Below are 144,179 nucleotides of genomic sequence, written 5' to 3'. Positions count from 1 at the left end.
TCGACATTTCTCTCTTTTCCTTCCTCTCTAAAATCAATAATAATGTTTTTTAAAAGTAAGCAATTAAATATGGTATCCGGAATCCTCTACTAAAATAGAAAATTTTATTAGTGAAAAAATGGGCCAATAGCTTGTAGTGTACTTAATACTAATGTACCAAAGTTACTTTCTTAGTTTTGACATATATACCATGACTACTAAGATTAGGGAAACTAGATAAAGAGTATACAGAGTGGTTCTCAACCTTCCTAATGCCGCAACCCTTTAATACAGTTCCTCATGTTGTGGTGACCTCCAACCATAAAATTATTTTCGTTGCTACTTCATAACTGTAATTTTGCTACTGTTAATAAATTATAATGTAAATATCTGTGTTTTCCGATGTTCTTAGGCAACCCTGTTAGCCCACAGGTTGAGAACCACTGCTGTAGAGCCTAAGACCATCGGAAAACACAGATATTTACATTATAATTCATTAACAGTAGCAAAGTTACAGTTATGAAGTAGCAACGAAAATAATTTTATGTTGGGGTCACCACAACATGAGGAGCTGTATTAAAGGGTCGCGGCATTAGAAAGGTTGAGAACCACTGGTATACAGGAACTGGTTGTACTATCTTTGCAAGATTTCTTTAAATCTAATATTATTCCAAAATAAAAGTTTATTTTAAAATGAGTTTTTTAAAAAGCAAGCAACAACTTTAAAGTTAGAATTCCTACATAGAAGACAAAGACAACAAAAACATATTAGAATTGACTAAGCAAGCAGCAAAATATGAATACCTATACAGATAGCCACAGTAGGTGTGGAATTTTATTGTACTGTCCACTGTACCAGCTAGGAACTGTGAGATTTGCTAGTGTAAATTTTTTTAAAAATATATTTTATTGATTTTACACAGAGAGGAAATGAGAGGGACAGAGAGCTAGAAACGTCGATGAGAGAGAAACATCGACCAGCTGCCTCCTGCACACCCCCCACTGGGGATGTGCCTGCAACCAAGGTACATGCCCTTCACCGGAATTGAACCCGGGACCTCTCAGTCCGAAGACCGACGCTCTGTCCACTGAGCCAAACCGGTCCCGGCATGCTAGTGTAAATTTTCACCACAAAACATTATCTCAGAACCCACTAATTGCAAAAGGCAGGCTGTTGAAGTTCACATTGCAGCACTAGTTCCGTAACGACCTGGGTGCCTTTTCCCACTTGGGTCACACGCGTTTCTTATTGTGGATACAAGGTAAACCTCCTTCCGCCAACTCGTGATTTTATATCTTTGGTAAGCTGATTGTCAGTTTGTGAGCAGTCTCTTTGGAGTCAATAATGAACCTCGGCGTACCGCTCAGACCAGATGGCCTTGACTCGCGGTCCGTCTTCCGGCTTTAACATGGTGCAGAGAATGTAAGCTTATTTGGAAGCATACAGGCACCTGCACACACGTGCGGTGTCACTTTAGTCACTGGAAGCCCGTGTTCCATGTGCCGTCGTTGTTAGAGGAAAAAGACCATGAAGCTTCATCAGTCACCAAGTGGTGGGAAGCAACTGGTAGAAACGTCTTGCTTTGCGCTGAGTCTATTTAGACTCAGAACGAAGTGGAACAAAGCTCTTCTCAGAAAGACGACATGAGCACGAGGTTCTCTTTCCCAGCGGGCTTCTTTCCTGGGACAGACCAACTGTGTAAAAGCTGATCCGACTCAGAGAAGCCGAGGAGATACACTGTCGCTTTAACTACTCTGCCAAGGGAGAAACGACTAAGAGCATTGTCTCTCCTTCCCTCCCCTCCAAAGCCAGTCCTCTGAGCACCGAGGGGCTGCAGCCGCAGGTGCGAGGAGCTACAGCTGCAGGTGCGGCTTGCATTTCCCTCCTCCACGACCTAAGGTCAGATAGTTAGCCTGCTTTGACCACAAATAGAGCTCTTAATTTCTCTAGCACAACCTGAACTTGATACGAGGCACTTACACAAAAAATGGTGCAGACAAGAAGGCAGCTTTATTGTACTTTGGGAGGGATAACATGATTCCATTTAGGGAAGGAAAAAAAAGCCATTGACACTGAGTGAGCAACAGCGCCATCTAGTGAAATGGTGGCGCACCACCAGGCTTCGGAAACCAGCTAGGAACTGTGAGATTTGCTAGTGTAAATTTTCACCACAAAACATCAAAGATAATTGGGTCTTCGGAGAATCTAATTTTAAGAAACAATTTTTATCTTCGAAATGCATAAATGTGCTTTCTCTGCTTTTTTGAGTAACAAATGAGTTTTGTTTTGAACAGACCATGAAATTAAGTCTCAATTTCGAAGTTATGAAACACTGGGGCAACCCGCCTCTTTGAACATCTATCACTCTTGCACTCTCGTTCAACAGTCTAATAGCGACCCCCGATAATGACAGACAGTTCCTAAAGAAGCAAAACTCAACTGCACAAGAACTCCATTGTTTACTCATTTCCGCCTTCTATCCTTAACAGTCTATGGTGCTAAGTATTTTCACTTCACTTATTTGAATTCCTGGAAAAAAGCTTTAGAGCGTACCAACAATTCTGTATAAATCACATAACCCAACTCTTATTGTGACCACACCAGGACAGCGGAGCCTCGGGCGTGAGGATGCGGGAGTGCCGCTCCTAATGAGCAGCGAAGCCGTTCTTCTCCAGGCTTCACCCCGCCTCTCACCCAGGTGCTGCAGTAAACGTGCTGATTTGATGACTTCTATGAGCTTATAGATGGGGATATTTAGTGAAACACCTGGCTGGGAAAAGAAAGTTGTGACAATAACATATTGTTCATAAACAGCAATCTCAAATCGGCAACTCTGTGATTACGAGATTTTAGATTCTGGGTTAGCGCTCTGCTCTTTGGAATATCCACAACGGTTGCTGACCAGCTAATGAGTTCCTGCATTGCAACATTTCTGGGTATATGGTGGAGGCATTCACAGATTCTAGAATGCACAAGTCCGACACAGTCTTCATCAGCCCATATGCTTGGCAACTAATAAATTCAGGGAAGAATTTCAGGATGAACCAAGTTCTGGGAAAGAGGTATAAAAGTGTAGGGGAAGAAGTGGAATTAAAACATCTTTAGGCTCCATTTTTTTTTTGGTAGACGTAACTGAATGTTTCAGTTCTGAGAACCTGAGATTGTCCAGAAACACAAAGTTCTGAGTGTAGGACGTTAGCTACCACAAAGGCAGACCCAGTGTTTTGCATTCCCCAAAGCGACATGAACTGGGGAGTGGGTGGTAGTCCCTGAAGTACTGTATCCAAGTGAGGTGGTTCTCTTGAGGGCTGGTCTGACTGCCTCAGTGTTCACAATTCACATCCCCCCCCCCCCCGCCCCGCCCCGCCCGCCTCAGTCCTTCCTGCAGCTGCATCTTCCACATGACGTGACTAGTGGGTGTCCCTGAAGTCAAAGCAGTGCAAGGTCCTGGGAGCCTTTCATGAACTCAAACCTGATACCGAAGTCTCGCCAAAAGAGTTTATTAGCATGATTAAAACATTTTCTTGAATAAGGACAGAAAGATGTCTAAACAGGAAAGAGTGCCTGTGGCTATACCTTATAACCAGTATTGTAACTGAAGGACACCTTCACCGCCAGTCTTCACTTTGTCAGAAACAACCCGCATTTGCTGTTTCCAGGGGAAGTCACGACTATTGCTAGGCCTTGGAAGGAGTCCCTACTGCAATTGAGTATAAAAAATATCTCCTGTAATTGGAGTGAGACCTGCATACTGAGAAAGAGCTGATAAAATCACCAAAGAGTTGGGTTGTTTTTTAAAAAGACATTCCTTTTACACACTACAAAGAAATAATTAATATTTTGGCTTTTTAAATTCCTACATGATCTTTAGCCCGACAGTCCCCGCTCCTCCCCGCGTAAAGCAGAACGCAGACTCGGGTTACACGGGTTTGAGAACGAAGACAGCGTCGTCCAGGACGTAGTAGTCGTTGTACATGTCCCCTTCGCACAGGTACGGCAGTCTGGTGAAAGCCTCGATAACAAAACCCGCTTTCCCGAACACTTCAGGCAGACTGTTCACTTGCTCTTCCCAGTTCTGTCCCTTGATTTCCAAAATTTCTGATGGCTTGTCCCACTTGCCACCTACTAAAACAAAGAAAACATTAAGTTAAATTCTTGAACAAACAAGTTGTTTGAAGAGGGAGGGAGGGCAGAGGGTGCTATGTGCTGGGTGCTCTGCTGACTCCCTCCCAGGCCCCTGGGGTCGGGGACAGAGACCAGGAGCAGACTGAAAGGCTGGAGGAGCCCGGCTGGCAGGCCCATGCGTGTCAGAGCAGCAGGAGCGCCGGGTTCCGCCCCAAAGCTCACCAAGCACTGGAACACTGAGGCAGGGAAAACACGTGCTCCTGGAAAGAGGGTTTTGGATAAATACAAGGAAACACCACTGCTGTAGTAAACTTATGCAACATATTAGGTTTATTAGGCCGAAAATAAAACTACATTAATACATAATTTTAATTTATAAAAATAGATAATCGGTGTGCTTTTCAAGAGAAGCTGATCCACTCTCTAACTTTTCTTTAAAAAAAAAGAAAATATATATATATATATATATATTTATAATTGATTTCATAGAGGGAGAGAGAAATAGAAACATCAGTGATGAGAATCATTGATTGGTTGCCTCCTGCATGCACCCAACTGGGGATCGGACCCACAACCTGGGCATGTGCCCTTGACTGGAATTGAACCTGAGACCCTCAGTCCGCAGGCCAATGCTCTATCCACTACTAAGCCAAACCAGCTAGGGCCACACCCTAACTTTTCAAAATAACTGCATAAAAGTAAAGCTCCGACCAGAGACAGCGGGAGAACAGGTGTCCCACATTCCCAAAGCATCATGGGGGCAAAGGAAGGTCTTTAGCTCACATACATACCAAGCATGGACTAGCGACACACACAATGTAAATTCAGGGTGCCTGTTGATACTATGGTGACACTAACACACAAAACTTAAGTGTTATAAATGCAGACTGGGGAAAACGTTCTGTACGTAGGAAACCATGTCACTGTCTGTGCCCAGAGCACAAGCACTGAGTGGGGAGGTGTCACAAGGACACACTCTCCTGCCACCAGCGCCAGCACGTGGCCAGAGCTCAAGCACACACACTCGGCCCTGGCATGAAGAGCTGGTGCCCCAGGAGTGAGAATGGAGCCTCCATCTTCCCCCCCCCCACCCCCTCCCCACCCCCGCTCCGGGGGTGTTGCAGTGGCGGGGCGCCAAGGCTGGGGCAGCACCGGTCAGGTGCCTGGCGGTAGCGTGGGCTTCAGATCAGCTTGATGGAGTGACCGGGGCATTTTTCTGGGCTGCAGCCCACATGCGGTTCTCCCCCCTTCCCAGTGGCTCTGTGACCCTCCATCCTTTCCTTAAATTCCCTCTTGCTTAGGCCAGCAGAGTCCATTTGAGCAGAGTTCTTTTGCTTAGAAAGAACCTGAGCAGGAGGCAGGTGGAGCAGGGTTGGGAGGTATGGATGACAGGTTCCACACACCTGCTTCCCCGACACAGTAAAAAGGGGTCACACAAAACTGGCACAGCCGCTTCTGGCACACAGCGCATTGCTCATACTGTGAGGTGCTGACCATTCACTAATCTCGCCCTGCTCAGACCCAGCAGTGACTCCCAGGACCGGCCAGGCTCACTCAGACCGCCCAGTGCTGGAGGCTTTGTGAAAAGCCGAGGCAGATGAATCATGTGAACACCTAGAAATGTGCTCTAGGCTCAAGTCTCAACTTCAAATGGCGAAACTGCATTACAGACAACATTTACACAATTTCAAAAAGTTCCTGATTATGGTTCCTTAATAAGAGTTCCTCTCGTCAGTTCTTCCTTTCTAAAAAGAGGAAAGCACAGGCACCCTCTCCACACACACGCTCTCCGCCCCACAGACATGGAGGCTGTGCGCGGGGCCAGGGCGCTCCTCGGCCTGGGAGTCGGTCTGATTCTGTGCTGTGTCGGTAAGCTGCTTTTTCTCCTCCACTTTACTGAAATCAATTGCTTTTTTCTTGCCTAATGCATTTATGTTTTAAGCCCCTACAAAATAGTTTTCAAACGTATAGCACGATGGAAATTGTCTAAAGTTTCCTTTTCCCCAGGGAAATAGGGGAGAAAGGGGCAGCTGGACGTTTCACGTTAGACTGAAACATCCCCTCTGCTCCGGCTGCTGTGCAGAGAGGACCTCACCGAAGGTGAGGCCTGCAGTTCCGGGCGCCGGCCATCAGTGAGGAGGGACAGGGCGAGCCGAGCACACACCCTGAATGCCTCCCAAGGGCAGTGCTTCTGAAACGCCGCATCTGGGAATGAGAGTGGCGAGGGGAGGGGGACGGACGGACTGCTTCAGCTCCTTTCCCGGAGTGACCGCCCGATCACAGACCCCAGTTTAAATTCTGCTGCTTCTGTTTTCATCCATGAAAGAAAGTGGTTCCCATTTGCAGTTCAAACAATCTCATCCTAGTTCTGATACATCTAATGATCTCAGTTTTGACCCACAAAGTTTGGGTCGTAGGGCACAGAAGGCAGCAAAAGCTCTTAAAATTAACTTTTTACCTGTTAAAAATAAATATCAAAATGTTAACAGTGGTTATTTTGGGTGATTTCTCACTTCTACTCTCAATATTCTATTAGGTGCACTTACGTTTGTAAGCTTGTCACTGGTGTGATTTTAAAGTAGAACCTGCTCTTTAAAGATGCTCCCTGAAGGCGGGAGTGGGCAGGTGGGGCCGCGGTGCCAGCTGCTGCTTCCGCACGCTCAAAGCTGTCGCTAGAGGCTTTCTCGGTGTCAAATATTCGCTTTTAACTTATTTTCTAGTTTTGATTTTAAAAATAGTAAAATAACCTTTTTAAATTCCCTCCACCAAGGAGATAAACTTTCAACCTTTTCAGAGGAGCAGGCTGTGTGCGCACATTGTCCCAACTTCTCTTTTTGTGGAGATGTTGCCTAACTGGGCAGGAAGAAACAGAAGTTTCCTCACAGTCTGCTCTCACAACTCAGGAAACCCTACCGCTCATTTGTTCCCACTCAGACTCATTTTGCAGAACTGGAAATAGGCGGAGATTTAAAACTCCAGCATTGCAAAAATTTCTTTAATCCTGGGCGCTAGTGCTCCAGGAAAGTGCTACAGGCCGGCTTCTCTTGCCCTGGCTGCTGCTCAGTGCTTAGAGTGCTGACCTGTGCACAGAAGAGCCTCGGGGTCAATGCCTGGTCAAGGGCATGTACCTGAGTTGCAGGTTTGATCCCTGGCCCTGTCAGGCATGTGTGGGAGGCAAATAACCGATGTCTCTCTCACACCGACGGTTCTCTGTCTCTTTTTCTCTCTCTCCTCCTTCCTCTTTTCCTCCTTTTCTCCCTTTCCCTCTCACCCCCCCTCTTCCCCCCCTTCCACTTTCTATAAAACTCAATGACAAAAATATCCTCAGGCTAGGATTTTTTAAAATGTATTTTTATTGATTTCAGAGAGGAAAGAGAAAGAGAGAGAGATCAATGATGAGAATCAGTGATCAGCTGTCTCCTGCACACCGGGGATTGAGGCAGAAACCCGGGCATGTACCCTTGACTGGAATCGAACCCAGGACGCTTCAGTCCACACAGGCTGATGTTCTATCCATTGAGCCAAACCAGCTAGGGTGGATTAGGATTTACAAACGAGAAAAAAAGCCAGCTTCTCTTTTAAGAATTCCATCCCATAGAGGACTTAGAACTGAGACACTTGGTTAATCGGTTACATTCCAACAGGCTCAAGTCCAAGTCCAAGCCTCCAAGATAAAATGATCACCTGCCGAAAGTCAGTGTTCGCTAACGTCCAGGGTGACATGTGGGCTGAGGCATGCGCTGCTCCGAGCCTGTGCAGCCTGCCCGTGCCCCGGTGCTCCGGGTGGCCTGACCCTCTCCCACGGCTCACGTTTATGAGGTCACTTAAGCTCCCAGCTCATCTCAAACTGTAAAAATGCTAAACTAAAAACGCAGCAAGAACAGCTCTGCCTCACCACCAGGCCTGTAAGAAAGTGAGGTGAACACGGCCCATCCGGAGCTCAAGCACCAGACCAGCTGGTCTTTCTTCCATTTCATTTGCTGACACAGACCTTTTAGAAACATGCAACCTGGCAGAAGTCAGACTAAAAACTGGCCAAAATAATTCCAATGTGTCTCAACCAATGCTACTCCAGGCCGAGCTCACCCCCCACGGGCTGTGACAGAATCTCCATTTATAAACACCTGGGTGGCTCCCAGCTTCACACGCGTGTAAGGTCGAGGTAGGGTCAACATGCGTGACGGGAAGCAGCACAACACAGGGGGCGGCATGGCCTGGGTGTCCAGGCCCAGCTGCTCACACCGCTGGACGCCTGCAGGGATCTCACTGGCGTGGGCCCTGTGGAAGCAGGAAAGCAGCGGTACCTACCTTTCCTGACCATCCTGCATCAGTGGCCTCCCTAGCCCCAAGGGGCAGGATGCTACCCCCATTCTGCTAGCGAGGACGCTGGGCCACACACCACAGACCAGGCAGAGCCAGGACCCCACCTCAGGTCCGTGCCTGTCGCCCCAATGTTTCCATCCAAGCAGCGACCGCGGCTGGGAAACCAAATTTGCTGGGCCAGGCAGGATGGGCCGTTAGGCCTCCGCTCAGCAACGAGCCCGGCAGCATTCCCCAGGTGTACTTCTTGCCTTGCACAACGTCGCCCACAGAGACAACCCAGCTCACAAAGGGGAACCGTGAAGGCCCATGAATTCCTAGCAATCCCACCCCACAAGGCAAACCCCAAATGCCTCCTGCTCACGTGGCTCCGTCACGGCAGCACTGCCTGCCTGAGGGGCCTGATCGCAGCACCGCCCGGACACGGGCCCTGCGAGGCCAGGGTGTGGAGGAGGAGGCAGGCTCTGCGGTCCCAGGGAAGCGTGTCAGTCAGTCCGCAGAGCGTGATCACGGGGACCCCGACCTTCTGATGGGGCAGGGCCGACCCCACTGGACTCTCTGGGGCTGTTCCCAAGTAACCAGGCAGGAGACATGGGAGCTGGGAAAGTGAGGGCACTGGTGTCCCTGCTTCAGTCCTGTTTGTGCGGGGCCTAAAGTAAGAAAGTGGGTTCCCTGGCCCACAAAGGCCAGCGAGAGCAAAGCAGCAGCTGTCTCCCTCCAGGTGCCGCGGGCGGCTGCACCGTCTCCGTCTCGCAGCCCCCCGTCCTCGAAGCAGACGACACACAAGGGGCTGTGACCGTGGCCTGCTCCTTCTCCATAGTGGGCTGCCCCGCCGGGCCCCCCAGCAGCCTGTGGTTCCGCTTTGGGGCTCACCGGACGGAGACCCTCTGCGTGGACGGGTGCACAAGTGAGGCCGACAAGTTTACGATGAGGATGGCCCTGGCACAGAACCAGGTCTCCCTCACGGTCAACCGGCTGACACCCAATGACAGCGCCATCTACGTCTGTGGACTCGCCGCGCCCAGCTCAGAGGACCCGAGGGCCAAGCAGGCCGGAGCGGGGACCGTGCTGGTGGTGAGAGGTCAGTGGTCACGCTGTGCTCCAGCACACCGCACGCTGTGCGGCCTTTATCACGCTGCCCCCTACACGCCGAGCGCCACAGCTCTGCGCTCAGTCCCCTGCCAGGGCAGGCCATGACCGAGCACAGGCCAGCGCACCGCGGTTGGAAAACCCCCGGGAGCGCCTCTCCAGGCTCCACAGCCGGCGGTATGCCGGTGCCCGGCCTCTCCCCCGCCCCGATGTCACCGGTGAGGGCGACCTTCCTGGTGGGGGGGTGAGTGGAGGAGCGTGCAAGCCTTGTTAACCACGCCGCCGTTCTCGGGAACTGGCCTGTATCACACCATCGAGAACAAAGCACTGCAGGGGCACATTTATCTCACACAAGGGATCGATAAATTGGTCCCAGAAAAAACATGCATTTGGAGAATAAATACAAATTTAGGGAGAAGCCAGAGGGTGGACAGAAGAGGAAGGGACTAGCGTGACTCTGGCTCTTGAGATTTGTTAAACCCATGACAATTTCCTCATTCAGTGAGGATACTGACCCTAGCCAACGTTAAGAAATGAAAAGCTTCACCTGACTGGGAAAACAAAGAGAGGCAGCAACTCCCAGACTCGCTCTCTTCCTGCAAAATGCCTCCCGTATGACGGGCGCCGAGAGCACGGAACGGGCTCGCCGGAGCAGCACGCTGCACACGCGCAGGACTGTGCAGGCCGCCCCGCTGCACCCTGCTAACCACTAGCGCGTCTTCATGGGCGCCGGGTATCCCACTGCCACTTACCCTCACTCCACTCTCACCTGTAAGGTGCATTATAAATGAATTAATGTGCACAGAGCACTTCTATTGGTGCCTAGCTTGTAGCAAGCCCTCAACCAATGGCAGCTTCAGACAAGAGCACAAACACATGACTCTGGAGATTCGTACAGCTCACTGCAGCCAAAGAAAAATGTAAGCTTGTGTGGAGAGAAAGTCTTGTTTGGAGCAGAAATGAACGCATCGCTCATACGGGCATGGAAAATTCCTGCCTTTTCCGTACAGCTCCTAATTTAGCACTTGAGACATTTTTTTTAAAGTTTTCCTACTAGAGTTAATTTGTTAGTTTCAGAAAAAAATATACATTGTATAAACTGAGTTCACAGGATAAGCATCTGCAGGCATGTAATTGAAAAGTACAGGATATTCGGATAATGATTATAAATCCAATTGTATTTTGCACTTCAAATAATCAAGTACTTGAAGACAGCGTGTTACCCCACCCCTACCGAGAGCTCGGCACACCTCCTGCAAGGAGGGAGAATTCAGAATGTGAAACTGGACTCAGTAATTCTCCTTCCAGGACTTCATGAGCAAGAAGGGGCAGGGCACAGCAGCTGTCTTTTAAGTGTGTAACAAGCACTGAGGTCCACCACGCCAGATGGCACTAGTCAGCTAGCGTCTGAACAGCTCGAGGCGGCAGCGCTGACAAGCACAGGGACACCTCTCCACCCACAGTCAGAGGCCCAGACACTGCAGCCATCGCCGCCAAGAGCACCTTCCATGCCCTTGAACTGTCTTGAAATATCTACCTAACTTTAAGCAAGGTTTTATATAAAAAGTGATTCTTACCCTTATGACAATTAATTGGATTTTAAAACTTCTTAGTTTTAAAAACAAGTAACATTTTCAGTATAATACATTTTTAAGAACTGATGAACAAGCTTTAATCATATCATATACTTGAATGTCTTTAAAATCAAGAGACCATAAATACATTCTTATGAATTGCCAGGCGGAGTGTGTGTTTCACCTCTAAAATGGAGCTTCAGTTGAGCCCTAAATGTGTATCAGGGTAGTAAGTTCCCGCTGACGGCTGTCTCTGCTCTGCAATTAACCAGGAGCGGGAGGCCCGGGCACGGCCCTGCGGGGGCTCCTGGCGGCTCTGCTGGCTCTGCTCTCTGTCTACGTGGTCGCGGTGCTCGGCATCTTCGTCATCCTCACCAGGGTAAGTCCAACTGCCTTGCACCGGACCCCAAAGCCTTGACTGTCATCCACGGAAAGGACGCCCTGCTGTCCACACGGAGCCTCGGAACAGCTCCCTCGTCTCCCTGAGTGGCGGCAGGAAACACGCCTGCTGGGGAGTCGGAGAAGCAAGCACATTTTCATCCCAGCAATCGGCCCTGACCAGAGGACCCGGTGTTTTCTCTTTAAAACCTGTAATATTGGAATAAGGACCCTTCTTCAAAACCTTCTTATATGCTATCTTTCTGCTGCGGGGGGTTGGGGGTGGTGGTTAAGAATGAGCAAAAAGGGTCTGGCCAGCGTGGCTCAGCAGTTAAGCGTTGGCCAATGGGCCAGGGGGCTGGGGCACACGACTGGGCTCGATCCCCAGTGTGGGTACGGGAGGCAGCCGGTCAGTGCTTCTCTCATCACTGATGCTTCTATCTCTCCCTCTCCCTAACTCTCTTTAATCTATAAAAATATATTTTTTTAAAAAATGAGCAAAATGAGTTAACAAAAAGATTAGGAGTTGTCTAAAATATTTTTAAAAAGCCTAAAGTTTTTGAGAAAGAGTACCTGTCTCCTGGCTGCTCAGATGCTGCTATAAGTGGGGGTCTATGTGTGTGATATTAGGGTTGCTATAAATACAACAATCAATACCAGTCTGAGTTATCTTATTAATATAATAAAAGCATCTCAGAAACAGCATGAAAATGACTAACTCTTACTGTACAGCATTAAATATTAAGTTAGCTCAATCTTATGGGAGGTGTCCGCCGCACTTGTTTTAAGTACATAAAATATCTCTTAACATTTTCCTTTTCTTTTTGACAGTCAAAATCTAACACTCTAAGAAACAAAGAAAAAGAAGATTCACAAAAGGTACAGACCAATATTTGTAAAGTATCTTTCACACTGTGGCTGGTTGTAACTATTTCAAATCAGAAACAGTTTAAGAGACACAGAGAGCATCGTGGTAACTAATCATAGCTACTGTCTCCTAATTGTTGAGAAACTCAATGATAATCTCAAATGATAAGCTGAGATTGAAACTTGATAGTTCTCAGCCATAAATTCTACTTACCATACTAAAAATATCAGAGCTAATGGTAGGAACAGGTATGCTGAGGTAGGGGGGACGCAACATCCAGCACTTCGGGCCCTAAGACAGAGGCACTTTTTCTCATTTGCATTTACAGAAGAGTGCCAGGCGTATTTTCCAGGAAATTGCTCAAGAACTTTATAACAAGAGACATGTGAGAACAAGTCAACAACCCGTAAGTATAAAGTATGAGAAAGATGTCATGCCATGATACAGCATGCTTGACTAAACCTGAGCTGCCAACACACCATCGATGTGATGGTTTCCTGTAGAGCCTCCGCACACGGAGTCCCTCCCAGAGCCTGCCGGGGTGAGCGCCGCCCAAAGGTGTCGGACACAGCGGGGACAGGCAGGCGCCGCAGTGCCGTGGACTCGGGAAGCGCAGGGCTACTAGCAATGCTCTCAGTGCAGACGAGGGCGCTCGGAGTCAGCGCCCCTTTGTACAGTACGCAGGAGACGCCACATCCGTGCTGCAACACTGTGGATGGAGCTCTACAGTAACATTATTTGTTCCCAGAGGGCAGACAGAAATTCACAGCTGTAAAGACACAGCCAATGGGAATAAAAGCTGATGTGTCTTCAGTCTCGGGGGCTGGGCGGCAGGAAGAATGCCGACCGCCTCGGCCAGCGTCTCTCCAAGCCCTGTGTGAGCAGGTGTTCCCAACAAGACGCTGCTGCACAGCCAGCAGAGCCATACTTGGGTCCCATGGCACATGACCAGATGCTCAGATTTGAGTTAAAAATATACAAAATACTGAGCTTATGTACTACTAACGGTGTTTTCCTCTTAAACGGCAGCTAAAGGGCAAATGTAACAGGTTTCTGAAAGAGATGTTTTTTAAAACTCAACCTTAAAAAAGACCATATTCTCTCTTCATGCAGGAGAGAATATGGTCCACGGCATCATTTCATCCTCCGGGTATCTGCAGACACACTAAGAAGTGGTGCCCCCGCAGAGGTGCCGCTCGCTCTGACTAACCCTAATGCCCACTCACTCTCAGTGAGGCTGGCACCTGTTCCAGCAAAGGGAACCAGTGGCCTGCAGGGAGGCCTGGGAATGGGAACGGCACCACGCTGCAGCCAGGGCTGTGGCAATGGCATCTGAACAGGAAGAGTAACGTTCAGTTCTCACAACTTCGCTAAATACCTGACCTTTAAAGTACTGGAAGGGCACTCAGGACCCAGAATGCAAGATGGCATATATGTTGTGTTCTGTGTGCATCACTGGTTATGTAACCTTAAATATGGCTTACTGACTATTGCAGGAGAAAGACAACACTTATGAAAACAGGACAGCACTGGACAACTATGAATGACCATAGGAATCATCTAATCTTCAACTACGTCACTGAAAATTCAGAAGTTATGGTAGTTTTAATGGACATATACCCACCAGGCTTTAAAACATAAACCAAGATGAATGGAAAAGACAACTGGGCACAAGGAAGGATGCTGGGTACAAGAAACTAAAACCAACACTCAAACGCAACAACACTGCACACCCTTTCCTAACTCACTAAAAGAATTCCAAGCATTCTAACACTTTCCAGAAAGCTTGTTTTATACCATGCATCCTATATGTGCTTCATTCAACGTGAGGTGTGTGATGGTGATTACCATGAAGAAGATCTGAAGTCCTACCATATGTCTCAGTCTTGAGTGGAGGAACCGCCTATGGGTTGTACAAGTGGTGGCCCAGTGAGATTAAGCTGAAGGCGGAGGGAGGGAAGGAGGGAGGGATTAAAATCTGAGCTGGAGAAAAATCATCTCACAAAGTACCTTGGAGCAAAACTCATCTCCTTTAGTACTGCTTTGGGCAATAGCATAGTGCACATTCTCGGCCAGGTATGCAAAATGCTACCAACAAAGAGTGAGACTAGAATAGAATACAGAGTAAGAACATGGTAGCTAAAATATAGAAAATCCAAAGCAGAAGGTTGAACAGAGAAAAACTTCAGAACTGTTCATCCCAGACAACTCTACATGTCTACATTGTGCCAAGAAAACAGGTTATGGATTGTTCTTTGAAGGCTACTTCAATGCAAAAAAATTATTTAAAGTGCCTGCAAGTGTATACTCATACTAAATATGAGTTACAGCCTATTGTTTTTACTTCATTAAAGTGTTTCTTTTAAAATGGCAATAAATAAGTGCACTCTTATTTTTAAAACTCAAGTAGAATTTAAATGTTTTAAGATCCCTTTAAAAACGTTTGGCATGATGAATGACTTAAATCCATAATCTTCAATCTTTCTAGTTACACAAGCCAGAAAAAGGAAAGAGGAAGGGAGCGTGTAAACACATTTTATTTGTGTGTATACATATGTTGTATATGTATGCTTTATTAAGTACAGTGTATGTGTGAGCATGTATTGTGTATCTTAGACATTGAAATAGAAATTAAAAATTGGCATAAAAAGTAATATACAGTTGACTCTTAAACAATGCAGGGGTTAGGGACACCAACTTCCTCTCCCCCTGGGCAGTCAAAAATACACTTTTAACTTTTGATTCCCCAAAACTTAACTACTAACAGCTTACTACTGACCAGAAGCCTTACCAATAACAAAAACAGCCAACACATAAGCTAGATAAAATGTTATTAAGAGTGACTGCTATATGTATAATGTGCATTCTTTTTTAAAATATGTATTTTTACTGATTTCAGAGAGGAAGGGAGAGGGAGAGAGAGACATCAATGATGAGAGATAATCATCGCTCGACTGCCTCCTGCACGCCCCACACTGGGGGGTTGATCCCCGGGCAAGTGCCCCGACCGGGAATCGAACTGTGACCTCCCAGTTCACAGGTCAATGCTCAGCCACTGAGCCCCGTCGGCCAGGCTAACGTGTCTTCAGGTATTAATCCATCTAGCCAACAATACTTACTGAGCACTTCACAAGTGCAAGCTGAAGGCCTCTGCTCACTGCCCTGGGTCCTGCCGAGCACGCCGCCCTTCCCAGCCCCCATGCACGCTCTCATGCTGTTCTGCTGAGCCAAAAGCTTCACAGAAACCAAGACTACCCTGTCACCTCCCACGAAAACCCACAGTACCTTGTCATATTTCCTATCAGACTACCTTGCACTATCATTTACATCTATCTGCCTTCGGTACTATTCTGTGAGTATTTTAAGGCTAGAGCCATGTTTTCATTATATCTTTGTATTTCCACTATCGAGGCAATGCCTGGAATGTAGTAGGCTCTCAGATGTCATCATATGAATGCAACTGAACAATGCTGCTATAGAAAAATACTTTTTCTGCACTTCAGTGAGCTATGACGCACATTCACTGCTTAGCCATCCCTCCATAAAGACTGCTACTCTCTGAGCACCCAGAATAGGCACTGGAAAGGGTTATGCGACAGCTTTCTGTTAGATTAAGTTTCCCATGACAATGAAAACAATAATACTGAAAGAACTAAAGAGGGAAACAGAGTGTGGTTTTAGTGTCTACACACCCTACAAGGGCACTTAAACCGCATAGGGAAAAGATGGTGGTGGGCTTTCTGCATGAGCCCACTCCCCCTGCTGCACCTCCGGCCAATAGGAATGCACTTGAGTTTCTGTGGAGCAAGTCGCATAAGCCCATGCCAAATGCCAACTCTGAGCTGAAATCAGAAAGCAGAATAAAGACATCAGATTATGATCATCATTGTTAAAGGCACTCGACAGGCAGATCTAAAGGACGTTGACAAATATTTCAGATTGAAGAACTGTGAACAAATGTGATCAATAAAGCCACAAATAAAAACCAAGTAACTATGGGATGGGATGGCATAAATCTGGCATGGCAAACGCCAGTGCTAAAACAGACACCACTGAGCACTACCCTCCACATCAGATCATTTAATCCTCACAACATACCTCCAGGTAAGCATTAGCCCATTTTACAGACGAAACACTAAGCTTAATGAGAGGCTACCTACACTTCTAACACAGGCTGGCCCTCAAAGCCCAGGTTCTTCCCAGGAAACAGTCTGCCAGTCTTGCTTGTTCTATGTAGACAGATGGGAGCTCTTAGACTAAATGAGTCTAATTTAACTAGAACAATTAGCATGGGAAAAAGTGGGAAAGCTGCCAAAGGCTACTTTTCAAAAAGCACAGGCCTCGCTGCTGTCACCAGAGAAAACTACTAAGCTTCACTGGATAACCACGTGCCATTTAAACTGTCCGAGAGCATAAAAACCTTCCAAATGAGTTTTTACAAAGCCAGCAGAACACCGATACCAAAACAGGACAAAGAAAACACCCATCAAATAAACACAGACCAAACATCATTCACCAGCGTTAACACTCATATTTTACTTAGAATTTTCAAAAAAGGCAAACATCAACCTCAAGGCCAAAGACAGTATCATATTTAAAGTGGAAACATTTCATTAAACTCAAAATGAAGACAAAAATGTCCACTGTTTTTTAACATTTTCTGGAATTAACTACTAATTCACTTGGACCAAAATCAAAAAGTCTGAAAATGAAAAGTAGCAAAATTATTTGCAGATGCTGTAACTGTGTATCAACAAAACACAAGAGAATCTATTTTAAAAAATTGTTGGGAACACTAAGAGAATTCAGTAAGATAAAGATAAAAGTATCAATGCCCTACTATACATGGTATTATTCCTTCTATAACAGTATGGAGAGCCTCTTGCAAACAGGAACAAACCTGGAGGACTGGTGCTCAGTGAATGGGTAGATGCTGTATGATCTCACCATGTGTGGGAACTAAACGAGCCAAATTCCTAGACCAGAGGGGACCCTCCTCCCATACACAAATTTTGTGCACCAGGCCTCTAGTCTATAAAAGCCAAGCAACTGGAATGACGGGTCACTATGAAGTGCACTGCAGCCAGCCAACTTCCCGCAGCTCCTCCCCCCCAGCTGGTCCAGCCCCTGATTGGCCCCCCCCACCCAGATCGAGGGCAAGGATGGCTGACCAACTTCCTGCAGCCCCTCCCCCCGGCTGGCCCTGACCCTGATCGGCCCCCCCACCCTGATTGGGGATGGGGACGGCAGCCAACCTCCCACAGCCACTCCTCAGGCCGGCTAGTCTATTTATATAAAGCCCAGCAACCTGAATGGCGGAACAACCAGAATGACTGGTGGTTACGACGCACACTATAGCAGCCAACCAGCCTGATCCAAGCCCTGATTGGCGCCCACTTTCCCCGCCCCCCCGCAATAAACCCCCAACACCCCTATCAGGGCAGGGCTGGCTGGCCACCCTCCCCCCCCCCAGGGGTGGGTCTGGGCCCCCATCTGGGCAGGCTGGCCAAACCCCACCCATGCACGAATTCATGCACTGGGCCTCTACTAGTTAATAATACTGTATAGTATACTATATGAGACATGCTAAGGTCCTAAGTGTTCATATTCACACATACGAAATGTAACTATATGAGGAGGTGGATAATCACTTACATAATATACATATATTAAATCATCACATTGTGTACCTTATATACAATTTTTTAAACTTTATTTTTATTGTTGACACAAATGTCCTCATTTCCCTCCATTTTTGCCCACCTCCACACAGGCCTCACCCACCCGCCTTCTGGCCATCACCACACACTGTTGTCTGTGAAATATGTACAATTTTTATTTGTCAACTATACCTCAATAAAGTTGGGGAAAGTTTAAAAATAAAAACTATGATAGAAGAAAAATTCCTACTTAAAATACCACACACACACACACACACACACACACACACACACACACACGATTAGAAAACTTTATATTACTACAGAACATAAAGAACTGACCAGCCCTGGCTGAAACCGGTTTGGCTCAGTAGTAGAGCATCGGTCTGTGGACTGAAAGGTCCCAGGTTCGATTCTGGTCAAGGGCATGTACATTGGTTGCGGGGAGGGGGTGTGCAAGAGGCAGCTGGTCGATGTTTCTCTCTCATCGACATTTCTAGCTCTCTATCCCTCTCCTCCTCTCGGTAAAAAAATCAATAAAATATATTTAAAAAAAAAAAAAAGAATTGACCAGCCCTGGACGGTTTGGCTCAGCGGACCACAGGGTCCTGGGTTCAATTCCAGTCAAGAGCACATAACTTGATTGCAGGCTCCTCCCCAGCCCCGGCCCTGGTCAAGGCTCATGCAGGAGGCAACTAATCAATGTGTTTCTCTCACATCAATGTTTCTCTCTATTTTTTCCTCTCTCTTCTACTCTCCCTAAAAATCAATGGAAAAATATCCTCAGGTGAAGATTAACAAAAACAACAAAAAATTGACCAAACTGAAAGGCACATCCTATTATTAGCCAGGAAGGTTCAATACTCCCTAAATTAAGATATAAATTTAATGTAGGGGAACTAGATAAGCTACTGTTAAAGTTGGTCTGTTAAATAAATAAGCCAAGAAAAATCTGACTGAGGGGCGACTAGTGCTGTGATATTAAAATGCATGAAAAGCTACAGTAATTAAAATCGTTTGGTATAGACACACAAGACACATCTTAACCCACAGAACCAAACACACAGGACTTCAGTCTATGATAAAGATGGCATTTCAAAGCATTGTTGAAAAGATGATGACTCAATCAATGGTGTCAGGGTCACAGGCTAGCAGTTCCACACCTGGAACAAAGCGCCTACACAACTTTAACCCTGACCATCTTCCGGTCTTTGTCACCCTCTCAGGGAAGCCCCGCCCTGGTCACACTCTTCAAGATCACAGCACCTAACCCCAACCCCCAATTTCTGAATCCCCCTTCTTGCTTTTTGTTTATTTCCCCTATAATACTTATTTCCAACCATGTACTATTATTACTGTCTGTCTTTCTCACTAGAGTGTAAGCCCTGTGAGGTCAAGGATATTCCTATGATTTTTGCTCACTGCATCCCCAGCACGTAAGGCACTCAGCATGTACTTCTTAAATGCAGGAAGGTATTCTGTGGCACAGAGCATTTGGCAGCCAGCTCCCGTCCACCTTCGCTGTGAGCACATGTTTGCACCTGGACCCAGATCCAGACCGAGACCCCTTGCCAGTTTCTGGTTGGACTGGGGCATGTGTCTCCATCTTTGTCAATGGGACCAGAGTGCTGGGGAGATTTATGGGTGAAGAAGTTTCCCTCACTGCTAAAAAACAAACAAACAAAAACAAAAAACAAACAAACAAAAACATATGGGGGGAGAGCACCCCTTTCCTTTTCAAGGTTTTGTCATGCCCACACGATGCTTGACACCACAGCAGCCATCTGTGACTGTGAGGGGAATGTCAACATGGAAGATAAAGCAAGCAAGCTCTGTGCTTTACCAGAACGGGTGTATCACTGAGTTACCAGCTCCGGGCTCACATTTCTAAAATAAACACAGAATTTTTTTAAAACCTCTTGTGCCTGGCTTGTATGGCTCGGTGACTGAGTATCAACCTATGAACCAGGAGTCATGGTTCAATTCCTGGTCAGGGTACATGCCCAGGTTTCTGGCTCGATCCCCCATGAAAGCTGATCAATGATTCTCTTTCATCATTGATGTTTCTCTCTCTCCCCCTCTCCCTTTCTCTCTGAAATGAATAAAGATATAGATTTGTAAAAAGCTATTTGTAGTGGCTCCTCCTGCTTCTGGAAGCAGAAAGCAGACTGGGGTTACTACCATTGACAGCCCCTGGGGTCTGCAGGGGCTTCCCGATGCTATCAACCCCCAGGGGTTGCGGGGAAACATTTAGCAGCCTGCTCTGAGGGGAGGTGCCTGCACACGGTCAATTGCAATAATGGCCATGAACCAGGCACCAAGTTCCTGCCAATACAATCCGCTCCCATGAGCCAGTGAAACCAGTTCCAGCACCCACTACTTGCATCCTCACATGATGCAAACACACATATGCTGGTAAGAAGTAAATTCCTAGATATATTTAAATGGCAACAAAAGCATTTATGATGAGCTTTTATTATGTAATTCACGTTTTCATGTACACACATACTTTCATGTACATACATAGACTATCTTTGGGAAAATATTCAAGAAACTTGAACAAGATTGTGGAACTGGAAGGAATGAGAAATAAATAGTTTTGTAAGTGGCTTGAAATCTTTATTATGAATCATTTTTATGGAAGTTACAACTTTTTTAATCCTCATCCGAGGATATATTTCTATTGATTTTAGACAGAGGCAGGAGGAGAGAGAAGACACACTGATGTAAGAGAGAAACAGTGATTGGTTGTCTCCCATCTGAATGCTGAACGGGGATTGAACCCAAAACCTAGGCATGTGCTCTGATGAGGAATTAAACCCACAACCCTTTAGTGCACAGGACAATGCTCCAAACGAGCCAGGCAGCCAGGGCTGAAAATTACAATTTTAAAAAATTATACATGTCACTAAATTTTCACTTTTGCAATATTCTCCTTTCCTTGATTACATACTTTACTTTTTTATGCTTAAAACAACTTTCAGTAGATTTAATAGCCCCTTTCCAAACTGTATCACTAAACCAAATAAACTAAAATTAGAAAGACACAATTTTGCATTTTCCCCCCAATTAAGCTAAATAACAAAATCAGTGCGGTTCAATTTCGAGTCAAATAAAAATTACACACAAGGAATAATTTAATATACAATGGCTTTTTGCTAAAAGATAAATTGAGCCCGGTATGCAAAGCAGCCCAGTATCCATGACCTCACCGAGCAAGGTCATCTTGCACCTCCCAGTCCTCGGTGCCACTTGGAGGGCATCAGGATTTGGTACTCAGTGGCCTAGAGAAAGGAAGCCATGACAGAGTGCGAGGAGTGGTCTGCAAACTGACAGCGCCTCCAGCACCCAGAGCACCCACACTTCTCACCGCAGGTGCTGTGTGTTACGCAGAAGCCTGGCATTCAACAACATCCCTTGTAACCACCATCAAGAAGCTTGTGTTAGTCCTAACTGAAACCGCCCTCTTGTCCAATGTGACTTCCTCTCAATATTTAGTGTCGGAAGCACAAGGAAATAAAAGTTATGGTCAAACTGGTATTTCTCCCCGTGTGCTTCCGCCTCCCCTAGGCCAGGAAGTTGCACTCAAGTTTCTGTCGAGTGGTTGCCCAACAGGACCCAGCAAGCCAGGCTTACGCCTGATGAGCGTGACTGCCGCAGAGGCGGGCTGAGGCTCGGTCACAGGTGTGGGAGTCGCCCCGAGGACGCTCACTGTACAGCACACGTGTCTGATACAGGGGCACTAACGCCTAAAGCAGCTTTTTCTTTACCATGACAGACGTTCAACAACAGGGATGTAAAAATAGACATGGGGGAGGAAACATATGTCTGTTTTCTTTCCCACCCTCCATTTTTCTATCATCAACACATATCTAAAACCATTTGGTAAATGTTAAGACATGTATTAAATATAAAGAATCAAACCTGAGGGAAGAAATAAAAACAAGAAGAAATGAAGGAGCTAGTGAGCGACAAAAAAGATCCACAGATCTTCACAGACATCCACTCATCACAATGCTTACAAAACAATGGGTTTCTTTAAAATGTCTGCAAGCTCTTAGAAGTTTTGAACCCAGGCTGAGCTAGGCAGTAAAAATTAAATAAATAACCTAAAGATTTAAAAATATTAACATGCATTACTTATACAATAAACTAGAGGCCCAGTGCACAAATTCATGCACAGGTGGGGTCCCTCAGCCTGGCCAGAGATCAGAGTGGGACAGCCAGGGGGAGGGACCATGGGTTGGCCAGCCACAAGAGGTTGGCTGTGGGAGCGCACTGACCACCAGGGGGCAGCTCCTGCTTAAGCATCTTCCCCCTTGTGGTCAGTGTGTGTAATAGCGACCTGTCAACCAGTGTTTGGTCAACCAATCATTTGGTCAACTAGTCGTAACGGTTATTATATTATATATAGAGATAATTTTATATTACTGTACATTAACTTACAAAAATGCAAGAGAGTCTTAAAGTCATACAACTTTCAACATGACCTGAAACACAAACCACACTAGCTGAAATTGAGTCAGTGTGAACTGCTGCCACTAGCCACAGTGCATCTGAACGAACAGAACCAAACCATTTCTTCTCATCTATTCTCCCTTCAGTAGTGCTGAAGACTAGACCAACAATGGAAAAACCAAACGTTACACAAAGAAATGATACAAGCTGGAACACAAAAGGAAAAAAGAGGTGATAGCAATTATCATTTTTAGAGTCTGGGACAAGAAATTTAATACAAAACAGCTGCAACAGCTGCAAGTGTATATGGGAAGATTTAAAGGCATCGTTTATAGCTTGGCTCAGCTTGTAAGCTAACATATGGTGCAAGCTCCACTGAACAGCAGAAAATGCGGGCCCACAGTAGGCTTCCCATCTGGAGTGGGCAGACCTGACTGAGCACAAATTATTACCACTGCAAAGGGACTAGAGTTCTATGACAGCCACATCAATCCCTGGTTGTTCAATTCCCAGTCAAGGGCATGTACTTGGGTTGCAAGTTCGACCCTTGGCCCCAACTGGGCCACATGTAGGAGGCAACAGATCAATGAATCTCTCTCCCATAGAAATTTCTCTCCCCGCCTTCCACTCTCTCTAAAAATCAATAGAAAAATATTCTCGGATGAGGATTCACAACAAAACAAAACAAATAATCCATACCGAGATGAACATTCAAGGAAGTATTTTCCAGGCCATTCCAAGAAACAGAATCACAAACACCAATAAGCACCTATGCTGGGGAGAACGGCCTGACCACACTCACCGTTTTCCACATAGGGATGGAAGGGCAAGACCAGGGCAAGGATGACCCTGCCTCTAGTTGGCTCCAAGACACTTCTGATATCTTTTAACAAAGTCAGGGGCTGATCACAGCGGTCCAGCAAATTCAAGCAGCTGATGACATCATACTGGAACCCTGTATTCTGCCATTCATTTATACCGAGCACTCTGGAAAAATCAGAAAGAACTGGATTGATACAAAACTCCCTTACAGACACCTTTAAAAATAACCGAGATGCCAGTAAAGGCTCTAACTTTGTCTTCTAATTCAAAGTGAATTCAAAATCTTCATTTATAAGCTATATTTGCAGAAATAAAAGAGTCAGGGCAAGAGAAAAATAGCTACCATACTTTCTTAAATTTAGCATTTCACCTATTTCCAAATCTCAAAACATATAAAATTTTCTTTTCAAGAGCTAATCATTATTTAATAATTATGACAATATGATAAAAATGATTATAAAACTAAAGCATCAAATCCTTGAACATCAGTTAATAAAGAGTCCTACTTTCTACATAAACTGGAATTTAATCATAAAATACATATTTATGGTTTCTATTCCTAGTGTCCCTCCTATTTAAACAAATGTTTTTTATTGTTGACAGTATTACAGATGTGTCCCATTCCCCTCTTTATCCCTTCGTCCCAGTTACTACCCCCACCCAGGTCTTCACCCTCTCCTAATTTTAAGAAAGGCTGGGGGTGGTACAGATAATTCCCATTTCCAACCTATGACCTGTTGAGCATATCTGTTCCCAGAAGAGAGATACTACTTCACACTTTAAGATTTTCACGTCTAAATACCTTTACGGGAGAGAAAGCACAGGACACCCCATTAAAGCCGTGAGCTCATGCAGAGCACAATCTACACACCACCACAGCCCTCAATCTCTCTCTCTCCCCTGCCCTCTTTTTCTCAAAGAACACTCCGAGTGCTTTACAAAGTTTTACCCATAGAAAGGGGGAGATTTTATATCAGGTCTTTTTCAGCCACACATCATGGCATTTTATATCTTCTTTACTCCTCCTGCTTGGTTATAGCAATCAGAATGTGGTAGGCGATGCCTGTTACAACAGACAGGAAAAGGATCTCCAGCCCTGGCCAGGTGGCTCAGTTGGTTGGAGCGTCATCCCATACACCAAAGGCTGCAGGTTCAACTCCTGGTCAGGGCACATACATACCGGTAGGTCCAATCCCCTGTTGGAGCATGTGTGGGAGGCAACCAATGTTTTTCTCTCAATCTTTCTCTAAAGATCAATGAACATGGCTACGGGGAGGATTTAAGAAAAAGGAATCTGATAAAAAGTCTTTCATGATGCTGAGCAGATATAGCAGAGATAACCTAGAAAATTCTAAACATATCTTGAGGGCTGCTTGGGGAAAACTCACTTTGCTTCCCACACTTACTTTCAAAACACAGATTTTTTAATAGTGGACGGAGAGTCAGATTAGGAATTTCAGCATGACTTAAGCTACTGTTTCAACAAAGGTCAGACATTTGAAATGTTAATTTCTAAATGAAGGAATATGGTTTCATTATCACCACACAGACCTAGGAGGATTTATCAATGACAGATAGCTGGAGCTAAGGGAGGTCTTCTGAATCAGTCCTATGACACCCCTAACAGCTTTTTAAACTCAGAGGATGACAAGGACTTGGATGCTGGAGCTGGGAGGAAGGTCAATCTCCTTGACCTCTAACTCAACTTCTAAGGCCCAGTTGTGCCGGATCATACACACACGTGCTCCCTTCTTCCATGAAAAATCCCACTGGATATCCGTTTGCAGTAACGTTCCCTTCCACCCCTTTCCTACGGGGTCTCCTCCTCCCTAGGCTGAACATCTCTGTGTTTGCCAATATTCTCAGAGCTGCTTTGTCCTGCTCCGGGAGCTCCGCGGACACACTGTATAAGCAGAAACTTAGGTGGGTAGGAAAGTGAGTATGTAATTCTTTCTCCTTTCTCAGGCAAAGCCCATCTTCCTTTAGGTCTTCCCCACTTCCCACCTCCCCATTCTACACTCAGCCCCCTTTGCTCCCATTCAGCGGAAGCCATGCTGAGCAAAGAGCCTTCTTCCCAAGTCTCCCAGCAACGGATGGTCTGAAAACCACGATTTGACACTTCATGTTCATTAGGATGGCTATTATAAGAAAGGAAGGGAGGGAAGGAGGGAAAAGAGAGAGAGGGAAGAGAAAAGAAGGTAGGGAAGAGAAAGGGAGGGAGGGAAAGGAAAAAAAATAAGTATTGGCGAAGATGTAGAGAAACTGAAACTCTTGTACACTGCTGCAAATTGGTGTAGCAGCTATGGGAAAAAATTCCTTAGAAAGTTAAACAGCGATCAGTGTGGCTCAGGAGGTCATGGTTTGAGTCCCAGTCTGGGCACATGCCAGGGTTGCAGGCTCCATCCCAGGTTGGCTGGAGCGCATGCAGGAGGCAACCAATCAATGTTTCTCTCTTACATGGATGTTTCTCTCTCTCTCCCTCTTCCTCTCCCTTCCTCTCTGTAAAAATCAGTACAAACATGTCTTTCTCAAAAAAGTTAAACATAGAATTACCATATGACCCAACAATTCCACTGGGTATATACTCAAAAGAAGTGAAAGCAGGGACTCTAACAGGTATGGGTACACCCAGGTTCACAGCAGCACTATCACAACAGCCGAAAGGTGGGGACAGCCCAAGTGTCCACTGACAGATGAAGGGGTGCAAAAGGAGAGGTTTCTGACACCTGCTACACATGGGTGAACTCTGAAGGTACTATTGTAAGTGAAATAAGCCAGTCACAAAGAACAAATACGGTAAGATTCCTTTTATTTGAGGTACCTAGAGTAGTCAAATTTGTAGAGACAGAAAGTAGAATAGTGGCTGCCAAGAGCTGGGGAGAAGGAGTGGGAGTTAAGTGTTTAATGGGTACGAAGCCGCTTGGGAAAATGAAGAAGTTCTGGATGGTTACACAACGATGTGAATGTGCTTAACCCCACCGAACCACACACTTAGGAATGAATAGGACAGTAAATTCTATATTATAGATTATTACAATGAATTTTTTTTTCCTTAAACTATTTCAGAATGCCAGATTCTAACCAGGGAACGAGCCCCTACATCTGATCTCTTTCCAGGCTGGCTCCCACCTGCTCTCTTCCTCCCAATAGTCCCAACTCTGCCAAGGAAAGCGGACTTCTCTCTCAAGTCCACTTCACTGTAATGTGGAAAGTAGTTCTTTTTAGTTCCTAATCATGGAAAATTGTTTCTGATGCATATCATTAAATAATATGCTCTCAAGAAGAAAGACACCTACAATCAAGAAAAACAGCCCAAATCATGTCTAACAGTTATACCTGTATTTCTTCTTCTGAAGCTGCCATATCATCGTTTCAGACATCTCAGTGGCATAAATTTCTTCAAAATGCGGGCTCATGATCTTTGTGACTTCTCCATCTCCAGCACCTAAGTCGAGAAGCCTGTGGGTTTTCCAGTCCGGGTTAATTCTCAGCAGTCTCTGGAACTGGTCCGGGGAGAACACAAACATCGAACCTCTTCCGAGCAGCCTGGGAAGAGGACATGGAAGAGTCAGCACAGGGAAGCACAGCCCATACACACACACACACACACACACACAGAGTGGCCATGGGACTCGGCACCAATAGCTCTTTGAACTTACAAAATGTTTAGTTTGTATGATTATATGATTAAAATATATATTATATTTTATATGATTTATATCATGGTTAAAAAGCAATGTTTATAAAATAGGAAAATAACTCCAGGTAGCATCATTTGTCTTTGAGGTGCAAATACCCCAAAAGGAGTGGGGCACAAGAGGAATAAAAGATGAAAGGGAGGCCCTGGCTGGTGTTGCTCAGTGGATAGAGCATCGGCCTGCAGACTGAAAGATCCTGTGTTCGATTCTGATTAAGGGCACATGCTGGGTTGCAGGCTCAATCCCCAGTAGGGGGCATGCAGGAGGCAGCTAATCAATGATTCTCTCTCATTATTGATGTTTCTATCTCTTTCCTCGCTTCCTCTCTGATATCAATAAAATATCTTTTTTTTTTTAAAGATGGAAAGAGAAAAGAATGAGAAGGGAAGAGAAAAATGACTAAGAAAGATGAATGTGAAAAATTTATTTCAAAATAGGAAGGAGTAACAGAAAACATGTTTATCAGGTTAAAAAGATGGCAGACCAACAGAAACAGGCCACAGCACTAGCCAACAATACAAAGCAGAAACACCAAATATGAAAAAGAAGCCTTTATGAAACTATACAAATAGTAAGAAAAAATAGTTGTAGTATGTTTTATTTTTAAGACAAAAGAAAAAAAGAGTGGTCCTTGTAATATCCATTAATTTGCATCTAAAAAGTAGATTCATACTTGTGTCAATTTATATACAATTGATGGGACCCATTATTTCTAAGGATACTAAAAAAAACTTTCAAAATCATAGCAATGCCTTTGGAAAACAGACTGAGGCACTAAGGGGCAACAGAGCCCTGGAAAGAAGGCACAGCTTACGCCAAGCCTCCTGGAAGCCTCGTGGAAATCACACACTCCAATCAGAACTGGTTTTCTGGTTCTCAAATCATGGCTGGTCTAGACCAGGGACCTCACACTTTTTTACATGAAGTGGAACCCACAGACAGTGCACAGCGATCCGGGTGCCCCAGGGCCTTTCTGTACGCTCAGCAGCTCGGGAGCCATCTGCCCTCGGCCCGGCTTTTGCTCACATGGCTACAGTCCAGTCTGCCCTCCCGCTGCCAGAACACAAAGTGAGTGTTTGCACACAGAATTTTGTGTGTGCTAGGTCCTTTAAGAGGGTCCTGCATTTCTAACTACCTTTCCCTGGCAGATAGCAACCCTGCTACTTTTCACAGCCAGATGTTATATGGGCAACTTTCTCAGTTCTGGAGCTCTCTGCTGGGGATCCCAGCTTGGGGATCAGATCCCAAAGCTCTCAGTGGCAAACCCCACAGCTGAGGCACCTTTCCCAAACTTCAGTGCTGTCTGTGGCAGCCTGTCCAGCCCTTTGTGCCTCCGCCCTTCCTACTAGTCTATGTGGTCTCCACACGCCCGCCTTGGTTATCAGGGGTACCAGCTAGTCTTAAGTTGATTATTCAGGATGTTTTCTTTCTTATTTCAGTTGTAATTCCAGTTTGGACCTGGGAACATCCACTTACTCTGCCGCCATTTTTCTACACTTAATTTTATCTAAGTTGTTTTTAATTGTCAATTGTTCATATGTTCTAGTGGGAAAACAGGCTGCAGAGAGCAAACCTGAGAAAAAGAACTGGACTTACGGAAATAGCTACACAGAGTTTCACTCGGGAGCCTGTCAGAGCAAGGAGGCTGCTGAGGTAGTGGCGGCAGGCCTGGGGCTGCATGTGGCCAGTGTTAGTGCTGGCTAGCAAAGGACCAACAGTCAATTGCAAAATAGTTCTTTGGCTTAAATGTTTCCAGTTATAAAACAACACGCTTCCCTGCCAGGGATGCAGCAAATCTTAACAAAATAATGATAAAATTCTAGAGCTAGAGGTTATCTGAGGTCAGAGCTCAGGAGGTCATCTCACTGTTCTACATCTAAAAAAAGGCACCAGAGAGAGAGGCATGGCCCTACTTCCAAAGATCATCACCAACTGAGGCTCCACAAAAAAAGTTAAAACTGCCCTGACAGGTTTGGCTCAGTGGATAGAACGTCAGCCTGTGGACTGAAGGGTCCCAGGTTCGATTCTGGTAAAGGACATGTACCTTGGTTGCAGGCACATTCCCAGTAGGGGGTGTGCAAGAGGCAGCTGATCGATGTTTCTAAGTCTATAGCCCTCTCCCTTCCTCTCTGTAAAAAATCAATAAAATATATATATTTTTTAAATTAAAACTGTGGCCGAAAACAAGGGCATGTACCTTGCTTGCGGGCACATCCCAATAGGTGTTGTGCAAGAGGCAGCTGATCGATGATTCTCTCTCATCGATGTTTCTAACTTTCTATCCCTCTCTCTTCCTCTCTGTAAAAAAAATCATTAAAATATATATTTAAAAAAATTAAAACTGTGAAAAAGAAATCAAAATTCATTGAGCCCAGACAAACTTTGCCATGCAAGGGTCATTGGGAGAAGGGGGTAGACAAGACCAGAAAAGTCAGACTTCCTGCAATGTGTGGGACAGTCTACACTAGGGGTGTCGAACTCAATCAGAGAAGGGGCCAAAATCTAAAATCCAGCCTAAATCGTGGGCCGAATGGTTTACTGAACAGTCATAAACTGACAATGTCATAAACTGACAGCGGAGTGCAGTGATGACAGCGTGGTGCGGGCCACATTGCAAGGCCTGGCAGGCTGGATTTGGCCCACGGGCCTTGTGTTTGACACATGTGGTCTACACAGTGAAGAATTATCCCCCTTAAAATGTCGACACACTGACCTAGCTCAACCCAGGTTTCCAGCAAATACTAGAACATTTCATGGATTGGTCTGGCTCTCTATTTTGCCTTTAATCCCCAAAGTTAGTGATGTCCATAAAAAATTTTTTTAAGTGTTGAATAAGCATCCTATGTTCTCTGGTCACAATCTAAGTCCCTTCCAGACTCCAGAATCTGCAGAGGAGGTGGGCCTCCTTATAAACATCTTCCTTATAAAATCAACGCCAACACATCCACCAAGTCTCTCCTTACCTGGCCTTCCCCTTCCATCACAAAGGAAGGTTGATAAGCATCTCATCTTCTTATTCAAGAAGGTGCCCTAGTAATTGCTTCTGAGAGAGATATCCACTCATGGTAACCATCTAGCACTACAATGGATGGAAGTAACAGGGACTAAAAGTAAGCTTTCAGCTGAGAATAAGGACACAGGGCAAGAGTGGTTTTGTTTTGAGTAGGGAAGGGATGAGGGTCAAAAAGAAGGCTAAGAGCTGTAAATAAGGGAAGCCCAAAAAGGATTTATTAGCTGCACTCTCTCACTTTAACCAAACCGTGAAGTTCCAGATGCAGGGAATTTTAAGCAGAGTCCAATGGGGTAGAGGGAGGGGGAAGCAACTCAGAGTTTGAACTTACCCCAAATTACATGCAAAATGTTGAATGTAAGGACTTTGAAAAGAGGATTCCTACCTTTTATAGCTTTCAAAGAGGTACAGGACCCCGAAAAGTTTAAAAATCACTGCTAATGTGACTTGTCTGCTTTTCAATGAAAAGATAAATGGAATAGAACAGAAATTCAATGTAGCCAATCTTGAAACAAAATGTCAGACCACATTGTAGAAATTCAACTACCAATACAAAAATAACAACTGTTTGCCAAGCAAACTTCAGCCAATTTCACACAAGCGATGAAGAAAACTAAGTAAGAAATCTTGAGAAATGACTCAAGAAACCCTAAAAACATACTTAAGGACCAGATGATAGACTGGGGATGCAGACATTCAGTAGAAGCTGGCTCCAAACCTCAGAAGAACAACCATAAAGAACCAGTAGCTTTAAATCAGGGGTCCTCAAACTTTTTAAAGTGGGGGCCAGATCACGGTCCCTCAGAGAGCTGGAGTGCCGGACTATATGAACTACTAATTCCTACTGTAACACCTCGGTTGCGCTCACTGCCCAAAAAACCTGGCGGGCCGGATCAGACTCCTCTGCGGGCCGCATGTGGCCCGCGGGCCGTAGTTTGAAGACCCCTGCTTTAAATGGTCCCACTGGCTTTTCTCCTTGGCATTCTGGGTTCTTGGGCGTTGGGCTGTTTAAAAATGTGGCCAAAGGAGGATAAAAAACATTCCTAAGCCTTTTCTAGAAGTTTAAGTGAGAGAGCCACTCTAGGAACAGACTTCCATTTTAAGTTTACAGAAGTCTGCTGAGCCTAGACATCACATAAGAACAGATACAGGACCTTCACTTGCAAGAAGCCAACTCCCATGGCTTGGGGCAGATCAGATGCCCCCAGAAACTAACTCCTGGGACATGTGCTTAAGGCCAAGATCTGACTCCTCAGCCCATCTATGACAAGGGCTTGGGGTCAAGTATCGTGCTACACCCCCTTCATCAGCAGCAGCAACATCACCCACTAGAAATGCAGACTCCTAGGCCCCACCTATGACCTACTGGCTCGGTTTAGCATTTGAACCAGGTGAGTCCTGCGCACATCAGAGTTGGGAAGCACTGCTCTAAGTACTTCCCAGAGGAGAAACGCAGACTAAGATGAATGAGGTTGTCGAATGAGGCTGTCGTCGTGGTGAACTTGAAAAACAAGGCTGAGACACTGGACCTAGTGCCAAGAATTTTGACTCACTGCCGAGGTGGTCAACGTCCTGAACAAGATCTCCTTCCCTTTTCTTTATCTTTTTTTTAACACAAGGGCAAAGAAAAGACATCCAAAATTCACTTACCCATTGATAGATGTTCTAGACATAAACAGACTAAAAACAGATGACACAAAGGAGTGATACAGTTGGATAAACAGCCAGCCCGATTTCTCAATGCTGTTGTTTAAGAAGATCTGTGTTCCTTGGTCGAGGTAACTCTGAACAAACACATCCTGGAGTGATTCACATAATTTCTCTCTGTTGCACACGTACCACTGGAAAAAAAAGGAAGAAGAAAATGAAAACACACAACTGTAGCCTCTGGACTCTGAGGTCAGGGAAACTCTGCTGGCCTCTCCTGCACTGGAACGAGCACAGAAGCCATACCCAGCACTGCGAACCCTGTTCTCAGGTCAGAGCAGTCAGATGAAGCAATGATTTAACTCATTTAACCAGCAGACAATTCAGTGACAGAATAAGCATCAACATTTAACCCTCTAGAGACCAGATTATGCTGCCTTTTCTTCCTGTGGTCTATATACACCATTAAAATACTGAGTGTGCTTTACCAGATCATAAGACATTCTTACAGACAGGGCAAAACGTGCTTGAGAAAGATTATGCAGTTACTCCAGGCCACACTGTGATCAATAAGAAGATAACATAATCACATGCTAAGAATCAGATTTCCAGGAATACACTTTTCAGAACAAAATTCAAGAATTTTAACTGTGTCTGAAATTTAATCTTCCATAATAAGTGTTTTCCATTTGCATTTAGAGTTAGTGAACCAGCAGGGGGAATAGACGGGCTCTGCCAATCTTTTTTTATTTTTTTTACTTTTATTTTGAGGAGAGAAGGGAAAGTGAACAAAATAAACTCATGAAAAAAATAGATCCAGAGACATAGAAGCATGAAACAGACTGTTGAATCTCAGAGGGAGGGCGGAGGTAAGATTATGGGGGAAAGGGATCAACCTAAGAACTTGTATGCATATATGCATAACCAATGGACATACAAGAAGGTGGTGAGCCAGGACCAGTTTGGCTCAGTGGATAGAGCGTCGGCCTGCGGACTGAAAGGTCCCGGATTCGATTCCGGTCAAGGGCATGTACCTTGGTTGTGGGCACATCCCCAGTTGGGGGTGTGCAAGAGGCAGCTGGTCGATGTTTCTCTCTCATCAATATTTCTAACTCTCTGTCCCTCTCAATTCCTCTCTGTGTAAATCAATAATATATATATATATTTTAAAATAAAAAGGGTGGTGAAGGCCTGGGGCAGGCTAGAACTAGTTAAAGGGGATAAATGTAATGCTTTCAACAACCAAGATTAAAAAAAAAGATTGTGAGTGCCAGGTGGGGAGGGCCATCGGAGTACCTGCTCATGGGCAGGGGACTTCTTTTTGGAGCGATGGAAATGTTCTGACAGAGTGGATGGCTGCACAACACTGTGAATGTACAGCACTAAAAAGCACAGAATTGTATATTTTAAAAGAATGGATCTTATGGTATATGAAGTATATCTCAATAAAGATGCTATTTTAGAAAAATACACATATAGACATCTAGATTTTTATTTCCAGAAATTAAAAGTATTTTGAAATTTGAAGTGTGAAAGCAATCTTCTTTAAAAATGCAAATTCTTAATCCAAATCTGATCACATCACTTCCCAGAAGCCTTCGGATAAAATCCAAAAAGCTCAATCTGGTTTAGGAAGCTCTACATGATTAGCCCATTCTGCCACAGCCTCCCCTCAGGACAGTCCCTATCACCCCACTAACACCTGGCGGCTCCTCTCCCTGCTGCCTCCCAGGGCACCTGTTCTGTTCCCTAGGTTTTTCACTACCCCTTCCCCCTTCCTCTTCACCTGGTAAATTCAATTCATGCCTAAACATTTCAACTACGGTTCCTTTGAACTTCTACACTAGGTTGAGAACCCCATTCTAACACCCTCTCTTCAGAAACATCTATGACCACTGAACTAAAAAAAAACTACATACTTGCATGTTCAGTGTCAACCATCCCAGGAAAACAGAAAGTTTCATAAAACCAGGACAATGAATGACTTCATTGCCTGGCACGGATACAGATGAATCATAAATGTCCATTACAGGCAGTCCAACAGATAGAATGTGGACTTTGTCGACTCCTAAAGCTCCAAGGGTTTTTCACAGCCTTGCTTACATCCAGTTCTGCAAGGGGTGGCTGGCTCCACTGCCCACCACAAAACTGTGTTACCTGAGCAGGCAACGGACACTGGCTGAGGCCCCCAGCCAAGCACTCTGCACCTCCTGGCTTCTGTGTGGGGCAGCTGGGCCTGGGCAGCTCCCGCAGGCTCACGTTCCTGGTCAAGGTGTATGCTTCAGAAGGAGTTTCTTTCACAGAAGCGTCCCTTCACCTCCACCCAGTGTGTCTGCTTGAGACTCACTTTCAGAGAAGCAGGACTATTCTGTCCAATTAAATTGGACTGGATGAGCTTAGAGAAGAGGTATTCTCATCTACACAGTAACTAAGTTATTACAGGACAGCGTTTCTCAACTCAACACCCCTGGCATCTGGGCCGATAACCCTTGTCACCAGGCCGTCCTGGGCACTGCAGGGTGTTAGCAGCAGCCCTGTTTCTACCCATTAGCGCCAGCAGCAGCCCCTCGTGTGACAGCCAAAATGTCCCAGGCATTGCCACAGGTCCCCCAGGAGGCAGAATCCCCACTGTTTACGATCCCTACATGGGCTTCCACAGGAAATGTCATCGTTCTGACTTTCCAGCAGCGTTTCCTATGTAAGCGTAACAGTGGTGTCAGGAACTTATGGTCCAGAGTGGGAATCAGAAACCAAAAGAAACAAGTAGCCGAAACTGGTTTGGCTCAGTGGTAGAGCGTCGGTCTGCGGACTGAAAGGTCCCAGGTTCAATTCCAGTCAAGGGCATGTACCTTGGTTGCGGGCACATCCCCAGTGGGGAGTGTGCAGGAGGCAGCTGGTCGATGTTTCTCTCTCATCGACGTTTCTAGCTCTCTATCCCTCTCTCCTCCTCTCTGTAAAAGATCAATAAAATATATATTAAAAAAAAAAAAAAAAAAAAGAAACAAGTAATGGGATTGTGATGGTGGCCAGGCTTAAATGAGTGGCCCCTTGCCCTTAAGGCAAGATGCTGACTAGAGAGAAATCTTTGTGGGAGCCCCTGCGACCTTGGGCAGTCCCCCTGGAGTTCTGCCCGAGACAACCCAGCTTCAATGAACAGCTGTAATGAGCTCGCAGCACGTGGTCTGCAGACTCCTGTGCATTTTCAAGCCAGTGAGTCCCTTGAATGTGTGCTCCTCCAAGACCATAAAGACAAAGGTGCACAGATAAGAACAAAGATTATGCCTGTAAATTCTCACTCCAACTTTGTTTAACCTAAATAAGCAAATATTTTAAATAAAAAATTCTAATCAACCCAGAGTTATGCTATGTGGTCATCTGCTGATGTCAAGTATAAAATGGGGTTGGATGTGATAAATAAACATACATCTTCTAAAAATGACAGCAACTAACAGTGTTCTCCCTACTTGCAATAAGACTTCAAATAGTCTAACAATCAGCCAAACAATGAATAGCCAAATCAGGTAGATGACATAGTTTTGGAGGTACTGATGGTAAAAATCAAAATAATAAAGTACTGCCTGCTGAATCACTCCTTCAAAGTGTAGAAATGCAATTTTCTTTTTTTTTTTCTTTTCTTTTTTTTTTAAAGTCTATTTTATTGATTTTGTACAGAGAGGAAGGAAGAGAGATAGTTAGAAACATCGATGAGAGAGAGTCATCGATCAGCTGCCTCTTGCACACCCCCTACTGGGGATATGCCCACAACCAAGGTACATGCCCTTGACCGGAATCAAACCCGGGACCTTTCAGTCCCCAAGCCGACGCTCTATCCATTGAGCCAAACCGGTTTCGGCAGAAATGCAATTTTCTTACAAAGCTATTAGAGGCCTGGTGCACAAAATTCATGCACAGGGGGGTGGTTCCCTCAGGTGAGCCTGCACCCTCTCCAATCCGGGACCCCTTGGGTGCACCCTCTCCAATCCTGCACCCTCTCACAATCCGGGGCCACTGGCTGCTATCAGCTCACCTGCCTACCTGCCTGATCGCCCATAACCACCTCTGCCTGTCTGCCTGATCACCCCTAACTGCTCCCCTGCTGGCCTGATTTCCCCTAACCACCCTGCCTCATCTCACACCCAGAACCCAGGATTCCCTCCTCCACCTGGTCGCAGGCACCCAGGAACTAGGCTTCCCTCCCTCTGGCCGGCTGCAGGCACCCAGGACCCGGGCCGGCTTCGCACAGGCTGGCTGCAGCCGCAGGGGATTGAGGGGCAGGCCGCTTGTCCCTCTCCCAGCAGGAGGCACAGGAGCAGCCACTGGCATCCAGGACTGTGGGGCGGGCAGCTTGTCCCTCTCCCGGGCCACAGCCTGGCTGGTCCTCATTCCTCTCTTGTGAGCTCATTTGTAATTGGCTGGTCCCCATTCCTCTCCCCAGTGTTGAGTGTCTGAGCTGTTCAGGCTTGAGGGTGTGAGGGCGAGACAACCATTTGCATATTAGCTCTTTATTATATAGGAGGATATTTGCTTATCAGACTGAGGGATAAAATTTTTTCTGAAATTATTTTTTGGAGTTCCTCAACTAGTCAAACATGAGCTATATAATATAATGTTCTTTTATTCCAAAAAATAAAGGATTTGAGCACATAAGAACTAGAAAATTATTTTTAAAAACCAACTTCCTGATGTTTGGTAATGTGGTATAATAAAAAATAAGTATTTGGTCTTTATCCCTGGTTCCACGCAGAGCCCCTAAAACTCTTGAGTGCTAAGAGCAACTTCTGTAAGCTAATGAGATAGGGTGTGGAATTTTCAGCCCAGCCCCCAACCTCCAGGAAGGGGCAGGGGCTAGAGACTGGGTTCCATCTCTAAAGGCCAATGATTTAAATCACACCTAATTATGAAACTTACACAAAAGTCCCAACAACAGGGTTTGGGAATTGGTGCTGCTGAACGCACTGGTGAACTGGGGGGGTGGTGTGAGGGGAGAGTGGTGGACTCTGCCCTCCCCCTGCCCACCCCAGCCCTGCTGTCTCCTGTGTGGCTGTTCCTGAGCTGTACCCTTTTAATAAACCAGTAAACATAAGTGAAGTTTTTCCTTAAACTCTACGGGAATCTTTCTAGCTAATTACCTAACCTGGGGACCCCAGAATTTGTAGTTGAGTGGACCATGACCGTGGGCAGCACCCAAGGTGAGGGCAATCTGTGAGCGGACAGCAAGCTCCGGTCACTGATGTGACAACAGGACTCATCTGCAGGACATCCAGTTGATGTCAGAGAACTGGAGAATTGGTCAGTGACAGAAAGAAAGACACCACAGGTAAGAGTTTTTTCCTGACATTAAATTTGATGAAAAGCATACAAACTGGATGAAGGCCAGCACTCAGAGCGTTGTCCCACCCTTGTCTGATGAATGGCAAACACTGCAGCTGGCATTTCTGCACACCTCGGCATAACTTCCCACCCACACAGAGGGGCACGGAAGCCGGGCCATTTCCTATTGCGAAGGCAACCTGTTTCACAGGTTTCCTAGGTGGGGCATCATGAACAATGGAAAAAGCATTGTTCATGATGCTCAAAACCCAGCTCCACCACCCTCTTGAACAATCTGTAAAGTAGGGGTGTGCCACCTACCTGCCAGAGTTGTCAGGAAGATTAGCAGGGATAAAGCATGTAAGGTGCCTGGCACACAACAGAAGACAGTAACTGCAGATGTCCTGCCCTTTCCTGCCCAACGTCCACAAATCCGGGCAGAGGAGAACTGAGGTTCAAGGGAATGCCTAAGATCACACGTCATTGGTCTGGGCATGTAGCCCTTCTCAAAAGCAATAAGTAACCAAAGATCTGAGGTATCCAAAGCCACTAAAAACCATCAGGAAGGCTCCACTGATGGGGTCCTTGAACACAAAATCTTTTCTACTACAAGGATAGCCAGATCAAGTCCAATGACATTGACTTGACAGTGAAGAACTCAAAAATCATATTCTACATTTTTCAATACAAACCAGTGCACACATCTCATCATTGACACCTTCGTGCATCTAAACTCATCACAGGCAGCCCTCAGCTGGTGTGGCTCAGTTGGCTGGGCATCGTCCTGTGCACCAAGAGGTCACTGGTTCGATTCCCCAACAAAGTACATGCCCAGGTTTGGAGTTCAGTGCCCTGGCGGGGTGTGTACAGGGGACAACTGATAGGCGTTTTTCTCTCAGAATTATGTTTCTCTCTCTCTCCCTTCCTCTCTCTGTAAGATCAATAAAACAATAATAAAATTAATAAACACAGCACAGGCATAAACAGTTAAACGTTCACTATTTTTCTACTAATGGTACAAACCAACCCAAGGCCCCCACACATTCATGAGGGGAACAATTTACACCGATTAGATTAAGTTGCTTCAGCTTTGCTTTCATAAACAATTGTCAATTATTCCTTTCAGATAGTTAGTGTTAGTATTTTATAATAATGTCACCGACCAATTCTCCAGTTCAAAACCCAACTCCACCATCACATCCTCAGATGTGAACAAAGCTTCAGAGGCTCTAAAGAACAGTCTTTTGCTAGAAGCTGCCATCCTTGTTTAACTCACAACCTTCAGCCGGTGTTTTTAGGGCAGTGCCTCCAGAGCTGGCTTTGAAGGTCTCCGGACATTTTATATGCCCTTTATGGCCCCTGGTATATCCAGCAGGAGAGAAATCCCAGTGTTCCAGGAAATCAGAGCAAACGTTTGTTTAGGGTTTCAGCGCAGGTTATTGGGAAGGAAATAACCCCTTTTCAAAGTCTCTTTGGTGTCCAGCTGCAAAGGCCTCCAGGCTCTTGAAGGCAGCACAGAGGACAGGGGTCTGCCAGCGTCTGTCTGGCTAGCTGGCTGACTGCCCTGAGCATTAACTTGTGCCTGACTTCAGTCCACCTCCACAGGTAAATGGAGAGCTAGGTTTCCGAATCTGTCCTTTAGCACAACCTCTGACCTCTGGCTGTGATGTCCAAGTATTTTTCCATTTAGGAAAAACCCCCAAATCATATCAATTCTATCTTGAATCCATCATCACCTGCATAGCACAGTTCTAAGCTTATATTATGTGAAAATATAAAGTCAAACACACATACACCTTAATAATTGCAGATATTGAATGTTGTCTGTGCTTGTAAAAAAAAAAAAACATACAGCATGTCATCTGGAGAATTCTCTTAGCTTTGGCTCTGGGGAGTTCTATAGTAATTCTCTTTTCACTCCATCAATTGAGAAACTATTGAGCCCTAGCTGGTTTGGCTCCACAGATAGAGGTCAGCCTGCAGACTAAGGGTTCCAGGTTGGATTCTGGTCAAGGGCACATGCCTAGGTTTCAGGCTTGATCTCCCATGAGGGGCATGCAGAAGGCAGCCAATCAATAATTCTTTTTCTCATCATTGATGTTTCTATCTCCCTCCCTCTCCCTTCTTCTCTGAAATATATATGCTATTGATTGACTGTTATTTCCAGGAACCTAGTTGGTGGGGCATAAGGGTCCTTTCAAGTTTCAACAGGTCTATAATATGTTCATTAACTTAAAGTACTAGATGCAATACATAGAAAAGACTAGATACAAAGTTTCTGTTGTCATTTGCTTAAAAGTCCCAAGTCTGCCAACACAGAAAAGCGATATAACTAGTTTTTCCCCAATCTATCTGCCTTGCAACCTGTAATTAAGAATGTTCTGATAAACCGGTTTGACTCAGTGGGTAGAGCATCCGCCTGCGGACTGAAAGGTCCCGGGTTCAATTCCAGTTAAGGGCATGTACCTTGGTTGTGGGCACATCCCCAGTGGAGGGTGTGCAGGAGGCAGCTGATCGATGTTTCTCTCTCATTGATGTTTCTAACTCTCTATCTCTCTCCCTTCCTCTCTGTACAAAAATTAATAAAATATATTTTTTTTTAAAAAAAGGAAGCTGAAGTTTTTCTCTGGGAAAACTCTTTTTGGTAAAGGACCAAATAGTACATATTTTAGGCTTGCAGGTCACAAAGCAGCAATTACTACTCTGCTGTTGCAGACGGCAAGCACTCGCAGACAACAGGTAAATAAATATGGTTGCTCTGGTCTAACAAAACCTTATTTGTGGACACTGAAATTTGAATTTCATAAGAAATTTTCATGTTACAAAATATTGTCTTTTTTGCAACCACTTAAAAATATAATTTGCTTCACACAAAAATAAATGAGCGTACTTTGGCCAACAAGCCATAGCCTTGCTCTAAGGTAAGTCAGTCCTTGCTTCTCAATTGCCCAAAGCAAAACATAATCTGTTTTGAAGCAAGCACACCAAACCAAGTTACTAAAATGGCGCTGCTGCTGTAGTCTCAGAGCTGTTGTGGCTCAAAGGAGTCTGGCATCCCTAGCTCTCATAACTAAATAGCAAATGCTAATGTCTAAAGATTGCCCAAGTGGAAGAGGATTCTTTTATCCATAGAATCCTCCATTTTAATTTCTTAATAAAAGTAACCGTTAGGAAAACGGTCTAAGTATGGTCCAATCAAATCCATAACCCTGCTTTCCTGCAACTCCAAAATAATCAGAGGTGACTGGCTATGGAACCCACACACACAAATGAACACTGGAAGACCTGATGTAAAACTATTAATTTAGCCGAAGCCGGTTTGGCTCAGTGGTAGAGTGTCAACCTGTGGACTGAAAGGTCCCAGGTTCGATTCCGGTCAAGGGCATGTACATTGGTTGCGGGCACATCCCTGGGAGGGGGTGTGCAAGAGGCAGCTGGTCGATGTTTCTCTCTCATCAGCGTTTCTAGCTCTCTATCTCTCTCCCTTCCTCTCTGTAAAAAATCAATAAAAATATATTTATAAAAAAACTATTAATTTGAAGAGGGTAAAAGACACTAGAGTTAAATTACTTCACAAGCAACACAGTTTATAAAGTAAATCCATGATCCCAGAATATGGAGGTGTTGGGGGACAGGGAGTAAGTTTACAGTTGTTTATGTGGTTTCTATACCTACATTTCTTGTGCTCATTTTAACCTTATTCATGGACATTTTCATAAAGTAGCTGTAAAATTTCAAAATAATGTCAGGACTGATTATTCTAAGGAAAAGAGCTTAGCTCCCCCTAAATATACAGAAGGCACGAAATCAAGTCTTCACCTTGGAGAAATTAGCTGCCAAATTGTTAGTGGAACTGATTAAAACAAACACACACACATGCACACAAACACACATGCACACTCATACACACACCAAAACACACGCATACGTGAGCATCTGTGAAGCATAATGAAGTAAATGAAGTATCTGAAACCAATATTCGTTTTTCTTAGACGCTGACTCATTAGACAGCATGGGGGAACCTGGGGAATAGTAAACTGAGGGAAATAAGCCAGAGAAAGACGAATACCACATGATCTATCTCACCTACGTGTGGAATCTCATGAACAAAATAAAGTGACAGACAAAATAGGTGCAGAGACATGGATACCTGGAACAGACTGTCAGATCGCAGAGGGGAGGGGGGTGGAAGTGGGGACAGAAAGAAATTAACCAAAAAACTTGTATGTATAGCCCGTGGACACAGATAATAATGCAGTGGAGGACTGGGGTGGGGCCAGGGCCGGGTAGAGGGGGGCAAAAGGGTAAAAATGGAGAACATTTATAATATTGTCAACAATAAAAATTTTAAAAACTTTTAAAAAATACACCACTAAAAAAGGCTCTATTCTGAGGCTGTATCTTCGGCTATAATTGTACCCAGATTCCATAAAAATCAAAGAACTGAAACAGTTTTTTTGTTTTTTAAAATCCCTCCAATTTTATGAGCATTGAAGGCATCAAGCAAGCTGCAGGAGAGGTCGCAGGCAAACACCTGCAGCTGAGAGACTCACTCACCAAGCACGGCATCGGAAATAGCTGCCTGTGGACCCTCTCCAAGCAGCATTCCCACCAGCTGCTGAAACGGCTTTTCTAACCCATCATTTCCACCACTCTCTGTATTCCAGACGGAGATGTGACATTTTGGTAAGTTTACATAATCACTACAGTGCACCAGAGTTATCTAAAAATGACTAGCTATGTGAGTAATTAATTCACGGCAGAGAATGTGGCTTTACAACTTAAGGTCACCTACTAGCTTCATGTTCACTCCTAACAATATCATAGGAGTTATTACCTAACAAATTGCAATCTCTGTGGGATTACCCCCCCCAAAAAAATATGAAAATATATTTCTTTTAAAAGTAGAAAAAGGACCACTATAACTATTTGCTAATTAAGAATTAAATGCTATTTTTCTAAATGAATTGTTTTACCTCCTTAGATAATTCTTTACTTTCATTAAAATGCATGAAATCGACCTGAGTGTAAACTCGCTGAACTCCCGGCATAATAGGAAAACAATAGAAGAAAATGAGAAATCTATGAAAATGATGTGACATAAAATGGGGAATAATAGTTTCTGCTTTCCGGAATGGCAAACTGTACTATAAATGCTAGCTATCCAGGCCAACAATCTGGCAGAGTTCAAAAGCCCGTTTTCAATGAATGCAAACTGTGAATGGCATTACGGTCACATTGGGAATATCTCACCCTGAACTCTACGCTGACCTGCACAGACTTCGGGAAGTGGCACAAAACGAAGCTAATGAAGAGGACCGGCCGGCCCCACTGCAGCCACAACTCTCAGAATTCACTGGGGCCCGGTCCGGTTTAACACCCGCCAGAACGAGCTGGCACCCTCCGTCCTCCCATCTTGCCGGACACGCGCCAACATCAAAGTTCGGAGGACACGTCGCTGGGTGGAGGGGAGGACGGAGGGGGGAGGGGGGGAGCGAGGCCGGTCAGACCCATTTTTAAGTGCTCCAGGCAAATGTCACCGGATAAGCCCATCCCGGAGGGCTGAGCGGCTGGCGACACACCGTTACACTCTTTCCGGCCCTTTGTATGCGCTGAGCTTCAGCCAGACAAAAAGAGGGGCCGAGGCGGCGGCGCGTCACGGCTCGGCCCGGTCCCACCTCGGGCCCGGCCGCGCGCCGGCGCGGGAACAATGCGGGTCCGGGAGGCCGGGGCGCCCACGCCCGGGCCCGCGGCGGGGACACCGGAGGCCTCCGCAGCCGGGCGGGCAACAAAGGCGTCCGGGGCCGCGGCCGAGGGCCGGGCGGGGAAACTTTCGGAGGCCCAACCGCCGCCCCGTACAATGGCCGCGAGCGCGCGAGGGCCGGCCGCCACGCCCCCGCCCCGCCGCGTACCTGGTGGTTCTCCTTCCCGCCGCCCGCAGGCGCCGCCGGCCCGCCCGGGCCGCTCGTCATGTTCCCGTACAGCGAGCGGGAGAGCGGGCTCCGCAGCGTCCACATCCTCCGCGCCAGCCACACGGCCGCCAGGCTCAGGAGCAGCCAGCCCGCCAGCAGTCTCATCGGGGGCCGCCTCGCTCCGATCACCGCCGGCGCCGCGGCGAGGAGCAGGACGCGCCGCCACCTCCGGCCGCCGTCGCCGCCCGGGCTCGAGCCATCGAGCCCAACTCGCCCATCCAGCCCCTGCAGGGCCGAGGCGGGTGGGAGGGGCGGGCCGCGCGCAGCCTTCCCGCCGGCCCTGCCTTTCCGCCCGCGGAACGCCACTGCGCCGGCACGCGTTTCCAGCCGGAGCACGAACGAGCGGGCGCGCTCCTTCCGCCCAATCAGCGGGCTTGGCGGCCGGGAGGCGGCCGGAACGCGCCCTCACGCTTGTGGGCCGGTGTTCCTCGGAATGGCGGAGATGGTTTTAATTTCTCAGGGTAGGTGCGATCCCTTCCGAAGGCGGTAGCTGAAGCCTCCAGGCCTTTCCAAGGGGTGGCCGCAGGGTTCCTGGTCTTCCCTAGCTTTGGTGGTTGTCTTTGGGCCGCTCGGCGCACCCCGCCGCCAGAATTTTACCTGGCTGTGCAGATTGGCGGGGAACTAAGCTGGGAGTCTCACCTCCCTGGACACTCAGACCAAGGCCTTGGCCACGGACACTACCAGCAGGGGAGGGCAGTTGGGGGCAGCAAGGCCTGCAGGGGAGGGCAGTTGGGGGGTGTCAGGCCGGCAGGGGTGGGGTGGCAGTTAGTGGCTTCCTATTTGCATTCAGAACCGACCACGAGCTAGACCAACACCCAATGCGTCCACCCTTTGCCGGGGCTGCAAATCATCAGACAGGAATTTGGGGAGAAAGGATACCACCTCTTCTGGTCCCCCAAGCTGGGGTAGTTGCAACTGGTTTCCAAGAGGCACCAGTGAAAGTTCTGCCTTTGTTGGAAGCGGCTGCAGCTGAAGCAACCTGCAATTCATGTTTCCGTGTATTGATGACAATTTACAATAGCTAAGATTTGGAAACAGTGTAAGTGCCCATCAGCAGATGAGTGAATTAGAAAACTGTGGTACATCTAAACAATGGAATACTACGCTGCTGTAAAAAGGAAGGAACTCCTACCATTTGCAACAGCATGGATGGACCTGGAGAGCATTATGCTAAGCGAAATAAGCCCATCGAGAAAGAGAAGTTATCACATGATCTCACTCATTTGTGGAATATAATGAACATAAACTGATGAACAAAAATAGAAGCCAGAGGAAGATAGAAACCAAGATGGCGGCATAGGGTAGACACACGAATGTAGCCTACCACAACAAATTTTAATTTAGAACTGGAAAACTGGAGAGGCCTTGCCCTGAAGCACCAGACGGCTAGCTGAGAGGAGTCTTTGCCATCTGGGAAGGAGAGAGAAGGCACACTGACCCTCAGAAACTGTGAAGGTATGGAGAACTGCGCGTGAAAAGGCGCTGGCTTACTCCCGGTGCATGGAGAGGGCAGACAGCTAACGCACGGCTGGCTTTCTTGTTTGAGAGGAAAACAGAATTACCCTATTGCTCTGATAGACGGCCCCAGTCAGGGAGAGGCCAGACTGTCAGGGAGCAAGCAGAGATCTCTCGGAGGTATGTGAAGCCAGTGGCCATTACTGTGGGACTTGGGGAGGAGCCGGCGAGAAAACAAAGTTGTCTGCACCAACCCAAGACTCCGTCCCATCCAAGTTGAGCACAGAAGCTCTCCCAGAGGCTGGCTTTTTCTAAGGAGGGACTTGCCGGAATCCAAAGCTTGTCTGCACCTTCACCAAAGAGGTGCTCGTGCCTGCAACCAATCTTGCGAGACTCACCGCAAACAGGACTTTTCTAAGGCGAGACTGACAGGGAACCAAAGATTGTCTGCGCCACCCCGAGACTCTGCCTCATCCAAGTGGAGTACAGAAGCCCTCCTAGCTGAGACACTGCTGATCCTCACAGCCAATTGGCTTGGAGACCAACGCTTCTCAGTGATACCAACAATAAGCAAGGCTTAACAACAAGACTGCACACACAGCCCACAAAGGGCTACATCAAGACTGTCCACCGCAGGTAACTGGGAAGGCTGTGCTACTGGGCTCTACCAGAACACCTAGCACACAAAATTATTCCATCAAATCAGCGAAACAACTAAAATGCAGACAAGAGGCAGGACACAAAGGAAAGAGATAGAGGAAAAGAAAAGAATGGACATTGAGTTCAAAACTACAGTTATAAGGCTTTTCAAGAATATCCTTTAAAAAAAAAAAAAGGCCGATAAAATAAATGAGACCTATGAGGATATGAAAAGGGATCAACTAGAAACAAAGAAAACATTGTCTGAAATAAAAAAATATTACACAGAGTCCTAAAAACAGACTGGAAGATCGCAAGAATCAATACAAAGATTTAGAACACAAAAAGCCAGAGGACACTCCTCTGCAGAAGCAAGAAGATAAGAGAATCCAGAAGGATGAATATAGTGTAAGAAACCTCTGGGACAATTTCAAGCAAACCAACATCAGAATTATGGGGATCCCAGAAGAAGAGAAAGAGCAAGATACCGAAAGAATACTGGAAGAAATAGTGACAGAAAACTTCCCCCACCTGATGAAAGAATTAGACTTACAAGTCCAGGAAGTGTGCAGAACCCCAAACAAAAGGAATCCAAAGAGGACCACACCAAGACACCTCATAATTAAAATCCCAAGAGCAAAAGACAAAGAGAGAATATTAAAAGCAGCAAGAGAAAAGCAGGTAGTTACCTATAAAGGAGCACCCATATGATTGTCAGCTGATTTCTCAACAGAAACCATGCAGGCCAGACGGGAATGGCAAGAAATATTCAAGGTGATGAATAGCAAGAACCTACAGCCAAAAATACCCAGCAAAGCTATCACTCAGAATTGAAGGCCAGATAAAGAGCTTCACAAATAAAAAAAAGCTAAAGGAGTTCATCACCGCCAAACCAGAATTATATGAATTGCTGAAGGGGGTATTTAGGAAGATGAAGAAAATAAAGATAAAAATTATGAACAACAAATACGTAACTGTCAACAAGTGAAACTAAAAACCAAGGGAATTAAAAAACCTGATGAACAATATTAACTAGTGAATATAATAGAATCAGAGGTATGGAAGGGGAGTGGACTGACGATTCTCGGGGGAAAGGGGGGTGGGGAAAGGACGGGGTAGGGTGGGAACCTGGTGGAGGGGAGCAATTGGGTGGGGGGGGGGGAGAGGAACACATTTGTAATAATCTGAACAATAAAGATTTATTTTTTTAAAAAAAAGCCAGGGGAAAATACTATCCTATATACTAAAGAGGTAATATGCAAATTGACAATCACTCCAACACACAAGATGGCTGCCCCCATGTGGACACAAGATGGCCAGAAGGGGAGGGCAGTTAAGAGAGACCAGGCCAGCAGGGAAGGGAAGTCAGAGGTGACCAGGTCTGCAGGGGAAGGCAGTTGGGAGGGACCAGGTCTGCAAGGGAAGGCAGTTGGGGGGGACCAGGCCTGCAGGGGAGGGCAGTTGGGGGGGACCAGGCCAGCAGGGGAGGGCAGTTAGAAGTGACCAGGTCTGCAGGGGAGGCTGACAATAGAGGGAAGTTAGGGGTGACTGTGCCAGCAGGGGAGGGCAGTTGGGGGCAGCCAGGCCTGCAGGGGAGGGCAATTGGGGGGTGACAGACCGGCGGGGGGGGGGGGGCAGTTAGGGGAAATAGGGCCATCAGGGAAGCAATTAGGCATCTATCAGGCTGGCAGGAGAGTGGTTAGGGGGTGATCAGGCTGGCAGGGGAAGGCAGTTAGGAGCAACCAGGCTGGCAAGAGAGGGCAGTTGGGGGCAACCAGACCTGCAGGGGAGGACAGTTAGGGGTGACCATGATGGCCAGGGAGGGCAGTTAGAGGCAATAGGGCCAGCAGGGGAGCAGTTAGGCATTGATCAGGCTGGCAGGAGAGTGGTTAGGGTTGATCAGGCTGGCAGGCAGGCAGAAGCGGTTAGGGGCAGGCGAGCAGTTGGGAGCCAGCAGTCTGGATTGTGAAAGGGATGTCTGATTCCCTGTTTAGTCCCGATCCCTCAAGGGGTCCCAGATTGGAGAGGGTGCAAACTGGGCTGAGGGACACACACACACTCTCCTTGTCCCCTGTGCATGAATTTCATGCACCGGGCCTCTAGTTTTAGAATATAATAGAAGTAATCCTGTTATTTGCAGTTTTTATTATTTCCTACAACTTTTGTGATATTACTAGTATACTATGTTAGTACAGTTTGGGTAATATATTTAAAATATTTTCTTGAGATATTAATGTTTATTCCATGTACCATTATTATATTTAAAATCATTTTTCTTGAAATATTAATGTCTATTGCATGTAACATTAATCTTAAATCGCTTTTCTTGAAATATCAATGTTTATTGCATGTAACATTTCAAATCTTTTTTTTTGAAATAATGTTTATTGCATGTAAATGGCTAATTTTGTATCTACAATCTGGTAATAGATTTATTTTGTATATTGTAAAAAAAATAAAGAAAAAAGACATTGGAGAGCTTAAATATGGGGGGTATATAAAAATAAAATAAATAAACAAAACTGAAACAAAGTCATAGATACAAAGAACAAATTTTGGAAGCCAGATGAAAGAGGGATGGGGAGCTGCGGAAAAATGGTGAAAGGATTAAGTCAAATTAGCAGTTACAAAATAGGGATTTAAAGTAGAGCATAGGGAATATAGTCAGTAATATTGTAATAATGGTATGACAATATTGAATTATAGGGGATTCCCTTATAAGTTATATAGTTGTCTATGCTGTATATCTAAAACTAATATAATATTGAATGTCAATTAATTGAAAAAAATGTCATTTTAATTTTAAAAAGTCAAACATGTTTAATGTAAAAAAAAAACACTGAAAGGTACACTTTAAAATGTATGGGAATAGACTGTGAATTGTATCTCAGTAAAAGGAGAAATGCAGTAATAGGAAATTTTTTAAAAGAATGAAAACCCCAAATGAGAGTCCGGGCTACAACCAACAGAAGGAAGATGGCACCGTACTCTCACAGAGCACTAAGCTCTGGGGGCAGCATTACCCGGATGTTCCTTTGGTCATTTATAGCTCCGGGAGACCTAGCAACGTTTCAAAACTGAAGGGTTACGAAGGGTTACGCTGTCTTCCTGTGTCTGAAGTTCCTGCTGCAACTAAGTTCAAGCATGCTGCAACTAATTTTAAGCAAGCTGCAACTAAGGGGTAAGGTAGTTCATGGAGTCCCTAACTTTAACACTTTGCTAGATTTGTTTAGAAAATGTTTTTAATTTAGAAATACTGCACATACATTTTATCTTAGTTCAAAAGAAATCAGTCTTTCTGCCAAGACCGGTTTGGCTCAGTGGATAGAACGTCAGCCTGCGGACTGGAAGGTCCCGGGTTCGATTCCGGTCAAGGGCATGTATCTTGGTTGCGGGCACATCCCCGGTGGGTGGTGTGCAGGAGGCAGCTGGACGATGATTCTCCCTCATCGATGTTTCTAGCTTTCTATCCCTCTCCCTTCCTCTCTGTAAAAAATCAATAAAATATATTTATAAAAAAAAGAAATCAGTCTTTCTGTTAATTCCAATGTTGACTTCAAAGCTATTATTTCTTAAACAAAGTTGTTCTTTACCCACAGACATTTTCACTAGCTTCTAAGACTCTCGGGTGGCACCTTTCGCTGACAGGGGCATCTTGTTGCCAGAGGTCCCAAGGGTGGGGCCGGAAGGGGAAGGTACCTTGGGTTCTCTTTACAGTAACTCCCTGAGTGCTTCCTGCCAAGACCCTAAAGACCTGCCTCTTACTAACTCCAGTTCAGACCTCTAGTGGTCCTGGCCCAAATCGTCAAAAAGGAACTACAGTGCCCTAGCCAGTTTGGCTCAGTGGATAGAGCAGTTTGCTCGGCAAACTGCGGCTCGAGAGCCACAGGCAGCTGTTTGGCCCCTTGAGTTTTTAGCAAAGGCCAGCTTAGGAGTACCTTAATTAAGTCAATAACAATGTACCTACCCATAAGGTTTAAGTTTTAAAAATTTGACTCTCAAAAGAAATTTCAATCATTGTACTGTTGATTTGGCTGTGTTGACTAATAAGTTTGCTGACCACTGGGATAGAGCATTGGTCTGCAGACTGAAGGGTCCCAGGTTCGATTCTGGTCAAGGGCACATGCCCAGGTTGCAGGCTCGATCCCCAGAAGGGGGCATGCAGGAGGCAGCTGATCTATGATTCTTTCTCATCATTGATATTTAAATCTCTCCCTCTCGCTCTTTGAAATCAATAAAAATTTTATTTATTTAAAAAGGAACTATAGTAAGAAGTCCAAATAACTCAGTTTGTTTACCATGTCACCTCTCCCTCCTGTCTCTTGGGATTAGTGTCAGATAAAACAACTTGGTGCCCCAAACAAAACAAAAACGTTCCAAGGAGGTGGGGTGGGGGTGGGGCTGGAGGTGGGGGGAGGCAAAAGTAGCAAGAGTATATAAAATGGCATATTTCATTTCTGAAAACAAAGGAGACTAATAGGCATGTCCCCTAACTATAAGCCTGATGAACTGCAGCTCAGAGACTGAAACGTGTCGCATGAACAAGAAGCAAAGAAGCAGCCAGATGGCTGCTGTCTTCTGAAGGATAGGGAGCAGCTGACTGCCACAGCCTAGCAGCTCAAAAGGAGCAGATTTTCACTTTATACCTGAGTAGCGGGCCGCTCACCCATTATAATACTCTGTAATAATCACAAAACACTCAAACACTTAGCGAGCACAGGAAGAAACCAAAGCACAGTGTGATCAAATGAGCAAATTCAATAGCAGACCTTTTTATAGCGCTTGATATCCCAGTCCGTGGTCTTTCGCTCCATCTGAGAGGTCTCGCTGGCTCTCTGCAGAGAGCCTCCTGGATTACAAATGAAGAGGAAGGAGAACAGCAGAGTAACAGTGCTAAGCAGAAGTTGTGATTGCCCTCCGGAACTGCCCCCTTCCTTCATCTATTAGAACTAGAATGCCACTACTGCCTAATTACCCAGCATGGAGAGGGAGGAGGCACACACAACACACAAAGACAAATGTGACCCAATATCCTTTCTCATGTGGCTTTGACATGCAGGCAGTGATATTCAAAAGACGCCCTCTCTGCCGAACTCTGCTTAGCTTGGGTCACAGCATGGCACAGGCCCAAAATCTTCACTGGATCACTTTTTCTTCTGGAGTTCTAGGCAAGGGAGCTTTCTGTTGTAATTGTTCTTATCAGCTACAAATTATGGCATTTTCATGTTTTCTTTTCAAATACAAAATAGAGTGTAAAGAACCCACAGGGAGAGAGACTTGGACCTCTGGAAGGCAAAAAAGCGTGCCAGTCACTGTTGGTCATTGTCATCTCCCTGAGAATTAACAATCTAAAAGGATCTCATGTAATCATGTTTTCATTGACTTAGGTTTTTTATGCTTCTTAACTATGTTGTAGAGCATCAGAGAAAGGAACAAGTTTTCCTCAATATATTCAATAGATGTGTCCAATGGTTATTAAGCAGTGTCTACCTCTAAAAAAGGAAATCAGTATATGTATTCAACAATTTTTAAATTAGTAAATGTAGAGGATTCTTATCTAGACTTGATTGATATAATTTTAATCATATACAATTACATCACGATAGCCTCTGATGGATAAATTCTAAGAGTGAAACTGTAACTAGCTTTTTAAAAATGGCAACAAAAAGTAACAATTGAACCAGCAGTTGGAAGACCTATAGTAGCAACAATGGATCTATTGGAAATCCCCCAATGCTATTCATTAGCATCTGGTTTATCCTCTGAGCTGGTGAGACAGACTGCCTGGGTTTGATGCCTGACTCTTAAGTTCTTGGTTATGCAATTTGTGGCAAACTTGACCTCTAGGGCTCAGTCTCCTCATCTGTAAATTGGGAATAATAATCACAGCGATGTGGTGAGGATTAAATAATATATTCTAAATATAGAGGGCTCAATGTAGTGCCTCAACACAGAATGAGCTCTCAAAAAATGTTAATCTGCCACGATTCTGAGCTGCTTACTTTACAATATGTCTGTGAGACTCAGTGATGTGAAAGCTTCATACATAAACTGTAAAAACATCAGCCAAGGTTATCAGATAGTCCTGAGGTGACTGTGGTCTCTGCAAAGTTTCTTTTCCATAGAACATCCTTAGAGCCCCTAATGGTAACCCCTCTTCATAATGTATCTACTCCCAGGCCCTTTCCTGAGTCTTGAACTCAGGGAATAAGGATGGGAGTGGAGGAAAGGAATCTAAAATACAAAACTATGAAACTTTCAAACCTAAATCACAAAATCAAGCAGCAAACTCAAGCCATGTCTTTGTCAGGAATGCCAGTCTGTTTAGTGGGAAGTCTTCCCGCCTCTGACTTATGGAACTCCTGCCAGCTGGCTCATTCGTGTCCCTCTGTGTCAGCCACAGTGGCTCCCCTGCGCAGAAGCTTCTGAGCCCACAGCCTAGATCCAATGGCAAACTCATACCTGCTGCCGTTTCTGTCAGGAATAACAGCAGAAAGTCAAAGAAATGCCACTTTCACATAGTCAGTGAAGACTTACTGAGTACACACTAGCCATCTGACTAAATGGAAGGGAAAGTAAATAAACCCAGCACGTCAGCCTCACACAGCTGACTGTCTAGTGGGGAGGCAGACCTTCCAAGCAGCCACAGAAAGGGTATGCAGTGCGCAGTGCAGCCTGCTGAGTGCTAGAAGGAATTGCATGTCGTTAGGGGAACTTAGAGGAGACCTGACTGCAGTGGGGGTAGGTGAGGGGTGCAGCTGCTCAGGGAAAGCTGCCCTGAGGAAGGGTGCTCTGCGGCCTCGTTTGGACATATCCTTGCTGGGCTGGCGAGCTTCCGAGTTGCCCAAGTTCCTCTCCCTGCAGCGCCCCCCTAACCCAGTGTGCCCTGGCGCTGTCTTAGGAAAGTTGTGACTTCACTATCCCCACCCCACGCCTCTGTTTCCTATCAGCCCAGGCAGTCGCCTGTGTGCTCCTGTTGTGCTCACACACCTGCTTTCTGGATCTCTAAAATAAATGCCACAGTTTAAGCCACTTAAAGGAATATGAGGGTTTTTAAAAATATATATCCCAACTCATCAGGATCCCCTGATGGCAAGTCTGAGTCCAAGCACTGAAGAAAGAGCTCCTTGCTCTTGCTTTAAGTACGTTTTCCACCCCCTCTCTGTCCTTGCTCTCTTCATTGTTGTCCTCTGATGAGTGTGGGTTTGGTGTTACGAATGGCTGCTTCCTCGCCACCCTCCCGCAAATCATGCCAATGTGTTTCCGTATATTTGTGTTGAAATTATAAAGCTTTCTTATTTTGCGACTATAAAACATTCAAACTATGTTTCTATGAAACAATTGGGAAAAAATGCCCAGTACCATGAGCAAGATTTGAAGACTTAAAATATAAATACCTCCTAGGAGCCACAATATGTATGCGTGTCCATGAACACGGGGGCCCCACAGAAGGTGTTAGCAGACCACAGGGCCACTCCGCTGGCCGCAGGGAGGCGGCTGCTTTGCTTTTGCACAGCTCCCCGCGGCCTGAGAAGGAGGAAGAGCAGCTTATGAAAGAGGAGAGCCAGCCGAGCGATGGACCAGTCTGCAAATCAGAGCCTCCCTGGCCTGGCGGAGGCCGAGATTGTCTGCTGGCGGCCACACCGGCGTGTCTGTGTGTCACACTCCGCCGGCTCTTCCCGGAGCCCAGGGCCCAGATCCCCCCGCCCTGCAGGTGCCCTTCTCCCCCTTCCTCCCAAACTGACCGGGTCCGTGAAGCAGCAGTGAGCTCCACCAGAGAGACTGGAGCTGGCGGTTCAGTAGCTTTCTCTGCGCCTTTGGGAAAAGGTGGTTTATGTATGACAGGCAGGCGGAGAGCAACTCTCCTCCCCGCTTCCCTTAAGCTCCCCACCCCCACCCCAGCCAGGAGGCCCTGAGCCGCGGCTGGTGCTGCTGTGGTGCCCTCGGAGCCCCCCTCGCTGCTTCCCGGCGCCCCTGGCCGTGCTGAGAGGTGCGCGGTTCCTGCATGCCGGGTCTCTGCCTTCACTGGCGGCAGGTTTCACCCCCAGCACCTGCCTGCCTCCGGGCCGGAAGGCCTGCATGGCTGGGCGGTAAGCCACACGGGCGTTCTCGTCGGCACCGGTAACCGCAGCTCGCGTGGCAGAACTTGTGTCTGTGCACACAGGGTCAGGAGCACCTTGTGTATGTTCACATGCCTGTTTAAGAACGTTTCAAGAAAAAAATTAAGTCAGGTCTTTATGACATAATAGGCAGTACATGAGTTGATCATAAAATTGCCATAAAAATGCTGGAAATGGGAAATAAAATTGCTGTCTGAGATCACACTTTTGAAAAAGCATGAATATCATGGATAGAGCAAAGAGAGGCAACGTCACTTTAAAAAGGCAGGTCCCCAGCCAAGACGTGGCTGCCCATGAGCTGCAGGAGGAGCGCTCAGAGCAGCGCTCGGCTTTGAGGCTCTGAAGGCGGGAGAGGGGGGCTGATCCAACCTCCTCCGGGGAGACAGAAGCTGGTCTGCTTTTCGAGCTCCCGGTGTGGATGAGGAAGGGAGCAGCCATGGCTCCGAGGCTCCGGGACCTCATCCATTGCCATCTTCCCACCGGCAGGTCCCTCATTCCGAGCTCCCCCCTCCCCCCCGGGGGGGGGGGGGGGCGGGAATGTGCTGAGGGGGTAAGCATCTCAGTATACCTGTCAGCAGGTTTGAGTGTTGGGGGCGGGGGAGCCGCGTTCCATCGGTTTTCCAGTTTAATCCACACGAATGTGCTGAGGCCCAGCCGGCCCTCCTCCCCAGCTGCATGGGCCTCGCCGCCTGCCAAGTGCAAGGGCAAGAACGAAGGCTTTCTCAGGTGCCCGCAGGCCTTTCCCAAGGCCTGTTTGCTTGGCCCACCACACTCCCTTACTCCTCAAACCCCAGGTCAATTGGTTCAGCCCTCCTCTTTATCATCAAACACAGGGGGGGGCTTGCATTGGGAGGCAGGAAACCCAAATTCTAGTGGCATTCCTGATATTTTTCATGTGACCCTGGAAAATCACATAACCTCAACACTTTTGTCTGTAAAAATGGTCATTAACAACCCGGCTGGCGTGGCTTAGTGGTTGAACGTCAACCTATAAACCAGAAGGTCACGGTTCGATTCTCTGTCAGGGCACATGCCCAGGTTGCAGGCTCAATCCCCAGCGTGGGGCATGCAGGAGGCAGCTGATCCATGATTCTCTCTCATCATTGATGTTTCTGTCTCTCTCTCCCTCTCCTTTCCTCTCTGAAATCAATTTTAAAAACACTTTTTTTAAAAAAAAAAAAAAAAAAAAAAAGGTCATAATAAAGACCTGTACAAAGTCACATACCCAGATCAGAGACTTTTCAAGCTCCTTCAATGAGTCATAGGCTCCATTCCTTTACCTGCTTACCTTCTTTAAGAAGTATGAAGTCTGGATTTTCCCACATGTTAATAAAAATAGACCTACACTTATCTATAATAATAAAAGTGTAATATGCTAATTAGACCAAGCAGCCAAATGACCTTCTGAACATCATTCTGGACAAAGCAGCAGTAGTAGTGAGGGCCAAGGTAGAGGCAATTAGGGGTGATAAGGCAGGCAGGTGAGCAGTTAGAGGCAATCAGGCAGGCAGGTGAGTGGTTAGGAGACAGCAGTCCCAGATTGTGGATTGGGACTAAACTGGCAGTTAGACATTTCCCAAGAGGTCCCGGATTGTGAGAGGGTACAGGCTGGGCTGAGGAACTCCCCCTCCCTCCACCCCCATGCACAAATTGGATGCTCTGGGCCTCTAGGATAGTCCATAAGAGAAATGATATAATTCCCTGTATTTTTCCTTCACTCTCTAAAAACAAACCTTACAAATTCAGAGTTCCATAACACTCCATAAACCAGGAAATAATTCACTACAAACAGTACAGGCCTGCAAGAAAGTTTCTAAGTGGAGATTTCTTTTGTTTGGAGAGTTGGGTCCTGGACACAGTCAGCTCATGACCTGAAGCCCAAACCCTCCCATTTCTTACTCCCCATATTCACCCCCTCCTCTTTGCTGCCACCTGCTGTTTCAGTGTGAGGCTGGTCTGTTCCCTTGGGGAGCACACAAGAGGAAAAGAACTCTAGAAATAAAAGTAGACATATAGTACCCCATGAAGTATTAGATCTGGGACACAGCCTTGTTCTCTATGAAAAAGAGCCTCTTTCTTTATGGATAGATAGATTTTTTTTATTATTATTATTTATTTCAGAGAGGGAGAGAAGGAAAGAAATAGCAGTGATGAGAATCATTGATTGGCTGCTTCCTGCACACCCCCTCTGGGAATTGAGCCTGCAATGGGGGCATGTGCCCTTGGCCAGAATCAAACTTGGGACCCTTCATTCCCCACGCTGATGCTCTATCCACTGAGCCAAACTGCTAGTGAGAGAGAGTTTCTTTCAACACCACTGCAAGGGTACCACACAAGCACCATTAACAACAAATGGCCATATTAGACACCTTTGGGATACGTCATCTTTTAAATCCTCATTGCAATCTACTGAGGCTGATAATATTGTTACCACTCCATCTATCATCTCTATCATCTATCAATCTATCATCTATTTTTCTACCTATCTATCATCTATTATCTATCATTTATCATCTATCTAGCTATCTATCTATTTATCTATCTAGCATCTACATATCTATCATCTATCTATCTATCTATCATCTATTTGTTTGTCTATCTATTTATCTATTTATCTATCATCTATCTAACATCTATCTATCTATCTATCCTCTATTTACCTACCTACCTATCTATCATTTCTCTATCATCTATCTATCTATCTATCTATTTATCAATCTATCATCTATCTATCTAACATCTATCTATCATCTATCTATCTATCATCTATCTATCATCTATCTTTCATCTCTCTACCTATCCTCTATCTATTTATCATCTATCTATCAATCATCTATCATCTATCTATCTATCTATCATCTATCTATCTATCATCTATCATCTATCTACCTATCATCTATCTATTTACAGAGCACTGCAGGCACAGAAAGCTTTCATTGCACAGCAAGTGCGTTGAGGCAGCATTGGAGAGCACGCAGTCAGATTGCAGAGCCCACGTTCTTCACATGGCGCCCTGCTGCCTCCTAGTGTCCAGTGGCGATCCTCAGCTCACAGCAGCGGAGGCCGGCGGTGCTGGTTACATGCTTGGGAGGCGTCGCTGGCGCGCTGACCCAGAGCTGGCTGTAAAAAAGGGCATTTCAACTGCCCCCGCGGAGACAGATAAGGGGCCCTTAGCAGAAGCAGTATGCACTTTAGTTAAAAATATACACAAGTCATGAAATTATTTCTTGGATGAGGTAATTACTTTTAAAATGTTGAGTAACCTAAAAGAAGAAAATGGCATTTCTAAATAGCAAGTCAAATGGTTTTTGTGTAATTATTTCAGGACAACCTTCCAAAAATAAAATGGAAACAATTTCCATGATCTGTACGTTTTTTAAAGTCAGGTAGTTTACTCTCAGCAAAGTACAATTTATGACTGTTGGCAAATGCGTTGGTACAACTGTACCACCAACACCACAATCAAAACCTAGAATATTTCCCTTACCAAATAATATCCCATGTCTCTGTAACCCACCTCTCCCCGCCTTCAGGTCCTGGCAACCACTAGTGTGTTTATTACCCCAATAATTGTGTCTTTCCCAGAATGCCACGTAAATGGAACCGTGCAGTGGTTATTGTTTTGAGCCTGGCTCCTTACTACAGCATTATGTACTTGGCATAATTCATGCTGTTGTATCAGTAAATCAGTCTTTTTCATTGGTGTGTCCTATTCCGTGGTGTAGATGCATCACAGTGCTTACCTGTGAACTGGTCAAATGACATTTGAGCTGTTCTCAGTATTTATTGTTATGGTTATGAATAAAGTTGCCTAAGCAATTATATTCCTGTTTTGTGTGGACATCATTTTCATTTCTCTTGGGCAAATAGCTATAATGGGTTCTGGGTCATATGTTAAATGTATACTTAATTTTCTAACAAGCTGCGAAGACTGTTTTCCAAAGCGGCTGCGCCATTTTAATTCTGTCCAGGATTTTATAAGTTCTGGGTGCTTGCCAATCTTGCCAGCATATGGTATTGTCAGTTTTTACTTTAGCCATTCTAATAGTTATTTAGTAATATCTCATTGTGGTTTGAATTTGCATTTTCCTACTGGCCAATAATGTAAAATATCCTTGCATGTACTTTTTTTCTATCTGGATATCTTCTTTGGTGGAATATCTGTGCAAATATTTGCCCTTTTGTTGGGTTGTTTGTTATCTTTTAATTGGTTGTGAGTCCTTTTATTTTAATATATTTTTATTGACTTCAGAGAGGAAGAGAGAGGAAGGGGAGATAGAAGCATCCATGATGAGGGAGAATCATTGATTGGCTGCTTCCTGCATGCCCCCTACTGGGGATTGAGCCCGAAAACCTGGGCAAGGGCCCTTGATCAGAATCAAACCTGGGACCCTTTGGTTCCCAGGCCGATGCTCTGTCCACTGAGCCAAACCAGCTAGGATGGTTGATAGTTCTTTGTATTTTCTATGTACAAGTTTTTTATCAAATAGGAATTTTACAAATATTGTCTCTCACTCTGTGGCTTACCTTTTCAACTCCTTAACGATGTCTTTCAAAGATCAAAACTGTTTTTAAAAAATGTCAGATTTATTAAAGTATGATAGGCAAATAATATACACATATTTAGGTTGTACAAGGTGATTATTTAAAGGTGTATAATGAAATTGTTTAATATACATATACATTGTGAAATAATTATAATCAAGTTAGCACACTCATCATCTCACAATTCTCTTTGTTGGTGAGAATGCTTACCATCTACTCTCTCTCTCTCTTAGCAATTCCAAGCATACAGTACAGCCACGCAGCACTTAACAACCAGTAATATTCTGAGAGACTCGTCAGGCGATTTCTTTGTTGTGCGAACATCACACAGTGCACTTACACACACCCAGATGCTACAGCCACTACACCACACCGGCCGTACGGCACAGCCTATTGCTCAGGGCCACAAGCCCGTCAGCATGTTCTGCACAAAACAGCCCAACCCCAAACCCAGCCCAAGGCAAAACGACGCCATCGAGAACCTGAGCTGGATGAAGCTGCTACAGTTGTAACACAGAACACTGTTTCAGCAAAGGTTTTTTAATAATTAGAAAGAGCACACTCTGAAATAATCATAAAAAGCTTACTATAGTAAATACACAACCCGGTAACAGTTGTTTTTAATCATTAAGTCCACATGGCATTGTATGTGCTATACGTTTTTTGTAAGGTTAGTAGGGAGTGTTTTTTTTTTTTATTATTGATTAGGGTATTACATTGTGTCCTTATTCCCCTATTGTTCCCCCCCCCCCCCATTCCATCCCCGTTGGTGCCCTCACCACCCTGTTGTCTGTGTCCATTGGTTAGGCTTACATGCATGCATACAAGTCCTTTGGTTGATCTCTCCCTCTTACCCCCACCCTCCCCTACCTTCCCTCTGAGGTTGACGGTCTGATCAATGCTTCTGTCTCTGGATCTGTTTTTGTTCATCAGTTTATGCTGTTCATTAGATTCCACAAATGAGTGAAATCATGTGATAACTTATCTTTATTGACTGGCTTATTTCACTTAGCATAATGCTCTACAAGTCCATCCATGCAAATGGTAGGAGGTCCTTCCATTGTGCAGTATAACATTGTGTAGATGTACCACAGTTTTCTAATCCACTGATGGGCACTTAGGCTGTTTTCAAATCTTAGCTATTAAAATTGTGCTGCCATGAACATAGGGGGGCATATATTCTACATCAAAATAAAAAGCTTCTGCACAGTAAAAGAAACAATCAACAAAACAACAAGAAAGCCCACTGCATGGAAGAACATATTTGCCAATGTTATCTCCCATAAGGGTTTAATTTCCAGCATTTACAGGGAATTCCTACAACTTAATAAAAGGAAGACAAACAATCCAATAAAAAATGGACAATGGACCTAAATAGATACCCTTTGAAAGAGGACACTCAGAAGGCCAAGAGATATGAAAACATGTTCAAAGTCACTAATCATCCAAGAGATGCCAATCAAAACAACAATGCGGTACCATCTCACACCTGTCAGAATGGCCAACATCAACAAATCAACAAATGACAAGTGCTGGCGAGGATGTGGAGAAAAAGGAACCCTCGTGCACTGCTGGTGGCAATGCAGACTGGTGCAGCCACTGTGGAGAACAGTATGGAGTTTCCTCAAAAAACTAAAAATGGAACTCCCATTTGACCCAGTGATCCCACTTCTAGGAATATATCCCAAGAAACTAGAAACACCAATCAGAAAGGATATGTGCTGTACTTTACTATACAGTTGGCAGTGCAGGTTTGTTTACAATAGTATCACCACAAACAGGTGACTTTATTGTGGCTCTGGCGTCACTAGGCAATAGAAATTTTTCAGCTCCATTATAATCTTACTAGATGCCCCTTGCAGGAAGATTCCTGCAATAGGGATTCCTGGTCTCCACTGCCCCACCTGCTTCCCTCCCTTCTCCCCCACCCCGCCTGCTTCCCTTCCTTCTCTGCAGCCCTGCCCCTACTGGCTTCTCTCCTTTCTCCTTGCCCTGCCTGCTTCCCTGCCTTCTCCACGCCCCTCTTGTTTGCTTCTCTGCAGCTTTGCTCCCTTCTGCAGGCTTGGCTTCTTTCTGTGCTGTCTTCAGTCTTTGCTCTGGCCTGGATATGCAAATTAACCACCATTTTTGTTGGGTTAATTTGCATACTCACCCTGATTGGCTGGTAGGTGTGGCTTGTGGTATAGCGAAGGTACAGTCAATTTGCATGTTTCTCTTTTATTAGGATGGATGATACCCGGATATGTGATTTATCATTGTAATTATAGTCACCATGTTGTACATTAGAGCTCCCGAACTAACTTGTCCATCTTATAACTGAAAGTTTGTACCTTTTGATCAATATCCCCTATTCCTCCCACTCCCCCATCCTCTAGCAACCACTGACCATTCCCTGGTTCTATGATTCAAGGGTTTTAAATTCCACTTGTAAGTGAGATCATACAGCATGTCTTTCTGTGTCTGGTATACTTCCATTGTCTTCTAGGTTCATCCAAGCTGTTGTAAATGACAGGATTTCTTTCTTTTTATGGCTAAATAATACTCATATATATTTCTTTCTTGCCCTGACTGGTTTGGCTCAGTGGATAGAGCATCAGCCTGTGGACTGAAGGGTTTGATTCCAGGGGTGTGTGTTACTGGTTTCTAATTTAAAAGCATTGTGATTGAAAGACATACTTTATCTGATTTCTATTCCTTTACAGATGTTGTTTCTTTTACTGCCCAGAAGATGGTCTATCTTGGTGAGTGTTCCATGAGGACTGGAAAGAAGGTGTGTTCTGCTGTTGTTGGCTGGAGTATTCTGCACATGTCAATTGGGTCACATATTTGGTTGGTATGTTCACTTCTTCTATATTCGTAGTGATTTTCTGTCTACTTGTCTTGTTGTTACTAAGAGAGAGATGAAGTCGCCACTAGTGTTGTGGATTTGTCTATTTCTCCATTCACCTCTGTCCCCTTGCCTCATGCACTTTGAAGCTCTGTTGTTAGGTGCACACACCTTTAGGATGATTATATCTTATTGGTAAAGGGACCCATTTATCATGATCCCTGGTAATAAGTATTCTTTGTCCTGAAGTTGACTTTATATTAAAACAGCCACTCCAACTTCCCTTTGATTTGTGCTTACATATTATATTGTTTTCTCCTTTTACTTTTGACACATCTATGTTTTCATTTTCAAGTGATTTTTATGCCAAAACCGGTTTGGCTCAGCGGTAGAGCATCGGTCTGAGGACTGAAAGGTCCCAGGTTCGATTCCGGTCAAGGGCATGTACATTGGTTGCGGGCACATTCCCGGTAGGGGGTGTGCAAGAGGTAGCTGGTCAATGTTTCTCTCTCATCGACATTTCTAGCTCTCTATCTCTCTCCCTTCCTCTCTGTAAAAAATCAATAAAATATATATAAAGAGATTTTTACTTAAAAAATAATATAGTGGGTTTTTGGTACATAACATGTAGTTGGATTTTGTTTTAACTTATTCATATAATAATTTCTATCTTTTAATTGGTGTATTTAGACCATTTTTACTTAATGTAATGTTGATATGATTGGATTTAAATCTACCCTATGGGTATTTTCTACCTGCTCCATTCTTTGACCTTTTTCTCTTTTTCTGCCTGTTTTTGGATTGAGTTATTTTTATTATTTTATATCCATTACTGGCTTATTATTCATGCCTCATTTGTAAAGAGATATATTTACTGATTATCCTAAAGTTTACAATATACATATTTAATTAATCTTATTTTAGCTTAAAATAGTAATATACTTCTTCCCATCTATACTAATAAAAAGGGTAATATGCTAATTAGACTGGATAGACTGGATGTCTTCCAGACTTCATTACGGACATTCTTCCTGACAAAGCCAGGGCTCAGGCAGCACTGTCTGGGGTTCTGGGTGCCTGTAGCCAGCCAGAGGGAGGGAAGACTGGGTCCCAGGTGCAAGGGCTGAGGCAGAGGTGGTTAAGGGCAATCAGGCAAGCTGGCAAGCTGTTAGGGGCAATCAGGCAGGCAGGCAGAGTGGTTAGGGGTGATCAGGCAGGTAGGCAGGCAGGCAAGCAGTTAAGAGCCAGCTTTCCCAGATTGCGAGAGGGTGCAGGTTGGACTGAGGGACCTCCCCACCTCCCATGCACGGATTTTGTGCACCGGGCCTCTATTAAAATATGAGAACCATATAACAATATATGGCTAATTCTTTTCTCCCATCTTTTAGGCTATTGTCCTATATTTTATTTTTGAATATACTATAATTCCACAATACATTGGTGCGATTGAAATTTTTATTGAGATAATTGTAGATTCACATGTTGTAGTATGAAATAGTACAGAGTTATCCCACATAATCTCTACCCAGTTAACCTCAATGGTAACATCTTGCACAGTGTATACATAATCACAACCAGGATATTGACACTGATCTCATTCAGCTGTTCAGTTTTACTTGTACTATGTAAGTAGGGAGGCGGTGAGGGGGTTAGTGTGATACAATTTAACCATCACCAGTCAAGATACAGAGAAATTCCATTACCAGGAGGATTGATTGTGTTGCCTTTTTATAAACCACACTCTTCTATCCTCTCTCCCCCCTCACACACACCCTTATCTCTAACCCCTGGCAACCATTAATCTGGTTTCATTAAAAAAAAATTCATTTCAAAAATGTTATAGAAATGGAATCATATCTCTTTTTTTCTTGCTACATATGTTTTTTTTAATTTAACAAATCTTTATTGTTCAGATTATTACAATTGTTCCTCTTTTTTTCCCTCCATAGCTCCCCTTCACCAGGTTCCGACCCCACCCTCTGCCCTTACCCTCCCTCCCCACTGTCTTCATCCATAGGTGTACAATTTTTTTTTCAGTCTCTTCCCACACCCCACCCCTCTTTTCCCTGAGAATCATCAGTCGACTCCCTTTCTATACCCCCGATTTTATTATATTCAGCAGTTTATACTGTTCATCAGATTTTTTATTCCCTTGGTTTTTAGATTCACTTGTTGATATGTATTTGTTGTTCCTAATTTTTATCTTTATCTTCTTTCTCTTCTTCTTAAAGAATACCTTTCAGCATTTCATATAATTATGGTTTGGCGGTGATGAACTCCTTTAGCTTATTTTTATTTGTGAAGCTCTTTATCTGGCCTTCAATTCTGAATGATAGCTTTGCTGGGTAGAGTAATCTTGGTTGTAGGTTCTTGTTCATCACTTTGAATATTTCTTGCCATTCCTGTCTGGCCTGCATAGTTTCTGTTGAAAAACCAGCTGACAATTATATGGGTGCTCCCTTATAGGTAATTAACTGCTTTTCTCTTGCTGCTTTTAAAATTCTCTCTTTGGCAGAAACTGGTTTGGCTCAGTGGTAGAGCGTCGGTCTGCAGACTGAAGGGTCCTAGGTTCAATTCCGGTTAGGGGCATGTACGCTGGTTGCGGGCACATCCCCAGTGGGGGGTGTGCAAGAGGCAGCTGGTCGGTGTTTCTCTCTCATCGACGTTTCTAGCTCTCTCTCTCTCTCCCTTCCTCTTGGTAAAAAATCAATAAAATATATTTTAAAAAAAAATTCTCTCTTTGTCTTTTGCTCTTGGAATTTTAATTATGATGTGTCTTGGTGTGGTCCTCTTTGGATTCCTTTTGTTTGGGGTTCTGTGCACTTCCTGGACTTGTAAGTCTATTTCTTTCACCAGGTAGTGGAAGTTTTCTGTCACTATTTCTTCCAAAAGGTTTTCAGTATCTTGCTCTCTCTCTTCTTCTGGGACCCCCATAATTCTTATGTTGGTACATTTGAAGTTGTCCCAGAGGCTTCTTACACTATCTTCAACTTTTGTATTCTATTTGCTTTTTTCTTTTCCAGAGAAGTGTTTTTGTTTCTTGGTATTTCAAATCTTTGACTTGATTCCTGCAATCCTCTAGTCTGCTTTTAGGTCTCTGTATAATATTTTTTATTTCAGTCAGTGAATGCTTAATTTATAGTTGATCCCTTTTCATATTCTCAAGGGTCTCATTTAATTTATTGGCCTTTTCTAGGAAATTCTTGAAAAACCTTATAACTGTGGTTTTGAACTCTATATCCAATCTTTGGCTTTCCTTCATTTCCTTCAATTGAGGCCTGCCTCTTTGTCTCTGCATTTTAGCTGCTTCTCTGAGTTGATGGAGCGGCTTTGTGTGCTAGGTGTCCTAGCAGGGCCCAGTAGCTCAGCCTCCCCAGTTACCTGTGGTGGATCCTCTTGGTGCAGCCCTTTGTGGGCTGTATGAGCAGTCTTGTTGTAGTTAAACCTTGCTTATTGTTGTTATCACTGGGGAGAGTTGATCACCAAGCTAAATGGCTGTGATGATCAGCAGTGTCTCCCTAGAGGGCTTCTGTGCTCAGCTTTAATGGGGCTGAGTCTCAGGGTGGTGCAGACAAGCTTTGGTTTCCTGTCAGCCCCGCCCTAAGAGGACCCTATTCACAATGGCTGCTGAATGTGCGCACCTTTGAAAGGTTGCTCTTGAGTTTCAACCACTTCCTAACAGTCCAATTTCTCCCTGACTGGAGCTGGATATCACTGCAATCCAGAGGTTTTGTTTTCCTCCCGAATGAGAAAGCTAGCCACATTAGCTGCCTGCCCTCTCCGCACGCGCTGTGAGTAAGCCAGCCACATATTTAGACGTTGGCCTTTCCGCACACATGGATCTCCACATCTCCACAGCTCCTGAGGCTCAGCATCCTTTTATCTTTTTTTCTGGTTGGTAGAGTTTTCACTCAGCCAGCTTTCTGGTGTTTCTGGACCATGTCCACTCTGTTTTTCAGTTGTAATTTTAAAATTGTTGTGGTAGGCTATATTTAGCTGTTTACCTTATGCCTCCATCTTGGTTTCTGAAATCATGTCTTATGTAACATAATTCAGCATAATTCCTTAAAGAGTCAACCAAGTAGTTTTGTGTATTAATGGTTAACTTTTCTTATTGATATAACATATGGTTTATATGTTTGACCATATACCTGTTGAGGGACATGTGAACTATTTCAGTTTCTGCTATTATAAATAAAGGTGCTAAGGATATTCATGAGCAGGTTATTGTATAAATGTAAGTTTTAATTTCCCTGGGATAAATACCCAAAAGAGTAATTCTTAGGTTGCATGGTAGTTGAAAGTTCAATTGCATATAAGAAACTGCCAAATTTTATTCCAGAGTGGTGGTACCAGTTTACATTCCCACCAGAAATGTATAAACGATCCTCAATTATCTTTTTAAGTAATTTAAACATTTTTTTTAAATAAGTCTTTTACATTTATCTTCATTTTAACCATTTCCAAAGATCTTCATTTCTTTGGGACAGATACCAGTTTCTATCACTAACTTCCCTGAACACCTCATATAACACATATAATTAATTCTTCCAGCTTTCGTTTGTCAGAACATTTTTTAAAAATATATTTTATTGATTTTTTTACAGAGAGGAAGGGAGAGAGATAGAGAGCTAGAAATGTCGATGAGAGAGAAACATCGACCAGCTGCCTCCCGCACATCCCCTACCGGGGATGTGCCCAGAACCAACGTACATGCCCTTGACCGGAATTGAACCCGGGACCCCTCAGTCCGCAGACCAACACTCTACCACTGAGTCAAACCGGTTTCGGGTGTCAGAACATTTTTTATTTAATTTTTTAAGAAAATGTTTTCATTAATCACAATATTAAATTAATAAGGCAACCCATCAGAACTGAACCAGAATAAATGGTGCTGTTATAAAATTTACTTTTCCCACATCCATTTTGAGAAAAATGGTACATATTAGGGCTTTTCTAGGTCTTATAAACTGATTTCAGTAAACCTTTTGTATTTTTAGTAGTAAACAGCAATCAACATGTATTCTCAAACTGTGTTAAGGAGGAGTTGTAAAGGCAACTATAATATCTATAATGACAACAGCTGGCAAGATTAGAACTGTTTTGTTAAGAATGTTAATAATCACATTTCTATTTTGCCTGTTATGTCAGTAGCATGTGTAATTTTAAACAAAATCTCAAATTAGTGATTTCAAGTTCCTGATTATTTCTAAATTTGTCTCCTGCAGATAAGACTCACAGATAAAAGAACTCTATGAAGTAACTAGTTATATGTTTGTAAGAAAGAATTACCAAAAAAAGAATGATCTATTTGTTAGATTTGATGGGCACCTGTATACTAGTTACATTAATTGTCTTAAGTGACTTAAACTTCATAAATCTCCTAAACATATTTTAAAGCAATAGATTTAGGTAAAAAACTAAAAAATTTCTGAATGATACAGCATAATAGGTTATAAGGAATCTGTGTTGCCAGGTTCAGGGTTTCTGATAAATACTACTTTTTTTTTTTTTTTTAATTAAGCATGCTAGAGTTTATTACAGATTCGAATCCGGGCTCAAACCTTGGCTGACGCAGCAGCCAGCAAACACCCAGGTGAGAGCCCCGATGGAGGAGCAGTCCCTCCAGAGCGCTCATACAAAAACACAGACAAACACACACCTACCGCGGCCAGTCAGGCTCTCCAGACCGGGGTCCCTCATGGTCCTGGCTGTGGATCCCAGACGAATTCATGATCCCCAAGGACCACCAGGGAGCCGAGTCCGATGCAATAAACAAAAGAGCCTTCTCCATGCTAGCATGGGCTCCGTCCCACTCACGCCGGCAGCATGGTGGAAGAGAAGAGCAATACTACTTTTCTTATAAAAATTTTGTTATTTTTAAAAATTATGTATTAATTCTGTAAACATTGGAGAATTAAGGAGATTAGTTACAATATATATATATTTAAAGTATGATTGGCCAGAGTAACCTGTTGACTCTATTCCAAGTGTGAAGTTTTTTTCATTTTTTATTTATTGTACATGTAACATTTAATTAGCTTTAGATATACAACATAATGACTTGATGTACCATAAAAAATTTAGTTAACATTCATCATCATTACATACTTACATTTTTTTCTAGTTTTGAGAACTTTATATCTTTATAACTTTATATCTATTCTCTTAGCATCTTTCCTATACACAATATAATATTGCTAACTAAGTCACTGTTGTCTACATTACATCAACATTAAATCTATCTATATATATAAAAGCCTAAGTTACCAGATGACTGATAGACCAGTCACTATGATGTGCACTGACCACTAGGGGGCAGACACTCAACATAGGAGCTTCCCGCTGGTGGTCAGTGTGCTCCAATAGTGGGAGTGCCAATCAGCTGACCAACCTGTCCCAGCAGCCTAGGAGCCCACCAGCCTGGCAGCAGCCACTTACTCCCTCAATAGTCTTCCTTGCAGGTCCAATCTCTGGAGAATGGGCCAGGTGCCAACAGACGGGCCTCTGCTGGCATAATCCTGACAATGCCACCTGCCTCCTGGAAGTTGGCCTCAGGCACCTCAGCCGATTCCCCTCCCTAGACACTCGGCAAAAATAAATGATATAAAAGTAGCCACCAGGTGGCTCCCAACCACTAGTGTGAAAGTCAGTGGATGGATCCCAGATCCCAGGCCGACAAGGATATCCTACTGCCTGCCTGGAGGGCTGATTGCATCCTGGACCCCTCACACCGTCCTTGGGATAGGCGCCAGATGCAGGGCTCACAGCTGGCGAGTGCCACTGCAGCACAACCCTCTCCTGATCGGGACTGACTGGAATTGAGCCCATGGCAGGCTCAGCAGGGCTGGGATGAGCAGGAGTGGCAGGCAGAAGTGGCAGGCTGAGTTGGACTGCCAGTTTTGGCCCAATCCCCACAGGTCATGCTGAGGCACCCCACCCATACACAAACTCATGCACCAGTCCTCTAGTATATGAAAAAGCCTAAGTGACTGGTTGACTGGTAGCTATGACGCACACTGACCACCAGAGGTCAGACACTCAATGCAGGAGCTACCCCCTGGTGGTCATGAGCTCCCACAGCAGGAGCACCACTCAGCTGACCAATGGGTGCCTGTTCATGGCTCCCAGTCCCAGCATTGGGACTTACTTGGTGCAAGCCCACAGCCACTTCTCCAGGGCTACACAAGTAGTGAGGCTGTGATGACGAGCAGCGACTGTGAGGTGTTTCTCCTTTTTCTGCGTTCTGCACGGAAAAACGACAGGTTCCTGAGGGGAGGAGCTGGGGATTAAGAAATTAGAGAAAGAAAGAGACAAGAGGCAGAAATAGATTCATAAAGCTGGGAGCTTGGTGGGTGCCATCTCTCTGATGGAGAGACAGTCACACTCACCACAGACAACACAGCATATTTATTGGCTACCAAAGGGGAGCTTAAGGTCAAAGGGAGTTCCGGGTGAGCCCAGATTCTATTCATCAAAATCTGGGTAAGCTCCTTATTTTTTTGGTACAAGATTTAGCATATCAAGACCTGGGTGAGTCAAAATCCTATTTGTTCCTCATTCCAAGCACATGGATTAAGAGATCAGTACTGATAACAGGATTCTGCCAGTGCCCTCGGGCTCAGCTGATAAGAATTAAAAGAATGTCCTTGTGCCTTCTCTGCGGCTCTCTAAAGACTGTGCAGTCATGGGCACACCAGTCGTCCTAGGATGGCATGTGGAGACTGCAACAGAGCAGCAGTGAGCCTACCAAGTGGTGGTGGCAGGCACAGTGGGGCCAGAATGAGTAGGAGCAGTGCAGCCCCAGGCTCCTCCCTGGCCACCTGCCATTCAGGAAGTACTTTGTGCTGTGTGAATCGACGTGGTCAGTGGGCTAGAGCACAATGAGCTGCTGGGTAAGGCCATGCTGTGGCAGCACAGAGGCCCACTGATCCCTGCAGGCCAGGCCGAAGGACCACACTGGTGCACGAATCTGTGCACCAGGCCTCTAGTCTACAATAAAAAGGGATTTATCTTATAATGAAATTTATACCTTTTGACTACCTTCATCCATTTCACCCCTTCCCCCCACATCCCACTTTGGTAAACACCAATCTGTTCTCTGTATCTATGTGTTCAGTTTTTCTTATTTGAATTTATTGAGGTGACATTGGTTTATAAAATTACATAGGTTTCAGGAATACAATTCTACAGCACATCATCTGTATACTGTAAAGTGTGTTTACTACCCTAAGTCCAATCTCCTTTCATTATCATTTATCCTCTTAATCTTTATTTAATCTTAAATTATTAAAGATATTTGAATTGTGTATAAAATTTTAAGTTGACAAGTTTTTTACTTCAATATTTTAAAGATGTCATTTCATTGTCTTCTATTTTGTAGTTTCTGATAAAGTCTGCTAACATTCTGATTTTTGTTCCTCTCTATGTAACGTGTTTTATTTCTCTGACTGCCTTCAACAGTTTATCATTATCTTTGATCAGTTTGAATATAAAATGTCTATGTGTTGTTTTGTATGTTTTTCAAATATTTATCCTAGTATTTATCTTGGTTCTCTGAACTACTTAACTTGAACTTCTAGGTTTGATGTCTTTCATTATTATTATTTTTTTAATTCTCAGCTATTACAAGTTTCTATCAGTAGTTCAATGGATAAAAAAGCTGTGGTACATCTACACCATGGAATACTATGCAGAAGTAAAAAAGAAGAATCTCTTACCCTTTGAGACAGCATGGAGGGACCTGGAAAGTATTATGCTAAGTGAAATAAATCAGTCAGAGAAAGATAAGTATCACATGATCTCACTCATATGTTGAATCTAATTAACAACATAAACTGATGAACAGAGTGGATCCAGAGACATGGAAACATGGAACAGAGTGAGAAATCTTGGAGGGAAGATGGGGGAGGGTAGGTGGGTGGGAGGTGATCAACCAAAGAAATTGTATGTATATATGCATAATCCATGGATACAGACAAGGGGGTAGTGATGGCCTAGGGTGGGGGGAGGTGAGAGTAGATTGAAGGGGGTGGGGGGGGAGGGAAGGAGACATAACAATAAAAAAATTTTAAAATTCTTGGCTATTGTCTCTTCAAATATTTCTTCTGACCTGTTCTACTTTCTTTTGGGGTTGTGGCAAATTCCATTAAAATGTGTATTTATTTGACTGCTTAATATTTTTTCCAAGCCTCTTAGGTTCCCCATTCATTCATTCATTCATTCATCGTTCATTGTCTCTGTCTCATCTCGGTCACCATCTCTGTCTCTGTCTTTGTGACTCTGTCTCTCTCTCTCTTTCTCTTTCTCTCTCTCTCTCTCTCTCTCTCTCTCTCTCTCTCTCTCTCTGTGTGTGTGTGTGTGTGTGTGTGTAAGAGTGAGTGAGAGAGAGGACAAAGATAGAGAGGAGAAGAGACGGAGAGAGAGACAGAGAGAGATGAGAGAGACATAGGCAGAGACAGAGGGAAACAATGAAGTAACAATATCAGGAACAGAGAAAGCCACTTCAGGCCTCTTTCCCGCTCCATTCTTTATGGCTCAACTCTGTCTTATTTCCTGTCCCTGGATGCCTTTTGATGTGCCTGCTGTGTCTTTATAAGAAACCTCACTTTGCTTAGACAGCTCAAGTTGACTTCCTATTTCTTTACAACCCAAGTCTCCAGCGAGCCACATAAATCCAGATGTGTGAGTTATTTTATCCTGGTCCTCGAGTTCCCCACATTGATCATGATCAATCACAGGAAGATCTGCAGATGATGGTGATGCAATATTACATCATGAAAAGGAAAAAAAAAATGTCTCACTAATAAAATCAGTCAAAGAACCAACATGAGGCTTAAAAATATACACTGAGTGGCCAGATTATGATGATCTCTGGACACATAATAATCTGGCCACTCAGTGTATATCCTATACTGTATAATAAAAGGCTAATATGCAAATTTTCCCCTCGACCAGGAGTTCAACCAGCAGGCAGGCCGATCAACCACCCATGGCCCCCTCCCCCTGGCCAGGCTGGCCGGAACCCACCCATGCATAAATTCATGCATTGGGCCTCTATAATATATATATACTGAGTGGCTGGATTATTATGTGTTCAGAGATCATAATAATCTGGCCACTCAGTGTACAGGGAAGTGACGTGCAGTAAGGAGGACTCCAGGAAACCCAAATCATGTAGCAATGCAAGAGTCAAGAGTGAGAGGTGTGTCCTGGCTACAAGACCATTTGAAAAACAGCCAACAGAGGTCTTAACTCATATTTGACTTCCTTAGTATGTACTCAAAAAGCCCTAAAACATGATTTTTGTTTGTTTTCTTTTCTAAACCAATCAGAGGTTATAGAGAATCGTTTTGCCTTCTGGCAAAACGCTACACAAACAGATAAACAAATGAAGTGCTGTTTGAATCCCATGATGGCCAGCATTGACCTCCAAGGGTCCCTGTGTTGCCTGTTGCTTCTGATTGAGAATAGGCTCCAAACCAGAATCAGTGACCGCCATGCCCAGCGGGACCAGACAAATCATATTACACACAGCACCAGGAAGAGCTAACGTGTGTGTGTGTGTGTGTGTGTGTGTGTGTGTGTGTGGCGGGGGGAGATTCAAAACACAGTTTTTCCAGTGTTTTTTTCTTATTGCTTCAAAGCTATCTAACAAAAGGTTTCAGAAAAGTTTGCTATCTGTTGAACTCATTTAAAAATGACAGAAATTTTATCAAATAATTTTAATCCCTTGGAATAATTGAGTAATCTTCCAGTTGTTCATACCAGAGACTGGCATGTAAACTGTGGTCCCCAGGCCTGGTGCACAGCCACAGTGAAGGGCTCTGGGAGGACCGAGAGCTGAATGTGTGCAGGCACACACACCCATGTACTCATAACACTTTAGCCAAGAGATGACCATCCAACAGGCTTCAAACAAAGTGGGAGCTGGGCCTTCATCTTTATACTAAACTTACGTCCATTCAACACGAGAGGAAACCAGTTCACAAGTAGCATGTCCGGGTTCTCAGCTGAGAACTTCCATTAAAGCCAACGATTCCCACAGTTCTCAATTACATTCCAGATTAGCCTTTTTCCATGTAACTCGTGTGCATTTATTTCACATGTTTTGCAAATAAATAAATAAATCCTATACAGCAAAGGGGCTCCCGCTTATCTGCAACTTCCTGTTGGTTACCTGGGCTCCCTAAAAGTACCTCATTAATTCAGCCAGGTAAGGAAATAAGTGAAAAGATCAAACTATAGCACATTAGAAGAGAACATAGTTGTTGCATTTTCATAATAAATCCAGTTGCTATTACCTGTACCACTCATTCATCTAAAAAGGCAATGAGTGGTTAGTAACTGTGCTAGGCACTGAGCCAAGTGCTGGGCATTTGATGACAGGCAAACGTGATGTGTGCAGGAGCTAGATGTCTGTCAGGTCATCATAAGTAGAGTTATTTCAAATGATGACATAAGATACCACAAAGTTCTGTGATGGCAAGTGAGCCCAGGAAGACTGCTCCGGAGAAGTGGTATTTGAGCTGAGTTCTGAAGGGAGGTAGGCGTTAAGTAGAAGGCCTCCACCCATCACTACCTCCTCCTCTAACAGCAGAGCTGAGAATGGCCCTGGTCCCCTGGACTCGACGCATCTGTTAGGTCTGGCCATCCCTCCCAACGGCTGCTCCACAGAACACCCGGGACACTGCCTCTTCTCAACCCAAGAAGTGAATGATGCTGCCTACCCACCCCCCATTCCTCTGCTGCACGTTCTGGGCTCTGAGACAAACACAGAGGCCTCAGTCCTGGGCTGCACCATCCAACACACAGACTGTGGCCTCTAGAGGCCCCGGTGCTGTCGGGATGCGGTTACATAACTGCCCCACCTGAAATATCTATTGAAAACTCATTTCTGGGGCACATGGTGCTTTGTCTTCCCAGCATACCTTCCTTTAAGAAAGATTCTCTCCCTCTTCTGCACTAAGCCTGTCTCAGTCCTAAAGACTCATGGAGCCTGCCCCACCCCCACCCCCAAGGTCGGGCACACACCTAGCCCTGGTCAAAGCACTCTGGCCTCAGGCTACACCCACAGGTCATGTGAGTCTCCATGGCTCACACGGAGACTTCCAGGGGCCACCTGGAAACTTTGCTGTGCTGCAGGGACAAGCCCGTTTCCTCTCAGATCTCCAGAGTCAGGCCCATGTACGCTTGAGCTCTCTTGCTGCCGTGTGGTACCAAGCTTGCACCCAACACAGAAGGGAGGTCAGAAAAAGAGGCTCCTACATCACCTGCACACCTTCGTGATTCAGCTCTGCCTGCTTTCAGTTACATGTGCGGTTACACCTCTGCTTTGTGTGAGCTAGCCTGCATCGGCTTCCTGTCGCTGGCAGCCAAAATGGCCTGAGTCATATACCTTTCCCATTGGCAGTTACGTCCAAGTTACCATAAGCCAGCTGCCTCTGACCCCTGGTGGGAAAGGGTTCAGTGATTCCTAATGGCCCCTACTAACTAGGACACCGGAAGTTCCAAATAACTGAGCACAGACTTTGCAGATGGGGAGACGAGGTCATGATTGCATTTGTGAACTTGATGTTGTGGTGGGTGCACCCAAGCATGTTGCTGGTCTTCCCACTTTGCTTGTCCACTGATCGGCACCACAAGACAGACCAGATGGGAGAACTGGGTGAGGAACACCAAAGAAGCAATAGAAACCAAAGGCCACTTTGAAGCCGCCTAAATCACATACTTCTCTAACACAAGTCTCATCAAAGCTCTGATGGCGGAAACCCACGGAGCCAAGGCCATGAGCTGCTAGTCATGGAACTACTACATCATGTGCTTAGGAGCCACTGGTTTATGAAAAGCCTCGTGTCTGCTCGGCCAAGGCACCTCTGTGCTTCTTATCTGAGCGCTTTGGCATTCTCTAGTCATAACAGATCCCAGTTGCAAAACTACCAGGAAATTGGATTCCAGCCACCAGGGCTCTCTGGGAGACGCCACCCACCACAGAAAAGCCTTTTTCTCTTTTCTGCCAAGGTGAGTGGGCCGGGACCCCTGGATACCGCAGGGGCAAGGGGCCTGTGAGCCACTGACAGCCCTGCAGAGAGGAAGCAGGGCGGGCACTATCGGCAGTTTGATAGCCACAGGGTTGTGGTCTACAACTCCGGGTCCTCAGGCTCACACTGTTCTTATCAAAGCTCACCCCCTCAAGGGAGTTACACTCTGCGAAGCCAAGGCACGCCCTATACCTCGTTGAGTCACTTGATGCTTTTCAAAAATTTCCTTGGTCTCTCTACCCCTTTCTTAAGATTGCCTCTTCCTCCTACAATGTTAGTCTAATTGGGGAGAGATGCCCTTGATCCACTCTGCTGGGTCAGGGATGAACCTACTGGCCAGTTGGGTTTTTGGGCTTTTAGAATGTCAATTCCAACCCCAATAACCATTTTTTAAAATGTCTAACATTGTAATACAGTTCAGATCAGCAAATCTGGTTCATAAAAATATGGAACGCTTCATGACTTTGCCTGTCATCCTTGCATGGGGGTCATGCTAACCTCTGCATTGTTCCAATTTTAGTGGACATAAATCCTCAATTCCGCAGACCTCAATTTAATGGACTTCAGATTTAATGGACAAAATTTCCAGGCTGGCCCTAGCCAGTTTTGCTCAGTGGATAGCCCTAGCCCATGGACTAAAGGGTCCTGGGGTCAATTCCAATCAAGGTTGTAGACTCAATCTCTAGCCCTGGTTGGGCGTGTGCTGGAGGCAACTAACTGATGTGTCTCTCTCACTTCAATGTTTCTCTCTGTGTGTCTCTCCCCTCCTGTCCACTCTCTAAAAATCAATAGAAAAATATTCTCAGGCGAGGATTAACAACAACAAAAAATTTCCAGTCCATATGACATATGTGAAAATGAATACCCTGTTAATTTTCAACTGCTTTTAACCAAGACTTAATAAATAATTAACAAGTATTTTTTTTATCAACTCACTGTTGTTTTTTTAAATTTTAGTGAGTAGACCATATGTTGGAAAAAATACTGTAATAATTTTACCAACATAAATAAATATTACATACCTACAATTATAGTCTACATATTTAAATCAAGTCAAGGTTCAGCGAATGATTAGCATGTGGTCACAGCAAATCATGCGAGGTAATTGCTTCTGCTGTCCCCTGGCATGACTTTAAGCAGCATTTTTAACAGGGGCTGGCCATGTTCCCACATGTGCTAAGCCACATCCAAGCCGTGTGCATTTGTGTACTTGCATGACTGGTAGATGCACGAATTTACTAGACCTATTCAGAATAAATTTAAAATGACTGTAATACATATGAAGAGTTTTCCGTGGAATTAAACTTTTCATACATAATTTTAATTATACAAACGTAAGTACAAATAGGAAAATTAACTTGTCAATTTTTTAACATACTCATTGAGAAAACCTACTTTATTATATAATGGACTTTTGGCTTTAATGGGCAGCCTTCTGCCCAAATTATTCGTTATGTTGAGGTTTTACTGGATGTGCTGCTGAAGCACATAAGTAAACAACCATTTTTTAATGAATCTCTGGCAGAAAACGAATTCCTAAGCCCTGCTTATAAGTCATTCACTCAGTGAATACTTACTGCGCGCCTACTGCTTTAGGTGCTTGCCATGCAGAGTAAATAAGTCCACGATGCCCTCCCATGCTGTGGAGGCAGAGACAATGAGCAAGCATGTCACTGGTCCAATGCACTCCCGGGTAGAACTCCCTCACAGAATTTCACACAACGCCCTGTTCCTGACCTGGTGTTGGTAAGCTCATTCGTCTCACAAGTCATCTTTTGGACCAAATGTTCTTAATAATTTAGAATATCACGGGGCCTGTGTTCCTTATAATCAGCACGTGGACTTAGGATAGGAACTTTGTTGAAGACTAACTGGCTAGCCTAGCTACCCCGCCAAAGTAGGTGCTATGGACACAGGCCTTTGGGACTTTGGTGCTTTGTATGCTTTTAATCCTATCTCACAAACAGGGGGTAACAGGGGGTCATGTCTCATCCCAGCACAAAACTTGAGGTTCTGAACCCAGGCAGGATTCTAACTGCTGACTGTTTCTAGCTCTCTTGGCTGTTTCCATGGCCTCCATAGGTCAAAACTGCGTCAAAACGTTAGTAAAGAAATTCTCAATAAACATTTCAGAACTTCAGTGGAAGCCACAGGCTCATCTAGAATTGTTACTTGGAAAGCACAAACCCACCAGCTCTAAGTACAATGCACAAGGCTAGTCCTTTCTAGTCCAGGCACCCTAGCCTGTCCCCCTGGTGCTGATAGCCAGCAGGAGTCACTGGAAAAGCGCGTGCTGCTTGAGGGGAAGCGTTGGCTCCTTCCTGTGGCAGCGACAGTGACTCTCCATGGACAGCGCCTGTCTGCAATGGCCAACGATTAACCACACAACCCAATACCAGGAACATGGCATTACTGAACCGGCAAAGCCTTGAGGTTATTTGGGTCAATTAGCCTCCTTTAAACAGTTCATTTTGGATGTACTTCTTCACTGCCATGAGGAGAGTCACTTTCTAAGCTTTTGTTGCAAGTATAATTTTGGAAGTAACTATTGTGAGGGTTTCAGACAAAAGACAAGTAAAGGGAAAACTGCAGGCATGGAATGTGAAAGCATATTGTGTATGTAGCAGATTGAGTGCAGGAGAACATACATTTGTTTCCTTAATCCTCACCTGTGGACATGGTCACCGTTTTGGAGAGGAGGGTGTGGGGGAGCGAGAGAGAGATGGATGGGAGAGAGAAACGCCAGTTGGCTGCCTTCGTTCATGCCTAGACCAGGACCCAAATCCAAAAACCAGTTGAATAAGGCTCCAATGGGGGCAGAAGAATATCTTTTAGGTAATGGATTTTACTTATATTTCCTGCAAAGTATCCACAGATGACACTGCAGTTCAGCAAATCAAAGCCCGGGAAAGCGTATCTCTCTATCCCAAAGCGTCCTGTGACAGCGGAAATGCAGGGAGGACTGTGAGGTGGCGCCACCACCTGGGGTCAGTGCAGTGCCTCAGCCCTGATGAACACTTGTGGCCAGCTGTGGGCCTCTTGCTCTGTGTGCTTACACTGAGTGACCAGATTACTATGCGTTCAGAGATCATAATAACCTGGCCACTCAGTGTATATCCTACATAATAAAAGGCTAATATGCAAATTGTACCCTCGACCAGGAGTTCAACTAACAGGCAGGTTGGCCAACGGCCCTTGTCTCCTCCCCTTGGCCAGGCTGGCCAGACCCCACCCATGCACGAATTCATGCACCAGGCCTCTTATATATATAAATATATACTGAGTGGCCAGATTATTATGCATTCAGAGATCATAATAATCTGGCCACTCAGTGTATCTCCACCCTGGACTTAGCTCTCTGCAAGGACTTCCGACCCACAAATGCCAGGTCAGCATCCAGGGCAGTGCCATGCGACTCTATCTCCACCCCTAGTGCGTGCTAGCACCTAGCAGGTGCTCCACAAAGGAGTGCTGACCAAAAAGCATCAGCATGCTCACTTGGCCAAAGAGAAGGAGCATACCCTTTTCTATAGTGCACGATTATTTCATTGTTGTTTCCTTTTTTTGTGTGGAAAGTATAGACATCATTGCAATTTTTAATGGAGCTACCTGTGAAAAACAATCAAGCTAACCAATTTCTAATATTACCACGTTAAGGGCCTTACCCCCTATACTTAGAAGACTGTACACACTGATTTTTTTGAAAAGCACCCCAATTGTGAACCTCCATTAACAATAAACTCGATTTAACCATTACATTTACAGGCCGCTGAGTAGTATATCCTTGGGTCAATAAGTAAATATGGATCTATTAAACTTAGTAAAATAATCCACCCTGTAGGACCAACATATCTCACCTGTGTCAAGGAATCACTAACCATCTTTCCAAAACAGCAGAAGGAAGAATAATGTCCCTGAACTCTACAGTCCTGCCTGTTGGCAAGTATGAAATCCATCTCTGATAGACATGTGCTAAATTCGTCATGCTGGTGAACCTCAGAGCACGCTCTAATCATCTGACCAAACCCTGCTGCGTGTACACCTGGCCTCTGGACTTCAGTCAGACACTTAAGATTAGCGTTACCTAATCAAATGGCAAGCCAACATCAAATTATCAAAGAAATGATACTCAGGTTCCCTGATTAAGTTTGTGCCTCTAAAAATGCTTATAGTGTCATGAGACTCGATTGCCAACGTGTCTGGCTATCCCCACATCTGTGCCAAGACTACAAGAATTGGTCTCTAGAGTCTTTGTTCCCAAGGAAGTAAATCTCGAGGTTGGCTACACTGGCTGCACAATGGAATAAGCTGGGAGCTTTTGGAGATACTGACACCAGATCTCACCCCAGAGGCTCCGATCTAACTGGTCTAGAGTGTAGTCAGAGCATCAGGACTTTTGCAAGCTCCAAGTAATTCTGATGTGTGCCAGGCTGGGAGCCCCTCCTTCTCTCTGTTCTCAAAGAAAATTCTCAGAAGCACAAGTTAGATGCCCCCTGCTTCTGCATGGCCCTCACATCAATCAGCAAGTGAGCATAGAGTCCTTTTCACCCCAGAGTGTTCATCTCCTCTTCCAGGCACCACACTTTGCTTCTATGGCACAGCCAGGGCCTTTCATGCACCTTCTCCAGATTTCATGCACCTTCCCCAGAGCAGGTGGAAAACACTCAGGTAGGCGATGGAGAAAGAGTCCTTCCAATTCTACAGGAGAAAGGCTATTCAAACAATCCAGTGTCACTTTCTTCACACATCTCATTTCTTTTTTTTGCTTTGCTTTGTTTTATTAATCCTCACCTGAAAATCTTTTTCCACTGAGTGGAAGGGAAGGAGGGGGTAGAGAGAGAAATAGGAGTAGAGAGAGTGAGAGTGAGAGAAAAATATCAATGTGAGAGAGACACTATAATTGGCTGCCTCCTGCATGTGCCCCAACTGGGGCCCAGAATCAAACCCATGACCCTTTGGTGTGTGGGCTGACACTCTAACCACTGAGCACTACCAGCCAGGGCTCACCTCATTTGTCTAATCTCTCTCCTGTCAGTCTCCTCCCTGCCTTCCATTTATACTGCTCTAGTTCCTATAAAATCAACTCAGCCATCAAAACTGTTCTTTCTCTGCAAGTCATGTAGCCTCCCTTCAAACCATTCTCTGCTCTGCAAGGTGCTCTTTTCAAAGGCGACTGTGAATTATCAGTCCTGAGGTTGGTAATAATAGTGCATTCCTTTCCGGATCAAACTCACATGTCTCCACTGACTCATCTGCGGTTCCTGCAAGTGTGTCACCTGATCCCATGCGTCCTGTGCTCACACCAGTGCTGGGCACACTTTCACAATTCATCTGAAAGATCATCTCTGCCACCCAGTCGGAATGATATGCTCAGCAGGTGCACTCCCACGGCACCCCACACCTTCTTCTATCAGTAACACTGCCACTGAGCAGCATGGTTGTCACTGTAATGGACAGTGAGCTTATTCAGAGTGAGGACTGCATTTTAGTCCCCTTTTCTCTGGGCTCAGCACAGGACCAGGGCAACAGTAAGTGCTCAGTCAATATTTCTTGAATGGATGCCCATCATTTCACATGTCCTTGCTTGCATGTACTTCCTCTTCATTGGCTGCCTCCCATCTGTAATCACAGTATCCACACGCCCACTGAAACCTGGCTGAGGCATCTTTCCCTCATCGAGGCTTCCTGAATCTAGCTTCCAAGGCACTGTTGACCATGCCTGCCTTTGGACCGCCATTGGGCACTCCCAACACTAGTACCTCCACTCTGCTGGAATCATGTCCTCATGTCTATCTCCCTTACTAGACTGTAGGCTCCTTGTTGGCTCCTACAGTCTATTCATTTCTCTCCATATTCTGAGCATTGGTTACATAACAGCTGGTGAGTAACAAAGCTTTAATTTTTCCCCCCTCTCCAATCCTTGTTTTATACCATTGCTAGAATGTTCTCAAACAAAATTCAGATGATGTCTTTCCAGGGCTTAAAAATCTTCAATGGATTCTTTTGCCAATAGTGTCTTTCCCAAAGTTCGGTGTCTGCAATCCTGGCAGTACACGTGATAATTTTCAGATGTTATACATTATTTCTTTTTATTTTAATGATTAGGTATTTTAATTGTGTTAGAAAAAGTGAAACACACTAAATGAGTGATTTTTAAAATATATTTTATTGATTTTTTTATAGAGAGGAAGGGAGAAGGATAGAAAGTTAGAAACATCGATGAGAGAAACATTGATCAGCTGCCTCCTGCACACTCCCTACTGGGGATGTGTCCACAACCAAGGTACATGCCCCTGACCAGAATTAAGCCTGGGACCCTTCAGTCTGCAGGCCAATGCTCTATCCATTGAGCCAAATCAGTTAGGGCCAAATGAATGATTTTATCTATAATTTTACTTATGACATGATTTTTTAAGTTAGTTTAAAATAAATTTGAAGAAAAATAAATAATAGCACAGAAAGTACTCATATAACAAAGTCAAAAGTCATCCTATTTGGGAAGCTCTGATGTATAGGATTAATAGAGTCCAACTGTAGCATGCAGGTCCTTCTCGTCAGCCTGGTTACGTTTCCAGCCACACCTCCCTCTGCTGTCAGCAAGCACAAAAAAAATGTTACTAAATGATGGGTTCCCCTGTCATATGCCCTCATTGAATCTGTTCTCACAGTGGCCAGAAGGGTACTGTTGAAAGGTAAGTTAAGTCAAGTCAGGTCATTACTCTGCTCCAATTAGAAAACTTATTATTTCTAGATGTAAACTAACCTATAAGGTTATGTAAACTATAAAGTGTATGATGTGCCACTATATCTGCAACTAAACCTGAACAAGATACACAAACACACATAAATATAAATAAAGTCAATATAGCACAATTGATGTAAGGAGTGATTATGAATTTTCATGTATTTTTCTTTCAACTATTTTTTTAATTTTCATAATAAAAAGTTGTGAGAAAAATAAGGTCTTGATGTATAGAGAGATGGATATTTTGATCAATATGTGCTAAAACCAACATAACTAGATATAAACAGTTAAATCTAGGTGGTGAATATGAGCCTTCACTGTACAACTTTTTCAATTTTGTTGTATAATTAAAAATATTCATAATAAAATGGGGGCCGAAACCGGTTTGGCTCAGTGGTAGAGCATCAGTCTGCGGACTGAAAGGTCCCGGATTTGATTCCGGTCAAGGGCATGTACCTGGGTTGCGGGCACATCCCCAGTAGGGGGTGTGCAGGAAGCAGCTGGTTGATGTTTCTCTCTCATCGATGTTTCTGGCTCTCTATCTCTCTCCCTTCTTCTCTGTAAAAAATCAATAAAATATATTGAAAAATAAAATAAAATAAAATAAAATAAAATAAAACGGGGGTGGAGTAGTTGTATAAAAACCATTAAAAAAATAAATCTCTGTCTATGTAGAAAATCCAAAAGAATGAAACCCCCCCCCCAAAAAAAAATCCTGGAATTAATAAACAATTATAGCAAGGTTTCAGGATACAAAGTTAATATATAAAAGTCAATTGTTTTCCTATACACCAACATGAACAAGTGGAACTTAAAATTAGAAACATAATTCCTTTTACATTAACACCCCAAAAATGAAATACTTAGGTATAAATCTAACAAAATATGTATAACATCTGTATGAGGAAAACTACAAAACTCTGGTGAAATAAATCAACTAAATAAATGGAGAGATGTTTCATGTTCATGTACAGGAATACTCAGTATTGTCAAGGTGTCAGTTCTTCCCTACTTGACCTATAAATTCAATTCAATTCCAATAAAAATCCCAGCACGTTATTTTGTGGATATCAACAAAACTTGATATCCAACGTTTATATGGAGAGGCCAGAGATTTAAGAAATAATAAAACTATTGAAAAAGAACAGTTAAGGAAACCAAGATGGCAGCATAGGAAAATGCCTGTACTTATCACCTCCCACAACTCATCAAAATTGCAGCTAAAAACAAGACAACCATCAGCCAGAACTGCCAGAAGCTGGCTGAATGAGAATCCTGCAGCTAGAGAAGTAAAGAAGAAAGCACACTGAGACTGGTAGGAGGGGCAGAGGCACAGAACAGGCTGGACGGATGCCCACGTATGCCACTTTTTTATTTGCGTGGGAAATAGTCTCTGCAAAGGCCTCCCCAAACAGCAAGGCTCCCAGACCCACATGAGAGTCCAGTTCAGGCTCCCAGAGCTGGGAGAGGCAGTCCCCATAACTATGGGCTGTAAAAACAAGTGGGGATTGGGGCTCAGTGACACCAAGGCTGCTGGAGATCCAACTGGTCCTCTTAAAGGGTCAGCGCACAAACTGAACTTACTCCAATTCAATCCCTCTGAGCTCCAGTGCTAAGGCAAGGCTATGGGGAACCCAAGTACGTAAGAGGAGGAACTGGACTGTCTGGCATCTGGGCAGGAACTGGGAGGTGGCTTTCTCCCAGACAGAGGCAATCTCAGGGGTCTTTGTTCCTATGCTGGGACTTCCAGGTGGCAGGGCTGACTGGCAGCCATTTATGTTTGTTCTGCCCTGGTGATTCCCCAAGACCCACTCTATCTGATTTAAAGCTCCACCCAACAGCGGCTTTTGCATATGAATGGCCTATCCTTACTCAAACAACTGTATCTGGGTCAGGGAGCCCCAAACCTATCAATAAAAGACCCATGACCTGGCACTAGCACCATCCTGCCTTGCTTCACAGCTGGGCCTCACCTGGTCACTTCTAAACCCAATACAAAGAGGAGGAATCTTCAATTCTCTCAGTAGCTCCTGTCAGGGTCCTCAGGCAGTGGCACCCAGTGGTCAGAATCATACCATACCAGATAAAAACTCTACACATCCGTAAGTGACACATTCAAGGGATAGACTCAGTGAGCACCAAAGCCACACTGAAGCAAGTCCTGCTCCATAGAGGTATCTCCTGCACACTCACTATATTCAGCTGATCCTCATAGCCAATTGGCCTAGAGGTCAATTCCACTCAGTGATACCAACAGCAATCAAATTTCAATTACAGGACTGTGCACACAGCCCACATAAGGGTGCAACTAGAGTGCCCAGCTCAGGTGACTGGGGAGGCTAAGCTACTGAGCCCTATAGGACACCTATTACACAAGGCCACTCTACCAACTCAAGGAGACATAGCAGCTCTACCCAATACATAGAAACAAACACAGGGAATCAGCCAAAACACAGAGACAAAGAACCATGTCACAAATGAAAAAAATGAAAGAAAGAAAACTACTGGATATATAGTTCAAAACCACAGTATTAAGGTTAATCAAGAAACTTTATGAGACCTCCAAGGGACTTAGTGAGAATTTCAAGGATCTCAGTGAGAATGAAAAAAAAAAAAAAAGGAAAAGGACCAATCAGAAATTAAGCATACGCTGACTGGAATAAAGAATAATTAATGTACAGGGATTCAAATGTAGAGTAGAGGATTCCAAGAATCAAATCAATTATTTGAAATATGAGAAAGCAAAAAACACCCTATCAGAAGAGCAAAAAGAAAAAAAATACAAAAATATGAAGATAGTGTAAGGAGCCTCTGGGACAACTTCAAGTGTACCAACATCTGCATTATGGGGGTACCAGTAGGAGAAGAGAGAGAGCAGGGTATTAAAAACCTACTTGAAGAAATGACAGAAAACTTGCCCTAATTGGTGAAAGAAATAAACTTGCAAGCCCAGGAAGCACAGAGAGTCCCAAACAAGAGGAATCCAAAGAGGACCACACCAAGACACATCATAATTAAAATGACAAGAGCTTAAAAAAAAAGATAATCTTAAAACCAGCGAGAGAAAATCATTTAGTTGCCTATAGGAGAGTGCCCCTACAACTGTCAGCTGATTTCTCAACATAAACCTTGAAGGCCAGAAAGGAGTGGTAAGTAATATTTAAAGTGATGAATAGCAAGGACCTACAACCAAGATTACTCTATCCAGCAAAACTATCATTTAGAATTGAAGATCAGATAAAAAGCTTCACAGACAAGAAAAAGCTAAATGAGTTTATCACCACCAAACCAATATTACATAAAATATTGAAGGGTATTCTAAAAGAAGAAGAAGAAGAAGAAGAAGAAGAAGAAGAAGAAGAAGAAGAAGAAGAAGAAGCCGGAGGAGGGGGTGGGGGAGTAGAGGGGAGGAGGAGGAGGAGAGAGGAGAGAAGGGGGGAGGAGGAGGAGGAGAACAAGGAGGGAAGAAAGTGAACAATAAAAAGGCAATAATAAATACATAACTATCAACAGTTGAATCTAAAAATCAAAATAAATGAATAAGAAATCTAATGAACAGAATAAACTGGTGAATAAAATAGAATCAGAGGCATGGAAATGGAACAGACTGACAATTCTCAGAGGGAAGGGGATAGGGGAGGTAGGAAGACATTAAACAAAGATCTTATATGCATACTAGAGGCCCGGTTCACAAAATTCATGCATGGGGGATGTGTCCCTCAGCCCAGCCTGCAACCTCTCCAATCTGGGACCCTTCAAAGGATATACAACTGCCTATTTAGGCCCAATCCTACTGGGATCAGGCCTAAACGGGCAGTCGGACATCCCTCTCACAACCCAGGACTGCTGGCTTCCAACCGCTTGCCTGCCTGCCTTCTTAATTGCCCCTAACTGCTTCTGATTGCCAGCCTGCCAGCCTGATTGCCCCTAACTTCCCTCCCCGGTAGCTTGATCAACTCCAACTGCCCTCCCCTGCAGCTATCTTGTGGCGACAATCTTGTGTTCTCATGGGGGCAGCCATCTTTGACCACATGGTGGCAGCCATCTTGTGTGTTGGAGTGACAATCAATTTGTATATTACTCTTTTATTAGATAGGATATGCATTACCTATACACATAGACAATAGGGTGGTATAGGCCTACAGCAGGGTGGAAAATAGGTGGAGGAGACAATACGGGGGAGGGGGGAGAGGGACATTTGTGATACCCTCAACAATAAAGATTTTTTTTTTAATTCATGATGAACAACTTATGAAACTTTTATTTTATTTTTTTTAAAGTATGAGGCATATTTAATATATTTTATTGATTTTTTTACAGAGAGAAAGGGAGAGAGATAGAGAGCTAGAAACATTGATGAGAGAGAAACATCGACCAGCTGCCTCTTGCACACCACTCACCGGGGATACACCCACAACCAAGGTACATGCTCTTGACCAGAATTGAACCAGGGACATTTCAGTCTGCAGGCCGATGCTCTACTACTGAGCCAAACCGGTTTCAGCAACAATAAAGATTTTTAAAAACTCAAAAAACACACAAATACTTTAGGTATTTCAATGATTTTTTTTTATTTTTTAAGATATTTTGATTGATTTCAGAGAGGGAACCAGAGAGGGAGAGAGAGATAGAAACATAAATGATAAAAGAGAATCATTGATCAGTTGGCCCCTACTGGAGATTCAGCCAGCAACCTTGGCATGTACCCTAAACTGTGATCTCCAGGTTCACAGGTTGATGCTCAACTACTGAGCAACACATTGGCGCTATTATTTGGATTAACACAAAAGGCACAATTTATGAAGTAAGTCATTAAAGTGTACTTCATGCCGAAACCGGTTTGGCTCAGTGGATAGAGCGTCAGCCTGCGGACTGAAGGGTCCCAGGTTCGATTCCGGTCAAGGGATGTGCCCTTAACCATGTACCTTGGTTGAGGGCACATCCCCAATAGGGGGTGTGCAAGAGGCAGCTGATTGATGTTTCTCTCTCATCGATGTTTCTAACTATCTATCCCTCTCTCTTCCTCTCTGAAAAAAATCAATAAAATATATTAAAAAATTAAGTGTACTTCATTAAAGTTAAAAACTTCTTCTCTGCCTAAGACTCTGTCAAGAGAATGAAAAGGCAAGCCACAGATTGGGAGAAAATATTTGCAATGACATATCTGATAAAGGACTGTAATCCAAGAAATCATAAAACTCATCAATAAAAAATGAGCTACCTAATTTAAACATGGGCAAAAGACATGAACAGACTCCTAACCAGAGACATACATACATAGAAAATCCTCTATATATATTAAAAAGCTAATATGCAGCCTGGACCGGTTTGGCTCAATGGATAGAGCGTCGGCTTGGGGACTGAAGGGCCCCGGGTTCGATTCCAGTCAAGGGCATGTACCTTGGTTGCAGGCATATCCCCAGTAGGGGGTGTGCAAGAGGCAGCTGATCAATGTCTCTCTCTCATTGATGTTTCTAACTCTCTATCTCCCTCCCTTCCTCTCTGTACAAAAATCAATAAAATATATTAAAAAAAAAAAAAAAAAAAAAGCTAATATGAAAATAGATCAAATGGTGGAACAACCAGTTGCTATGACACGCACAAACCACCAGGGGGCAGACGTTCAATGCAGGAGCTGAGTGCCACTCAGCCAGAAGCTGGGCTCACAGCTGGAAAGCGCAGAGGCATTGGAAGGAGCCTCTCCCCAGCAGTGCTAAGGAATGGCTTAGGCCCATGGGGAGCAGACCTAAGCTGTCAGTCAGACATCCCTCAAGGGCTCTCGGACTAAAAAAGGGTACAGGCCAAGCTGAGAGACCTCCTGAATGCAAGAATTTCATGCACTGTACCTCTAGTAGGCATATAAAAAATATCCTAGCCTTAGCCAGTTTGGCTCAGTAGATAGAGCCTCAGCCCGTGGACTAAAGGATCCCAGGTTTGATTCTGGTCAAGGGCACGAACTTCAGTTGCAGGCTTCACTCTGGCCCTGGTCGGGATGCATGTGGGAGGTAACCAATGTGTCTCTCTCATATTTATGTTTCTCTCTCTCAATCTACCTCTCCTCCTCCGTTCCACTCTCTCTAAAAATCAATGGAAAAAATATTCTCAGGTGAGAATTAACAATGACAAAAAATGTTCCATATTATGTGTCATTAGGGAATTGTAAATTAAAATGAGATACCACTGCATACCCATTATTATGGCCAAAATCCAGAACACTGACAACACCAAATGCTAGTGACTATACAGAGCAGCAAGAACTCTCATTTCTTTGCTGATAGAAATTCAAAATGGCATAGTAACTTTGGATGACAGATTGGTAGCTTCTTACAAAACTAAAATACTTTTCTTACCATATGATCAAGCAATTGCACTCCTTGTTCACACAAAAGACTGCATAGGGATGTTTATACCAGCTTCATTCATAGTTGTCAAAACTTAAAAATACACACACACACAAACACACACACACACAAAAAAAAAAAAACACAACAACAACAACAACAAAACAAAAAAAAACACACCAAGATGTCCTTCAGTAGGTGAATGGATAAACAAACTGTGGTACATCTGTGACCAAATAAACAAACTGGTACATCCAGGCAATGGAATCTTATTCTAAAAAGGAAAGAATGATCATGTCATGGAGGACCTGAAATGAATATGACTAGGGAAAGAAACCTATCTGAAAAAGCTGCATACTATATGATTCCAACTATATAACATTTTGGAAAAAGCAAAACGATGGAGACTGTAAAAGGACCATTGGTTGTCCGGGTGAGAAGTGGACAAGAGATGAGTAGTTGTAACTAGTCTGTATAACACTATAATGGTGGAGCATGTCCTTATACATTTGTCCAAGATCATAGACTATACAACAGGAATAAACCTTAATGTAAAGAGTGGACTTTGGTGATGATGATGTGTCAAGGTAGGTTCCTCTATTGCCACAAAGGCACCACTCTGGTAGGGCTTGTTGATTACAGAGGAGGCTGTGCATTTGGAAAGACAGAGAATATATGGGAACTCTGTGTACTTTATGCTAATTTTTATCCCTAAAACTGCTCTACTAGTAAAGATAAAATAAATTAAACAATCAAATGAAAAATCAGCCACTGCCTCACTATCACCATTAACCTCACAGTGAAGCTACAGGGATAATAGAGCAGAGCTGCCAAAACCTGGCCTGTGAGATCTGGCCTCCCTCTCCCTGACCCCGCCCCAGCCACACTGGCCGGCCTCCTCATCAGCCTAGAATGCCAGGCATGCTGCACCTCAGAGCCCTTGCTGTGCTTTCTGCCAACAATCTTGCCCACCCCTCTCCCCCAGAGAACTGCCATGGTTCCCTCCCATGTCCCTTTAGTCCTTTATTCAATTGTCACCTCCTCGATAGGCCTTCCCCATCATCCAATTGGAAATGCACTCTTGCCAGCACTTCTTATTCTCTTTCTTGTTTGATTTTTCACCAGAGGACTTATCTCCATCTAACATACTATGTATTTTACTAACTTACTTTCTTGTCTGTCTCCCTCCCACTAGAACACAAGCTCTGTGTGGGCCAAGATTTCACTGCTGTTCATAGCCCTGCCACAGAGCCTAGAACTTGGGAGGCTCTCAATGACATTTGTTGAAAGGCTAAATGAACAGCTTGAGAGTAGTCTCATGCTTCCAGACATTTATCATAATGTTTTCCTTACCAGGAATGAGATTTTTCCGTGTCCAGAAGGGGAAATCCAACTCAGCCTCCAACACTCACCTCAAGAACCCCTCTTCTGTGACCTGCTCCCTGACCCTAGACATTCCGAGGTAGGATCGCCTCTGATCCCTCAGTGCCCCATTATGCTTCCAGAGGGCCCTTAGCACAGTATTTGGTAATTTGTGGGGCTCCTTATTCATCTTGAATTCCGCACACCTTCAAATCTGACAGCTAATAATGGCAGGCCCTCAGAAACATTTGTGGAATTAAACAAGAAATGAATGAATGACTTAAATAAAGCAACCGATATATAGCTTAGTATGAATTACATAGACAGTTACAGTACACATAATTTAAAGAATACCATTAAAGATACTATTAAAGTTTCTTTGATGTTAATACTTTTGACTATAGCTTACTCAAAATCTATGAGTTAATGACTAATAATATCCAAAGTCCAAGAAAATTGCCTAGTAATCAATATAAAAGGCTGAGTTTGCATTCATATTTCCATTATTGCATACATTACTACAAAGGTCACTTTACCTTTCGTTTGGGTTTCCCTAAGCATACTGGTTTAGCCTAAAGAGTATCACCATGGGATCTAAAGACTGAGCAGGTTTGTTAAACAAAGCATTTATGCCAAAACCATAGAGGAAAGGGGTGGACTGAAATAGAAAAAGTAGCATGGGTTTATGTCACACACAAATGCCATGTGTAAGTATTATGTGTGTGTGTGTGTGTGTGTGTGTGTGTGTGTGTGTACATACATACACACTAAAGGCACAGATTCATGCACCAGTAGGATTCCTTGGCCTGGCCTGCTGGGATTTGGCCAAACCTAGCTCTCCGACCTTTCCCGAGGTGTCCTGGATTGCAAGAGGGCACAGGTCAGGCCGAGGGACCCTATCCATGCATGACTGGGGCTGGGAGGGACTGCGGGAGGGCTCCAGGGCGTGTCCAGCCCATCTCACCCAGTTCTAATCGGGGTTGATCGGGGCCACCCAGGGAGGGACTATATAAGGTTAGATGGCTGGGGAGGGACCATGGAAGGGATCCAGGGCGTGTCCAGCCTGTCTCACCCAGTCCTGATCAGCCATACCCCAGCAGCAAGCTTAACATACCAGTTGGAGTATCTAACCCCTGGTGGTCAGTGTGTGTCATAGTAACTGGTCGAATGGTCAAACAGTTGAACACTTAACATATTAGGCTTTTATATATATAGATATGCATCAGGCACCTTTTGTTTAAGTACATCTTGACTCTATTTTATACTTTTTCTATTATCTCATTAGACTCAAGGAAGACTTATCTATACTTTTTTATCTATTAATTATATCTTTACTAACCCCATAGTCATGAGAGGTTACAGAACTGGAAAAACCTAACTCTTTAAACAAAGAAACTAATATCAAAACAGGAGACTCACTCAGCCCTAGCTGGTTTGGCTCAGTGGATAGAACATTAGCCTGCAGACTGAAGAGTCCCAGGTTCAATTCCAGTCAAGGGCATATGTCCAGGTTGCAGGCTTAATCCCCAATGGGGGGTGTGCAGGAGGCAGCAGATTGATGATTCTCTCTCATCATTGATGTTTTTATATCCCTCTCCCTTCCTCTCTGAAATCAATAAAAATATATTTTAAAAAATAAAATAAAAATAAAATGCTCACTGAGTGACAGCTGTCTGTGCTCTGTACTATAGTAAGTGTGCCACAGGTATTACTTCATTTAAGCCCCACCACAATCCCATTGGAAAGATAATGTCACTCCTATTTCAAAGACTGGAAACAGATTAAGGGTCTACAGTCACCCAGCTTGTCATTAGAACTAGATTCACACCCTAGTCTCTCTGCCCTGTTTCATTAAGATTTACTCTTTGTGTACTCCTTCCAGACCACTTTTTGATAATTAAGTTGTGTCATATAAAATATTGATAGCCTTCTGAAGGCTAAGTGCACTGTCTTGAATAGAAATCTTGTCATAGTTCAACTAATGATGGAAACCTTACAACTAAGGAAGAAATAGAAGAAAAAAAGAAAAGAAAAAAATGAGACCAGACAGAGAAAGTTTGATTTGAAAGTAAGAGAATGAGTTTCATTCCCAGTTCTTCAATCTGCTGGTTATACTACCTCATGAAAGTTAACCTCTCTGGAATCTTAGTTTCCAAAAAATTGGGACAATTATGATTGTATGATAATATAACAATATTATTGCTCTGTCCCCCTCACTAGACTGTCACTGCCACAAGGGTAAGGGCCACATCTGTTCTTGCTCACTGTATTCAGTTCTTTTTGTTTTAAAATATATTTTATTGATTTTGTACAGAGAGGAAGGGAGAGAGATAGAGAGCTAGAAACATCGACGAGAGAGAGTCATCGATCAGCTGTCTCTTGCACACCCCCTACTGGGGATATGCCCGCAACCAAAGTACATGCCCTTGACTGGAATCAAACCCGGGACCCTTCAGTCCCCAAGCCGACGCTCTATCCATTGAGCTAAACCGGTTTCAGTTGTATTCAGTTCTTATCTGACATGACGAGGATGACAGTTAGCTAAAGCAAAAAAAAACAAAACAAACAAAAAAAAAAAAACCATTCATCAATAACTTCTCTAGGTTTTTTTTCTTCACATCCAAGTCCACTAATGAAAGTCTGTTCCATCATTCTGGCATGTAGTGTCCATAACACATGATCTACTGTTTCTACTATCAGTTACAGGAGAACCTAAAGTTGTTTGCAAGGTAATCTAGGCACAGAAGACCTTGTATGCCTTTTCTCCAGAACATTTACAGTTCTCATCACATTAGATTTGATGGTCATTCTTTTTACAACTTTTCTTTATCAAGACTCTCTAAAGCATTCAACTTAGTTTTCATAGAAATAATGTTCATTTCAGACTTATATTTCCTAAGTTTATAAAATATAAATGTAATTAAATCTTGTAATTATAACAGCAAGGGCATCTGACATGAACAGATGTGAAACAAAAAGTGTTGACTTGTGATAAGAGTAAAACTTATGGGCACAGAAAAGCATAGGTGTTCTCAAGAGCAGCCAGTTAGTCAGAAGCTACAACACACCGTGCACATAAGAGTTTAGAGGGAATGAAGGATGGCAGGTGATCAGAAGACTCTTTTACAAGACCTGCTGCATTATGTCCCCAACATTTCCCACAGTGCCTGACACAGAAGGCTATAAATAAATATTGTAGAGTCAAAGATATCTACCACAGCCCTAACCAGTTTAGCTCAGTGGATAGAGCATCTGCCTGCAGTCTGAAGGGTCCCAGGTTCGATTTCAGTCAAGGGCATGTACCTTGGTTGTGAGCACATCCCTAGTTGGGGAGTGTGCAGGAGGCAGCTGATTGATATTTCTTTCTCATCGATGTTTCTAACTCTTTATCCCTCTCCCTTCCTCTCTGTAAAAAATCATAAAATCACAAGGCTGGTTGGTGTGAGGCTTGATTGAACAAAGCATTTGGTCAATGGTACCCCTCCCTTTCCAACTGTTTGAGACATTTCATTTATTTGGACTCAGACACATTAAAAAATGATTTGAGAGCTGTAGTATGTTTATTGAAGTTACTTCTTGTTAATTTATTCATATTTTAAAAGTGATTTGAATTACTTACTTTTCTGGGCACTAGGGACACAAAAGTAAAGATGTGGTTCTGAACTGTAAGGAACCATCTTGCTCATTATTGTAAATATGACTTAGCAACAAAACCCTGAACCAGAAAAGGAATTTTATAAAGAGAAAATCAAGGAACTGGATTGGCAAAGTTTTCCTCCATTTAAGTTGCATTAAAAAAAAAAAAAAGAGGTCATGTATGCATCTATGCATAACCCATGGACACAGACAATAGGGTGCTGAAGGCCTGGGGAAGGGGGGGGTGGAGGCAGGCTGAATGGGGTCAAGGGGGGGGGGAAGGGAGACATATATAATACTTTCAACAATAAAGAATTATTTTTTAAAAGAGGTCATATAGTCAAATGTTGCTACAGGTCTAATAATGTGCTTCTCTTATAACATATGACTCTCTAATCTGTAAAATAGAGCACATACCAGAAAATATTTCCAGTCCAGCCAGCATGGCTCAGTGGTTGAGCATTGGCCTATGAAACAGGAGGTCATGGTTTGATTCCTGAATAGGGCACCTCCACGGTTTGCAGGCTCAAGACCCATGTGGGGTGCGCAGGAGGCAGCCAATCAATGATTTTCTCTCTCCCTCTCTCTTCCTCTTTGAAATATATATATATATGTATTAATGTTTCAAATCAGGTGAGTTTTATAGCTAATCTAAAACACAGATCTACCAAAGAACATAACTTCTCCTTGTCAGCATTCACTTTTTAAATTTTTTTAATTCTTGCAATGTCACAAGCAAAGGTCAATTTACATTATCCAGTGCAATAATGCAAATTGCAATATGTAGGACATGAAGCTATCTGAAATATCATTTTGGTTTCTGATATTTAACACTGTTGTAGCATTGGCTGTGTGGACAGAGGGATAAAAAATAATGGTGTCCTTTCAGAAGCAGAGAAATAGTTATGACTATCTTACTATGTTTAGTTCTCTAATTCCCAGTGGTGCCTCTCATGATTATTTTTAAGATACGTGATTTGTAGTGGCAACATAACTGAGATATGGAGACTCTCATAGGTCCTGCCTCCATGTGATATTTTGTAGCTAGTATTTGAATAAATATACTACTTACTGTTGACTAAACTTCAGTAAGTCTGCATCAACCATGTCAGCTAGCAGCAGGTTAAACAAGGAAGCTTGCACAATCACCCTAGAAACAATTTTAAAGTACACAGATGAACATTTTATAACTAGGAAGCACAGATCAGAAGGAAAAATGAAGTACTATATGAGATAACAGTAAAGATATATTAGGCACATACTTAACTACTCCTAAGTATTATATATTTATATATAAAATATAGTTATTTTACAAATGAAATACAGCTGAGTTTCACAGATCATAATTCTAGAAGTCAGACATCAAAAGATTGGCAGAACTTAACAAGGAGAAGCAGCAAAGGAGAAAGGAAGTTTGCAGAGCATCAGCTCCAGCATTTCAGAGCCACATAAGAAAGTGATACAAAGAACTCCCCAAGGAACCAGGCTTCTAGGAGAGCAATCTAAATCTTTTGGTTGGAGAATGGGCTGATGAGATGACACCATTGGTGTGGAAGAAATCAGAGGCTACTGAGGCCTAGTAGGCCCCCAGGAACCAGGGTCAGGATAGGACATCATATGAAGCCTCAAGAGGCTCCTGAAACTATCTATAGTCCAATACCTTTACAACAGCTTGCAGAATGTAGTCGGAGTTGAGCTTCACAGAAAGTCATCCTGAGAGGAGATCCCACCCATGAACAAGACAACAAAAATCAAGACCCATTTACAATAGAAAAGCTCAAATAACCTACAAAAGGGACACTTCTAGAGTATCCAGCTCAGCAGTTCAAATTACTGTGTCCCACGAGACAATTACTACAAAAGGCCACCTCATAAAGCATGACCACTTGGAGTCATAGAAGTTTTGTCTAATACATAAAGTAAACTCAAAGATACAACTAATATGGGGAGACAAAGAAGCAACCCCTAAACGAAAGAAAAGGAGAAATCTCAAGAAAAACAGCTAAATGAAATGAATGTAAACAATTTACCAGACATAGAATTCAGAGTAATGGTTATAAGGATGCTCAAAGAACTTAGTGAGAACTATAAGGAAATTAATGGGAACTATGTTAGCATGGAAAAGGACATAGAAACCATGAAAAAGAACCAGTTGGAAATGAAGAATACCATCTGACATCAAGGAAATACTGGAAGGAATTAAAAATAGACAGGATGAAGCAGTGGATCAAATAAGCAATTCAGAAGACAAGATAGAAAAACACTCAACTAGAGCAGAAAAAGAAAAAAAAATTAAAAGCGCAAGGATAGTTTAAGGGAACTTTGGGACAATGTGAAACAGAACAACATCTGCATCTGCGTTATAGGGGTGCCAGAGGGAGAAGAAAGTGAGCATGGGCTACTGAAGCTGTTTGAAGAAGTGACCACAGAAAATTTCCCTAACCTGGCAAAGAAAAATATCAAATAAATCCAGGAAGTATAGAGTCTCAATTAAGATGAACACAAGGGAACCCACACTGAAACACATCATACTGTAATTAAAATAGCAAACATTAAAGACAAAGAGAGAATCTTACAGACGGCAAGAGAGATAAAATCAGTTACCTACAAGGGAGCTCCTCTAAGGCAGTCAGTTGAGATCTCAACAGAAACACTATAGGCCAGAAAAGAATGACATGAAGTATTCAAAGTAATGAAAAGCAATACTCTGAAACCAAAACAATTTTATCCAGGAAGGCTATCATTCAAAATTGAAGATGAAATAAAGAGCTTCCCAAAAAACAGGCTAAAGGAGTTTATTACCACCACATCAACATTCCAAGAAGGCTAAAGAGACTGTTGTAACAAGAAGCAAAATAGAGGGGTAAGAGGGGAGTAGAGGCATAAACAATAGAAGTGGCAATAAATAAATATCTAACAATAATAACCTTAAATGTAAATGGATTAAACACTCCAATTAAAAGACATAAGTTAGCCGAATGGATAAGAAAATATAACCCATATATATGCTGTCTACAGAAGACCCATCTCAGAACAAAAGATTCACATAGCATGAAAGTGAAGGGATGGAAAAATTTTTCTATGGAAATGGAAATAAAAAAGTGGGAGCAGCAATACTTATATCTGACAAAATAAACTTCATAACAAGACACAAATAAAATCTCTACATAATACTAAATGGATTGATCCAACAAGAGGATATAACTCTGGAAAACATATATGCACACAACATAGGAGAAACTAAATGTGTTTTTTAATTTATGGAGGACTTTAAGGGAGAGTTACACAGCAATAGAGTCATAGTAGGGAACTTTAACATCCCACTGACATCGCTGGATAGATCTTCCAGATAAAAAAATCAACAAAGAAACAGCAACCTTAAATAACACATTAGATCAGATGAATTTAAAAGCTGCAGAATAGACAGTCTTCTCAAGTGTACATGGAACATTCTCAAAGATAGACCACATCTCAGTATACAAAATAAGTCTTTACAAGTTCAAGAAGATTGAAATCATATCTAGCATCTTCTTGGATCACAATGGCATGAAACTTGAAATCGACTGCAATAAAAAAAACCCTCACAAACATTCAAACACATGTAAGTTAAATAGCATATTATTAAACAATGAATGGATTCCTTGGTAAAGGAAGAAATCAAAAACTTCCTGGAAACACATGGAAATGAACACACAACAACCAAAATCTATGGGACACAGCAAAAGCAGTCCTGAGAGGGTTCATTGCATTACAGGCCTACCTTAGGAAACTAAAAAGAAAAAAGAAAAGAAGGGGAAAAAAAGCTTAAATAAACAATATAAACCTACAACTAAAAGAATTAGAAAGAGAACAATAAGAAAAGACTAGAGGAAGTAGAAAGAAGGAAATAATAAAGATCAGAGTGGCATCAAAAATAAATGGCATAGAGAATAAAAATACAATGCAAAAGATTAATGAAATCAAGAGCTTGTTCTTTGAAAAGATAAACAAGATTGATGAACCTTTGGCCAGACTCATCAAGAAACAAAGAGAACAGACCCAAATAAATAAAACCTGTAATGAAAGAGACAAATTAACCACTAACATCATAGAAATACAAAGGATTGTAAGAAAATTCTATGAACAACTATATGCTAACAAATAGGACAACCTGGAGGAAATAGTTAAACTCTTGGAAACATGCAATCTTCCAAAACTCAATCAGAAAGAATCAGAAAACCTGAATAAGTCAATAACAACTGATGAAATTGAAGCAGTAATCAAAATCCATCCAGCAAACACAGTCCTGGACAGAATAGCTTCACACATGAGTTTTACCAAATATTCTAAGAAGAACTAACACCTATCCTCCTCAAACTGTTCCAAAAAATCCAAAAGGAATGAATACTCCCAAGCTCCTTTCACAAGGCCAGAATTTTCCTAATTCTAAAACCATATGAAGACACAACAAAGAAAAAGAATTACAGACCAATATCCCTGATGAACATATATGCCAAAATCCGCAACAAAACATTAGCACACCAGATCCTACAATAGATTAAAAAGATCATACGCCATGATCAAATGGGATTTATTCCAGGGATACAAGGCTAGTATATTCACAAATCAATAAATATAATAAGTTACATAAACAAATTGAAAGACAAAAATCACATGATCATATCAATAGATGCAGAAAAACATTCAACAAAATCCAGCCCCCATTTATAATAAAAACTCTCAGCAAAGTAGGAATAGAGAGAATTTACTTCAATGTAATAAAGACTATATATGACAAACCTACAGCCAACATCAAACTCAGTGGGAAAAAAATTAAAAGTGTTTAATTTAAGAATAGAAAAAAGACAGGGATATCCACCATTACCACTCTTATTCAATATAGTTCTAGAAGTCCTAGACAAAGCAATCAGACAAGAAGAAGAAATAAAAGGCATCCAAATTGGAAAGGAGGAAGTAAAACTGTCATTATTCATAGATGGTATGATAGTGTACATAGAAAACCCTGAAGGCTCACCAAAACACTGAAAGATTTAATAAATAAATTTGGCAAAGAATAAAAAATTACCATTCAGAAATCAATGACATTTTTATACACCAGTAATGCACCCTCTGAATAAGAAACTTTAAAAATCCCATTTACTCCTAGCAAGCATGGCTCAGTAGTTCAGCATTGACCTATGAACCAAGAGATCACAGTTCAATTCCCAGGCAGGGCACATGCCTGAGTTTCAGGCTCAATCCTCAGTATGGGGCATACAGGAAGCAGCCAATCAATGACTCTCTTATCATTGATGTTTCTACCTCTCTCTTCCTCTCCCTTCCTCTTTGAAAAAAATAAATATATACTTAAAATAAATGAAGAGTTGTTCTCAGCAAAAATAAAATTGCTTCTCATTTATAACACCCATTGAAACAGAAAACTAATACTGTCTCTCATAGTTAGAAATAATTATTATTCATTAAAATTGACTAAGGATAATAATATCCCATAAATAACAAAGAAATAGCTATTATTCCCTACAAAACAAACAAACCAGAAAATGGTTTCCAACATTTTTATTTTCACACTAATATGAAGAGGTTTTACTAAAACCAGCCATCTGAAAGAATCCATCACTAGAAATAGTCAGCATTGCTCTATGTTAATGTGAATGGTCCAACTCAAGTTTAAAGCAAATCTGAATTTTAAAATTTGGGGTGAAAACCCAGAATTTTCCTAGCACACAGGAGGCAAAACAAGCATTTATTGAACAAATGAATAAATATTTCAATATTTTTCTTACTGTAGTATAAGTCTGAAATGAACTTTTACCCTAAAATCAAACACTAGAGATAAATAATAGTTTATGATTCTATCTACATTTCTTCTGGTTTTGATGCCACACCTGATCTTATATCTTATATAATAAAGAGATAATATGCAATTTGACACTCACAAGATGGCTGCCCCCATGTCTCACAAGATGGCTGTCCCAATGTCATCACAAGATGGTTGCCCCCACATCATCACAAGATGGCTGGCAGGGGAGCTCAGTTGGGGACAACCAGGCCTGCAGGGGAGAGCACTTGGGGGCAATTAGGTCAGGCTGAGGGGCACCCCCCAGTGCATGAATTTCATACCTCTAGTATTTTTATAATTCTAAAAAATTTTGTTGAGCACTCATATATTTTTTTCCTGCCTTTCTTGCTACCAATGAAAATGTTCATTATTCTAGACTGAAAAGTTTATGCTAAACATACATATGTACATTAATAAATATTAGAAAATACACTTGGTTTTCAATTTAAAAAGTACATTGCTTAGCCCTAAAAAGTTTTCCCTAACCAAACATGCATACATTACAATTAGAAGAGCATTCTGAGTGATGTAAGTAGAATACAAATGTTCTTTAATACACAAGGGCTTTGTCCCCTTAATGGTTTTTTGCTTACTTCTCTACTTTCAAGTAACAAGAGCTCATTTTCTATATACTAAAACAATGGCTCGCCCAGCTGGCATGGCTCAGTGGTTGAGCATCAACCTATGAACCAGGAGGTCATAGTTCAAATACCAGTAGTGCATATGTGCAGCTTGCAAGCTTGATCCTCAGTGTGGGGTGTGCAGGAGGCAGCCAATAAATGATTCTTTCTCATCATTGATATTTCTCTCTCTCCTTTCCTCTTTGAAATCAATAAAAATATTTTAAACACACACACACACACACACACACACACACACACACACACACAATGGCTCAGTGATTGATGTAATCCAAGGCATTTCTTAGAGTTCTGTAAGAGAAAGGATGAAAAACAACCAGCAAATCCCCTTACATACCTGCATATAATGTTGTACAGTTATACAGCTCACATATTGAAGTGAAGCTACTCATTCTCAATCTCTAATACATAAAATGTACCATAAATGAATAATCTGGGAAATATGTAGCATAGTGGAATGATATTCTGAAATCAGATGTCCCTAGGTTTGGATGCCAACTTTGCCACATTGAACAGCTGTGTGTTCAAATTACTTCACCTAAGAATCTTTTCCTCAAATTCTCTCTGTCTCTCTCATCTAATCAACATATAATATGCTTAATTGTTAGTTATAGTCTTGTATTCAATATGTAAAAAGATAAGAACCAATGATGAGTAATTTAACAAAAATGATGAGACTGCTTTTTCTCTAAAATAAAGCCTTCTACAAACATGTTTTTCTTTACTGAATGAGGAGTTTATAAATAATATTTCCTAGCATAAGTGTTGGTAAACTTATGCCAAAGAAGCCTAAATCAAGATAGAGATAGAGGCAGTGCTGTGTGTACAGTGAGACTAATCAATATTTGCTGTGTTGAGTCTTTTGTGTGGAAGTGTGCACACATGTGTGAGTGTGTGTGTGGGATGTGTGTGTGTGTTGAGTCTTAATAAGTAAGATATAACAATTCCAGAGTGTTGTTTTGTGCCAGGTACCATTTTGAGTACTTTGTATGTTTTAATTAGTGTAATCATCATAGTTCCATTAGTTAGGCACTATTTTTATTCTCATTTTGTAGATGAGAACATTGAGCACAGACAAGTTGAGTAGTTGAGTAACTTTCCCAGGGTCACACAGCTAGTGAGAGAGGAGCCAAACTCCTCTCACACAGACTCCATGCTCATGACCCACTTACTATTCTGCTCTGCAGAGGGGAGTGGATGTGGCCTATTGAAACAGTTATTATAAAGAGCACTTATTCATTCTTTTCTCCTTTTATTTATTCAACTCCTCAAAAGGAAAGCCACTGAAGCAGGGGAGGAGATGGGAGATATCTGTAATACTATGAACAATTAAAAAACATTTTTTTTTTTAAAGAGGAGAGAAAAAAATGGCAGCTGAATAGGCAGATGTGTCCTGTACCTTGTCCCAAAGGAGATAGAAAAAGCAACTAAATTGAATAACATCCACCCGGAATTGGCAAATTGGACACAGCTGGGAAGGGCAGAGAACACCTGGACAAAGGTAGGATCCGGGATCTGTGCTGAAGAGAGACGTGTGACCACCAGGCCAAGAGGGTCATAAGAAAGCTGCAGGGCACCAAGTCTGCATACCTTGGGGACAGGCATAACATCCAACTGTGGGAGGGAGGTCCACAGGCTGCTGGCGGCTGGAGATTCTACTGTAGATCTAAGCCCACAGCTGTGAGAGGCTGCGCCCAGAAAGGTGGCCTGCAGAGCTGCCTGAGCCACGAAGTGCCAGGGGGGAGAGGAACTCATAGTCACGTGGTTGTTTTGCCTTTTATTTTGTCTTCTTTTATTTGCTAAACCCAGTTCATAGGACTTTTCAATTACATTCACCAAGGCTGCTGTGCAGGTGTCGGTACGGATGTGTGGGGTCTGGGGAGAGGCTGTGGAGGAGAGTGGGTCAGGGAGAAGTGACAGGAATCCAGCACTGAGACTTTCCTGACCCTCCAAACTAAGCAGCCATTTTCTCCTGAAGAGCCAGCCCTCCCAGCAGCCTCAAGACAGCCAATACAGTCACACCCAACCTACACCTTGAGCTGCACAGAGGACACAAAGATGAGGAATAGCCCCAAAGAGCCCTCAGGGACTGGGTTGAAGGGAGGCCATTGAGTCCTGAAAAGCTATAAAGCACCACCCCACCTAAAGCCCTGTCAGAAGCAGATGCTTGAGAGATTAAGATTGTCAGCAGGCAGGCAGGCAGGCAAAGCAGGCAGATTGCTCCTGCCTGCTCACAGCCAAGGCTGTGGAGATAGACACAAACAGAGGAGTGGTGGATCACTTGGAACTCCAACATGGTGCTTACTACCTAACTGGAAACTGAGACATGGCAGACAGAACAGGGGAGCGGGGCCTTAAACCAATCCCCAAAGGCCAGCCAGAGGGACTCTGCTCACTTTGCAGATGCCCTTCAAGCCCCAGTGCCACCCCAGGTGTGGCTGGCCAGAAAGGCACTATAGGAGGTTGGCTCCAGGGTGTGTCTGGCCCATCTTGCCCCAGTCCCACCCCGCCAGGCTCCTTCTAATTAATTTACTTTCAATGTACATGAATTCATGCACTGGACCTCCAGTCTACCATATAAGACAAACTAAAAAAATCTGGGTGGCATGGCAGTTTGATATAATACATAGAAACAATCACAAAGGAACAATAATAATGAGGAGACAAAGAAATAATCCCCATACAAAAGAAGAGGAGGAATCACCAGAAAATAAAATAAATGAAATGGAGGCAAGCAATTTGTCAGAAAAAGAATTCAGAGCAAAGGTTATAAGCATGCTGAAAAGAAGGAAAGACAAATTCAACAACATGTGTAGGAACCAAGAGGAAATGAAGAAGAAGCAAGAAGAAATGAAGAATACAATAAAGAACACAATGGAAAGTATCAAAAGTAGTCCAGAAGAAGCTGAGGACTGCATCAGTGAGTTAAAAGATACAGTAGGAAAAAACACCCGAGCAGAGCAGCAACTGAAAAAACAAACAAACAAACAAAAAATAAAAAACAAAACTTAAAAAGCAGAAGAGCCTAAGGAAGCTTTGGGAAAACATGAAATGAAACAACATTTTAGGGGTGCCAGAAGGAGAGGAAAACTGAGCAAGGAATAGAAAACCTGATTGAAAAATAACAGAAAACTTCCCTGATTTTTGGAAGAAAAAGTCACACAAGTCCAAGAAGCACATAAAGTCCCAAACAAGATGAATCCAAAATGACCAACACACATCCCTTCAATAGCTCAGTTGGTAGAGCGGAGGACTGTAGTTGATTTCCAAAATGACCAACCCAAAGACACATCATAGCCGAAACCGGTTTGGCCCAATGGATAGAGCATCGGCTTGGGGACTGAAGGGTCCCAGGTTTGATTCCAGTCAAGGGCATGTACCTTGGTTGCAGGCATATCCCCAGTAGGGGGTGTGCAAGAGGCAGCTGATCGATGACACTTTCTCATCGATGTTTCTAACTCTCTATCTCTCTCCCTTCCTCTCTGTACAAAATCAATAAAATATATATTTTTTTTAAAACACCAAAAAAACAAAACAAAGACACATCATAATTAAATTGGCAAAATCAACAACAAAGTAAGAATGTTAAAGGTTGCCAGAGAGAGACAGAATATTACCTACAAGGGATCTCCTATTAGATTATCAACTGATTTCTCTATAGAAACACATCAGGCCAGAAGGGAATAGAATGAAATATACAAAGAGAAGCAAAGCAAGGGACTGAATCCAAGAATAATATACCCAGTAAGGCTATAATTCAAAATTGAAGGAGAAATCAGAAGCTTCACAGACAAAAAAAGGCTAAGGGAGTTTATTACCACCAAGCCAGAAATGCTAAAGAATTTATGTAAAAAAAAAAAGAATAAATAGAAAGAGAAGAAGAAACACAGGCATAAAGAATATATAATGGAAACAAACAAGTATCAATCTATCTATACTTATAAAAGGGTAATATGCTAATTAGACCTGGACACCTTCCAGGAGACCATCTGGACAAAGCCATGGTGGCAGGGCCGAGGCAGAGGCAATCAGGGGTGATCAGGCCAGGAGGGGAGGGCAGTTGGGGGCAAGCAGGCTGGCAGTGGAGGGCAGTTGGGGATGATCAGACTGGCAGCGGGGCAGTTGGGGGCAAGCAGGCCAGCAGAAGAGGGGCAGTTGGAGATGATCAAGCCAGTGGGGGGAAGGGGGAGGCAGTTGGGGTGATCAGGCCAGCAGGATGAGTGGTTAGGGGCAATCAGGCAGGCAGGCATGTGAATGGTTAGGAGACAGTAGTCCTGGATTGTGAGAGGGCTATCTAATTGCCTTTTTAGGCCTGATACCTGTGATTGGGCTTGAAAGGGGACCTCAGGCCACACACCCCCAACCCCAGCACTGGGCCAGGGGATCTGAGGCTGGGCTTGACAGGGGGCTTCAAGCCATGCCCCCCATCCAGCAGGCTTTGATGGGGGGCCTCAAGGTGCACCCCCATGCTGGGTCAGGGAACTCACGTCACCTCACCCCTGCCCAGAGGGACTTGATGGGGGACCTGAGGATGTGCCCCCAACCCTGGTCTGGGCTGGGGGACCTCAGGCTACACCCCCCCCCCCATTCTGGTACCAGGCCAGGGGACCTGAGGCTCCACCCCCTGCCTGACAGGGCTTGGCAAGGATGGAACTGGCTAGGTCTGTATCAAGCCCAATTGGGGGTGCGGGGGAGAAGGTCTGGGTCTCACACTATTTTTAGGTGCATGTGGGTGGGCGGGGACTTGACTCTGGGTGAGGAAGGTTTTCATATACATTTTACTACTTTTTTTCATCTCTGACACTTCTATTATAGAGAAAGGGCAAATAGCAATATTAAATTGTTTCCTCTAATTAATCCTCTTTTAATGTGCGTGAATTTCATGCAGCGGGTCACTAGTGTGTGTGTGTGTGTGTGTGTGTGTGTGTGTGTGTGTGTGTATATATATATATATATATATATATATATATATATATATATTTAATATGATAATTGTCCCTCAGATTGTTTGACTGTTCAAACAGTTGCTATGACATTCACTGATCACCAGGAGGCAGACACCTGTCTGGAAGATTAGCTGTTACTGGGGTCTGGCCAATCAGGACTGGGAACGACAGGCCAGACATGCCCTGGAGCCCTCCCACGGTCCATTCCTGGCCCTGACAGTGCCCTGGTGAGGTCCCTCAGCCTAGCCTGAACCCTCTTGCATCTGAGACCCTCAGGGGATGTCAGAGGGTTGGTTTTGGCCTAATGCTCACAGACCAGGCCAAGGGAGCACACTGGTGCCCGAATCCACGCACCGGTCTCCAGTAACTAATAACCTTAAATGTAAATGGATTAAATGCTCCAATCAAAAAACACAGGTTAGGTAAATGATAAGAAAACATGGCCCATATATTTCCTGTCTACAAGAGACCCACCTCAGAACAAAGGACTCACACAGACTGATAATAAAGAATAGAAAAAATAATTTTCAGGCAAATGGAAATTAAAAGGAAGCTGGGATAGTAATCTTATCTAATAAAAGAGTAATATGCAAATTGACAATACCTCCGCTATACACACCGGCCACGCCCACCAGCCAATCAGAGCGAGTATGCAAATAAACCCAACCAAGATGGCTGTGGCCACAGAGAGCAGGAGGGAGGTGTTTCCCCAACAATGGAGGAAGCCAAGCTTTCCACCTGCCCTAGCCAGCCTAAGCCTCCACTCAAGGCTACAAAGTTTCAATTATAGAAGGTAAACAAATCCAAACAGAAATGGTGGCAGCCATGGAGCAACCAGGAGGCTTGGCTCTGCTCCAGGCTTCAAAGTTTCAATTGTAGAAGGTAAATAAACCCCAGATACCAGGGCCTCCGCTTGGATCACCAGGGGGGTATGACTGGCCTGCAAAACACCACAGACCCCTCGCCAAGGCCTCCCCACACACCAAGGGAACCCCCACCCTGATCTGGAACACCCTTCAGGGCAAACCAGTTGGCCCCACCCGTGCACCAGGCCTCTATCCTATCTAATAAAACAGTAATATGCAGATTGATCATCACTCCAACACACAAAATGGCTGCCCCCATGTGGTCAAACTCCCAGTGGGGGGGACAATTTGCATATTAGGCTTATATTATACAGGATTATCCACCTTACCTGGGAGGGTGCACAGAAAAGAAACAATGAAGTGGCATCCTTTAGCTAAAGCCAGAGAGAAGAAATAGAAGCAAGCCCTTCATCCTATCTAATAAAAGAGGAATATGCAAATTGACCATACCTCCGCTATACCCACAAGCCATGCCCATTAGCCAATCAGGAGCAAATATGCAAATAAACTGAACCATGATGGCTGCGGCCACAGAGAGCAGTAGGAAGTCTTGGGTTTCCCTGTCAAAAGCTTTCCACCTGCCTTTGACAGCCCAGGCCTTTGCTTAAGGCTACAAAGTTTCAATTGTAGAAGATAAATAAATTCCAGATACCAGGGCCTCTGCTTGGGTCACCAGGGGTGTGGCCAGCCTGCAAACCACCACAGGCCCCTCACTTTGGCCGCCCCATACCCCAAGGGAACCCCCATCCTGATCTGGGACAGCCTTCAGGGCAAACCAGCTGCCCCCCACCTGTGCACCAGGCCTCTATCCTATCTAATAAAAGAGTAATATGCAGATTGACCAGCACTCCAACACACAATATGGCTGCCCCCATGTGGTCAAAGATCCTTTCCCCATGTGGATACAAGATGGCCAGCACAAGATGGCCAGCAGGGGAGGGCAGTTGAGAGGGACCAGGCCTGCAAAGGAGGGCAGTTAGGATGACCAGGCATTCAAGGGAGGGCAGTTAGGGTTGACGAGGCTGGCAGGGGAGCAGTTAGGCATCAATCAGGCTGGCAGGGGAATGGTTAGGGGGTGATCATGCTGGCAGGAAGAAGTGGTTAGGGGCGATCACGAAGGCAGGCAGGTGAGCAGTTGGAAGCCAGCAGTCCTGGGTTGTAAGAGGGATGTCTGACTGCCCATTTAGGCCCGACCCTTGAGGGGTCCCAGATTGGAGAGGGTGCAGGCTGGGCTGAGGGTCACCTGTCCTGTGCACAAATTTTGTGCACCGGGCCTCTGGTTTTAATATAAAGTTCTCTGTTCATTTTAACATAAAGTTCTCCATTCAGTAGTACAAACTTGTATATTTTTTTGTTCATAAGTAAAATCAGTTTTATTAATAGATTTCCACATGTCCAGAGAAAACAGTAAGTTCCAAGGAAAAAACCGACACACAGTGAAATTGGAAGTATCCCAGGATGCCAAAACATATATATATATCCACAATCACTGCCGCTCCAAAAATCTTTATTCTTCCAACCTTCCTTGGGTATCTTCTTCCACTTTTTAAAAAATATATATTTTTAATTGATTTCAGAGAGGAAAGGAGATAGATAGATAGATACATCAATGATGAGAGAGAATCACTGATCAGCTGACCCCTGCATGACCCCCACTGCGGGGGAGGGAGATCAAGCCGGCAACCCAGGCATGTGTCCTTGTCCGGAATTGACCCTGGAACCTCTCAGTCTGCAGGCTGACGCTCCATCCACTAAGTCAAACCAGTGAGGGCTTCTTCCATTTCGTAATAGGATTCTGACCCTCATCAAGATGAGGGTTCCTCTTGTCAAAGCACTGATGTCACTGAAGTGCGTGAGAGAATGAAGCCATGAGTTCATGACATTTTCACATTTTCATCATCCTTTCTCTCGCTTACTGACACTTAAACACACCTTCATGCTCTACTCATAGTTAATCCTGTGTTGATCCTCCTGACTCTGGCGAGTACCTTGAAGATGCGGGTGTCACAGATTTCCTCTGGAGCATGAGTACTGCTCCTTAAGTTCACGCATGGCAGAGCTGCTCAATGCTTGCCTCCTGGCTCGTTCTAGACGCTTCTCCCACAAAATCTCTGTTTCATCATAATATACTGGAACCAAGTGGGTGCAACATATTACTTAACTGCTCTGTTTTCGGATTTCTTCCCTGAAGCCCCACGACTGTCCTTTCTCCGTTTCATCTTCCTCATCCTCAGAGCTCAACTTGCTCATCATATTGCTGGGATGAGGCTTAAAACGAGTGGGTCATTCTCACTAAGGCTGCCTGTCACTATCGTCATGAGCCATTTGTCAATTTAATACTTCAGTTTTTGGTCCAAGGGTCAAAGTTTTTCTAAAACCGTGCAAATCTCCGCCAGTTTCAAAACTGCAGCATGTCCCTGAAGCTCTGAGGCTTTGTCCAGAATGAGATGACTCATCCACAATGTACAGGAGGACCAACTGGCCTTCCACCTCCAAGAGGCTGAGACCCTCTCTGTAGGGTAGGTCCTCGCTTGAACTTTTTTGTCAGATCTTGAACTTGTGCAGTTACAACCATTACCTGCTCCTCGAGACTTTTCAAAAGTGCCACCACTCTCGGCAGGTCTGACTCTAGCACCTTTGTAGGCACCAGCGTCACCATCGTCTCAAACTTGTATTGAAGATGTATTTTTTCTTTTCTCCTGACAGACTATAGTTTTTTCCCAAGGCACATACCTAAGACAGATATAGAAAAAAACACGTTCTGATTCTTGCTCTGATCAATGTTCCTCTTAAACCTGGTGATTGTCTTATTCTTTCAGTGTCATGATTTACTCAACTGGAAAACAGGAAAACGTTAACCAAGCTAGGGTAGGAATAGGTTTATCTTCCTTTTAATCTTGAGGTACTTATAAGATAACACCATGAGTTTCCTGTTTCATCCCTGCCTTACTAGAACACTGGTCTCCACAATCTTTATTGCATCAGAAAACAAACAATTTTCAGATAACTGGAGAGCTGTAAATTGCTTGAATAAGCCTACGGAAATAAGCAGACACTGCAGTCTGCATTGCCCAATTTCTTAGGGAATGGAGGGCAAACCCAGTGGGGGAGAGGGTATGTGGCTCAAAGAGCGGCACTTTGTATTAGGGAAAGAGGAAGAGAAACTGTCCTCCAAGGATAATTCCAGTGCTATGGAAAACAGGGCCTGAGAATCGTAAGTGGTTACTAAAACTATATGCTGACCATGCAGACGCAGACTGAATAAAGAATATTTGCTAATATGTATACTAGATTCAGCTGTAATGAAAAAATGCAAACTTGCAATTTTTTTTTAATTTATTTATTGTCAACATGCAGTGTTTAAACACTTGAAATATACAAGTACTATTGTGTGGATGTCAGCCAACATTTTTGGCTTTCAAAAATTCTCAGATTTGCAAAAGCTGGGAACTACTGGTGAAGACCTCACTCTTGGGAGTTACGTTTCGGGTGAGAAGAAAGATTGAGGCTAGAGGTTACCGGGTTACTAAGAGGGCCAAGAACAAGGGTCAGAAAACCCAAAAGCCAATGTACAAATTTAGCCCAAATTTAGCTTCTTTTCCTTCGTTTCATTTCAGGCATGCTAGAACAAGCAGCACACCACACCCTCTCAGCTGTCCTATCATTAAGCAGAAGGCAGGAATTTAGAAACTCACAATTTTGCAAAGGGTCATAAGCTTGCTGAGTTGAGATCAAATTTTTAAAAATAATTTGAGTTAAGCATCCATCCTGTCTGAAATATGAATTTGGGTATCTTCATGGTTTAATAACACTATGAAGATTCTATAGGCTGAACTTCTTTGTACATGTTGAGAGGAAAAATCTTCCTTATTTCAACTTGCAAAAGAACTATCAATATTTTATTTTATTATAGATTGTCACCCTAATACTTATTTCTGTAAGTAACTGAAAAATCACCACTTACAATTCTTTTAAGCCACCACTGCTCTATAAAGACTCTCCTCACCTGATTTTACTATAGCAACAAAACACAGAACAAGAATATTTTATCTTTACAACCAGGGGCAAAGGACCTCTGGCTCCTGTTGACAACAGAGAGTTTGAAAGTAGCGGTGATTGGGCTGGGCAGGGGCATTAAATACCACCGGGATTGTTATTCATTAACCTGCTACTAAACTAAATATTTGTTGCTGAAGAGACTGACTGTTCATGATTATTTCTAAGCTAAGTAGACTCCAAAAGAATGCTGACGACCCTTCAGAGGCAGGGCTTTCAGCATTGAAAGTTAGCATCTTTCAATGAAGTTTTAGTTCAAGCTTTTCCAGGAAAATAACAGAAACAAAGAAAAAAAAAAAAAACCTTTCCCTTAAATAGTGTCCTTATAAAGAACCCACTAGCACCAAAAGGCTTCTGCCTTTTGGTGCTAGTGGGTTCTTTATAAAGTGGGTTCTTTATAAAGTGGGTTCTTTATAAGGACACTATTTAAGGGAAAGGTTTTTTTTTTTTTCTTTGTTTCTGTTATTTTCCTGGAAAAGCTTGAACTAAAACTTTTTTTCTTTCTTTTCATTTTTAACTATCAGTAGCTTTTAAACTATCAATAACTTTAATTCTCCAGGACTCACTCTCTCTCTCTCTCTCTCTCTCTCTCTCTCTCTCTCTCTAAAGGAAAATGTTAAAGAATGTTTCAGTACACTTCCCCATTTGGGGTCAAAATGAGCTCTGTGTCATGAAGAAAAATCTTGCAGCACAGTGGCTGTGGAAGATGAGTTTCTTAAAGGTCAGATTCAGGATTCTAGCCCTTCAGTTTCCACAAGCCATCATCAGCAAATCTTAATCCAATCACCTCTTTCCAAAGAGCTTCATCTGTAATGACTGACTTTGAAATTAAATGGTTTTAAATTCTTTTCTTTTGGTTTCTGCCAGAATACTGACAATAGGAAAGCAAAGGCTTTACATGGGACCTAGCTTTCTTCATTTTTAACTTAGGAATAAAAAGTAGATCAGGATACCTGGATTCAAAAGAAAGAAATTTGTGCATTTACCATTTCTCTTTTATTATGATTATTATCACCTAACACCATTATTCCTTCCACATCTATTAACTGGCATTCTCTTCTCTCCAGGTGCAATATCAAGACCCCAGAAGCATAACTTGTGACCTCGAACCTTTTAAAAATCGCATTCACAGTTTGTTTTTTTCCTAAGGAGATGGCTTCAACTGCACCCCTTCCAGCCCTCAGGTTCCCAACTGGACCCGGGCAGCCCTTTTAAAGGGAGTGAACAGTTCCCAGAGGGGTAGAGGTGAGGGCTCAGCGGGCTGGCAGCCCTAAACTCCCGACCCACCCTTAACTTCCCGCATCAAGGAGAGCGAATCTGCAAGTCAAGAGACCACAGAGGGCCGCTGGGGAGGTGACCTCGGATTCCCGGCACCGTCCGCACCCTCGCCTGCCCGAGGGACGCCCCACGGCATCAGCCACGCTCGAGGCCGGACTCTGGCCCTCCCGCCCACGTAGCCTGTCCACTGGCTGTCCAGCCGCCCAGACACCCACCGGCGGCGCCGCGCAAGACCGGACACCAGAGCGGGTCCCAAAGCGGCCGGGGCGGAGGAGGGGGCGGGCCCTCAGGCCGCACCTCCTCGCTTTTCCCCGCCTTCTTTGTTTCCTCCGGAGATCCTATTGGCTTCTTGCGGCGAGCCGCGGCCTGCGGTGAGAAGCGGTTGGACGACGTCGCTGCCGCTCGGCCAGGGGCCCGCTCGCCATTGGCCAAGGCGCCGCCGGGTTTGAATCGCGGTGGGAGGCTCGGCCCCAGTGCCACGTTGGGCCCGGCCGCGGCGGGACGGGCTGGGTCGGGGCTGCGGCGGGCGCGCTCGCGCCGGCGCCGGCCGTTGGGGCCGTTGGGCGACGCGAGGCGAACCGGCGGCCGTGCGTCCCGCCCAGGGCGGCTCTGGCTGAGGGCGGAGGGGCCGGCGGAGCGCCCGGGGCAGCGGCTGAGGCGGGACGGCGGCGAGGGCCGCTGCCCCCGGAGGAGCCGGCAGAGATGCTGGCGGGAAACCTGGTGGAGGAGTTCGAGATGAAGGAGGACGAGCCGTGGTACGACCCGCAGGACCTCCAGCAAGGTGAGCGGGAGGCGGAGGCCCCGGGCTACTGAAAAGTAGCTTCTGCGGGCGGCGCAGGGACGCCGGGCGGGCGGGCCGGCGCTCACCGGACGGGGACCGGCCGCACCTGCCCGTCCCTGCGGAGGCGGCGCAGGCCTCGGCCGCCCCTGCGCCGTGACCGGACCTGTGCTCGGCGGCCCCCGCACAGGAACTGGGAGGGAGCTTTTTGTGTTCACCCCATTTTCCAGGTGAGGACAGCGAGGCCGCGGCGGCCAGGGGTCTGGAACACGCTCCCCCCGGGGCCGCGGGCGCTGTCCGCTCGGCCCCGCCGCCAGCCTCCGGGCGCGATGCTGGGCTGTGGGGGGATGCGGGGCCTCGTTCACCCGGTGCCCAAAGGGCGAAGGCGTTGCTGCCTCTGCCTCTTCCTTCGCCCTGAACTCCAGCTTGTTGGTTAAAAACAGGTTTGCCTTGGATTTCGAGAAAAACTTCAGACGGCCTTGGATTTGGAGAAGGCCCCTTCTTCTGCATGCTAATAGCAGGAACTTGCGATTGGAGAGCCTTTTTGTGTGCCAGGCACTGACTGGCCCTTCACACAGGTGTCACTTAATCCCAACAACTATGGAGGTAGAAGATGTTGTTATTGGGGAGCAAACTTCCCTAACCTCTATGCGGAATAATCCTCGGGATTTTTTTTCCAGGCATCTTCCTTTTCTGCAATTCCGTGTAAATGCAACTTGTTTAGCTTTAACTTGCACTGAAAATTAGCATTTCATTTAGTGACTATTACATGACCATGATGCTTGTTCATGTTAACCATTGAATTGGGGGGAGGGTAGAATGACTCACACTTAGAAAAGGAAAATAAAGCAAGCACCTTTTGGGGGAAGGTGATTTCTTAAGTCAGTGTGCTGTGGACAGTCACTGAAATCAAAGTAGTTTACCATTATGCTTGTTCACATAGTAGAAGGTATTTGACGGCTGCAGTGCAGTATTTTCCATCATAGTCTTTATGCCCACAAGATAAACGTGTCTTACATTTTAACAAACCTGTTTTCAGAATTCCCCATAAGGATTGATGGCCTAGTTTGATACTTTCTCTAGGATTAATGTGACAACCAACGTGCAATTGCAAGATTTCCTTCTAAAAAACTACGCAGTTTGTATAATCAAAGCTAAATATTTTTCTTCCCTGCGTTTAAGAAGCGTAGGTCTGTACAGGCTGGGGACCTGCTTCTTAACCTCTGATCCGAAGGAAGTCATCAGGTGTTAAACTGATGAAGCCCAGAGAACACAGGTCTGAACCTCCTTCATGCCAGTTTGCATTTGGAATTTGTCCCGTGATTCTCCAAGGACTTTTACATCCATTATCATAGCGGACTTTGACAAACCCTGTATGTCATAACCAAGTGTATGGTGTAGGAATGGATGTGAAATTCCAACAATCATACCTTGTGAATATGGCCTGTAAAAGAATGAAGGCTGCAGGCACAGCAGATCTGTCCTGTTAAACAGATTGATAAATAAGTACATGTAGTGGGCTTTTATCAAGGGCAGACATCTGTTCATTTGTTAACATCCTCACTGCTGGCAGACCTTATTTTATCGCACTTCATTTTATTGCATTAAAATGGTTTTGCTTTTTTTATTTTTTTAATCCTCACCAAGGAGTGAGGATATTTTTCCCATTGATTTTTAGAGAGAGTGGAGGGGAAGAGAGACAGACATATAGATTGGTTGCCTCCCAAACATGCCCTATCGGGGTTAGAGATTGAACCTGCAACCGAGGCACATGCCCTTGACCAGGAATTGAACCTGTGACCCTTTGGTCAGAGGGCTGAACTGTCACCACTGAGCAAACCAGTCAGGGTGGTGGTTTATTTTGTACAATGGAAGGCAAGACCCTCCACCAGCAGAAAGATTATGAATCACTTGACTGTGATACTTGTTTCAATACAGTGGTCTAGAATCAAACCCACATTATCTTTAAGGTCTACCTGTATTAACTTGATTGAGTGAGCCTTGTTTGGAGAGAGCTACTAAAATAACTTAAGATCCTGTTCTCAAAGTCAGAACTACATACATTTTCCCCTTTGGCAATAGATTAAATAGACTGAATTTTTGTATCAGTTTGCTGGGGCATTTTTTAAATTAAAATTGCGGGGGGGAAATCTAACTTTGAAAGGCTCTGGTCTACTGTTCATACCTTTATAGAAACATGTAAAGCTGTGCGAGGCAAAAGGAGAAAACCCTTTGCTTTTACAAAACACTTTGATGAAGAGATTGCCTTTGTCAGAGGGCTGAGTTGGCACAGGAAGAATACTGACAATGATCTCTGCGCGGCTGATCCTTTCTGGGACAGCAGGAGCCTTCTATTTGAAACGTGCCCCTGAGAGCAAGGTGGAAAGACTTCAGAGACTGGCTTTTCCTTCAGACCAGCTGCTGTTATAATTGTTGTTTGGTGAGCTGTGTAAGCTTAGAATAAAGATTCAGGTTTCTATTGCATGGATCAGCAAATGAAATCTTAGTTTTAAGGAATCCTGAGACTTCTGCTTCTTTTCAAGATGGGTACATTTTCCTGGTGTGTAATTTGCTGAATCACTGTGTGGAGGGTCATTAAAATTGACATCACCGTTTTTCTTGATGTTTTTATTCAAATTTTTTGCTTCCAATTATAGTAACATTGGCAACAGGAGGTATATAGAAGCATCACCAAATGACGCATTTGACTTTGTAATAGGAAAAGCTTTCAGCCTTAATATTATTGGATTACTGCTGAAGACCACTGCTAATACATTATCCTTATATGATTTTGAAAATGAGGAAAATAAGAAGATATAAAAGCAGTGGAATTTAAAGGTTTCTGATTTCTGGAAGAAAGATGCTTTTAAAAATACACTCTGGCTGCTAGAGCTAATTTTTTTCTGCCAGGCATATAGGGCTGAGTGGAGTATCTGTTTAAAGCTAACAGTGTAAATGGATTATTGAAATGGATTATTACTGCTTGCAAAGGCTAATTAGTGAAAGCATATTAAACACGAAAGTGTTGCTAGGTTATAATTCTCAAGCCTGCAGTAAACCTGTGGTATTTTTAGTGCTGCTGAGGCCAGTTCAGGATTTAGAAAAGACAACCGCCTAATGAAACTCCTTACTGGAAAATAGATGAGCAGGTGCATACGGGCTTCAAACTTTTCTTTTATTCCTTAATTAAAAACAGTAGTAAAGAACATTGAATACTCTCCCATTTGCACCATTAATTATTTAAAAAACCTACTTGGGCTTCTTGCCAGCTTTTGGTTCCTTTTGGATGCCATATGCTAGATGACAGGAAATGAAGTTTTTTTTTAAAGACCAAAAGAAGACCCTTGTCCTTAAACTAATAGATGAAGTAATATCCTCTTTGCAGTGTCACTTCACAGGCCCTTTCTTGTAAGTTGATACTTGTCTTGCCAGGATTCTATCCTAAACAGCCTGTGAAATTTGTAGGAGAGTGAGTATAAGTTACTGAGCCCGTTTGGGCTTTGTCTAACGGGAAATAGGGGCTGGGATAGGACAAGTTCTCTTCTGGTTACTGTGGACTGGAAGAGTGCTTTGCTTGGCATCCCTTTCTGCAGCAGCAGGAGGAGAGCTGCTCCTGGCTGTGTATTAAGAGCTTAGGCGGTTTTGTAATGGGATGGAAGTAGGTGACCGTGGTCTAAAGTTAGTCTTGATTCAGATTTTGATTGCCAGTTTAGAGCATCTTTGATGAGTCTCTGGTCCTTCCCAGTGAGGAATTAAATACTCACCACTATAAATTCTGCCAGGTGAGACTTAGTCTTCAATATAGTGTGGAGACTTAGTCTTCAATATAGTGTGGAGACTTCTATGTGGCACTTTATACACATTGCATACCCTATGGGTACACAATAATCATTTCTGGAACATCTTTAGCTTTGTATCATTTCCATTTTCACTTAGTGAAAACAATATATTAGCTTGCTTGAGGTTATACGTACTTTCTTTGATTGAACAGGTAATAGAAGCTAGGTAGCTCAACTCTAGTTTCTCATTGCCATTTGTGAAAAGCTTACATACCTGACTAGGAAAGTTTGCTCTCTCTATCTTGAAGAAGTGTGTGGTCCCACTGTCAATCATCTGAAAACTGTGTAGATATGGATAATGAAGTGGAGAATGGTGATGAGAGAGTTAGAATCTGGTGATAGAAGTATTTGTTTTGTCTGTGACTCCTGTAGATTTGACCAGGTCCGTTAGTATCTTTGTGTTTAAAGTTGTCTCATCTGAAAAACTGGCCTGAATACCTTGAAAAGATACAAAGATGACTGTCTCTTACATGATTTGAGCTTTTCATAAAGGTTCTATGTCTTGTGAATACAAGATGTTATTTCATAGAGTTGTTATCTGAAGTACTTAGTATATTAATAGGCATTGTTAATACTTAAATCATGAGAGAATTTAACACCTGTCTATCAACAGTACACTAATTTATTTTAAATGTAAAATGTTTACTGTGAACTGGAGTGGTGAAAGGTCGATTTTGCTGCTTTATTTCCCAATGAGAGAAAATCACCCAAGCAGACCACTAGTTCTGCACTAGAATGAACAGAACCAGGTGACAAAATGTATTGCTTGTTTTGTTACCACTTATTCTAGGTTGAGTTTTAATTTTGGTGGTCATGAATAGATGTAAACCTTATTTGTCAACCTCTACAAGTTAAGTTTTAAAATCATGTAGTACAGGTCCCTGTTTTTGTAACAAATACCTTTTCATAATAAATATATTCGTGACATTAACTAAGAATACTTAGAATAGAAGTCAAGCTTTACCATGGCCCATAAAATCTTGTATGATCCGATCCCTGCCTACTTCTCCAACTTCATCTCCTATCACTCTTTCCCTCATGCTTCTTTCACACTGGCATTTATCGAGGACATGCCACATTCTCTTGTGTTGCAATTTTTATTGGTGAGGTCCTCATCCTTCAAGCTTGAGCTAAAACGTGTCCTCAGGGTGACTTTCCTTGTGACCTTCCTTTCTCAAGTAGATCCTTTGTTATCACCAAATTCATTTTTTTCTTCTCTTACACACCACATCCAGTTGGGTTAACACCTCCTTTTAGCTCTACTTTCAAAACATATCTAGGATCCAGCCCCTTCTCTCCATTCCCAAATCTGCCACCCTGGCCAAGCCACTATCATCTATGACCCAGATGATTGCAGTATCCACTTGCTATTTGCTCCCCCGCTTTTGTCCCTTACACACACTTTGCTCCAGCCTCATGACCTCCTTATTAACTCTAGTGATGCTTCTTGCCAGGGTCTTGTTACTTGTCTTGCCTCTGCCTGGGATGTTGGCCACCTAGATAGATAGACATGGGTCATTTATTCTGTTTCTTCATATCTGAATTCTGTCACTCTTGTCACATTAAATTTCAACCTTCTATATTCATACTCTTCCTATTCCCCTTCCTTGCTTTATTTTTTCTCTTGAGTAGCACTTCCTGCTAATATATATTTTATCATTCTGTTTCTCCCAATCTAATCTAATACAGAGGGAATATGCAAATTGACCATCACACCACTACAAAGATGGTGGCACGCACAGGGCGGAGTGTTTCCATAACACAAGATGGCTGTGCCCACAGCGGAGGCCAAGTTCCCGTAACGAGCCTTAAGGAGCAATCAGCAGGGAACTGAGGCTGCATGGCACGCTGGGCCAGGGCAAGGGACCTGAGGCTTGCCCCCTGCCCAGGCACCAGGCTTGGGACCTGAGGCTGCTCCTGGCGCCAGGCCAGGGGACCTGACGCTGCGCCCCTGCCTGGCAGGGCTTGACAGGGGTGGGGCCGGCCAGGTCTGGGTCTCATGCGATTTTGAGGCGTGCATGGATGGGAGGGGACTTGATTCTGGGTCCCGCAGAGTCTGGGTCCTGACTCTGACAGGAGGAAGATTTTCATATACATTTTACTAATTGTTTTTCACCTCTGACATTTCTATTCAGAGAAGGGGCAAATGCAATCCTATCTAATAAAAGGGTAATGTACAAATTAACTGTCATTCCATCACAAAGACGGCAGTGCCCATAGCCACACGATGGCGGCACCCAGTCTTCTCAGCCCCACAGGAGTCCCCCAGTCCTAGAATGAGCGACCTGACAAAATGCTGCAGTGATGAGGCAACTGTTCATGCCTGGCCTCTGGCAGGCCGGGGCGAGGAACTCTTGCGTCCTTGGCCTTGTGACGAGGCAAGCATTCCACACCTGGCCGAGGATGGGTCTGTGGACCACGGAGAGCCTCTGGGCAGTAGGTGCAGAGTAGCCAGGCCCACAGAGAGCTATTGGTGCATGGATTCATGTGCAGGGCTACTAGTATTAAAATATTTCCTCTAATTAATTCCTTTTAATGTGCACAAATTTCGTGCACCAGGCCACTAGTAGAATATAAGCTTATGAGGGCAGTAAATTTTTAGCTAAGTTCACCCTTATGTCTTCTGTATCCAGAATGGTACCTGGTGTCAGGCCAACTGAAAAAGTGTAGAGGCATTGCTAGAAATAAATGATAAAGATTTATTCAAATGTCTTAGGGTTTGCAAACCAGAAACACAAGGCAAGACCCAGAATGCTCCGAAGACAAATGAGAAACTAAGAGTTCTTATAGTAAAAAATAAATTCTTAGCCTCTGGATTGTATAACTGGTGGTCTGGATAAGTGAACATTGTTTCCTTAGTCCTTCAGGGGTAATCACATTGTTACCTGAAGGTTTGATGTATATCCAAGCATTGACAGGACTGGAATTTTGAAAGTTTTAAGTTCCCAGGCTAGTTAAAACAAGAATAGTATTGTTTTCTCTAGCCTTGGCCTGATTGCAGTAATACAGTAGCTTGACTGTAGTGACTCCGTGTTACTTCCTCACCTCTGTTCCTCACTGGTATTATTGAATGTATGCATGCATGTATGAATGAAGAGTGTTTATCACAGTTTGCAAGTTTATCTACTTGTTATCTTGCTTCATTTGTTAATCTAGAATCATTGTATTAACCCATCTGTAACTAAAGCTTAGTGTGATGCCCAGCAATAAACAGTTATTTGTGAGTCAATACTAGTACTACTGGTACTATTTGCTTTTGTATTGCAACTTACTTCATAAAATACTTCCTTCTGTATTATTTCATTTTATTTCACAATCATACTGTCTTTAGACAAGAGACTAAGTGAAGGGACATTTAAAGGCCCATCTTGAACGTGTTTATCTGGTAAGTGATAGTCAGCACTGGGTGTCAGATCTTCCTATTCAGTTGAGTTCATTCCCACTATATTAAAGGGTCTCTCTATGAAGTTTATGCAGTTAGTACTTCAGTTACCTAGTGTCCTTTGGGTAACATTTAATTTTTATTTCTGGGATTGTGTATAATACAAACAAATCCTGTCTTACGTGCATATATACCTAAGAAGCATGTCGAAAAGTGAGGTTCAAAATAGAAATATGGTTCTGTGCTAAATCCAAGTAGTGTAAGAACAAGTGACATGTAATGACCTCACATTCGCTGTGCTGCTTGTCTGGTTTACTCATCTTGGAGAAGGACATGAAGAGAAGTAGAAAAAATGGAAGCAATGTCCTGGGGCGAGCAATGTCCATATTACTGATGTATTTCCCCTTTTCTTCTTCTTCTTTTTAAAATATATTTTATTGACTTTTTACAGAGAGGAAGAGAGAGGGATAGAGAGTTAGAAACATCGATGAGAATCATCAATCAGCTGCCTCTTGCATACCCCCTACTGGGGATGTGCCCGCAACCAAGGTACATGCCCTTGACCGGAATCGAACCTGGTACTCTTCAGCCCGCAGGCCGACGCTCTATCCACTGAACCAAACCGATTTTGGCTGCTTCTTCTTTTTTACTTAATTTTTATCCCATTTGGAGGCCAGGATCTGTAATAACAAACTTCTTTGACAGTTGCAATAATACAATGCACATTTACAGCAATCAGATTTTATAGGAACTTTATTTTTTATTTAATTTTTTTTTTTAATATTTTTTACAGAGAGGAAGGGAGAGAGATAGAGAGCTAGAAACGTCGATGAAAGGGAAACATCAACCAGCTGCCTCCTGCACACCCCGTACTGGGGATGTGCCCACAACAAATGTACATGCCTTTGACCGGAATCGAACCTGGGACCTTTCAGTCCGAAGACCGAAGCTCTATCCACTGAGCCAAACCGGTTTTGGCGAGATTTCATAGGAACTTTAGAGACTGTTTGTTTGTTTGAATCCTCACCTGAGGAATGAGGATATTTTTTTCATTGGTTTTTAGAAAGAGTGGAAGGGAGAGAGGAAAGAAGAAAGAAACATGATGTGAGAGAGACACATTGATTGGTTGCCTCCTGCACACGCCCCAACTGGGAATGAATATTGAACCTGCAACCCAGGAACATGCCCTTGACCAGGAATTAAACCCAGTCAATTCTGATGTGCAGGCCCATGCTCTAACCACTGAGCAGGCCAGCCAGCGTGGAGACTATTTAAATATCTGCCTATATTTTGGTTGAAGCTTTGTCCAAAAAAGTAGGTATATAGGATATGAATAAATCCAGTCCATTAGCAAATAATTATGATTTTAGAAGTCACAATGCTAATTGATCACTTCTAGACTAATGAGTATCCTACCTAATAAAAGAGTAATATGCAAATTAACTATCACTCCGCTACGCCCACCAGCCAATCAGAGGGACTATTCAAATAAACCTAACCAAGATGGCTACAGCCACAGAGAGCAGGAGGGAGGCTTGGGTTTACCTGGCAGTGGAGGAAGCCAAGCTTTCCGCCTGCCCTTGCCAGCCTAGGCCTCCACAAGGCTACAAAGTTTCAATTATAGAAGGTAAACAAATCCAAACAGAAATGGCTGCCAGCCAGGAGCGAGCAGGAGGGCTTGGCTCTGCTCCAGGCTACAAAGTTTCAATTGTAGAAGGTAAATAAATCCCAGATACCAGGGCCTCTGCTTGGGTCACCAGGGGGCGTGGCTGACCTGCAAACCACCACAGCCCCTCGCTCAGGCCATCCCATGCCCCAAGGGAACCCCCACCCTGATCCAGGACACCCTTCAGGGCAAACCAGTTGGCCCCACCCGTGCATCAGGCCTCTCTTTTATCTAATGAAAGAGTAATATGCAGATTGACCATCACTCTAAAACACAATAGCTACCCCCATGTTCCTGGGTGGGAGGGGACTTAGCACGCCTTACAAGATAGCCAGCAGAAGAGGGCAGTTGGGAGGCACCAGACCTGCAAGGAAGGGCAGTTGGAGGCAATCAGTCCTGCAGGGGAGGGCAGTTAGGGGTGACCAGGCCAGCAGAGGAGGGTAGTTGGGGGCAAACAGATTGGCAGGGGACCAGTTAGACATCAATCAGGCTGGCATGGGAATAGTTAGGGGGTGATCAGGCTGGCAGGCAGAAGCAGTTAGGGACAATTAGGCAGGCAGGCGAGCAGTTGGGAGTCAGCATTCCTGAATTGTGAGAAGGGTGTCTGACTGGGATCGGGCCTAAACGGGCAGTCAGACATCCCTCGAGGGGTCCCAGATTGGAGAGGGTGCAGGCTGGGCTGAGGGACACCCCTTACCCCCTCCCCTAACCCCGTGCATGAATATCTAGTGCACCAGGCCTCTAGTATCTCCATAAAGTAGATCAGTCTTCTTCACATCTTAAAAGTAGGAATCCATAAGAGCATGGTACAAGTAGAGGGCCCCAGTTCAACTGGATCTTAAGTAGGACCCAGTTTTCCTTCTGGGCCATTCCACCTTCTACCGGGATCAGACTTAAATTTGCAATGTTGGGTTGGGTCTCGGTTCATTTTTATTTCATGGCCTGGGTTATATAAAATATTGAAGTGATATTTTTTGCATTATTCACTTGTGCTAGATCTCCAACTTGCTGCTGAGCTTGGGAAGACCTTACTGGATCGGAACACAGAGTTGGAGGATTCTCTTCAGCAGATGTACACAACCAATCAGGAGCAGTTACAGGAAATTGAGGTAATTTACTCAGAGTTACACTTGGAGGCGTGGCATATTGCTGCTGTTACACCAATCATTCTGCTAAAGTGATACTTGCAATTAAAAGCAATGTTTAATTTCTAACACAAACTTCTTTGAGAAGAAGAACCATCAGAGAGGACAGAGAGGTTGATTTCTACTTTTAGGCTTTCCCAACTCTATAGTCTGAGTGATGAAAGAGTTCTCTCTGCACCTTTGGTGAAGTATATTGAAGTAAATGGTCCAGTATTTGCCACTATGTAAAGCAAAATAAAGCTATGGATATTATACTTAATATCACTTTAAGAAAAATGAATTCTGCAAAGAGGTATGAGAAAATGAACACTTATGCACCCACCACCCAACTTAAAAGAGAAAACTCATACTGTTGAGCCTTCTTGGTTGGGTCTGCCCTTCCCTTTTGTCCCCCACTCCCATCTCCACCCCAGATGTTAAAGTAACAGTAGAACCAGCTTGTGTCTACATGCAAAAACATAAAAGATCTTAGAACAATGTTAAGAATTTACTAAGCTCTGATTTTGTACTGAACCATATAATTAAAATGATCGAAATGGAAAGAATTAGATTTATGCAATAATTTGAAGTCTTTGACTTCAAAGTAATCAAGAGAAGAAGAAAGAAGGAGGGAGGGAAAGAGAGATAGACATCAATGTGAGAGAAATATCCATTGATCATCTTCTGCACACACTCCAACTAGGGATCAAACCTGCAACCTAAGTATGTCCCCTGACCGGGAATCAAACCCACAACCTTTCAGTGTATAGGATGACACTCTAGCCAACTGAACCATACAAACCAGGGCCACGAATTTCAGTTTTTGAATACAAATAAACTATAAGTGAGTATAGTTTATTTGAGTAGCTTGTACATATATTTAATTTTAAAAAGTGAGGCAAATTTATAATTTCAATATCTTTAATTTTACATAGTAGCCATAATTAAGGTACATATAATAATCTTCATCAGGATTTGTGAATATAGCCAGTCATATGACTAAGGTACACTTATAATTCTAGGAAGGTACATATTATAATGATACTGAAATCACCACCTACCAATTTTAGCACACTCATCATCTAAAGAGCGTGGAACATGCCATACATGAAATTAATTACAGAGTTTTGCAGAAATCTGAAAATGCAGAAAAATGAGGTGTTTTTAAATTATTAATTAGCTAGATGTCATACATAGTTAAGGAACTCATTCTTTGATTCATAGACTTTGTTTTTCAGCTCATTAGAAGATTTCACTTAGAGGTCCTAGTGCATAAACAATATACACTGTGATAAATATTTATTGGTATTTGGCTTTTGCATAGTCTTAATACATTGGATGTTTTTTATGAAAATGCCTATAAATAGCTATAACTGAATACTATTACTGGTACTTTTGCAGATTTTCCAAGTATAGATGGGAGAAAAAAAAAGTCCAAATATTTGCATAACTAAGATAATGATGCTTATTTGTTCCTGTAGGAGATAACAAATACAATTGCTTTATAACCCAAGTAACTTGTCTTTCTAACTTTGTTTTCTGTGGTGTTGAGAATGATTAGACAGTTAAAATAGAAGTTTGGCATTCTGAAAAAAATCCAAAGATCTTTGAGATTCTCCAAATCTACAAATAACACTCCATCGCCTAATGTCTTCCATGAGATGTTGCAAAGTATAATGAAAATGATGTATCCAGTTCAGATCTTAATGATTAAATAAATATAAAATTAAATATATGTACAAGCTACTCAAATAAATTTAGCCTGTAGTAACTATCTCCAGCCCTAGTCGGGGCACATGCAGGAGGCAACCAATCGATGTGTCTCTGTCTGTCTCTCCCTCTTTCTTCCACACTCTTCAAAAAACTATGGAAAAATATCCTTGGGTGAGAATTAATAAAAAATAAAATAAATAAGTAAGCCTGTAGTACTTCCAAAAACATTTTCATGAATCTCTTTTCTTTTTCTTAAAAAAAAATTAATTTCAATTATAATTGACATGCAATGTTATATTAATTTCAGGTGTATAGCATAGTGATTGTATATTTATATAACTTACAAACTCATTTTCCAATATGTCTAGTATCCATTTGGCACCATACATCCTATCTAATAAAAGAGTGATATGCAAATTAACCATCACCCCACCATACCCACAAGCCACGCCCATAAGCCAATCAGGAGTGAATATGCAAATAAACCCAACCAAGATGGCTATCACCACAGAGAGCAGGAGGGAGGCTTGGGTTTCCCCGGCAATGGAGGAAGCCAAGCTTTCCACCTGCCCTTACAGAGGTCTCCACTCAAGGCTACAAAGTTTCAATGATAGAAGATACATAAATGCAAATAGAAATGGCGGCAGCCACAGAGCTGGAAAGAGCAGAAGGCTAAGGTTTCCCCTGGTGATAGAAGAAGCCAAGCTTTCCGCACACCCTGGCTGGCCCAGGCCTTCACTTAAGGCTACAGAGTTTCAATTATAAAAGATACATAAACCCCAACAGAAATGGCTGCCACCATGGAGCAAGCAGAAGGCTTGGCTGCGCTCCAGGCTACAAAGTTTCAATTGTAGAAGATAGATAAACCCCAGATGCCAGGGCCTTGCTTGGGTCACCAGGGGGTGTAGCTGGCCTACAAACCACCACAGGCCCCCTGCTCAGGCTGCCCTGCGCCCCAAGGGAACCCCATCCTGATCTGGAACACCCTTCAGGGAAATCAGCTGGCCCCCACCCCTGCACCAGGCCTCTATCCTATCTAATAAAAGAGTAATATGCAGATTGACCAGCACTCCAACACACTATGGCTGCCCCATGTGCTAGGGGTAACCAGTCCAGCAGGGGAGGGAAGTTGGAGGCAACCGGGCCTGCAGGGAAGGACAGTTGAGGAAGATCCAGGCCTACAGGGGAGAGCAGCTGTGGGGGACCAGGCCTGCAGGGAGGGCAGTTAGGGGAAATCAGGCTGGCAGGGGAGCAGTTAGGTATTTATCAGGCTGTCAGTGGAGTGGTTAGGGGGTGCTCAGGCTGGCAGGCAGAAGCGGTTCGGGGGAATCAGGATGGCAAGCAAGCTAGCAGTTGGGAGCCAGCAGTCCTGGATTGTGAGAAGGATGTCTGTCTGCCCAGACATCCCTTGAGGGGTCCCAGATTGGAGAGGGTGAAGGCTGGGCTGAGGGGGACACACACACACACACACACACACACACACACACCCTGTGCACGAATTTCGTTCACCAGGCCTCTAGTAGTTAATATAATCCTGAAGGCCTTCCTTTTTCACACGTTTGCCTCATTTGTAAAGGTGGCCTATTTTGTAACTTTTGTTCATAACCTGAACCCTGTGCTAATAATTGAGGTGACCTGTACAAATTTTAAGACATAGAGATAACTCACTGCACTTAAACTTTTATAATCTTACCTGTAAGTTGACATTTTTTGCTACCCTTATGTTCTCCCACTGTTTGCTTAAACGTCTCCCTTTCCCCTGATTGATACAGCAAATTCTTTTGTACATGAACTTTTCTTGGCACTTGAACTTTAGGATCCAGTCAGATTCATTTGAAACTTTGATTCAAAGATTCTGAATTGGGAAAACCAGAACATTAGAAGCATATCTGTGTTTCTTTAAGGGTAGAAAGTGAACTAATCCATTTCCTTCTACATTCAGAAAAAAATGACAAGTGCTCATTTGAAGTTTTAGAAAGCAAGCGTTAAAGCAGCATTTGACTGTATAAACTTCTGATTCTCTGCCTTTAAGTCAGTATTTGCTGAGAGATCTAATAATTTCTCTTTTAATTTGCTCACCAATTTGGACTCATTTGCTAGGTAACCAATCACAGATTCTTGGAGAAGTGAAGAGTTTTCTGCTTAGTTTTAATAACAAGATTAAACTTGGACCACGTGAAGACAAGCTCCCTGCCATTTTTTGGATTATCTTTAAAGCCAAGTTCTGTAAGAGCAAAGTTTCACAAGGTCTTCCTAAATGGTTTCATTTGGTTTTTATCACAGGCTTTAAAAAAATAAATAAATAAATAAAAAAGATTGATTTGAGAGAGAGAAACATCAGTTTGTTGTTCCACTTATTTATGCATTTCTTGGTTAATTCTTGTAAGTGCCCTGATCAGGGATCGATCTAGCAACCTTGGTGTATCAGGACGATGCTCCAACCAACTGAGCTCCCCAGCCAGGGCTATCACATATGTATCAAATGAGGGGTTCCTACTGTCGTTTTTCAAATAGCCTCTTTGTGCTTAGTTGCATATTGACGTGTTTCCTTTACATTGGTATAACTCTAATTTGAGCATCTTGCAAAAGAGGCTACAACTTGGAACTCACATAATAGCTGGTAGGGATTGTAAATGACTCTCAGGTTACTGAGGCATATGTGTGCTGTGGGCATAAATATGTGGAAATAATCTGAAAATACAACAAGAGGGGAGAGAATTAGTGGCTAATAGAGTCTTTTTCTAAGAGGGCTATAACCAAAGTCCTTCTCAAAACCTTTAGGTATCTGGACGTGTCACAGTCTGAGTTGTATAAAGCATGATCAGCTGTTGTGAAGAAAGGTCTAGAAATGGCCATTCAGCCAGTATTTTTTAGGTCTACTATGTGTCAGAAATTGGCCACATCTATTAGGGGAGGCTTAGAAAGTCAATGACATTGCTCGGTTGGTGTGCCTCAGTGGTCGAGTGTCGACCTATGTATGAAGCAAGAGGTCATCAGTTGGATTCCTGGTCAGGGCACATGCCTGGGTTGCAGACCCAGATCCCCCCAGTGGTGGGCACTCTGGAAGTAGCCAATTGATGTTTTTCTCTCATTGATGTTTCTCTCTATTGTTCTCCCTTTCTCTCTCAAATCAATAAAAACATTATAGGAAAAAAGACCTTAGCCAGTTTGGCTCAGTGGATAGAGCAATGGCCTGTGGACTGAAAGGTCCTGGGTTCGATTCCTGTCAAGGGTATGTATCCGAATTGCAGGCTCAGTCCCCGATGGGGAGGGGGTAGTGCAATGATTCTCTCTCATCATTGTTATTTCTCTCTCTCCCTCTCTGGAATCAATAAAAATATATACTTAAAAAAAAAAACACGAAGACATTAATAAGTAAACAGTTCTGTAATTATGGTGTTAAGTGTTTTGAGGGAGATTAATAGGGTGCCTTGGGAGAAGTGGTCTGAAAAGGCTTTAGAGAAAGGCCTGAAGGGTAATTGAGACTCTTGACCACTTTCGTGTCGTGCATCCCTTTGGATGTCTACTGAGGCCTGTAATGTTCCCCTCAGAATACACAACATACAAAGAATTATACTGGGAATCTATTATTGAATGCCTATTAAAATATTGGGGGGGGAAAGGATGTGTGATTAGTATTATAGGTGTATCTTTATGAATACATTAATGGCAGTCTAAAAACTGTAATTTCAATAGTGATAAGTGTAACCAATAAATCAAGATTTCTGCTGCAACAATTAGTGAGATATGAAAATATCATTGTTTCTGTTGGTGGTGAATTCCTAAATTTCTATTAGTGATGAATGCCACCATTCATAATTGAAGGAAATGCTAAATTTCATTTAGAAGTTAGTGAAGATAAAGGTGAAACTTTCCCCACATCCAAGTTACAAGGCCCTCTCAATTTTATCCACAAACTCCAGGTTTACTGCTGGATTAGAAAGAGCCAGCAGGTGAGTGGAGAGTAGGGTAAAGGTCTTAAAGGACAAGGAACCATGAGTGAGGCAGTTCCAAAATTTTAGGGTAAATGTACCCGCTAAGTGTGAAATAAGGAAGACAATAGCTAACAGATGAAACTGGAAAAAACATTTAAGAGACAGTTGGGATAGTATTAACACTGAAACATGAGAGATGATATTAAGGAATTATTGGAGTTTTTAAGTATGATTAGAATTGCGGTTAAATTAAAAGTGTATCTTAGAAATATATAGATATGTATACTTGAATTATATGTCTCAGATTTGCTTTTAAATTATTGAAGATAAATATGAAAATAATGAAACGAGATTGACTGTTTTGATAATTGTTGAAACTGGATGGTGGGTAGATGGAGGTTCATTAAGCCATTTTCTCTGCATTTACATATGCTTGAAATTATCCATAATAGAAAGTTTAATAACGTAGTAGATAAAGATTAGCCATCTGTAAAGACTCAATATTTGGGTGGGCTGAGAAGTTAGGAAGAAGCACTCAAGGTTAAGGTAAATGGTATGTAATTTCAGAGGATTATGATTCTAAAAACATCAAAATATAACATGGTAGAGAATGGTACTGTATACAGTTAATATATAGCCTAATCTTTTCTAAAAATATGTTTTTATTGATCTCAGAGAGGATTGGACAGGGAGAGAAAAATAGAACATCAGTGATGAGAGACAATCATTGATCTGCAGCATTCTGCACACCCAACACTTGGGATCAAGCCTGCAACCTAGGCATCTGCCCTGACTAGTAATTGAACCATGATCTCCTGGTACATGTGTCGACGCTCAACTACTGAGCCACTGCTGGGCTGCAGCCTAATTCTAATGACTAACTGCAACTAAAATAAGTCCTCAGAAGGCTTAGGTTATGCTTCAGAATTGTTGCCCTGGCTAAATAACCCTGTTGATTAGAGCAGTGGTTAGCAAACCACGGCTCACGAGCCAAATGCGGCTCTTTGGCCACTTGAGTGTGTCTCTTCCACAAAATACCACGGCCTGGGCAAGTCTGTTTTGAAGAAGTGGCTATAGAAGAAGTTTAAGTTTAAAAAATTTGGCTCTCAAAAGAAATATCAATCGTCATACTGTTGATATTTGGCTCTGTTGACTGATGCGTTTACCGACCACTGGGTTAGAGCATCATCTGATACACCAAGATTGTGTGTTGGATTCCAGTCAGGGCATATGCAAATAACACCCAATAAATGCATAAATAAGTGGAACAACAAATCAATGTTTTTCTTTCTCTCAAGTCCATCAATAAAGTTGGTTTGGCTCAGTGAATATAGTGTCAGCCTGCAGACTGAAGGGTCCTGGGTTCAATTCCAGTCAAGAGCATATGCTTGAGTTGCAGGCTCCATCCCCAGTAGGGGGTGTGCAGGAGGCAGCCAACCAAGATCCTCATCATTGACATTTATCTCTCTCTCTCCCCCCTTTGAAATCAATAAAAATATATTTTTTTTTTAAATTTTAAATTGTTTATCCAAGTGAATGCTTCTATCTCCCAGATCCAAGAAAAGGACATTGGGGGAGGGGAAGTTTCCAGGATTTTCTACATCCAAAATCAATATTTCTGTAATAATTGTGACCCACGAACCACATCACCTGGGTTTTTGCTAAAAATGCAGAATTCTGGCTTTACTTCAGTCTCACTGAATGAGAATTCTAGGGGAAAGGGCCCAGGTTTCTATACTTCAGTAATCCTCCAGATGAATCTTGGCACATGTAAAGTTTGAAAACTGGAACTACATAAAGATGACAGTAGCTGCCTCTTAATGAACAGTTTTTTTCATATGCTAGGTACCATGCTGACCCTTTACAGCTGTAGCACCTTTAGGAGGTGGATGATGAGGTGATCTCACTTTAGAAAAATTCAGTTACTTGCTGAAAGTCAGGCAGAGTGGGACTTCAAACAAATTCTGATCCTAAAGCCTATGCTCTTAGCCACTAGTCCAATGTCTCCCATTAGGCCGTCTCTTTTCTCTGAGCCTCTGCCCACCCAAAGGCTTCTGCGGGAATTGGCTTCTCACCTGTCCTTTATGAGGTAGATGTGTCCTGCAGAAGATAGGAATATTTCAGTCACTAGCAGGAGCAGTTCCTGTTGTAAGTTAATATTTAGTGTCTGGTCCATGCATTAGTCTTCTTTTAAGTTGTGGACTGGTCCCAGAGTACTTGAAACTTAATACTTGGTATAAAGTAACTGGAATTTTTTCTGCAACTATTATATATTTTCCTGTGATTCTAAACCTTTTTTTTTTACCCCAGTATTCCTCTAAGAGATTGAACACATTCCTGTAAGTGACAGGGATCTGCTGTGACATTGCTAGTAGCCAGAGCACAAGGTTAAGGCCCCTGCAGTTCTGAAAGGCTTCTCCTAAGAGACCCCTGGTCAGTGTCCCAGGGACCGGGAGAACCCGTGGGGCTAGAAGCAAAGTGTAGGCGTAGACTCCACAGGAATCATGCTGCTGATTACCTCCTTTCATTAGTACCTACAAGTAGGTGTGAACTGATCTTCAACCTCTCTTGTACAATTCTGAACCCAAAAGCGTTATAAAACAAGATTTTTTTTCTTCAAGTTTGCAGCAATTTTTTTTTGGGGGGGGGGGGGCGGGACGGGGGCAGCAAACCTTGAGCTGAGACTATTTATGCTCCTTACCATACTTGTTGATGCAGAAATATTAATACTTGTTTACAGAGTGATACCCAGACTTCACTGGGGGTGTTATAAAGTATGTGTGGCATGTGCCAGGTTGTCTTTCAAAATTTTCTAAAACATTTTGTGTTTGTGAGGCCCCAAGAATTTAGATGAGAAAGTTGAAATTGTGAGAGCTGATTTCTCAACACATTGCTCCCAAGTTATGTGACCAGATTTGAAAAAAGGCCATGCGTGTTCTTCCAGCTCTGCTACACTGCTGTTTAACGAGCTCATTGAAGTCATTTATCTTGTTGTTTGAAAAGCCTGTTAGCTTTGCAAATACTTGTATCCTATATAATAAAAGCCTAATATGCAAATCAACCTAACAGCGGAAGACTGGCTGCTATGACACTGACCACCAGGGGGCAGATGCTAACATAGGAGCTGCCTCCTGGTGGTCAGTGCGCTCCCATAGGGGAGCACTGCTTAGCCAGAAGCTGGGCTCATGGCTGACAAGCGCAGCGGCAGTGGCGGGAGCCTCTCCTGCCTCCGCTGCAGGCGGGAGGTAAGGAGCGAGGGGTGCCAGACTCCAAGAGCCCCCGACTGTGACAGGATGTCCGACTGTTGGGCCGAGGGAGTTCCCCACTCCCCTCCCACCCGCAGTGCACAATCTCATGTACCACGCCTATAAAAAGCCTCAAGAAATGTGTTTTTAAAGTAATATATTTTGTCTGTTGCCATTTGATCATTGTAATGCTTCAGACTTACCTTTTTTTATAGAAGTCCTATAAATATTTCATTTGGAATTTTACTGTTTCTGTGTCTTCTGGTGGAGTCAAGTAGGAAATTAAATAACTGAATGCCAAGGCATTAGACTATGTTTATTGTCCTTATCCTTGCCATTTAGAAAGCAATGTAGCAACACCAAAATAAGTAATTTTTCGTGAATAAGGATTATGTTGATAAAAATCTCAGAATTAAGAATAATAAGTCTTTGAATAATGAGCTAAAATATCTCTTTTGGGTTAAATTAATGTTATCACCATACCCCCTCCAGTTTTGTTTTACTTAGATAAAAAGAAAATTATTTTTTCCCAAGTGAAAATCACCTGAAATCCTCCACTTTAGGCTTTCTTAGTTCTACAAAACATGGAACTTTTCCTTAAGCATGATCACGTTTTCTGTGCCTTTTCTTTCTCTGTGAGGTCATTTTTTCTCATGAGATTTTTCCTACTGAGTGAGAATTTTGCATGCTGGGTGCTTTTAAGGCTTGACTGTCCTTAGTGATACACAGGAGGTTAGTAAGCACTAGAGGAACTGAGTATGTAGAACATGGCCTGGACTCACCTCCTCTGAAGACAGGTAGCTTAATTGGGACTTAAAGTTCCTATTTTCATAAAATAAACCTGTGTTATTGTGGTGTAATAGAAATTATATTGCCTGGCTGATGTGTCCCATGAACCAGGAGGTCACAGTTTGATTCCTGATCGGTTCATATGCCCAAGTTGCAGGCTTGATCCCCATTAGGGGGCATGCAGGGGGCAGTCAGTCAATGATTTTCTCTTATCATTGATGTTTCTCTCCCTTCCTCTCTGAGATAAATAAAAAATATATATTTTTAAGAAATTATATATTTGTCCCAGTTCCTGGCACAGAGCTAGTAAAACCCTTGAAATCTCCTGACTGATAGAATTGGGACTGATTGCCAGAGAAAGGCTAGAACTCTCAGCCCATTTCCAGCCTCTGGGGAGGGGATAAGGATGGAGATTGCATTCAGGCAACAATGGTGACATGGTGATGATCTAATCAGTCATATCTCTAATGAGGCTTTGATGAAACTCTGAAAACAGGTTCTAGGAGGGTGGGTTGTGTGTTTGGAGAGGGTGTGGACACTGTGCCCTGCCCCAGCCTCACAGTTTGCTCTGTCATCTCTTCTTTTTAGCTGTTCCTGAGTTGATTCCTTTATAAATAAACCAGTAAATGCACATGAAGTGCTTTCTTGAGTTCTGTGAATTGTTGTAGCAAATTATTGATCCTAAGGGGAGGTCATGGGAAACCTCCAAATTGTAGCTGGTTGGCCAGAAGTACAGGTAGCCATGGGTCTTGCATCTGAAGTGCGGGCAGTTTTGTGAGACTGAGCCCTCATGACCTGTAGGGTCACTAACTCCAGAGAGTTTGTGTCAGAATTGCATTGCAGGACCCCCTCATGTGTTCACTATGTGACTGGGTACATCCACCTTCTCTTCTAGTACCTGACCAAGCAGGTGGAGCTCCTGCGGCAGATGAATGAGCAGCATGCGAAAGTTTATGAGCAGCTAGATGTCACAGCAAGGGAGCTGGAAGAAACAAATCAAAAGCTTGTTGCTGACAGCAAGGCCTCACAACAGAAAATTCTGAGGTAAACTTTCTAAAATTCATTGAGGAAGCCCAGGGCGAGGGAGTCATCCTATCTAATAAGAGTAATATTCAAATTGACCATAACTCTGCTATACCCACAAGCCATGCCTACCAGCCAATCAGGAGCAAGTATACAAATTAACCCAACCAGGATGACTGCAACCACAAAGAGAGCAGGAGGCTTGGGTTTCCCTGGCAATGGAGGAAGCCAACCTTTCCGTCTGCCCTGGCTGGCTCAGGCCTCTGCTTAAGGCTACAAAGTTTCAATTATAGAAGATAAATAAATCCCAACAAAAATGGCCGTGGCCACGGAGCAAGCAGGAGGCTTGGCTCCACTCAAGGCTACAAAGTTTTTTTTGTTTTGTTTTTGGTTTTTTTAAAAATATATTTTATTGATTTTTTACAGAGAGGAAGGAAGAGTGATGGAGAGATAGAAATGTCGATGAGAGAGAAACATCGACCAGCTGCCTCTTGCACACCCCCTACCGAGGATGTGCCCTCAGCCAAGGTACATGCCCTTGACCAGAATCGAACCCGGGACCCTTCAGTCCGCAGGCCGACACTCTATCCACTGAGCTAAACCGGTTTCGGCAAGGCTACAAAGTTTTAATTATAGAAGATAAATCCTAGATACCAGGGCCTCCTCTTGAGTTGCCAGGGGGCATAGCTGGCCTGCAAACCACCACAGACCCCCTCACCCAGGCCACTCCACGCCCCAAGGGAACCCCATCCTGACCCAGGACAACCTTCAGGGCAAACCAGCTGGCCTCCACCCATACACCAGACCTCTATCTTATCTAATAAAAGAGTAATATGCAAATCGACCATCACTCCAACACAAGATGGCTGCCCCTATATGGACAAAGATGACTGCACCCATGTGGAAACAACATGGCCACCACAAGATGGCTAGCAGGGGAGGGTAGTTGGAGGGACCAGGTCTGCAAGGGAGGGCAGTTGTGGGTGATGAGGCCAGCAGGGGAGGGCAGTTGGGAGGGACCAACTGCAAGAGAGGGAAGTTGGGAGTGATCAAGCCTGCCGGGAAGGGCAGTTAGTGGTGGCCAGGCCTTCAAGGGAGGTTAGTTAGGGGTGACCAGGCTGTCAGGGGAGCAGTTAGGCATTAATCAGGCTGGCAGGGGAGTGGTTAGGGGTGATCAGGCTGGCAGGCAGAATCGATTAGGGGCAATTAGGAAGACAGGCAGGTGAACATTTGAGAACCAGCAGTCCTGGATTGTGAGAAGGATGTCTGACTGTCTGTTTAGGCCCAATCCAGGTAGGATCGGGCTTCAACAGGCAGTTGGACATCCCTCAAGGGGTCCCAGATTGGAGAGGGTGCAGGCTGGGCTGAGGGACACACACACACACATGCATGAATTTCATGTACAAGGCCTCTAGTTTAGTATAAACTGGAAAAGAGCACGATTGTCATGGGTTTGGGTTAGTATGGGGTAAGGTTTAATTCTTTATGAGGAATGGAGATTAGAGAGCATTCCCTTCTAACTAAGAAAGCCCAGTTTGAGAGACTGGCAGCTAATCTCTCCTCACTGCTGTGCCCTCAATTTCATGTGATAAGCAGCAATGGTTCTGTCTGTCCCTCACAGTCTGACGGAAACAATCGAATGCCTGCAAGCCAACATCGATCACCTCCAGAGCCAAGTGGAGGAGCTGAAGTCATCTGGCCAAGGGAGAAGGAGCCAGGGGAAGCATGGCCAAAAGTCGGCCCCCAGCTTCGCGGGCCTGAAAGAGCTGTATGACCTACGCCAGTAAGAGCCGGCCCTCCACCGCATATGGCGAGCATCTCAACACAGATGCCGTCTGCATTCCTGTAGATCCAACATATATTTAAGAAGCATCCCGTGGCTGTTAGACCACCAGTGGTTTGAACAAAACCACTAATTGCAAATTATAGAGTTCTTGGGTATTAGCAATTTCATGGAAATTCATTTTCTAAAGTCTTGGGAGCATTATTTCCATGCTATTAATGTGTTAAATCTTAGTTTAAAATAAAATGCAGTACTTCTGATAGACTACTAATTTGGGGGTTATATTTTACATTAGAGTAAAGGAGAAAATTGAAACTTTAGTAAAACAGAAATCCCAGTGTCTAAAGAAATGCCTTTATAATTTAGTTATAAGATTGAATTTTTACTTAAAACTATTTACCCCCTGCTGTGTCAGGGGCTACTAGACATGAAAAGTGGAAGTAAAATAGACACAGTTCCTGCCCTCTTTAAGGAGCTTTCCATTCCACGAAGGCAGATGAACAAGTCTTCACACAGATGAATACAGTTACAAGTTGCCAAGGATCCTGAACAGGGAGAGAGGCCAACTCTGTGTTTGGTGGTTCTCACCCTTGGCTTGGTTCATCAGATGACCTGCTGAGTTTTTCCAACTGCAATACAAGTGATTCCCTCAGGCCTAAATCAGAACCCCTGGGTGTGGGTAAAAGCTGCCAGGTGATTCTGATGTACACTCCTGGTTAAAAACCACTGCAGCAGTGGCTGCATATTATGAACCACACGGAGAACTTGGAAAAAAGCCAAGTCCGGGCAGCAGACCATTTAGGTCAGAAGTTTTTGTGCCTAAAGAAATGTCTTGACAAAATATTTAGCTGAAAAAAGTCATTGCACTTCCTCTCACCATTCTCAGTCAACTTGGTTAATATATTCTCTCCATATTTTCCCTAGACACTTTGTGTATGACCATGTGTTTGCAGAAAAGATCACTTCCTTGCCAAGTCAGCCAAGCCCCGACGAAGAAGAAAACAAGCATTTGAAGAAGGCAGTGAGGACGCTGCAGGCACAGCTGAGCCTGGAGCGGCAGAGGCGCGTGGCCTTGGAGGAGGAGTACGGGCTTGTGCTGAAGGAGAACAATGAGCTGGAGCAGCAGCTGGGGGCCACTGATGCCTACCGGGCCCGGGCGCTGGAGCTGGAGGCGGAGGTGACTGAAATGCGGCAAGTGCTGCAGTCAGAGCGTCCCTTCATGAATGGGGTTGAAAAGCTGGTGCCCGACTCCCTACTTGTCCCTTTCAAAGAGCCTGGCCAGAGCCTGCTGGAGGAGATGCTGATGACGGTGCCCGAGGCCCAGCGGAGGCCCCTCAAGCGCAGCAGCAGTGAGACAGTGCTCAGTAGCTTGGCCGGTGGTGACATCGTCAAGGGCCATGAGGAGACCTGCATCCGGAGGGCCAAAGCTGTGAAGCAGAGGGGTGTGTCCCTGCTGCAGGAAGTGGACACACAGTACAGCGCCCTGAAGGCCAAGTACGAGGAGCTGCTGAAGAAGTGCCAGCAGCAGGAGGGGGACTCGCTGTCCCACAAGGCTGTGCAGACTGCCAGGGCTCCAGCCAGGGACCCAGCTGCCAGGGACCCACTCGCCACTGGTGCCTCCGAGCCTGCTGGCTCCCCCACCAGCACACCGCCTCCTGAATACAAAGCGCTCTTTAAGGAGATCTTCAGCTGCATCCAGAAGACGAAGCAGGAGATTGATGAGCAGAGAATGAAATACCGTTCTCTCCCCTCCCCTTAATGGGCCCTCCAGCTCCCCTGCTCATTTCCTATCTCCCATCAGCCCTCTCCCACTCAGATATGTGTTGGTAGACCCCAAAGCCTGAAGCTGCTCACTACTTTGCTTACTCAGCAAGTGTGTATATACAGTAAGGAAAGAGGATGGCTCCTGATATCAGTTTCCTAACCCTGTTCCCGTTAAACCCTTCAGTAAGTCCCTCCCATGACAAACTGGCCTCTGGCTGGCGCTGACGAGGCTGCCATTCTTGAGAAGCCCTAGAAACAGTGGGGGCAGAGCTGTGCTCCTGGAGAGGTAGGCCTGGAGCTTCCATAGGATGTACTGATAGACACCGTGCCTGCTACACTGGGAAAGGGCCGTGGAAACTAAGCTAAGGCGGTCTCTGCTGCCTCCTGGCTTCTCAAAAATGTGGAAGTCAGCCACCAGCCTGAACTGTTCCAAGCACTGCTGGATACTGTGAGTTCATGAAGACCATTCAGGAGAGAGTAGGGATCTTTCCAAAGAAACAGTATTAACAAGCCCTCCACACCTTTGGGTTTTCTTTGCTACCAGTCGAACTGTGACAGGTAAGCCTACCAGATCTAAAGCACTGAGCACCCTCAGGAAGGCGAGCTCTGCTTGACCCGTCTGCCTGTCAGCCTGCGCTCCAAAGGCCTCCACCCCACGTCCAGGTGTGTTCACGCGAAGCACAGTGTTAGGGTAGCCGAGCACACACCTCTTTCCTTCCTAAATTCCAACAGAGGGGACAGACCCCTCCTGTGCTGTCTGAGCTGCTGACCTGCTCACTGCCTGTGGTCCTGTCATTGGTTGGGCTTGGCTGCAGGAACCCCGTCTGCTGCTTTACTGAACAGTGTTGGCATCATTGTAACTGTGGAAATGGATGACTCCTCGCACTTGCATACTTTAATTTAAAACTATTTAAGGGAACTAAGGTTCTAGTAATTGTATATATTTTTCTAAAAACCAAATAAAACTACCTATGAAAATGAACAAATGGGTCTATTGCTTATTAATTTAAGCTTAAGCCATTTCACTGTTGTAACCAACTGTTCACTCTTTTTTTCTTCCAACAAACACCATTAGAAAATTTGATAATTTTTTAATTATTTTTAGACAGGAAGAGAGAGAGAGAGAGAGAGAGAGAGAGAGAGAGAAACATCTGTGAGTTGGCCTCCTACGCATCCCCTACTGGGCATGTGCCCTGGCTGGGAATCAAGCCAGCAACCCCTTGGTGCATGGGCCAATGCCCAACCAACTGAACCACTCAGATCAAGGCTTGATAGTGACTCCCCTCCACACCCCATTTCCTTTACACAAGTCCTTGGGATTATGTAATAACATCAGTTCTGCTCAGACTGACAAGTGTTGGTTAAAATTACTATATGATTGAGGGGGGATCCAAGATGGCTGCGCGCAGGTGAACACCTAGCCCCAGCCGCACACAACAATTTCAATAAAATACAACTAAAATATAAAACGGACATTGCCCAGAACTACAGGAAGGTTGACTGACTGGAAATTCTACAGCGAGAAGCAAGGACAAAACCAGAAGGAGGCGTGGAGGAGCTGGAAAAGCCCAAGGTACGGAGACGCGGCGCGCGCTGAGAGGACGGAGCCAGAGAGGAGGGGGAGACGGAGTGCCTGGCGGGCGTTCCCTAGCGGAAAGGAGATAAAACTCCGACTGTGCTAGGCCCCCGACTGCTCTGAACCCCAGTTCCCCAGACCCCGGGGACCCAGGCTCAGCCATAGGGAGCCGGGCTGTAAGGTGGGACCCTGGGGAAGCGGCGGCGAAGGGAGGTCCCGGCGGCGCGCACACCACGCACAGAGAAGGGACGGCCGGCTGTGCCGCGGGATTGCCCTGATGGGAAGGAGACTGGGGCTCCAGACTGCTCTGAACGCCACCTCCAACTCCACTTCCAACTGAACTGAACCCCAATACCGGGCTCATTGGGGGACAGCATAGACTGTTTGGCAGCAGGCGAAAATCGAGGGCACCTTTCTCTCAGAGGTGCTGGCAGCGAGTACTGAAGGATCCGCATAGGGCGGGGCTGACGGAAGTCAAAGCTGCAGGCTCCACCCTGAAACCACCTCCCATCTGTAACTGCGAAATGCGACAACAATATAAATCACAAACAAAAGAAATGGAGGACAAAAAGCGTCTGGATATAGAGTTCAAATCTACGCTTATAAGGTTTTTCAAGAATTTCCTAGAAAAGATGGATAAGACCTATGAGGATATGAAAAGAGACCATCAAGAAATGATAAGGGAACAACAAGAAATAAAGAATACATTGTCTGAAATAAAACATATTTTACAGAGTCCTAAAAACAAAAGGGAAGATCGCAAGAATCAAGTCAAAGATTTGGAACATAAAGAGCCAGAAGACACTCCTTCACAGAAGCTAGAAGGCAAGAGAATCCAGAAAATTGAAAATAATGTAAGAAACCTCTGGGACAACTTCAAGCGAACCAACATCAGAATTATGGGGGTTCCAGAAGATGAGAGAGAGCAAGATATCGAAAACATACTGAAAGAAATAGTGACAGAAAACTTCCCCCACCTGGCGAAAGAATTAGACTTACAAGTCCAGGAAGCGCACAGAACTCCAAACAAAAGGAATCCAAAGAGGACCACACCAAGACACCTCATAATTAAAATTCCAAGAGCAAAAGACAAAGAGAGAATATTAAAAGAAGCAAGAGCAAAGAAGGTAGTTACCTATAAAGGAGCACCTATACGATTGTCAGCTGACTTCTCAACAGAAACCATGCAGGCCAGAAGGGAATGGCAAGAAATATTCAAGGTGATGAATAGTAAGAACCTACAGCCAAAGATAATCTATCCAGCAAAGCTATCACTCAGAATCGAAGGTCAGATAAAGAGCTTCACTAATAAAAAAAAAAGCTAAAGGAGTTCATCACCACCAAACCAGAATTATATGAATTGCTGAAGGGGGTTCTTTCAGAAGAGAAAGTAAACAAAGATAAAAATTATGAACAACAAATACGTAACTATCAACAAGTGAATCTAAAAACCAAGGAAATTAAAAAAAAAATCTGATGAACAATAGTAACTGTTGAATATAATAGAATCAGAGGTATGGAAGGGGAGTGAACTGATGATTCTTGGGGAAAAGGGGAGAGGGGGGCATGGGAAGAGACTGAACATAAACTGTGCACCTATGGATGAGGACAATGGGGGGTGGGGAAAGGACAGAGGGTGGGGTGGGAACCTGGTGGAGGAGAGCAATGGTGGGGAGGGGGGGAAGGAACATTTGTAATATAATAATATGAACAATAAAAACTTATTTAAAAAAAATTATATGATTGAAACACATTTTCACATTATTTACTCTATCATTTTTCACTATTTTAGGAGTATCAGACTGGGTACTGAATTAATAGCACTTGTCCAGTTGATTCTCAAAACATTTTCTCATTCATTTATGGGAAAGAAACATTATAATATTCAAACTTTAAATGAGCATTGACTTCATAAACTTTGTTTTTGAATTATTTGAGTTTAAAGAGCTTGTAAACTTAGTTATTTTGTCTTCCCTGATCTCCCAACCCATCCCCGCCCCAGAACCAACTATACAAGTTAGGTTTTTTGTGTAGAATTCCAAAATACTCTATGTATATATTAGTACATGAATCCTATCTAATAAAAGATAATATGCAAATTAACCATCACTCTGTCACAAAGTCCTCAGGGTCGGGACTACCCTCTGAGAGTGGGTAGTGTGAGCAGCCTGATGGAATGCTTACTTTGTCCACCCCAGCTGCAGAGGGCCTCTGGGCAGCGGGCACGGAGCGGCCGGGGTGGGGCCGTGGGGAACGCTGGAGGCATTGCCCTGGTGACAAGGCACGTGTTCTGTGCCTAGCCACAGATGGGCCTCTGGCCAGGCGGGGGCACGGATATACTTCATTTCCGTTAGTGTAGCCTTCATTTCTGATTGGACCCTTTTATGTCTTTGAAATTCTCACTAAGGTATTTAAAAGTCTCAGTCCCTTGAAGCTCTCACTGCGAGAGCCTCTGGGCAGTGGAGCGGCCAAGCCCCACAGAGAGCTACTGGCGCACGATTCCTGTGCAGGGCTACTAGTATGTTTGACCCATATTTTTAAACAAGTATACTATAAGCACTCTTCTGCATCTTCCATTTTTACTGAACCATGAATCTTTGAAATCATCTTTATCTGACTACATGGTCTAGAAGCATGTGAACATTGAGCAGGCGATCTGCTCATTCTTTTGTGCCTGATGAACGTCATCTGTCCCTCACTCTTGATTGAAAGAGCTTAGGCTTACTGACTACATTATTATTATTATTATTATTATTATTTTTAATATATTTTTTTTCCATTGATTTCAGAGAGGAAGAGAGAGAGAGGAACATCAATGATGAGAGAGAATCATTGATTGGCTGCCCCCTGACTGAAATCAAACCCAGAATCCTTCAGTCCACAGGCCGATGCTCTGTCCACTGAGCCAAACCAGCTAGGGCTGTGGTAGCTGTATAGTATTCCAGTTAATGGATACATATGTCTGTAAATATATGTGTCTGTACATATATATGTATAACTTAATTTAAATGCTACCTCCTGCCCACCCCCTCATTGGGAATCAAGCCCACAACCCTGGGCATGTGCCCCAACCAGGAATTGAACTGATGACCTTTCAGAGCATGGGGTGATGGCCAATGGAACCACACTAGCCAGGGTTTTGCCCATTTTTGAATCAGGTGGTTTCTTATTGAATTTTAGTTCTCCGTATAGTCTGATATTAATTCCCTATCAGACAATATGATTGGTAAATGTTTTCCTCCATTCTGTGGCTTGCCATTTTACTCTGTTCATAGTGTTTTTTTAATGCATAAACTTTTATAAAATTTTAAGAGTTTCATTGTTTTGGGTCTTAATTGAGGTCCTGATCCATTTTGAGTTAATTTTTTAATATGTTAGGTAAAGGTCCAACTTTATTCTTTAGCATGTTGATATCCAGTTTTCCCAGCACCATTTATTTTTGCAAAAACCATCATTTGGATTTTGATAGTGATTGGGTTGAGTCTAAATCTCCTTAGGTAATATTGACATTTTAGCAATATTAAGTCTTCCAGTTCATTAACATGAGTTGTATTTTCATTTATGTCTTCAATTTCAGCAATTTTTCTGTGGGTTTTTTTTTTTTTAATATTTTAAGGTTGTAAATTATCTTTTTTTTTTTGTTGGTTTATTAAATCAATTGGGGAGTCGTTGGTCAACATGAACATATAGGTTTCATGTGTGGGTTTCTATGTTACAAAATCTGCATATTGCACCATTTGTCCACCATCCAAATCTGTCATCTCATATTAGGACCTCCTCCCACCTCCTTCCTCTGGCACCACCACTCTGCTCTTTATGTTCATAAGCTTCAGTTTTATATCCCACATATAATGAAATCATGGTTCTTAGCTTTTTCTGTCAGAATTATTTCACTTAGCATAATGTTCTCAAGACACATCCATGTGTAGTAAATGGTGCTATTTCATCCTTTCTTATGGCTGGGTAGTATTCCACTGTGTATATGTACCACATCTTTATCCAGTCTTTTATCATTTTGGTTGTTTCCATGTCTTGGCCTCCATGAATAATGCTGCAATGAACATAGGGGTGCATATACCTTTGCGACTACATGATTTCAAGTTTTTCAAGTATATACCCAGGAGTGGAGTTACTGGGTCATATGGTAGCTCTATTCTTAATTTTTCAAGGAATCACCAGACTGCTTTCTGTAGTGGTTGTACCAATCTACATTCCCACCAGCAGTGAATGAGTGTTTGCTTTTTCCCACCATCTCTCCAACATTTATTATTGCTTGTCTTGTTGATAATGGCCACTCTATCAGGTGTAAGGTGGTATCTCATTGTAGTTTTGATTTGCATTTCCCTAATTGCCAATGAAGTTGAACATATTTTCTATATCTATTGACTCTGTATGTCTTCTTGGGAAAGAGGTGTTTTCAGGTTCTCTACCCACTTTTTTGATTGGGTGGTTTGGTTTTTAGTTTTATGAGTTCTTTACATATTTTGGAAATTAAGCCTTTGTCAGAGATACTGTTTGCAAATATCATCTCTCATCTGGTTGGCTGCCTGTTTTGTTGTCTGTTTCTTTTGACACCGATGTTACAGAAACACATCGATCGGTTCCCTCCTGCCTGAACCTGACCGGGTCGGGGAGGAGCCTCCAACCAAGGTACGAGCCCTGGATCAGAATCGAATCTGGGACCCTCTGGTCCATGGCCAACGCTCTATCCATGAGCCAAACTGGCCAGGGCTATCTTAAAAAAATGGCAACTCACATTAATATTTTTTAATTCTTTTTTTTTCCTTTGCCTTTCTGATTGGATATTTTTTGCTTTCTCCGATTCCAAATTCTTAATTTGATTCTTGACATCCTTTACTCCAAGCATGTCAAACTCACAGCTTGCTATTCTACTATTGACTCCCAATAAATTTTTTATTTCAGTTAGTGTAGTCTTCATTTCTGATTGGACCTTTTTATGTCTTTGAAATTCTCACTAAGATCCTTAAAAGTCTCACTAAGTCCCTTGAAGCTCTCATTAAGATCCTTGAGCAACCTTGTAAGCATTGTTTTGAACTCTGTATTCAAAAGTTTTCTTGCTTCCATTTCTTTCATCTGTGACATGTTTCTTTTTCTCCGCATGTTGGCTGTTTCCCTGTAGAGTCACTATGTCTCCGTGAGCTGGTAGAGTAGCCTTGTGTAGTACAGTGTTTCCCAAACTTCTCTCATGATGAGAATCACCTGGTGGAGTTGTTAAAATACAGATTCCTGAATCCCAACTAAGAAGTGCTAAATTAGAATTTTGGGGAACATATAGGTAAAATTGTATACAATTTTTAAACTAGAATTTTTGGGAACATATAGGTAAAATTGTATACAATTTTTAAACTAGAATTTTTGGGAACATATAGGTAAAATTGTAGTTGGGATTCAGGAATCGGTATTTTAACAACTCCACCAGGTGATTCTCATCATGAGAGAAGTTTGGGAAACACTGGTGTAGTAGGTGTCCCAGAGGGCCAATTGGCTTAGCCTCCCCAGCTACTCTAGTTGCGTCCCCGTGTGGGCTGTGTGCACAGTCTTGTTGTAGTTGAGAAAAACACTTTCCACTCTGGAAGCACTGACCTGCCCCCTCCTGAATTACTTCCTGATTGCTGGGCCCTGAAGGACAGCTTTCTGCCCCATTCCTGGATAAAGCCCTTCCTGGAGGACAAGGGACCTTCTTGCTGCCATCCAGTCCAGACCACAGGAAGGTGAGGATTTTGCATGCACTTGAGAAACTCGTCCTCCTTACAGCCCCATGGCCTTTTCCACACACCACTTTCAGCTGCTGACCAGGCCCCAACCCATTCATCACTTGACATATTCCAGCTGATGACCTGCCCCCACCCGCTCGTTGACTGGACCACCTTCAGCTGTCGACCTGGCCCGCTCACTTATTCCAGAAATCCCGCCCAATCGTTCAATGGACCAATGAGCCAGCAGCACTGGCCAGTCTGCCCTGCTCCTCACACAAGGAGGGCCTACCGCCCCAACTCTAGAAGTGGTGTTCCGTGCCTAAAAGCCCCAACTGCAGATGACCTGCTGACAGGTTGCCTCCGACCCATGGCCAAGATCCACATGCATGGGGAGACCAGCCCCCCCTTTCGGACAGCCAGGGGCCTCCATGAGCCCCGGGATCCCCCATCGCTCCCACCACAGGGTTTCTCACAATGCAGTGTCCTGCTACCCCCACGGCCCTGTCTATGGGCTTTGACATCGGGAGGGAGCTCTAAAGTCCCCGAAAGTCATTTTCCAATCTGGGGGCACTGACCCACCCTCCTGAGGTCCTTACTGGTTCCCAGGCACTGAGGGAAGGCTTTCTGCCCCATTCAGAGAAAACGCCCTTAAGGACAAGGGGCCTTTTTGCTGGCATCTGGTCTGGACCACAAGAAGGTGGGGATTTTGCAGCCACCCAGGACCCCCGACCTCATTCACAAAGCCCCATGGCCTTATCCACTGGACCACTTCCAGGTGTTGCCCATGGCCCCAACAAATTCTTGACTTGGCTGCTACTGGCTGATCACCTAGCCTACCCCCAAAAGCCCCCAGCCCCGTTGTTGAGGTGGCTGCTGCCAGGGAGCCAGGCCTGACTGCCCCAGGCCTTTTCCCGTGTCCCTGTCCAGCAGCCTTTCTCCTTACCTCACAATTGCTGGCTCTTCACCTGGCCCCCCTCCCTTGTTGACATGACTGCCTTCAGCTGTTCACCTGGCCCCGCCCCCTCATTGACTTGACCGCCTTAAGCCCTTGGCCTGGCACCGCCTCTTTTTCCAGAAACCCCGCCCACTCATTCATTGGAACAGTAAGCCAGCAGCAGTGGCCAGGCTGCCCAAAACCTCACACACACGGGGGGGGGGGGGGGGGGGGCGGGGGGGGGGCTACTGACCAACCTATGGATGTGGTGTTCTGTGCTTAAAAGCCCCAACTGCAGATGGCCTTCGGATCACAAATTGCCTCCCTCCAATTGCCCCAGTCAAGAGCATGGGGAGACCAGCCCCCACTTTCAGACAGGCAGGGGCCTCCATGAGCCCCAGGGGCCCCATCGCCCCCACCACTGGGGTGTTCACAATCCAGTGTCCTGCGACCCCCACAGCAATGGCTATGGGCTTTGATATTGGGGAGGGAGCTGTGTCAAGTCCCCGAAAATCACTTTCCACTCTGGGGGCACTGACCCGCCCCTCCTGAGGTACCCTGTTTCCCCGAAAATAAAACATTGTCTTATATTAATTTTAGCTCCCAAAGATGAGCTAGGTCTTATGTTCTGGGGTTGTCTTATTTTTCCATGAAGAAGAATACGGTACACATTTATTGTTAAATGAAAATAAAGGAATTTATTTCCTGTATATGGTACGGTGGAATGGTAGTTGTCAACAGAAACCAGACAAACTGTGAATCCTACACTATCAACAATTTACTCATTGATTCAATGACAGTCATGTCAACATCATCTGGAACATCATCATAACTATCCAATTCCTGAATTTCCTGGTGAATTTCTTGTGACTCCATTTCTTTCCCAATCAGTGGGCCAAAACACTCATGTGTAGCCAAGGGGGGCTTATTTTTTGGGGATGCTTTAGATTTCACTCCGAAGGAAACTGTAAGTAGGTTTTATTTTCGGAGGATGTCTTATTTTCAGGGAAACAAGGTACTTACTGGTGGCTGAGCCCTCAGGGCCATATTTCTGCCCCTTTCACGGGGAAAGCCAGCCCTTCCTTGAGGACAAGGGACCTTCTTGCTGGCATCCAGCCTATACCACGGGAAGATGGGGCTTTTGCGGCCATTGGGAACCCCCATCCTCATTCACAGGGCCCCATGGCCTTGTCCGCTGGACCACTTTGGGGTGTTGCCTCTGGCCCCAACCCATTCATTGCTGGGCCACTTCTGGCTGATGATGGAGCCAGGCCCCCAAAACCCCAACCTCCTTGCTTAGGTCGCTGCTGCCTGGCACTGGGCCTCATTGCCAGCAGGCCTTTCTCACCCACACCCCCAGCCACCTCCCCTCCCCGTTTCCCTGGCTACCAGCTTTTCACCTGATTAGGTCACAATTGCCTGCTCTTCACCTGGCCCCGCCCCCTTGTTGACATGACTACCTTCAGCTGTTCACCTGGCCCCGCCCCCTCATTGACTTGAGCGCCTTCAGCTCTGAGCCCGGCACCGCCCCCTGATTCAGGAAACCCCGCCCCCTGGTTCATTGGACCAATGAGCTAGCAGCACTGGCCAGGCTGCCATGCCCCTCAAAAGAGCCCCACCTCTGGAAGTGTTTTTCGGTGTTTAAAAGCCACAAGGGCAAGTGG

At 43.9% G+C, this 144,179-nt stretch overlaps 3 protein-coding genes and 2 pseudogenes across 9 annotated transcripts; 2 read left to right on the top strand and 3 right to left on the bottom strand.

Annotated features, from left to right (window-relative positions):
* Positions 1-3,464: 3,464 nt before the first annotated feature.
* Positions 3,465-43,222, bottom strand: METTL9 (methyltransferase 9, His-X-His N1(pi)-histidine). 4 transcript variants are annotated; one of them, XM_084882764.1, is made up of 5 exons: positions 42,852-43,222; positions 31,633-31,823; positions 26,611-26,820; positions 23,255-23,439; positions 3,465-4,102 (listed from the first exon to the last, which is right to left on the bottom strand). In XM_084882764.1, exons 1-5 carry the CDS (start codon positions 43,014-43,016, stop codon positions 3,900-3,902), a joined length of 954 nt encoding a protein of 317 aa, XP_084738890.1. In that variant the 5' UTR covers positions 43,017-43,222; the 3' UTR covers positions 3,465-3,899. The 4 variants fall into 4 exon arrangements, with proteins under 4 accessions (XP_084738890.1, XP_084738889.1, XP_084738891.1 ...); XM_084882763.1 differs by having other exon boundaries at positions 3,465-4,105; positions 42,852-43,221; XM_084882765.1 differs by lacking the exon at positions 23,255-23,439 and having other exon boundaries at positions 3,465-4,105.
* IGSF6 (immunoglobulin superfamily member 6) lies at positions 5,230-16,263 on the top strand. 2 transcript variants are annotated; one of them, XM_084882774.1, is made up of 6 exons: positions 5,230-5,974; positions 9,246-9,506; positions 11,361-11,467; positions 12,298-12,345; positions 12,663-12,740; positions 13,831-16,263. In XM_084882774.1, exons 1-6 carry the CDS (start codon positions 5,908-5,910, stop codon positions 13,879-13,881), a joined length of 612 nt encoding a protein of 203 aa, XP_084738900.1. In that variant the 5' UTR covers positions 5,230-5,907; the 3' UTR covers positions 13,882-16,263. The 2 variants fall into 2 exon arrangements, with proteins under 2 accessions (XP_084738900.1, XP_084738899.1); XM_084882773.1 differs by having other exon boundaries at positions 5,232-5,974; positions 9,147-9,506; positions 13,831-16,262.
* A 24,421-nt stretch (positions 43,223-67,643) lies between the features above and the next one.
* Positions 67,644-96,178, bottom strand: LOC311621775 (annotated as a pseudogene). The gene is made up of 5 exons: positions 96,174-96,178; positions 92,694-92,771; positions 88,549-88,643; positions 70,948-71,014; positions 67,644-67,743 (listed from the first exon to the last, which is right to left on the bottom strand). The product of its transcript is annotated as an uncharacterized misc_RNA (transcript).
* Positions 96,179-105,669: 9,491 nt separating this feature from the next.
* On the bottom strand, positions 105,670-106,572 carry LOC311621774 (neuroguidin-like; annotated as a pseudogene). Its single transcript has one exon. The product of its transcript is annotated as a neuroguidin-like (transcript).
* A 3,130-nt stretch (positions 106,573-109,702) lies between these two features.
* Positions 109,703-135,281, top strand: CDR2 (cerebellar degeneration related protein 2). The gene is made up of 5 exons (XM_084882750.1): positions 109,703-110,028; positions 119,909-120,021; positions 130,614-130,762; positions 132,363-132,524; positions 133,449-135,281. The coding sequence occupies exons 1-5, from the start codon at positions 109,950-109,952 to the stop codon at positions 134,281-134,283; spliced, it is 1,338 nt and encodes a 445-aa protein (XP_084738876.1). The 5' UTR covers positions 109,703-109,949; the 3' UTR covers positions 134,284-135,281.
* Positions 135,282-144,179: the final 8,898 nt, after the last annotated feature.

Source organism: Pipistrellus hanaki (genome assembly GCF_964339955.1).
Source record: "Pipistrellus hanaki genome assembly, chromosome: 4".
NCBI lineage: Eukaryota > Metazoa > Chordata > Mammalia > Chiroptera > Vespertilionidae > Pipistrellus > Pipistrellus hanaki.
Note: the sequence above shows the minus strand (reverse complement) of the source record. Positions and strands in the feature narration are given on the sequence as shown.

Bases quoted from the DNA above. Each gene is read 5' to 3' on its own strand.
- IGSF6 (XM_084882773.1), top strand. From the start codon at position 5,908: ATGGAGGCTGTGCGCGGGGCCAGGGCGCTCCTCGGCCTGGGAGTCGGT. The intron at 9,507-11,360 runs GTCAGTGGTCAC...GCAATTAACCAG, and splicing joins GACCGTGCTGGTGGTGAGAG to GAGCGGGAGGCCCGGGCACG. The intron at 11,468-12,297 runs GTAAGTCCAACT...TCTTTTTGACAG, and splicing joins TCTTCGTCATCCTCACCAGG to TCAAAATCTAACACTCTAAG.
- CDR2 (XM_084882750.1), top strand. From the start codon at position 109,950: ATGCTGGCGGGAAACCTGGTGGAGGAGTTCGAGATGAAGGAGGACGAG. The intron at 120,022-130,613 runs GTAATTTACTCA...CTTCTCTTCTAG, and splicing joins AGCAGTTACAGGAAATTGAG to TACCTGACCAAGCAGGTGGA. The intron at 132,525-133,448 runs GTAAGAGCCGGC...TATTTTCCCTAG, and splicing joins GAGCTGTATGACCTACGCCA to ACACTTTGTGTATGACCATG.
- METTL9 (XM_084882763.1), bottom strand. From the start codon at position 43,016: ATGAGACTGCTGGCGGGCTGGCTGCTCCTGAGCCTGGCGGCCGTGTGG. The intron at 26,821-31,632 runs GTAAGTGAATTT...TCCTCTTCCCAG, and splicing joins TCTAGAACATCTATCAATGG to GCTGCTCGGAAGAGGTTCGA. The intron at 23,440-26,610 runs GTATAACTGTTA...TGATTTTTCCAG, and splicing joins CTTCAGAAGAAGAAATACAG to AGTGCTCGGTATAAATGAAT.